This window comes from Bubalus bubalis, chromosome 4, assembly GCF_019923935.1.
Source record: "Bubalus bubalis isolate 160015118507 breed Murrah chromosome 4, NDDB_SH_1, whole genome shotgun sequence".
NCBI lineage: Eukaryota > Metazoa > Chordata > Mammalia > Artiodactyla > Bovidae > Bubalus > Bubalus bubalis.
In genome coordinates this window covers 18351084-18471888 of record NC_059160.1, presented here as the reverse complement: position 1 = coordinate 18471888, position 120805 = coordinate 18351084, and the positions used below count along the sequence as shown (strand labels likewise).

The window sequence follows — 120805 nt, the reverse complement described above, 5'->3', positions numbered from 1 at the left end:
ACCAAAAATAAACAAATGGCATCAAACTTAAAAATTCTTGCTCATCAAAGGACACAGTAACCAAGTGAAAAGGCAACCTCTGGAACGGGAGGAAATATTTGCAAATCATGTATCTGATAAGGGATTAATATCCAGAATACATTAATATCAAAATACTAAAATAGAATATGAGCAAAGGACATGAACAGACATATATTCAAAGATGATATAAAAAATGGCCAACAAATGTATGAAAAGATGCTAAACACTATAAATTATCAGAGAAATGCAAATTGAAAACATAATGAGGTATCTCTTCACACTCACTACTATGGCTACATTAAAAATACATAAATAAATAACAAGTGTTGGTGAGGATGTGGAACTGTTGTGCACTGTTGGTGGGAATTAAAACACACTGCAACCGCTATGGAAACAGTATAGTAATTCCTCAAAAATTCCGCAAAAAAAACGGAACTACCATACGATCTAGTAATCTCACTTCTAGGTACTGAAAGTACTGAAACCAAAAGTTCCAAGAAGTATATTCACACCCATGTTCACAGCAGTATTATTCACAGGAGCCAAAGGTGAGACAACCCATGTGTCCATCGATGGATGCACGGATAAATGAACTGTGGTGTATGCATACAATGGATTAGTGCTGTGCTGTGCTTAGTTGTTCAGTCGTGTCCGACTCTTTGAGACCCCATGGACTATAGCCTGCCACGCTCCTCTGTCCATGGTGATTCCCTAGGCAAGAATACTGGAGTGGGTTGCCATGTCCTCCTTCAGGGGATCTTCCCAACGCAGGGATCGAACCCAGATCTCCCACATTGCAGGTGAATTCTTTACTGTTTGAGCTACCAGGGAAGCCCACAATGGAATAGTACACAGTCTTAAAAAAGAAGGAAATGCTGGCACATCCTAAACAAGGATGAACCTTGAGGACACTATGCTAAGTGAAATAGATCAGTTAAAAAAGATGAATACTCTATGATTGTACTTTAATGAATAATCTAAAGTGTTTCAAACTCACAGAAACAGAAAGTTGCATGGTGGTTACCTATAGTTGGTGAGGGGGAAGAAAGGGGACCTGTGGTTTAATGGGTACAGAGTTTCAGGGTTTTGTTTTTTAATTTTATTGGATTTAAAATTTTATTTTTAAATTTTATTAAATTTTGTTTTAAAATTTATTGGATAAATTTATCTATCCTTGGTAGATCAGCTAGTAAAGAATCCACCAGAAATGCAGGAGACCCTGGTTTGATTCCCTAGTCGGGAAGATCCACTGGAGAAGGGATAGGCTACCCACTCTAGTATTCTTGGGCTTCCCTGGTGGTTCAGCTGATAAAGAATCCACCTGCAATGTGGGTGACTTGGGTTTGATCCCTGGGTTGGGAAGAACCCCTGGAGAAGGGAAAGGCTACCCACTCTAGTATTCTTGGGCTTCCCTGGTGGTTCAGCTGATAAAGAATCCACCTGCAATGTGGGTGACTTGGGTTTGATCCCTGGGTTGGGAAGAACCCCTGGAGAAGGGAAAGGCTACCCACTCTAGTATTCTGGCCTGGAGAATTCCATGGACTGTATAGTCCATGGATTTGGAAAGAGTAGGACACAGCTGAGCAACTTTCACTTTCAATTTTTAATTGACAATGTTATGTTAGTTTCAGGTGTAGAGTTTCAGTTTTGCAAGGTGAAAATGTTTGGAGACCTCTTTCCCAACAACATGAATACACTTCACACTACTCAAATGTACACCTAAAAGTGGGTGGGATGGTGACTTTTACATTAGGTGTTTGTTACTACAGTAAGAAACAAAGAAAAAAAAATCTAATGGAATTTACCTCGCCAGGTTTTGTACTTGTTTGGGACTCTTCACCTCCTCTTTCTTCCTGATTTCTCCCATTTTGGAATGGGACTATCTCACGTCTATCTTGTGGTGTATTTTGGAAGCATGTACCGTGTCTGGTTTCATAGGTTCACAGCTGGAGAGGAATCCACCTCAGGTTGAATCACACCTCAAGTCTCACTCACACCTGATTTAGATGATTTCAGATGAGACTTTGGATTGGTTTGGCCAAAAAGTTTGTGCCGGTTTATTCGCAAGATGGTCATTTGAAAAAGCCGTATGAACTTTTTGGCCAACCCAATACTTGAAATTGATGCTGGAATGGGTTAAGACTTTTGGGGAGGGGGGCTACTGAGTACAGGTACCTTGGGTTGGAGGTACCTGTATTTTACATATGAGAATGACATGAATTTTGGTGGGCCACAGGGTAGCGTCGTACAGACTGAACTCTGTCCTCCTAAAATTCATATGTTGAACCCCTAACCTCCAGGACCTTAGAATGTGTCTGTCTTTGGAGATACGGCTTTATTGAGGTTATTTAAGTGAAGTCATAAGAAGGGACATAGGGACTTCCCTGCTGGTCCAGTGGATGAGACTTGGCACTCTCAAAGCGAGGGGCCTGGGTTAGATTCCTGGTCAGGGAAATACATCCTGCAAGCCACAACTAAAGATCCCTCATTCTTCAATTAAGACCCAGTGCAATCAAATAAATAAACATTAATTAAAAAGGTGATGTAATCCAATGTGACCAACCTCCTTATAAGAAGAGAAAGAGACACCAGGGATGTGATATAGAGCACAGGCCTTGTGAGGACACAGCAAGCAGGCAGCCACCTGTGGGGAGAGTGGTCTCAGGAGAAGCCAGTCCTAATCTTGGAATTGCAGGTTCCAGAACTGTGAGATAAGAGATTTCTGTTTTTTTAAGCCAGCCAGGGACTTCCCTGGTGGTCCAGTGATTAAGACTCCATGCTCCCAAAGTGGGGGGTGGGGCAGAGGTTCGATTCTGAAGTGGGGAATCAAGATCCCTCACGCATGCTGCTGACGTAGACTGTGGTATTTTGTTAGGTAGCCCTAGCAGACTACTACAACAAACCAACACATAATGTCAGGTCATTCTAAGGGAGCCCTTAGAAGAATACATAGTCAAGGTGAGGTAATGAACAGGAGGGTTATTTAAGACAGGATGGGGAGGGAAGATGTCAGTAGAGATGACATTTGAACAGAAACCTGTATGACAAGAGGGATTCATCCTTGGGAGCATTTGTGAGAACAGCGTTCCAAAAGGAAGGAATTTCAAATACAGAGATACCAAGTGAAGGATGTTTGCTTGGCATGGTGCTAAACACAGACCTGTAGCAGTAAGTGGTGTGAACCAGGGCCAGGGTGGACAGAGAAACACTGCTGGAGAGATAAGCAGGGGTCTGAAGACAAAGGGTGTTGTGAGCGATGGCGAGGATCCTGGATTGTATTACAAATGTGACAAGAGCCAGGAATCTACAAAGCCATTTTAGGTTTCTGGGTGAAGCCATAACAAAGGTTGATTTGTGTTTTTTAAAAATGTATTTGCTATGGAATGGAGAAGATGAGAGAGGCGTGCAAACATGGAAACAAAGACCAACTAGAGGTACTGGTCCAGGTGAGAAATGATGAGGGTTGTACAACGGCGGTCGCAGTGGAGGCAGTGAGTCACTGGATTTGAAATATATTTTCAAGGTACAACCAGCAGGATTAACTAACAGCCTAGACGCTTGGCATGAGGAAAAAAAAAAAAAAAAGAGTCAAGAATGGGTTTTGGCCAGGATTACTGGAGAACTGGAGTTGCCATTTCATTCAGTCAGGGAAACAGGGAGAGCAGAGGTCAACTTAAGAGCTTTGTTTTAAACATGTGACGTCTGAGATATGGCATTAACAGCAGTGCTGTAACAATAAAACACTCTCTTTGCCTTTCCCAGATTTTGGCAACATAAAGATTAAAAGATATACTTCCTGCCTTTATGGTCTCATGGGCAGGGGAGTGGGGGTGCTGACTGAAGAGACATAAAAAACAAAATTTTAACTTAATAGGCTTTATTTGGGGGGAGCAGAGTTATGTTTATAGAAAAATTGGTTAGAAAGGATCCATATACCTTCCCAACTTCCTATTATTAGCCTCTTGTGTTAGTGTGTACATTTGTTACAACAGATAAACATACACTGACACACCTTAGTCACCCTAAGTCCATAGTTTACATTAGGGTTCACTCTTGCTTTTGTACATTTTACAAATTTGGACAAATGTACCCATACTTTCCTGAGAAATCTATATGCAGGTCAAGAAGCAACAGTTCTAATTGGACATGGAACAACAGACTGGTTCCAAACTGGGAGAGGAGTACATCAAGGCTGTATATTGTCACCCTTATTTAACTTATGTGCAACGTACATCATGTGAAATGTCAGGCTGAATGAAGCACACGCTTGAATCAACACTACCAGGAGAAATATCAATAACCCTAGATATGCAGATTACACCACCTTTATGGCAGAACTAAAGTGCCTCTTGGACGCGGGGCTGCTCCTCTCGGCCGCCGCCCCTGACCTCGGGCGTGGGGTAGCTCCTCTCGGCAGCTCCTGCACTTTGCAGCCTGACGCTCTCGGTGGCCGCCCCTGACCTTGGGGCGAGGGGGTAGCTTCTCTCGGCCACGCTTCTACGCGGTCCGTCGCAGCCGGTCCGTCCTGCTCCCTCCTCTCCTCCCGCTTGGCAACCACAAGTCTGATGTCTACGTCTATGAGTCTGTTTCTGTTTTGAGGGTAGGTTCATTGGTGCCACAGTTTAGATTCCACATATAAGTGATATTCATATGGTGTTTGTCTTTCTCTTTCTGACTTAGAATCCAGACTGAGCGACTTCCCTTTCACTTTTCATTTTCATGCATTGGAGAAAGAAGTGGCAACCCACTCCAGTGTTCTTGCCTGGAGAATCCCAGGGACGGGGGAGCCTGGTGGGCTGCCGTCTATGGGGTCGCACAGAGTCCGACACGACTGAAGCGACTTAGCAGTAGCATACTTTATATAGTTACCCGTTTTCCAAGCAGAGCTCTTCTTTCTTCAAATACCCGGTCATTCAAAGCTGATGGTTTAGGGGTGTCCAGGTACTCATCTTTGTCTGCATTTTGGGACCATCTGTGTTTTTTTGAGGTGCAAATGCCATCATGAAATAACTGGATATTCTTCTGTAAGAAAAACTACACCTCATTAAGTCTTTCTCTTCAAGTCTTTCTCCTCAAGCGTCTAGCGCTGGTGTTGCCATAGCTCCTGAAAAAGCAAAATGGCTGTCTGAGGAGGCCTTACAGATAGCTGTGAAAAGAGGAGAAGTGAAAAGCAAAGGAGAAAAAGATATAAGTATCTGAATGCAGAATTCCAAAGAATAGCAAGGAGAGATAAGAAAAGCTTCCTCAATGATCAATGCAAAGAAATAGAGGAAAACAACAGAATGGGAAAGACTAGAGATCTCTTCAAGAAAATTAGAGATACCAAAGGAACATTTCATGCAAAGATGGGCTCGATAAAGGACAGAAATGGTATGGACCTAACAGAAGCAGAAGATATTAAGAAGAGGTGGCAAGAATACACAGAAGAACTGTACGAAAAAGATCTACACGACCCAGATAATCACAATGGTGTGATCACTCACCTAGAGCCAGACATCCTGGAATGTGAAGTCAAGTGGGCCTTAGAAAGCATCACTATGAACAAAGCTAGTGGAGGTGATGGAATTCCAGTTGAGCTCTTTCAAATCCTGAAAGATGATGCTGTGAAAGTGCTGCACTCAATATGCCAGCAAATTTGGAAAACTCAGCAGTGCCCACAGGACTGGAAAAGGTCAGTTTTCATTCCAATCCCAAAGAAAGGCAATGCCAAAGAATGCTCAAACTACTGCACAATTGCACTCATCTCATACGCTAGTAAAGTAATGCTCAAAATTCTCCAAGCCAAGCTTCAGCAATACTTGAACCGTGAATTTCCAGATGTTCAAGCTGGTTTCAGAAAACGCAGAGAGGAACCAGAGATCAAATTGCCAACATCTGCTGGATCATGGAAAAAGCAGAAGAGTTCCAGAAAAACATCTATTTGTGCTTTATTGACTATGCCAAAGCCTTTGACTGCATGGATCACAATAAACTGTGGAAAATTCTGCAAGAGATGGGAATACCAGACCACCTGACCTGCCTCTTGAGAAACCTATATGCAGGTCAGGAAGCAACAGTTAGAACTGGACATGGAACAACAGACCGGTTCCAAATAGGAAAAGGAGTATGTCAGGGCTGTATATTGTCACCCTGCTTATTTAACTTCTATGCAGAGTACATCATGAGAAACGCTGGGCTGGAAGAAGCACAAGCTGGAATCAAGATTGCTGGGAGAAATATCAATAACCTCAGATATGCAGATGACACCACCCTTATGGCAGAAAGTGAAGAGGAACTCAAAAGCCTCTTGATGAAAGTGAAAGAGGAGAGTGAAAAAGTTGGCTTAAAGGTCAGCATTCAGAAAACGAAGATCATGGCATCTGGTCCCATCACTTCATGGGAAATAGATGGGGAAACAGTGGAAACAGTATCAGACTTTATTTTTCTGCAGATGGTGATTGCAGCCATGAAATTAAAAGACGCTTACTCCTTGGAAGTAAAGTTATGACCAACCTAGATAGCCTATTAAAAAGCAGAGATGTTACTTTGCCAACAAAGGTCCATCTAGTCAAGGCTATGGTTTTTCCAGTGGTCATATATGGATGTGAGAGTTGCACTGTGAAGAAAGCTGAGCGCCGAAGAACTGATGCTTTTGAACTGTGGTGTTGGAGAAGACTTGAGAGTCCCTTGGACTGCAAGGAGATCTAACCAGTCCATTCTAAAGGAGATCAGTCCTGGGTGTTCATTGGAAGGACTGATGCTAAAGTTGAAACTCCAGTACTTTGGCCACCTCATGCGAAGAGCTGACTCATTGGAAAAGACCCTGATGCTGGGAGGGATTGGGGACAGGAGGAGAAGGGGATGACAGAGGATGAGATGGCTGGATGCCATCACTGACTCGATGGACATGAATTTGGGTAAACTCTGGGAGTTGGTGATGGACAGGGAGGCCTGGCATGATGCGATTCATGGGGTTGCAAAGAGTTGGACACGACTGAGCGACTGAACTGAACTGAAAAGTGCCTCTTGATGAGGGTGAAAGACGAGAGTGAAAAAGCTGGCTTAAAGCTCAGCATTCAAAAAACTAAGATCATGGCATCTGGTCCCATCACTTTATGGCAAATAGATGGGGAAACAATGGAAACAGTGACTTTATTTTCTTGGGCTCCAAAATCACTGCAGATGGTGATTGCAGCCATGAAATTAAGACACTTGCTCCTTGGAAGGAAAGCTTTGAGCAACCTAGACAGCATATTAAAAAGCTGAGACATTACTTTGCCGACAAAGGTCCATCTAGTCAAAGCTATGATTTTTCCAGTAGTCATGTACAGATGTGAGAATTGGACCATAAGGAAAGCTGAGCACCAAAGAATTGATGCTTTTGAACTGTGGTGTTGGAGAAGACTCTTGAGAGTCCCTTGGACTGCAAGGAGATTAAACAAGTCAATCCTAAAGGAAATCAGTCTTGAATATTCATTGGAAGGACTGATGCTGAAGCTGAAACTCCAATACTTTGGCCACCTGATGCGAAGAACTGATTCATTGGAAAAGACCCTGATGCTGGGAAAGACTGAAGGCAGGAGAAGGGGATGACAGAGAATGAGATAGTTGAATGGCATCACCGACTTGAAGGACATGAGTTTGAGCAAGCTCTGGGAATTGGTAATGGACAGGAAAGCCTGGCATGCTGCAGTCCATGGGATCGCAAAGAGTTGGGTATGACTGAGAGACTCAACTGAACTGAACACTGAAGGACATCTTGGTGGCTTCCAAGTTTTGGCAGTTAAGAACAAAGCTGTTATAAATACTTGTGTGCAAGTTTTTGTATAGATGCAGCTTTTCAACTCATTTGGATAAATACCAAGGAATGTGATTGTTGGATTATAAACAAGTACTTTAAACGTCAATTTCTATACAAGTGCCAACAGGGAACTCAGACTATCGCTTGTAGGAAGCAAAGAGCTTTTTTTGAGTTCCTTAAGTTATTCTAGCAATGCTCTAAAACTATAAACATCCTTCCTTTTCTGTATGACTATAAGTCTGACACTATATCATCAGGATACTCCTGCCTGGCTCACTTACAGGAAGGCAGCCACTAAACACAGATAACCAAAGTGTTCATGCTGACTCACATCCACCCTTTCAAAGAACCATACACAAGTGGCAACTTACTGATGAGGCGGAAGTTAAGTCACTTTCAGTACAATATTTCATAATTAAAGGTCTGTGTTCTTTGAGCAGAACTCTTCCCTAACTCTGGTAAGCCTAATTTCTCAAATAAATTCCATTAAGTTCCAGATGAAGAAAAAGGCTATTGAAGCTCTTTGTTGTTGTTTTTCAGTAGTTCAGTTGTGTTCAACTCTTTATGACCCCATGGGCTGCAGCACGCCAGGCTTCCCTATCCTTCACCATCTCCCAGAGTTTGCTCAAACTCAATGTCCATGGAGTCCATGATGCCATCCACCGCCTTTCAAGAATGTTGAAGTGGCAAACCACTTCAGCATTCTTGCCTTGAGAACTCTATGAACAGGATTGAAGCTCTTGGGTGGTGTTTATTCACAGGGAGTTCTAAGGCAGACCAGGCAGATACATAAGCCCCCTAAAAGTGAATAAAAATATTGTATTTCGGTACACTTTTCTGAGGGGAAGGGGGCCACCAGCTCTTATCAAAGTCTCAAAAAAAGTGCAAAACTGAAAAACAGCCAAAAAGGGCTGCCAAACCCTGGGTGTGGAAGAGGGAGGAGAGTTCTGACCTCCCTGACCATCTATGGAGTAAAGGCCTCAGGCATTGTCTGTTTTCACAGGGCTTCACCGCCCACTCTTAGGAAGGTCTGGGCTCTAATCCCCTTCCCAGGAGTGGGGGAGGGTAAGAGTCTGAAGTGCCCCAGGAGTGCAGGGAATAGTGCTCCTTATATCCAGCATACTTTAGCAAGGAGCAAAATCAATCCTCAGAACAGGGCGTAGCTGGACAAAAAATCTTTGCCTTTGCTCATCCAAGTGCTTGCTGTAATATTTTAGCATTGCCTTTAACGACTCCAAGACGAAGAGCTAAAGGCAGAGTTCTTTCTCTGCCTTTAAGAGCTCTGAAACAATAAAGGCAGAGCTCTTTTGAGCTAAACTGAGAACTGTGAGTTTGCCTCATCAAAACTGTTCACACTCCATGCAGTCAACCGATTTTGTCCAGGGCCGAGCAGGTGCGACAGGGTTCCAGCCACTGTTGTTCTATGTCCCCCACATATGCTTGCTTTACCAGCACCATGTGATCTTCCTGTGCTGTGAAAAACCAGCTTCCCTAATTTACACAACTTTCTTATGGTAACTGAGGCCATTCTGACTTCTTGTTTTCATACACAAACTGAGTCAGGCAGTCACAGAAATATTTGGATGAGGCGGGCTCAGAAACCCAAGAATCTCTTCTGGTCTGTGCCCACCCCATAGGGGAGCCCCGCCTGCCCGTGTTTTTTCTGTTTTTTTTCTTTAGGTGGCTGCTACGTCAGAGAGTGTAGACGTGCTTTGTAGACCGTACACCGTCAGCCCCATCTCCGTGGCGACCACTTCCATCACTCAAAAGTCTCATGACCCTTTATTCTTCAGTTTCTCCCCTCCTCCAACGGCATTTATGTTGTGCTAATGCTACCCAGGGATGCAGGCAGTATTTTATCTTCCTTATTGTCCTGTTTCCCTCATCCTCTTTGGTTCTTCTCCCTTGGACATGAATCTGCACAATCCCGTGGTGTAAAACCCTGAGTCCTTCTTGCATGGTGGGATGCCAATTTGTTGAATGAAAATGTACTTACTTCAAAAATGCACAAGCAGTGTTGACTCTGATGGCCTGATGCTATAATCCTATAACTGTTAAAGTGTTCAAATGGGGGGAGGGGTAGGAGTTACTTTGATTATAATCACAGTCTAAATTCTTTAAATATTAAGTTCCAGGTGGACTTTTTAATCCAACTTAATTCCAATTACATGTAAATGGTTGTTTTAAGCTACTTGGAAATAAACAAGTTTATACATGTTTTTATAAAATTAAGAGGAACAAGATAATCCCTTAAATCTCATACTCAGACAAGTGGACTTTTAGGAGCTTTGAGCCTCAGCTTCATACTCTCTGGCCAGCTCCTTGTCCATACTATCAGCACAAAAAGATCAAGGTACTGAGAGTAAGAGTGAAGAAGACACACAAATAGCCTTAAAACCCCACAATGGGATATAGATCTGGGTTAATTCATCTATGTCTTCATTTGGATCTACTATGTTGCCAGGCCCAATTTTAGATACTGGGGATATTGTGGTGGTAAGAAAACTCATTTCCTGCTTTCATGGAGCTTAAATTCAAGTGGATTGGGGTTATGCACATGTTTTTACCTTTTATTTCTAGTTTTTTAAAGTCTTTATTAAGTTTGTTACAATATTGTTTCTGGTTTATGTTTTGGTTTTTTGGCCAAGAGACATGTGGCCAAAAAAGGGGAGACAGCTCCCCAAGGAGGGATTGAACCCGTACCCCCTGCACTGGAAGGCAAAGTCCTAACCACTGGATTGCTAGGAAAGTTCCCTGTTTCTATTTTATTATTATTTTAGAGAATTCCCTGGCAGTCTAGTGGTTAGGATTCGGCAATTTTACCACTATGACCTGGATTCAGTCCTTGGTCAGAAAACCAAAATCCCACAAGCTGCGCAGTACAGCCAAAAACAACAACGACAAAATTATTTTCAAACAAGTATAGCCAAGAACATGAAGCCTGGAGCCAGGCATCCTGGGTTTGAATCCTAGCTCTTGCATTATTGTGGTTTGGGGACGATCATTTGGCCTCACTGTGCTTCTGTTTCCTCACCTGCAAAATGAAGGCAATAATAGAGTCTACTTCATAAGATCCGTTATGAGGACTAAATTAAATCGTTTAATATGAATAAAGTACTCAGAACAGTGCCATTGTATGTTAAGTGTCATTTAAGTGTAAAATTAAAAAAAAAAAGAAACACATATATCTATTTAATTTCATAGTGGAGTAACATGCTCAGAGATAAAGAGGCTCACGCAGGTCATGAATTAAAGAATCCATGCACGTCATGGATTAAAGTCTAAAACCCCATTTTTTAAAAGAACCTAAAGACTTTCCACAGATTTTCCAATTACACGGGACAAAAGCTCCAACAAATAATCTCAGAACTATTCTATAGTAATAGTTAGTGGTTCTTGATAAACTGAGGGCTTCCCTGGTGGCTCAGATGGTAAAGAATCTGTCTGCAATGCAGGAAACCTGGGTTCAATCCCTGGGTCAGGAAGATCCCCTGGAGGAGGGAATGGATCCGGTATTCTTGCCTGGAGAATCTCCTTGGACAAAGGAGCCTGGTGAGCTACAGTCCATTATTAAGTGCCTGGTTCTTATCATGTGACATCATTCACACTAGTTTAAATTTCATATTATCATTTTTTTAAAAAAATTATTTATTTGGCTGCTCTGGGTCTTAGTTGTGGTCTGCAGGATCTTTAGTTGCAACATGTGGAGTCTAGTTCCCTGATCAGAAATTGAACCCAGGCTCCCTGCACTGGAAGTGCGGAGTCTTAGCCACTGGACCACCAGGGAAGTCCCTTGATCATCCTGATTTGCCATGAGAAATCTATAAATAATTTGCTCAAGGACCCAGGGTTGGGGGAAGAACTAGCTGTCTGACTACAGCATATTCCTATAGATTAAGAGAAAGGTACGGCCAATATAGGTTCAGAGAAAAGTATGTAGGATATAGCTAGTGTTTCCTTATTTTTACCCCCTACTCCTTTTCTCTTAGGAAATGGGGCCTATTCTTCTTCCCTTCTTAAAACAGCTGATCATAAACAGGAAGCCCAGCTGGTGTAGTAAGTCTAGGGCTGAGGATAAGTGGCTTTAGGCAGACTTCCTCCTAGGTGGAGCCCACCTGAGGGTAAAAAAGCTCCTGCTACCTATCAGGGTTGTCTCTGTCAACAACAAACACCAGAAGGAGAAAAAAGAGGAGTATTCTTCGGGAATGATGGATTTGGAGATCCAATGCCTGTTTTTGTACCACTCACAAACTAAGAATCATATTTACATTTTTAAGTGGCTGGGAAAAATAAAAAACTTTCATGGCTTGTACAGACTGTATAAAATCCAAATTTCAATGCCCATAGGTAAGGTTTTACTGGTAGCCAGCCACACTCATTCATTTATGTACTGTCAATGGCTGCTTTTATTCTACAAGAGTAGAGCTGAGTAGCTATGACAAAGACTCTGTGGCCCACAAAGTCTAAGATATTTAGTATCTGATCCTCTAAGTAAAGTTTGCCAGCTTCCAAGTTACACAGCTAGCTGATGAATAACATGGAATAGAGCCATAAAGTTGTGAAAACCCACAGATAAGTATATACTAGGCCCAAGTCAGAGGGGGGCTTCCCAGGTGGCGCTAGTGGTAAAGAACCCATCTGCCAAGGCAGGGCAACTTAGGAGACACCAGTTCCATCTCTGGGTTGGGAAGATCCTCTTGAGGAGGGCAGGACAACCCATTCCAGTATTCTTGCCTGGAGAATCCCATGGACAGAGGAGCCTGGAGGGCTACACTCCTTGGGGTTGCAAAGAATCAGACATAGACACGACTAAATCAACTTCGCATGCACCCAAATCAGGGGAAAGAACAGATGGGGCAGTGCAGCAGAAGACAGTGAAGAGAGAGGGAATGCATCTGAAAGGGACACAGACATCTCAAGGGAGTAAAAATCCTCTGAGAAGAGAATGCAGCAAAGTGGCCCCCCCAAGATGGAGATGCCAAAGGCTGGAGACCAGGCAAGAGGAAATTATTCTCCAAATTTCTCGCATACTACATAATAGGGACTGGGAAAGACACTTCCCAAGGTTGAGCATGACCTCCCAAACCTGTTCCCTAGGTTCACTCCCAGCTCATACGTCCACCTGTTCTTTTCACTTATCTAGACATACAGTGCCAGCTTCCCTGGTAACTCAGTTGGTAAAGAATCCACCTGCAATGCAGAAGACCCTGGTTCAATTCTTGGACCGGGACGATCCCCTGGAGAAGGGATAGGCTACCCACTCCAGTATCCTGGCCTGGAGAATTCCATGGATTGTATAGTCCATAGGGTCGCAAAGAGTCAGACAAGACTGAGCAACTTTCACTTTCAGACACATAGTACAGATATTGTCACACACCTAAATCCCTAAGCAGTTACTTTGAACATAGTGCTACCTTCGAAACATTTTTTTTCCATTTGACTCAGATATAACTGACATACAGCACTGCATGAGTTTAAGGTGTACAGCATGATGTAACTTACACACATGATGAAATGATTATCACAGTAAGCTTTGTGAACATTGATCACCTCATATAGACCCAAAATTTTTAAAAATTGAAAAAAACTTTAGTGATGAGAACCCTTAAGATTTACTGTCAACAACTTTCATTTAAAACATTTTCTTGTTCAGTTGCTAAGTCGTGTCCAACTCTGCAACCCCATGAACTGCAGCCTGCTATGCTTGCCTGTGCTTCACTATCTCCTGGCATTTGCCCAAACTCACGTCCACTGAGTCAAATAAACCATCCAACCATCTCTTCCTCTGTCGCCCCCTTCTCCTCTTGCCCTCAATCTTTCCCAGCATCAGGGTCTTTTTCCAACATGCAGCAGTGTTAATTATATTTACTTACTTATCTTGTGACTGGGAGTTTGTTTCCTTTGAACACCTTCATCCTGTTCCTCCTCCTGTCACCCCTTCCCTCTGGTAATCACAACTCTGATCTCGCTCTCTCTCTCTCTTTTTTTTTTTTTTTTTTAAGAACTTGCTTGTTTTTGAAGTATAATTGACTTACAACTGCCTTCCAGTTACTAAGGACAGGAAAACTCAGAACTGGTTTAGAGAAGTGGCTAATCTAGTGGCTAACTTAGTGGGCTCATGCCTAATCTTCAAGTTCAGTCTCCCTAGCTTCCTTAACTACATGGTCATTTTCTGTGACTCCCCCCAAAAGGTAGCAGTTGTTCGGCATTTTATATCAGTGTCAAAGATGGTGCAGGCAAGTGAGTGTAGGGATGGCTGGAGTGTACAGTGATGTACTGTTAGACTGTTGCCAGGAATTTCTGTGTCTTCTAATATTTCTTTTTCTAGCTGGAAAGTAGAAGTCACAAAAGTTGGGGCTGGTAACTGGAGCCAAAATGTTACCATCTGCACCCAATTACCTAATGATATCACGGGTGAGGAAATAGGATGTGGAGACTAGCAGGGGAACAAGGACATTAGTGAAATCAGGTTCCTCAATAAATAATTATATACAGAATATATTATTAAACCTAGATCACTGATCTGCTTATTCTAACACTTACTGATTTCTATCACTCCTTGCTGCTGAGTCCTATTTTAAAAAACACATCACAGGCACCTGTTTTTAAAAATAAAGCCAATCTCCAAAAAAAAAAAGTACAACAACAAAAAAAGTCAACCTCTGTATAATTTTTAAAAATCCTGTATAATTCTATAATATGATTGTTCTAATTAACTTTTTCAAAAATTCAGATTTTAATGTGGCACAATAGGTGGGATTAGTGTAGAACATGCTTGGATTTTCTAATGATTAACTTTCCACAGTATGTCAGATGCTGTTTTGAATATGTATGCATTACATGCTGATTATGTTTACCAGAAGTTCTAAAAAGTTTACATGACGTGTTGTGAAAGGGCACCACCAAGTCCATAACTAAACTATAACGCACAAAAACAATGTCCTGATTCTCACTTGCATAAATCGCCTCATTTTAAAAACACGTGGCGCTTGCTTGTTTTTCTCCAGGGAAACACCAACAGAGGAATTTATTTACATCTCACCTGAAGGGAAAGCGAGGGAGGTAAAGAAGAGTCCTTGATTTAGAGATTTTTTTCCCCCTTCCTCAGATTCCACAGGTTCCTCTCAGGCCCCTCTTCGGCCATGGCCTGCAACCTGTTTTTTCTCCATTTCCCTACACATATTTACGCTCGTCTTTGATGCCGCCGTTAATTCTTAACGGCTCTTGCTCTGCCGATCTCGACACATCTTTCTCAGTGTCCCGATTCGTTCTAAATCACCTTTTCTCTGGGTACCAGCTCTGTTTCCCTTCCCCTGAGCGCTCCCTCCCTCTCCTCCACCCACGTCTCTCCACGCGGTTTCCAAGCCCCCTCCCCGCTCCCTTGCGCTCTACTCTTCTTCTACCCACCCCACCCTCGGCCCCCTCCCACTGGCATCTCTCCCGCCTTGGCCAAAATTGGCACGACACAGACTGAGAGCCAACGCGCACGGGAAAAACGTGCGCAGAGACCGTCTGGGCGGGGGCGCCGGGCCGGGGGCGGGACAGGATGCTGCGCCGGGGGCGCCGTGTCTCCCCGCACGTCCGCGCCCGCGCCCCGCCCCCGGCCAGATGCTGAGGGGGCCCGGCTGGGCGCCGCCCGGGTTGGCGGGGAGAGCTCTAATTTCCTGGAATCTGAAGCATCTCTAGGGAGATGCAAAAGGTCGCACAAGGGTTCTGCCTCTAGGGCAGGTTTTTGTTCCAGGCAACTAATCCCAAACCGCCCTTTCTGCCGCTCAGCAGTGTCCGTCTGCATCCCCCTTGTTCCTCCATCTCGCCCTGACTGTTTAGCCAGGGGTCTGCCTGGTCTGGTCTTATTTTCTGTTCTTTTCTCTGCGCTTCTCCCCTCTTTTCTCTGCCCGTCTCCCCTCTTTTCTCTTCTCTATATATTTCACATTTCCTCACGGCCTCGGATCTTTACAAAATCGTCCCCTTCTTTAAGAACCTGCAGTATCCTAGTCTGTTTTTTTTTTTTTTTAAGTTAATTTCGTTTACAAACTGGGTGTTCAGGTCAATGACTTCTGACAGATAAACGCACCCATGCACCCACCGCTCCACAGATTTGCATCTTAGGAAGTTCCCTCAGCGCCCTGATTCCTGCTACAGTTCCTCTGTCATTTTCCAGTCATACTATATAGTTTTAGTCTTAGGCTTTCATTCACCTTTTTCATATATTGGCAAATATTTATTAAGTACCTTCTATGAAACAAGCATTGATGTTACAGAAATTAAAAACTAGAACTAGTCGGTTTAAAAGAAAAGACCGAGTGGGACTGCTGTCCTTCCACCTACTTATTTCTGATAATACTATCCACCCCCCAACTCCCCCATCCACCCCCCTATCCCCTTTTAGACCCTTAGACAACTTGATCAGCTGACCAACCCTTCCTGAGAAATAAATTGACTTTTTTCCTGTTTTCTTTTTTCCTCAGGAAGGCTGAAGGTGAACGAAACACACTAAACGCAGAATAGCTGCTGAGGGGATAGCACTAAAATGTGTGGAATTCCCTGAAGGGCGGGCGGGAGTCCTACTGAGAGAGTGGGAACTGTCACAGGCACTGTTCCCAAACCAGTGAAGTCTGAGAATGCAGCTGTAAAGTCTTCTGGGCAGGGGGCAGGATGTGAGTGCCTGGAACAGACACATAAAAGAAGTTGCAGCATATGCCTTTGAGTTTAATGAGACACACTTAGAAAAGATGGGAAGTAGTCTACTGACCAGAGATGAAGAAGATTTGAAGACTGCACCCCTTCACCCCACCAGCTCTCACAAAGAGTATGCTGTTTGGTGGGAAGGGTGAAAAATCAATCTAAGAAAAGTAAGCATGGGAATTCCCTAGTTGCCCAGAGGTTAGGACTCAGCAGTCTCCCTGTAGAGAGCCGGGGTTCAATCCCTGGTCGGGGAACTAAGATATAAGCTGCACAGTCAAGAAAAGAAATGAAAGCAAGAGACAGAGGCAGAGAAAGAAAGATATAGAAAGAAAGTAGGTATAAGGACACAAAATGAAAAATAAGAAGGAAGGAAAAATGATAACAAAGATTTGTTGCGATATTCTTGTTAACCTAGCCCTCTTCCTGAGCCAGTGACACAGGGTTTCCACTTCCCTTTACTGTCACATGTTGCTCAAGTCTAGAAACTGAGAGATCTGAACACTAACTCCTACCAAGGGGATAACCTCTAGACCCACACAGTACGTGTTCTAATTACAAAACCGAGCCTCTTAAACAGTGCTGAGCTGCTTAGAGTTGAAACATTTCAACATAAAGAATTTGTCTTCTAGTGGTGTTAGAAGTGAGGGTGAGTTCTTCCTTTTACGTCTTGTTCTCTGTTTACTGAAGTACAAATATGCATACGGTAAAGCAGGTAAAACTTGCATTAATGTTAAGTGTACAGCTGGGTGAATATTTACTACCCAGATTAAGATCTAGATTCTAGAATACTTCTCCCCAAAAGGTTTCCTTGGGCGTGTTCCAGTCTACAGCCTCCCTCACCAGAGGTACCCACTATACTGACTTCTGTCATCATCAATTAATTTTATTGTTCTTGATCTCTAAAAAAATGGAATCATATAGTATGCTTTCTTTTGTGCCAGGATTTTTTTTTTTTCACTCAGCATAGTGTCTGTGAGTGTTGCATGGTATGAATCAGCAGTTCATTCCTTGTTACTGCCAAATACTAACCATTTATGGATATGTCAGAATTTATGTAGCCAGTCTCCTGTGGATGTATACATTCACGCTCCTCCATTACTGCTTTTAGTTTTTAGCTATTATAAAACATCCCTGTCATTTGCCACACTTATGAATTCTTTTCTCTTGGGTATATATTTAGGAATTGCATTGCTGTGTAGCTATTTTTTTGGCAATAAATAATACATTTTAAATACAAACAAGTGAGCTACTTCTCTGTCTTAATATGTGTACAATATTGTAATATAAATATTTTATATACATTGTTTCAAGTGATCTTCAATACCTTTTTGTGAAGTAAGAAGAGTAGGTAATTCACTGAATGAGTTTCCCTAGCAGGAGCTGTATCCGGGCCGCTAGTGTGTGTTCCCTTACGATTTTGTGTAATTTGGCTGGCATCTATCTACATAGTTTGTCTTTACTCTGTTTCAGGACTCAGTCAAAAGGTCACCCTGTAATTCCAATCCAGCTTCTCACTGTCCCTCTAATTCTAGGCTCTCTCTTCCTTCCTGTTCCCCTCATTTTTCCCCAGAGTGGGGATGCTATGGGGATGGAATCACAGGAAGCCAACGGATAAAGAAAGCAGTGACAGAAGTAGAATGGGAGAATGCAGAGAGAAAGATAAAAGACTAAAGCAAAAGGAAAAGGCACATAGAGGAGACCTGAGGCAGTCAAAGAGGAACTGCACAAGTGATAAGATACCATGAAGAACTTGCAGAAATGGGCAGAGACATCTTGCCCACAATTCGAGGAACAGAGCAGAGGCACCAAGGCAGTGGGCATCAGCAAACCCAGGAAGTTGAAACCCAGGGAGTCGGAGGGGAAAGACGTAGTCAGGTCTTGAAGTAGGTCATGCAGGATTCTGGAGAAAACAGTTGCAGCTGCTGACGAACCTTGCTAAGAACAGAGACGGTCCCAAGGAAGTATTTATTTATTCTCATATGCCTCTCTGAGTCATTTCGATTTCCACGGAAGGGACCAGCAGGAGGTTATAAAGAGGATACTCTTACTTCTGTATTGTTTTCCATTTCCTTTTCTAATGTGTAAAAAGGAACCTCCCAAAGACAAGCAAAAGCTAAGATCTTTCCCTTAGATGTAACCCTTTCAGTCTGTTGACTATTCTTCGTCCATCTCAATATTTGTATCTCAAAATTTCAACAATTCCTTATATTTCTTTTCTTTCCACTTCTCCAGATATAAGCCACTATCTTCAGCCTCCTTCAGTCTCTCCTATTCTCTTTTCCAATATTCCCTGTATCTATAGTCAAACTTGTCCTCACATCTTAGCCAGAAACTTTGCTTCTTCCAAATCCATTCTCTATTCTTGCCTCTAAGCTGCATTCTTGGACCTCTTGATCTTTGGATAAGACAACATCTGATAAAAACAATAAGAAACAGCAGTTTTCTAAAGCTAGGATTTTTTTTTTTTTTGGCTGTGCTGAGTCTTCATTGTGGCATGCGGGTTTCTCTAGTTGTGGCGCCCAGGCTGTCTCTCTACTTACAGCTCCTGGGCTTAGTTGCCCCTTGGCATGTGAATCTTAATTTCCCATCTCGGGATTGAACCCATGGCCCCTGCATTGGAAGGCGGATCCTTTCATTTATTTATTTTTGGTTGTGCTGGGTCTTCACTGCCGGGTACAGGCTTTCTCTAGTTGTGCCGAGTGGGGGCTTCTCTTGTTGCAGAGCACAGGCTCCAGGCACTTGGGCTTCAGTAGTTACAGCTCCTGGGCTCCAGAGCACAGGCTCAGTAGCTGCGACACACAGGTTTAGCTGCTCCACACCAGGTGGAATCTTCCCAGATCAGGGAGGGAACCAATGTCCTTTGCATTGCTAAGCAGATTTTTAACCAATAAACCACCAGGGAAGTTCCTTCCCTTAAAGCTAAGATTTACTTTTTTTAAGGCAATTTTTAGAAAAATTAAAATATATACATACGTAGATACTGAGACAGCCTATAAAATTGTGCAGTACTTTGCTGAACAATGCAAAGGCCCCCAAGTTCCTGCCCTCGGGTTGATCAGTCTGGTCCATGGAAGGAACCAGAAAAGAAAGTCAAAGAATCCAGAGATTTTATTCATGTGGGAACAATCCAGAAAGGCTTCTGAAATTAGAATCTTCCAGAAGTCAGAATCTGAACTAGTTCTTAAAAGATGGGTAAGAAAAGAGATAGGCAGAAGGACTTTCCTGGTGGTCCAGTGGTTAAGACTTCACTTTCCAGTGCAGGGTTTGCAGGTTTGATCCCTGGTTGGGAAGCTAAGATCCCACATGCCCTGAGTTCAGCTCAGTTCAGCTCAGTTCAGTTCAGTCGCTCAGTAGTGTTCAACTCTGCGACCCCCTGAACTGCAGCACACCAGGCCTCCCTGTCCAACACCAACTCCCGGAGCCTACCCAAACTCATGTCCATTGAGTCGGTGATGCCATCCAACCATCTCATCCTCTGTTGTCCCCTTCTCCTCCTGCCCTCAATTTTTCCCAGCATCAGGGTCTTTTCAAATGAGAAAATTTGCCCTGAGACCAATAAGCAAAACATCATACGTAAGGAATACTGTAACAAATTCAATAAAGACTTTTAAAATGGTCCACACATTAAAAAAAAAGAGAGAGAGATTAGAGAAGGGCATCTCAGGAAGATGGAACAGCCTGGGCGAAGTAATTGTGCTAGGTGGTTTGTGCAGAAGTTCGGAGAAGACTGCTTTTTTGGATCTTGCTCAAGAGTAGAGCCCTTATAGGAATCCAATAGGAGATTATGTTTTTCTAAACCCAAGCTCAGGCTCTGCTATAGCAGTCTTTAAATACCAGACATGCTACTTTGGCGTAAGCCCTTAGGTGACGCAAAATCTTACTGCATATTTTTCTTTTTTACAATATCAACATACCGCTTGCACTCCAGAGACACCAAATATGTCACTTTATCTTACATGCTTCACAACAACTAAAATACGGTCTCCTCGCTCTGTGCTTTTTCTAATCTCTCTTCTCCATTGCTTCCCTCCCTCCCAACTATGAACCCCAAACTCTGCTGCTTCATTTCATTATCCTATCCATTGTGTCAGCCAGACGGCTTTCTGGATAGAAACCAACTTGGTAGAGTAGTGGAAAGTGTTTCCTGCAAACAATCTTCTCTCATGTCTATTTTTAAAACAAAGACAAGGCTGAGAGTTAGAAGACCCAGGTAGCAGCTCAGACTATGGCACAATCTTGCTGTGCTACGGACTATGCTAACATTTACGTTGTTAAACCTCTGTCTCAGTTCTCTAATTCTAAAAAGTGGTCTTGGACTTCCCTGCAGGTCCAGTGGTTAAGACTCCGTTTGATCCATGATGGGGGAACTAAGATCCCATATGCTGAGAGTTATGGCCAAAAAAAAAAAAAAAGGTGATCTTAGAGCTGAAGGGGAAGGACTCCAACTGATTTATTCTCTGCCACCTCCAACACATCACCTACACAAATACCTGGGGATTCATGCATGTAGAGCAATCTCCCCATGGGAGAAAGGGGATAAATTATGTAAATATTTTGACTACTAATTAAGTATGCACTTATCATACCTCTTTCAAATACACACTAGAAATTCCCAAATCTTTCCAAGTTTCCCTGGTTCATTTTTGTGCCTGGTACATATAGACACATTCAGCAAATATCTGAATGAATGAATGACTCTCCAGCTCTAAAACATAAAGGTACTGGGGAAGTCACTAGATTCTGAATGATATCACAGTAATTTGAAATATCAGAAGCACCTGAAAGGAGCTACCTAGTTGCTGTTTCTGGGTCTGCCTAAAGAAAGAATTTATTTTTCTCCTTGCATTTCAAAATTTCCACCAACTTTTGCTCCCTTCAGGTACTCTGAGAATGAAGCTATTTACCACTATCTCACTAGTTCTTCTTTGATCTTGACAACTGCCATCAATATCAAGAAATCAAACAACCCCAGGGAAAAACTGGACCTGTTCCCACCATGGTGCACGTGCAGTAAGGAGCATTCTTCTTGGTTCCCACACCCCTGCCTCAAAGTACAGCCAGTGACAGGACAGCGGCTCTGCTTTCACCTCTCTCACTACTGGCCAACTAGTGAACCTGTCAGCACTGCCTCGTCCCAGAATAGCTGCATGCCTCACTGGGGCACCTGAGCGATAAGGTGAACAGAGCGATAAGGTGAACAGGTTTCAGTTGTGTTGTTTATCGAGTATTGAGATATGAAAAAGAAAAGCAGGATTATTCCTCTTCTCAAGAAACATGATCTTTCTGCTGGAAAGCATGAGCAAAATATGGGGAAGAGAAAGTAAAAGTTCAGAAAGGGCAATGAAAACATGATTTTGCTTTATTTATTATTTTTTTTGGGGGGGGCTGTATCTCAAGGCTATCGGGATCTCAGTTCCCCCACCAGGGATTGAACCTGGTCCACAGCAGTGAAAGCTCTTAATCCTAACCACTTGACCACCAAGGAACTCCCTGATTTTGCATTGAATAAGAGCATATGAAAATAAAGTCCAGGGTCCTGGTGGTCCAGTGGTTGAGAATCCGCCTTCCAATGCAGGGGATGCAGGTTAGATCTCTGGTTGGGGAACTAAGATCACACAAGTCCCTGGGCAACTAAGCCCTTGAGATGCGACTATGGAGCATTTACCCTTCAGAGCTTGTGCTTGGAGACAAGAGAAGCCCATGAGCCATATTGAAGACCCAGCACAGTCAACATTTTTTTTTAATTAAAAGAAAAAGTCCTGATGTGATCACTGAACATTGTTAACATTTCTAAAAGGATGAGATTGAGAAGGGTGATGGAAAATTGGGACTATGAAAACATCTTCTTGGATGACAAAAAGTGCTTCAATATTGTCCTATTAAATTATAGAAAGATTATCAACAGATGGTTGGCACACGATAAAGGGAAAGAGCAGTAATTAGTTGGAAGCAGAATTAATTCATTGAGCTTAATTTGTGTCCATTTTTTCACACAGGTTTTACTAACCTTATTTCCATGAGGTTAGTAAACAAGACTGGGGGAATACCTGACCAGAGTCCTTTCTAAATAGAGGAACTATTGACGTTAGGGGCCAGGTAACTCTTTGTTACTGGGGCTTGCCCTGTGCGCTGTGGGATGTTTCACACACCCCTGGGCCCTCCCCAACTCGATGCAGGTCGTGTTCTCTTTGCTACAAGCCACAGCCACCAAACAAGTCTGCAGAAATTGCCAAATGTCCCTGGAGAGCAAAATCACTGCTGGTTGAGAACCAGTGCCCTAGACTGAGAAAATCTCTAACCAGATCCTTTTGTAAAGGACTGAAATACCTTACCCATCTTGAAATCAACTATTTGGAAAACTCACTTATTTTGAATATAGATTAGAAAGGCAAAGTAAGGGAAAATTTTTTTCTCACTAGAGTTCAAAATTTTACTCATAGAAAGGCTCAGGTGGCCCCTCATAGAAAGCACATTCTCTCCCTTTTAAATTACTAGAAAATATTCCAAGCACACAAAGCAAAATGTTAATGTCTGATACAGAGCATAAGTTGGTTATTTGAGTTTCAAACCAACAGCAGATTAGAATAAAATTAGAAGAAATGTGTATGCCTCAGGCCAGGACCCTAACATACTAATGACAAGACAGAACACAGACAAGTTATTAAAAGTGAACATATTTCCGAAAGAATAACAAATTAGAGGGACATTTTGGGCCATGTTATTCAGGTCATTTTAGTCCTTGGCATCCCACTTTAAAGATATGACCAGGATGTTGAAGAATCTGGAAACAAGGTCATGCAGAGCAGCTGGGGAACTAGGGTTATTTAGAGAATAGAAGACATTAGGGGAGAACATGATAATTTTCTTAAAATATTTGCTATGTTTCCTAAAACATAGGTAGTAAATTTCTCACTGCTGACTCACCTCCTGATTTCTGGAGTCATAGATCTATAGCCTGTTTGATATCTCTTTTTGAGTGGCCATCAGGCATCTCAAACTAAGCATAGCCAGAATAGAAGAATTGGTTTCTCTTCCAGTTCCCCAAATCTTTTCCTTTCTTAGTCTTCTCCATCTAGTAAACATTATCACTATTCACCCTTTTGCTAAAGCCCAAATGCTAGAAGCTCTACAGGATTTCTCTCCCACCTCCCACATCTCATCCAACAGCAAACTTTACCTCCAGAATCTACCCAGATTCCTTCCACTCTATGTCCACCACAGCAACTTTGTCAAAACCGTCAAAATCTGCCATTTAATCTACCACAATTGTCTCTTAATCACTCTTACCGATTTCATTCCTATTCTTCTATTACTCATTCTTTACAGAGGACTCAAAACCATACCTGGCCTCTTCCCCTTTATACTGCCTTATTATTTATCACTATTCCCCTGATTCATTAAGTGCTAGCCACATTAGGTTTGGTGGCTTTTTTTTTACCCCTGTCCATCTATTATATCAAGTTCATTTCTGGGACAAGACCTGCCTGGAGATGTCGTCACAAGATTTTCAAATGTCTGAGTCCTTGTCATTTAGGTCTTAGCCCAGGCCTGTTTCTTAAAGAGGCCTCCTTTCTTGGGCTGTCTGTGTTATCCTTCTGCCCACTCATGATTTATCACATTTTTCTGTTTTAATTTTTTCATAGGTCTTATCACTATCTGGAATTATTCCTTTGGTTATTATCTGACCCCTTTACAACAAGGATCTTGTCCATCAACCTTATTTGTTCCATATACTTAACATATAGAAAGAGCCTGTACAGACTAGATGCTCAATTAGTATTTGTTGAATAAATGAGTAATAATATAGATTTATTAATAATAATATAGATAAACTGGAAAATTGTTCCTTAATTTGGTAAAAGTTGGATTAGATGATTACAGATTTCTGAGCATTATTAATTTCTTAGTGAAATGGGTGACTATGAATTTATAACGGTTCCATGATCTTCTGAGTTTATTTTTTTCAGCATCCTGGGGGTAGTATCAAAGAAAGTTAAACCAATCCTGGGGATTTTTCAGGTGGGTAAAACATAAGGACTGTTGGCCAAGGGATTCATTGAACCAAGCAGTTATCTTTGCAGGTTTTACTGCAGGAAAAGACATCTCTCTACAGAAGCACTGCTTAAGGTGTTAGGGTGTGGGGAAAACATTGCATTCAGAAAAACAAACATTTTCCCAGCCTCTTCAGATTCCACTCTTGACTCTGTTTTCTCCATTTATCCAGATGACCAGGCTCCCTGTTTTTTTCAGAAAACAGATTTTGCTAATTTTCATTCCTTACATGCACTTCACCTCTAAGTCATTCCTTCTAGAATCCTGCCTATTTTAGAGATTTCCATCCTCCTCTCCGTATCTTACCTCACCCACACCTCAGGACTCTGTTCTATCCATTATTCCCATTTCTGCCTTAAATTTCTCACTTCCTGCTCTCTCTTCCTGCTGCCAATGGGATTCTAAAGCCACCCCCTTCCTGAAGCTCTCTCAGTCTGCCATTCCTCTGCTTCCCATAAGGTCCTTCACTATCAAAATCCCCCAAGGAACCACTTATACTGTTTCTATTTATTTCCCTCCCATTCAGCATCAGCATATTTCAGAATGTCTTGTGGATCCACAGAAATTCAGCCCTCTATGTGAAATTACGGATCTGCTACTAACAATATCTTTGGCATAATGGGAATTATTTATTTCACTGAAATAATTATTATCTTCCTTTGGCCACATCCTTGTGAGAGGGTACAATTTCTCCCTGAATTAAGTGGACATTCCCATATCTAGAGAAAAGAGGTGGGTCCACAGAAAGAAAACCAGAACTCTCACACATATGTATAAAGAAACTTGACATTGCTCCCTTAGACTTTAAGTTTAGATGTGTTTAAGGACCCTCCCAAGGGGTACTAGGTAACACTGGTCTCTGATAAATGGAACTAGGCTGGAAGCTTCTCAGAAAGATAGCTCTGTAATAAACTACTTCACTAGAAGAGAAACATCTATTATCTATAACTCTCATACTCTTTTTTTTCTTCTTTAATCTCCTCCTGGTCTTTAGAAAGTTTTGCTGCAACATTCCAGGTTTATCTCAGTTTTGTTAAGTATTGGACCATGAAGTCACAATCCAAGGAAAAGAGAAGCATTTGGCATTTTTTGTGCTCCTACCCTTAGGCCACTAAGATGGTAGTTATAGTCTTTAGAAATAATTTCCAAGGAAAACATGTTCTTTTTTTTTGCTTAAAGGTTCAAGCACTCTTCCTCATATTCCATTGCAACTTCTCTATTGAAGTTTTAGCTGCAAAAAAACAAACACAAATGACCTAACTGTAGAACCTCCTTGGCTATGACCTCCTTGGCTATGATCCTAATCAAACTCTCTTCATCATTTAAATTGCTAATGAACTCCCCTAATCTCTCTTAGCATTGCCACCATTCTTCAAGGAGCCTTCTCAGCTTCCCTCATTCTTAATTCTTTTTCATTGACTCTTCTCCCTCAATGACACTTAAATGTCAGGTTTATCTCCATCATCTCAACCTTTTCCAAGAGGAAGGGGACTTCTGTGGTTTTCACTCCAAATATTCTTTTGAATTCCAGACCAAATTTACAATTGCCTGTTATGAACTGCCACATGACTATCCTGTAAATATCTCAAATTAAACATGCCCAAAGTTCAGTTCAGTCACTCAGTTGTATCCAGCTCTTTGTGACCCCATGGAGAGGAGCACGCCAGGCTTCCCTGTCCATTACTAACTCCCAGGGTTTACACAAACTCATGTCCATTGATTCGGTGATGCCATCCAACCATCTCTTCCTCTGTCGTCCCCTTCTCCTCCCACCTTCAGTCTTTCCCAGGATCAGGGACTTTTCCATTGAGTCAGTTCTTCGCATCAGGTGGCCAAAGTATTGGAGTTTCAGCTTCATCAGTCCTTCTAATGAATACTCAGGACTGATTTCCTTTAGGATGGACTGGTTGGATCTCCTTGCAGTCCAAGGGACTCTCAAGAGTTGTCCGTCTCCCAAAGCTGCTCCTGCTCCTCCTCCTCTATTTGATTTGCCCACATTGGTTAATGGCATTACTAGTTATCTAGTTTCTAAACAAAAAAATTTCATTCTTCTATCTCCTTAACCTTCTGGTTGTCAAGTCCTTTCAAGTCTGCTTTCAAAAAATGTACCTCAATACCTGACTAGTTATTGACAAAATCAAATCAAATGATGCTGTAACAATTGACTATCCATAAGCATAAGAATGAAGTTGGATCCCTTCCTCACACCATAAATAAAAACTAACTCAAAATGGACAATAGATCTAAATGTAAAACTTTCTGACTTGAGTTAGACAAAGCCTTTGTGATATGACATCAAGAGTGCAAGTAACAAAAGAAAAATTAAATTAATTGGATTTCATCAACATAAAAATTTTTGTGCTTCAAAGAATATCACCAAAAAAGTGAGAAGACAATCCATACAACATGAGAAAATATAACTCATAGACCTGATAAAGAGCACAACCAGAATATGTAAGACTTTACATCTCAACAAAAAGACAATCCAGTTAAAAAATGGATAAAGGACTTGAATAGACATGTCTTCAAAGAAGGTATACAAATGACCAACAAGCAAAGAACATGCTCAACATCTCTAGCCACTGAGGAAATGAAAATCAAACTCATAATGAGAAAGCACTTTACATCCACTAAAGTGGCTGTAACTTTTTAACAAAGATACATAATAACAATTGTTGGTGAGGATATGAAGCAATTAGAACCCTTATACATCGCTTGTGGGTATGTCCCATGGTACAGTGCTTTGGAAAATAGTTTGGTAGTTGTTCGGTAGTTCTTTATAAACTTAAACAGAATTACCATATGTCCCAGCAATTTCACTCCAATACATATACTCAAGGGAACTGTAAACCTGTGTCTGCATAAAAAACTTGAACAAGAATGTTGATAACAGCATTATTCACAATAGCCAAAAATGGAAAAACCCCAAATGTCCATTGACTGGTCAATGGATAAACAAATGCAGTAATAATCATCATACAATGAAATATTATTTATTCATAGAAATGAAGTAGTAATACCTGCTACAACATGGATGAACCTTGGAACATCATGCTAAGTGACAAACAGGCCAGTCTTTATGTACTTTATGATTCCATCCATGAAATGTCCACAACAGAGGAATCTATAGATATAAGTAGTTTAGTGGTTGCCAGAGGGTGGAGGCAATTATGAAGGAATGCAGAATGACTGATAATGGTTATGGGGCTTCTTGTTGGGGTGATAGAATGTTCCAAAATTGATTAATGGTTGCAAATCTCTGTGAATATCCTTAAAAAACCCATGAACTGCAACACTTTAAATAGGTGTATTGTAAGGTAAATAAACTATATCTCAGTAAAGGTGTTATACTTTTTTTTAAAGTCCCTAAATTTATCTTCTATTTCCCATGCTCATAGCCACAGCCTCAATTTACAGTGAATAACTGATTTCATTTTCTTAAATTTCCCCAACATACCCCCTTACCCATCAAATACCACATAACTATATTTGCTTTTTTAAATACAGATCTTTTTTAAGCAAAATATGTAATATGTGAATTATAAAAGACAAAAGTTATACTACATAAAATTAAAACTTCCTATTGTGATAAAATGTTATCAAAAAATTTTTAAAGAAAAACTGGCAAATATGTGTCCAAATCATATGACTAAGGCTTCATTTACATAATATACAAAGAGAAAGGAACAATAAAATAAGAACTATATAATAAGAAAATTGAACAACAATGGACAAAAATAGGCTAAGCACGGAACAAGCATTCATAAGGAAAGAATCAGTAACTGTCAAAATGAAAAAATATCCAAACTTACTAAAACATTTTTTCTTCCTACTTCATAATTTCTTCCTACAGAGATGGGTAAAAATTATGAAGACTGAAAATACTTATGCCTGGCTAAAGTTTTAGAAAACAGACAAAGTGAATGTAACATTGTTAACTTTTTAAGAAGGCAGCTTGACAATATCTATTGAAATTTATCAAGAGGCAGATCAGGTGGTCTGGTATTCCCATCTCTTGTAGAATTTTCCACAGTTTATTGTGATCCACACAGTCAAAGGCTTTGAAATAGTCAATAAAGCAGAAATAGATGCTTTTCTGGAACTCTCTTGCTTTTTCCATGATCCAGTGGATGTTGGCAATTTGATCTCTGGTTCCTCTGCCTTTTCTAAAACCAGCTTGAACATCTGGAAGTTCACGGCTCACATATTGCTGAAGCCTGGCTTGGAGAATTTTGAGCATTATTTTACTAGAGTGTGAGATGAGTACAATTGTGCGGTAGTTTGAGCATTCTTTGGCATTGCCTTTCTTTGGGATTGGAATGAAAACTGACTTTTTCCAGTCCTGTGGCCACTGCTGAGTTTTCCAAATTTGCTGTCATATTGAGTGCAGCGCTTTCACAGCATCATCTTTCAGGATTTGGAATAGCTCAACTGGAATTCTATCACCTCCACTAGCTTTGTTCATAGTGATGCTTTCTAAGGCCCACTTGACTTCACATTCCAGGATGTCTGGCTCTAGGTGAGTGATCACACCATCGTGATTATCTGGGTCGTGAAGCTCTTTTTTCTACAGTTCTTCTGTGTATTCTTGCCATCTCTTCTTAATAGAAATTTGTATGTAGGTCAGGAAGCAACAGTTAGAACTGGACATGGAACAACAGACTGGTTCCAAATAGGAAAAGGAGTATGCCAAGGCTGTATATTGTCACCCTGTTTATTTAACTTATATGCAGAGTACATCATGAGAAACGCTGGACTGGAAGAAACACAAGCTGGAATCAAGATTGCCGGGAGAAATATCAATAACCTCAGATATGCAGATGACACCACCCTTATGGCAGAAAGTGAAGAGGAACTCAAAAGCCTCTTGATGAAAATGAAAGTGGAGAGTGAAAAAGTTGGCTTAAAGCTCAACATTCAGGAAACGAAGATCATGGCCTCTGGTCCCATCACTTCATGGGAAATAGATGGGGAAACAGTGGAAACAGTGTCAGACTTTATTTTTCTGGGCTCCAAAATCACTGCAGATGGTGACTGCAGCCATGAAATTAAAAGACGCTTACTCCTTGGAAGGAAAGTTATGACCAACCTAGATAGCATATTCAAAAGCAGAGACATTACTTTGCCAACAAAGGTTCGTCTAGTCAAGGCTATGGTTTTTCCTGTGGTCATGTATGGATGTGAGAGTTGGACTGTGAAGAAGGCTGAGCGCCGAAGAATTGATGCTTTTGAACTGTGGTGTTGGAGAAGACTCTTGAGAGTCCCCTGGACTAGAAGGAGATCCAACCAGTCCATTCTGAAGGAGATCAGCCCTGGGATTTCTTTGGAAGGAATGATGCTAAAGCTGAAACTCCAGTACTTTGGCCACCTCATGCGAAGAGTTGACTCATTGGAAAAGACTCTGATGCTGGGAGGGATTGGGGGCAGGAGGAGAAGGGGACGACAGAGGATGAGATGGCTGGATGGCATCACTGACTCGATGGATGTGAGTCTGAGTGAACTCCGGAAGTTGGTGATGGACAGGGAGGCCTGGCGTGCTGTGATTCATGGGTTCGCAAAGAGTCAGACACGACTGTGCGACTGATCTGATCTGATCTGATCTGATTGAAATTTAACTCTTTCACAGTTTCCAGTCCATAATTTCTATTCTGGAGGGGTCCTACAAAATACTGCCACAGCTTATATGGATAAAAATATAACCATGATCATTGTGACATTATGTCATAGGAAAAATTTGGAAAACAACATAATTATCTAAGAGAGTTTGTTTTAAAAAATTTATGTGCAATCTCACTTGCACTATTACACTCTTTTTATTTACCAGTTACAACCACACTGATATATACTTTTAGATTAGTTATTTGTTTTTTGCTGCACTGGGACATCATTGCTGCTTGCAGGCTCTCTATAGTTGTGGCGAGCGGGAGCTACTCTTCGTTGTGGTGCATGGACTTCTCACTGCAGTGGCTTCTCTTGTGGAACACACAGGCACATAGGCTTCAGTAGTTGCAGCAGGGGCTCAGAAGTTGTGGCACTCCGGCTTAGTTGCCCCTGGGCGTGTGGAATCTTCCTGGACCTGGGATTGAACCTGTGTCCCCTGAATTGGCATGTGGATTCCCACCCACTGCACCATCAGAGAAGTCCACACACTGATGTTTTTTCACTTCTGCAGGAAACACCAAGATCTTTTCACCTTCAGTTCAGTTCAGTTGCTAAGTCATATCCGACTCCTTGCAACCCCATGGACTGCAGCACACCAGGCCTCCCTGTCCATCACCCAACTCCCAGAGTTTACTCAAACTCATGTCCATTGAGTCAGTGACGCCATCCAACCATCTCATCCTTTGTCGTCTCCTTCTCCTCCCACCTTCAATCTTTTCCAGCATCAGGGTCTTTTCATATGAGTCAGTTCTTCACATCAGGAGGCCGAAGTATTGGAGTTTCAGCTTCAGCATCAGTTCTTCCAATGAATATTCAGGACTAATTTCCTTTAGGATGGACTGGTTGGATCTCCTTGCAGTCCAAGGGACTCTCAAGAGTCTTCTCCAATACCACAGTTCAAAAGTATCACTTCTTCAGCACTCAGCTTTCTTTATAGTCCAACTCTCACATCCATACATGACTACTGGAAAAACCATAACTTTGACTAGATGGACTTTGTTGGCAAAGTAATGTCTCAGCTTTTTAATATGCTGTCTAGGTTGGTCATAGCTTTTCTTCCAAGGAGCAAGCATGTTTTCATTTCATGGCTGCAATCACCATCTGCAGTGATTCTGGAGCCCAAAAAAAGTCTGTCACTGTTTCCATTGTTTCCCATCTATTTGCCACAAAGTGATGGGACCAGATTCCATGATCTTAGTTTTCTGAATGTTGAGTTTTAAGCCAGCTTTTCCACTCTCCTCTTTCACTTTCATCCGGAGGCTCTTTAGTTCCTCTTCACTTTCTGTCATAAGGGTGGTTTCATTCACATATCTGAGGTTATTGATATTTCTCCCGGCAATCTTGATTCCAGCTTGTGCTTCATCCAGCCCAGTGTTTCTCATGATGTACTCTGCATAGAAGTTAAATAAGCAGGGTGACGATATACAGCCTTGACGTACTCCTTTTCCCATTTAGAACCAGTCTGTTGTTCCATGTCCAGTTCTAACTGTTGCTTCCTACCTGCATTCAGATTTCTCAAGAGGTGGGTCAAGTGGTCTGGTATTCCCATCTCTTTCAGAATTTTCCACAGTTTGTGATGATTCACACAGTCAAAAGGTTTGGCATAGTCAATAAAGCAGAAATAGATGTTTTTCTAGAACTCTCTTGCTTTTTCCATGATCCAGTGGATGTTGGCAATTTGATCTCTGGTTCCTCTGCCTTTTCTAAATCCAGCTTGAACATCTGGAAGTTCACGATTCATGTACTGTTGAAGCCTGGCTTGGAGAATTTTGAGCATTACTTTACTAGAGTGTGAGATGAGTACAATTGTGTGGTAATTTGAGCATTCTTTGGCATTGCCTTTCTTTGGGATTGGAATGAAAACTGACCTTTTCCAGTCCTGTGGCCACTGCTGAATTTTCCAAATTTGCTGGCATATTGAGTACAGCACTTTTACAGCATCATCTTTCAGGATTTGAACTAGCTCAACTGGAATTCTATCACCTCCACTAGCTTTGTTCATAGTGATGCTTTCTAAGGCTCACTTGACTTCACATTCATCGTGATTATCTGGGTCATGAAGATCTTTTTTGTACAGTTCTTCTGTGTATTCTTGCCACCTCTTCTTAGTATCTTCTGCTTCTGTTAGGTCCCTACCATTTCTGTCCTTTATTGAGCCCACCTTTGCATGAAATGTTCCCTTGGTATCTCTAATTTTCTTGAAGAGAGCTCTAGTCTTTCCCATTCTACTGTTTTCCTCTATTTCTTTGCACTGATCATTGAGGAAGACTTGATCTCTCCTTGCTATTCTTTGGAACTCTGCATTCAGATGGATATATCTTTCCTTTTCTCCTTTGCTTTTGGCTTCTCTTATTTTCACAGCTATTTATAAGGCCTTCTCAGACAGCCATTTTGCTTTTTTGCGTTTCTTTTGCTTTGGGATGGTGTTGACCCTTGCCTCCTATACAGTGTCATGAACCTCGGTCCATAGTTCTTCAGGCATTCTGTCTATCAGATCTAATCCCTTGTATCTATTTCTCACTTCCATTGTATAATTGTAAGGGATTTGATTTAGGTCATACCTGAATGGTCTAGTGGTTTTCCCTACTTTCTTCAATTTAAGTCTGAATTTGGTAATAAGGAGTTCATGATCTGAGTCACAGTCAGCTCCCAGTCTTGTTTTTGTTGACTCTGTAGGGCCTTTCCATCTTAGGCTGTAAAGAATATAATCATTCTGATTTCAGAATTGACCATCTGGTCATGTCCAAGTGTAGAGGTGTCTCTTGTGTTGTTGGAAGAAGGTGTTTGCTATGACCAATCCGTTCTCTTGGCAAAACTCTGTTAGCCTTTGCCCTGCTTCATTCTGTACTCCAAAGCCAAATTTGCCTGTTACTCCAGGTGTTTCTTGTCTTCCTACTTTTGCATTCCAGTCCCTTATAATGAAAAGGACATCTTTTTAGGGTGTTAGTTCTAGAAGGTCTTGAAGGTCTTCATAGCACCATTCAACTTCAGCTTCTTCAGCATTATGGGTTGGGGCATAGACTTGGATTACTGTAATATTGAATGGTTGATTTGGGAACAAACAGAGATCATTTTGTTGTTTTTGAGATTGCATCCAAGTACTGCATTTCAGACTCTTTTGTTGACTGTGATGGCTACTCCATTTCTTCTAAGGGATTCTTGCCCACAGTAGTAGATATAATGGTCACATATACTCCCACGGTGACACTACAGAAGCCTGTGCTCATGGTGTCTGTAGACCCAGATGACCACTCATATCACAGTTCATGCTATCGTTGCCTCCCCTCCCCCAACCCGGTAGTGCCTGACTTCTGGTCTTGGGTGGAGGACTTGGGGGAGAAATACAAAAGTCAGTCTGGAGGAAGGGGTGTGGTGGTGTCCGGAAGGCTTCCCCTTTGAGAAGGTAGGTTGAGAAAGACCTGAAGACTCCGTGGCAGTTCCCCTGCAAAGTAGGAGGGAGGGAGATAAGAGAATGAGGGTACAGAGTGAGAAAGGGCTGGAGGGTTAGACTATGGTGTGTTTGTGGTCTTGCAAAAATGTCCACATGGCTGAGGTGCAGTGGGCCAAGGGCAGAGAATAAAGTGGAAGTGAGCAGGGATTGTATCACAAATGGCCTGATGCCAGGTGAAGGTGTCTGAACTATGGACTTTATTCTGAGGATCACAGAGAGGCAGTAGGTTAAATACAGTAAGAACATGAACAAAAATTTTAGAAAGATGACTGCCTGACTGTACTAAAACTAATTAGGAGCCTGCTATAATAGATGACAATGGCTTGAACCGAGGTACTGGTAGGAGACAGAATATTAGGCATCAACAGGACAGAAAAAGTACACTGAATGCAAACCTTTGTTTTCGAGGAAATTTCTTTAAGAGGCAGATCTTTATATCTTTCTATTTGATTTTGCTTTTCCAAAACTACAGATGGGAAAATACAACAAAGAAATACTTGTAACAAAGCAGGAAATATTACAGAACCCGACCTTGGGGAAGTCATTCAATAAACATCTACTGATCAACCACTATTGATACATACTGCTCCTTGGAACAATTCTCTGTATACCCTAGAAAGTTATAGAAAGGCTTAAATTCTTTGCTAAGCTTCAGGATATGTGCTATCTGATGGAAAAGGGCATTTCTGAGTGCTGGGGGCCCTTCTTATAGGATAAAATCTTTTAGAAAATATTTCAGCTATTTCTCAGTTTGCTTCACCAGAACAGAGGCAAGCTTACATACTCATGAGAGATCGGGAGCTCCTCTTTAACATTCTGGACCTCGAACTGGATTTGGAAGGATGACCTTATGTTTATTCACTGCAAGAAGCCTGAGTGGGTTGACCTTCCCTTCTCTTTCTCCTATGTTGGAAAGAGCTATTCCTCCTCCAACTTGCCACAGTTTTCACCAAGGGGACTTGTCTGGGGCAGGTTTATTTTCATCTTGAATTGTTCCATGTCACTTTCTCTCTCCTGCTTATCACCGACCCAGTGGAGCCATAGATAACACTTTATAATTTAAGAACAACAACAAAAAAAGAAGAGCAAAAGATATTTGGAATGTTAGGTACTCAGACAAGGAGAGATGTCTGGGATGGATAGTAGGCAAGAAAAAGGGAAAGGTGAGGTAGGCTGACATCTCCTGGCCATAGGTGCAGGAATCCCTATCTACAAAGTCCTCCTTCTTGCCGGGAGACACTGGTTCTTGCTTAAGGGTCTGGAAACCTTAAGAATTAGATGATCTCTAAGGTCCTTCCCAGTTTTAAAATTTTACAACTCTGGTTGGAAGATTTCAGCAACATACCTTTTCACAGGGATGACTTGTAAAGAAAGCTAAATGATTCTTCATTAAAATTAGGGCTGAGGACCTGAGACTCATAGATAAACCTGGAAATAGAAGTTAAATCTCTGGGATCTCCTACATTCCCTTCAGTCGATTTTTATAAAAGTTACCCCAAACATCAACAACCTTTTGCTTCTAAATTTTGGCCTCTCTTACTAAACCAAACACCAGGAGGACAAAAGAGTATGAGGGAAGGGAACTGAAGTTGTGCAATGTGTTTTGAAGAAAGTAAATTATTTTTAATATGTAGGATAAAAGAAACTGGCAGAGCTGTCAGATCTAGCAAAAAAAAAAAATAAATGCTATTAAATTTGGATTTCAGATAAACAACGAATACTTCTTTTAGTATAAATGTGCATTTATATTAAGTCACTTTAGTTGTGTCTGACTCTTTGCGATGCTATGGACTGAAACCCACCAAGGCTCTTCTGTCCATGGGATTCTCCAGGCAAAACAAGAATACTGGAGTAGACTGAAACTTCTTTTTCCAATATGTCCCATGAAATGTTTGGAACATATCTATGCACAGAACTTGGAGAAGTATTTTATGTCACAACTCTAAAAAAGTAGCTAAAGTTCTGTTCCATCTCACAGGTTGTTAGAAGGATTAAATCAGATCAAGTGGAAGAAGTGCTTAGCACCATACCAATAATTAAAAGTTCTTTTTGCTTTCTCCTTAAGCTGAGGAATATATTGGTCATTTTCAGTTGTCCATGTATAGACTCGCTGTTAAAAAAGTCAAACACCAGTCACCCTGCATACATCTACTTCATTTTCCCCTGCTGTTCATCTGTCTCAGCTACAGAAATGAAAAAAAAAAAAAATACTAAGCATTGGATGAAACATATTTAGAAAGGGAAATCTGCTAATGGATATTAAAAAGTCATAAATTATTATAGTTTAGTCATGCAGTGGGGCTTCCCTGTGGTTCAGCAGTAAAGAATCTGCCTGCAATGCAGAAGACGCAGGAGACCTGGGTTCGATTCCTGGGTGGGGAAGATCCCCTGGAGGAGGACATGGCAATCCACTCCAGTATTCTTGCCTGGAGGATCCCATGGACAGAGGAGCCTGAAGGGCTACAGTCCATAGGGTCGCAAAGAGTAGGACACAACTGAAGCGACTGAGCACATATGCATGCAATACTTCCACAAAGTATTTCACAAAGCACAAAGAACTGGCTTTATATGGGGGCAGTTTCAGATGTTAAAAACATTTATGGTGTAAAGCAAAAGGCCCATTCCCAACTGCATGACCTTGGCTGATCAGTAGAATGGTGACAGGCATGGAGTTATTGGGAAGATTAAATAATATAGATTCAAGTTCTTTGAAAACTGTAAAGCACTAAGTTGTCACCGTGCTGAATCCCACACAGTACAGGAAGTCAGGGTCCCTTGAACCAGAGGTCATGCAACAGCTGATCCCACAGGCAGACTTTCCTCAAAGGCATTTTTCTCTATATGTAGCTTGGGAAGTCAGTCAGCGTCATTTGCCCAGTAAGTAGCATGACTTCATCACTCTATCACTTCCCAGAATAACCTCTTAACTACCACTCTTTACATTAGGCAACCTATCTTTACATCCTGTGAAGACAGTTGTGTCAACTCCAGTTCCTGCTTGTTTTCTGATGACTGTCCACCCACCCTTGTTCCCCAGATGGTTGATCGGCAATGCTGGGACCATAAGAAGAAATCTAAATAGGTCATGGGATATACCCACAGCTTCATATTCTTGATCTGGCTGTGAGGCCTTTTTACCTTAAACATTTACCACTGTTTCTTCTAGTCCGTAAATGCTCTTTGTTAAGACATCAGCCTAATACCATGAAATACACAGACTTTTTTTAACAAGTTGTAATTAATTAGTCGTATTTCACACACAATTTTACTACAGTAGGCTTCAAACTGGGATTTTTAAAAAATACATTATCAACACCCCCACCAGAATGGTACATGCTTACAGTGGATAAGCCTGCATAGTTTCCATTAGCGTTTACTCTTGGTGGTGTACAGTCTATGTGCTGGGATGAACGTGTAACGACTCGGATCTAGCATGCTGGTATCACACAGTCTACTTTCACTGCCTCAAAAATCCTCTATGCTCCACCTAGTTAGTCATCGCTCCCTTTCTTCACCCATTTTTGATAAAAATAATTTTCCAAGACTTCAGCTTTCATGAGTTTTCTAAAATTGTTTTTCTTAAGAATATGCCTGGTTGACCCTTTATTCTTTCTCATCTTCCTTTCCACTGCTTTCTCCTACTTTGTAAAAAAAAAAAAAAAAAGGATATCTCTAACCCATCTCAAGTTTTTACAACGGTGCAACAGGCACAATTTAAGAGTGCATAGTTACTGAGAGATAGCGCTCTGACAGTCAATATGGTATTGATGGGAATAATTAAAGGGGGAAGTGTCTTCCCAGTGATATTCAGAGGGTGACCATCCATGGGTGGGTGACATTAGCATCTCCTGGGGGCTTGTTAGATGTGAAAACTGACAGTTCCACTCCAGACTTGCTGGGTCAGACTCTCTGAAAGGTAGGGACCAAAAAACTCGTAGTAACAACACCAAGACTTCCAAGTGACTCCTAAACATGCTCAAGTTTTAGAAGCATCAACTGGTAAAAAAAAAAACCCTCAGCAAAGTTCCGGAACATCTGTCTGAGTTGAGAAGTAAGACGGTTGGTACAGGGACAAAAGTTAACATTTTCATTTGAAATAAGAAAGTCAGAATTTTTCTGACACAAACCAAGTATGATTTGGCTTACTGGCTTGCCCATGGACAATGGCTTTGTCATGCAGTTGATAATTCTACATATGGAATGAGTTATGTTTGTAATCAAAGGTTTTTAAAAAACAAACAAACAAAACTCTACAGGAACCCACGTATATGGTTGTAATTTCTTATTTTAAAAAATTTTTATTTTTAAAGGATTATTTTTTATCTTTCTAATTTTTGTCTCTGCCGGGTCTTCATTGCTGTGTGGGCTTTTCTCTAGTTGCCGCGAGTGGAGGCCACTCTCTAGTTGGTGCACAAGCTCTACGGTTTGTCGGCTTCAGCAGTTGCAGTTTTCTGGCTCTAGAGCACAAGCTCAGTAGTTGTGGCCCATTGGGAACTTCAGCATTGGCAGGCTGATTCTTTACCACTGAGCCGCCAGGGAAGCTCTTAATGGTGGTGTTTTTTTGTTTTTGTTTTTTTTCCCTCTTTGATGTGGACCATTTTTAAAGTCTTTACTGAATATGTTACAATATTGCTTCTATTTTATGTTTTGGTTTTTTGACCACAAGGCATGTGCGATCTTCGTTCCCTAACCAGGGATCAAACCCACAGCCCCTACACTGGAAGGTGAAGTCTTAACCACTGGACCGCCAGGGAAGTCCAATGTATGGTTGTAGTTCAGGGGCAAGTGGAGCCTGAAATGCAGCCGCAATTACAGGCTAGCTCTGCTCCTCAACCAGAGGGAGGGGCATGTTTTCTCTGCACAGAGGGAGGGTCCCTAGAAAACTGTCCATTCTGCTTTTCCCCTGAGGCATCCCTTTTCCTAATCTGCACAAAGGTACCAGAAAGGCTAACAATAGCCCTGAAACCCATCGAGACAGCAGAAACTAATTCCGGAAAGTAATTAAAACATTTTAGATATCAACTTAAAAATGAGTGTGTGTGTGTGTGTGTGTGTGTGTGTGTGTGTTGGGGGTGGGGGGGAAGGTGGGGGGGGCGGGGGCAGGTTGCATAATTTTTCAAAATTATTTTCTGAGTAAACAAGCCAAAAGGGAGATCACTGTATCTGTCTCTCCTTCCATGTTGCTCCGGCACACACACCCATGACCAAGTCTCTTCCTTTCTCTGGTTGTTATGCCACATCAAAGCCCATCCTTTCCTTTAACCTTCTGCCTGATCCTTTGCCTAAGCGTCCTCAAGTTTATTCTTTTCTTTTGCGGGCGCTGCCAATTCACTTCTAGGACCACACACTCGAGCCTAACTAAATACACCAACCCATCATTAGCTCATCTCAGCTGGATTCTCATTTCCAACTCCTGTAAACCCACAAGAGCAGGGAGGGTGCCCCAAAGGCACACACTGCCACCTAGCGGCCGACGGTTTACCAGGCGACTGGGGCGACGCCGGGACAGGCCAGCAGGGGCGTTTGGCAGGGGTACCAGCGCGGAACCGCCAGGGTTAGCTCCTTCTGCTAGGGTCATGGCCTTATCTCTGGAAACATCTTTCCAAGTCTGTTTCTCTCAAAATTCATTTCATCTTTCAAAGTCCAGCGTAAACGCCATGATTTCTTTTTTCTGATCTTCCAAGGAAGACCCCACACCTCTACAAGTCTCAGAGTGAGTTCAGCTGTTTCACTGTAAGGCCTGGAGAGCCACACTGCCTAATCTCAACTCTTTCTCCTCCTCTAGTCCCTCAAAGACTCAGGGCCTCTGAAGTACGTGCCATCAGGATATTGCAGTCTGCTGATCCCCTGGGCCACTTCCCTTCATTCCCTGGAAATCTGAAAACCTGACTCTTTCTCCTGGTTACACAACCCCTGCTGCCATCATTCCTAGTGGCTTTGTCATCCTTGGAAACAATTCAGCCCTGTGTTGGCCTCAGTTCCTTATCCGCTCATTTCCAATCATCCTATTTTCCAGTCCACCTCGCACTTATTTTCATGGTGACACCCTAGCCTGAGTCATTAATAATAAATGCTTTTCTTCCAAAACCTCTGTTTCTTACATCACACACTGATCATGGCCTCTCCAACAATTTTTTTCTTTTTAATGTGGACCATTTTTAAAGTCTTTATTGAAATTGATAGTGCTTCTGTTGTTTATGTTCTCGTTTTTTGGCCATGAGGCATGTGGGATCTTATTAGCTCCCCGATCAAACCCGCACCCCCTGCATAGAAAGGCAGTTTTAACCACTGGATAGTCAGGGAATTCTCCTTTAACCATTTCTTAATAGGAGCAGGATCTCTAAGTTATTAACTCTATTAAATTTTCACTTCATCACCCTTCTATTTTTACTTTCCATATCCCCCAACTTAAGTGGTTAGATTCATCACTATAAGCACTCCTTTGCAAAAACTTGGAACTCCTTAACACTTCTCTCCCTCCTGTTATGCTCCTGGGTAAAACCTCAACCCTTGGTTAAATTCAACTCTAGTTACTCTGCTTGCTTGCATTCACTAGCTAAATAAATATAACTGGAGAAAAACCTGCAACCATGCTAACTGGTATCACACTGAATTAGATGATAATCTCAAGTGAGCTCTCAAACTGCTCTGCAAAGCTTTATTTTCCCAAATCATTCATTCCCTATTGTCTAAGAAAACAATTTCACACCTTTTCCTCTCACCTCAAATTTCCAAGATCTCCTTGTCCTTTTTCACACTGAGTTGATAATCTCATTTCTTATTTCTTTGAAAAATGAAAGAAATTTCTCACCATTCTACTTCACTATCAAATCTACCTGAATCAGTATCCACACTCTCAGCTTGCTTCTTGTTGAAATGGACGAACTGTCTCCTGCTCCTCGGGTCAGGAAGATCCCCTGGAGAAGGAAATGGCAACCCACTCCAGTATTCTTGCCTGGAGAATCCCATGGTCAGAGGAGCCTGGTGGGCTTCAGTCTGTGGAGTTGCACAGAGTAGGACACGACTGAGCAACTGGACAACAACAACCCATCTGCTAAGGCTGGTCCCTCCACCACAGAACTGGACTCCTTTCCCTCTCACCTTACTCAAGAATTTCGTCTTAAACACATTTCCCTTATATCATCACATTTCCCTTTCTACTAGATCAATATCATCATATCCCTTAACAACACTCTCCTTTAGATAAAGACAGACTTCAGAAAAGTAGATGCTTCTGAGAAGGTGAGAAGTTGGCAGACTATTACAATACATACAAGATTCTATTTCTCAAGCAGGGTGGGTATCAGGGTGTCCATTTTAAAGATTCTTGCCTTTTTCATAAAGATGGTGCTGAAAGTGAAGGAAGTGGTGCTGAAGACATCTACATCTGCCTCTGAAGGCAGCCCAACACCCCTGGAAGAGCACTCCCAGGAGGAGAGAGCTTGACCACTGTGCCACCATCAAGGCCTGCTGACCTGGGTGAGCCATGAAGAAGACAGAAGACAACCATATACTTGTGTTCACTGTGAGGGTCAAGGCCAACAAGCACCAGATCAAACAGGCATGTCAGGGCGCAGGTCAACTTTGTCATCAGGTGTGATGGAGAGAAGTCCAACTGGCTCTTGACTGTGATGCTTTGGAGGGTGCTAACAAAATTAGGATCATCTGAACCCGACTCCAGCTGGTTAATTCTCAATATAAATTGACCATATAAAATTCTTATCATACATTCCTTCATAGTAGTGAAAGATATAATTATTTTCTGGACCTTAAGTTCCTTCTCAAGACAAGCGCCCTGCATCTGTGCTCCCTTTAAAGTAAATTCCACTGATTCCTTAAACCATTTTCTATTAGAAGTGACTTTTATGTAATATTATGTTAGTGATGACTTTTAAAATACTATTATGTGAGTGAAGTCAAAGTGTTAGTTGCTTAGCTGTGTCCAACTCTTTGCGACTCCATAGACTGCAGCCCACCAATTCCTCTGTCCATGGGGTTCTCCAGGCAAGAATACTGGAGTGGATTGCCATGCCCTCCTCCAGGGGATCTTCCCCACCCAGGTTTCCTGCATTGCAGGCAGATTCTTTACCATCTGAGTCACCAGGGAAGCCCATTCGCCATGTTTTTGTCCCTCCTGCTGTTTGAACTACTCCTGTCAAGGTCATCAGCAAACTCTGTCTTATCAAATCCAAGGCTCAATTCTCTATCCTGACTTGACCGCTTAAAAACATGACAACACTCATCACTCTCTTTTAAAAAAATGTTTGACTGCATCCTGAGGCATGTGGAACCTTAGTGTCCCAACCAGGGATTGAACCCTTGTGCCTTGCATTGGAAAGTGGAGTCTTAACCACTAGAACACCAGAGAGGTCCTTTTTTAAAAAAAAAAAAAAAAAATTTATCACTCTGTTCTTCTTGGAATAAATTTCTTTCCTTGGCTTTTCATACACCAATCTGTTCTGGTTTCTCATTTATCTTACTGCCTTTTCTCAGTATTTCTAAATGCTGGAATGTTCCCAAGGTTGACTCCTTAAAACTCTTTCCTACACACTCTCACTCCTTGGGTTTTCTCTTCCAGGGCCATGGCTTTAAATAGCATTTACATCAAATCTCAGTCTCCAATTTGGGACCTGGTCTTTAGGCTGCAAACTTGGGTGTTTCCACATGGAGGGCTAACATAAGCCTGCTCTTACTTCTCCCTGGTCAAAACCCTTCAGGGATGTTTCATCAGATTTAGAAAAAAAGGTGAGAGCAGCCTCCCTAACCTCACTTCCTGCCCCTCTTCTCTCTGATACATCACCCTCCGTCCCGCTGTTCTTTGAATGCCGCAGGCCAGATGCTACCTACCCCATTTTTGTTGTTGTTGTTAGTTTCGTTTCCTTAAGCTTTTGAGATAATTGTAGATCCCCATGTAGTTACAAGAAATAACACGGAAACCCCATATGCTCCTTACCCAGTTTCCCTTTCACGGCAACATCTTGCATCATACTCACAATATCACAGCCAGGGAACTGATAAATCGACTCACTTTATTCAGATTTTACCAGTTTTACATATGCTCATGTATGTGTGTGTGTGTTTAGTTTTATGTCACTTTATCACTTGTGTAAATTGTTATGACCACCATCGCAGTCAAGATACAAAATAGTTCTATAAGAAGGATACCCCTGAAGAAGGAGAAGGCGAGGAGGAAGTGGATATTTTGTGCTTCTTTTTATAGCCAGTATCTCTTCTACAATCCCAATCAGTGGCAACCATTAATCTGTCCTCCATCTCTATAATTTTGTAATTTAAAAATGTAAATGGGACCTCTTTTAGCTTGGGTTGCCATAACAGAGTAGTATAGATGGTGTGACTTAAACAACAAACATTTATTGCCTACAGTTCCAAAGGCTGGAAGTCCAGGCTCTGGGTACTAGCATAGTTGGTTCTAGTTACGGTCCTTTTCCTAGTTTCTAGACAGGCATCTTTTCACCATGTCCTTTCAAAACAGAGGGAGACTGAGCTAGTTTTCTGACTTCTTTTAATCTAAAAATAATTTTTATTGATTTATTTGTGTGTGTGTCTGTGTTTAGGCACAGAGTCGTGTCCGACTCTTTTCGACCCCATGGACTGTAGCCCGCCAGGCTCCTCTGTCCATGGGATTTCCCAGGCAGGAATACTGGAGTGGGCTGCCATTTCCTCTTCAGGGGATCTTTCCAATCCAGGGATCGAACTGGCATCTCCTGCACTGGCAGGTGGATCTGTACCGCTGAGCCACCAGGGAAGCCTGTTTATTGGCTGATTGATGGCTGTGATGGGTCTTCATTGTTTCACTAGTGGGGGCTACTCTCTATTTGTGGTGTGAGGGCTTCTCAAAGTGGTGGTATCTCTTGTTGCAGAGCATAGGCTCGAGGGTGTGCAGGCTCTAGTAGCTGTGGCACACGGGCTTTAGTTCTTCCTCCACGTATGAAGGAACACATCTTTCTGGACCAGGGATCAAACCCATGCCCCTTGCAGATGGATTCTCATCCACCATACCAGGGAAGTCCTCAGCATATAAATTTTGAGGGAACACAAACATTAAGATCATAACAAGATCATATAACATATAACATTTTGAGGTTGCTTCTTTTCACTTGGCATAGTTCTCTGGGATCCATCCAAGTTGCTATATATATCAGTAGTTTGTTCCTTTTTACTGCTGAGTAGTATTACATGATATGAATGTATTATAGCTTATTGCTTAATCATTCATCTGTTAAAGGACAATCAGGTTGTTTCTAGTTTTTGGCTATGACAGATAAAGCTGCTGTAAACCCTCAAGTACAGGATTTTTATGATTATGTTTTTGTTTCTTTGGGATAAGTGCCCAAGAGAGCAATTGATGTGCTAAGTGCACGTTAAGTTTCAGAAGAAACTGTCATATTCCACACCAGAGCATTGCACCCTTTTATGCTTTCACCAGTAATGTGTGAAGAAGCCAGCTTTTCTGCATGTGCACCAGAAAATGCTGTTATTATTTTTCACTTTAGTCATCCTGAAAGGCATGTGGTTATTTCTTACCATGGTTTTAATTTGCACTGCCCTAGCTAATGCTGCTGAGTATCTTTTCCACGTGCTTTCTTATCATTTGTATGTCTTCTTCACTGAAACATCTGCTGCATGTCTTTTGACCATTTTTTTAACTGTTGGTTTTTTTTTTTTTTAATAACAGCTTTATTGAGATATAACTCACATACTACGCAATTCACTATTTAAAGCATATAATTTAGTGGTTTCTAGCATATTCACAGGGTTTGCAACCACCACCACAATTGATTGTGGAATACTTTCATCACCCCCATAAAGAAACTCCATACCCATTAGCGGTCTTTCACCGATTTCCACCATCTACTCCCTTACTTTTTCTTCATAGGATTTATCTTCCTTCACGAGAATAAGATCCATGAGGTGCAGTCTCAGGCTCCAATAGTGCCTGTCATATAATATCACTTAAAGATTTAAATAAACAAATGAGTCACAGAGAACAATGTGGAAATTACATCTCTCCAGGAAAAATAATTCTACTTTTTGCTCTATTACTATTTTGTTAGAGGAACGATACTTGAAAGAACAGGTCTTATTCCCCTTGTGAACTGTATAATCATGTCCATGTGTCCTTCTGCCTCCATAGCTTTCCCTGATAATATGGAACTGAAGCACTACATAAGTCGTTACATTTGTTTTTTAACCCTGTACTCCTTCCTGATCTCCTTTTGAGCCTGAACTGAAATTCAACAAGTGGATGATAATGCAAAGTGAAGTGAAAGTCCTCAGTCGTGTCCGACTCTTTGTGACTTCATGGACTGTAACCTGCAGGTTCCTCTGTCCGAGGAATTCTCCAGGCAAGAATACTGGAGTGGGTAGCCGTTCCCTTCTCCAGGGGATCTTCCCAACCCAGGGATCAAACCCAGGTTTCCCACATTGCAGGTGGATCCTTTACAGTCGGAGCCACCAGGGAAGCCCAAGAATACTGGAGTGGGTACCTCATCCTTTCTCCAGGGGATCTTCCTAACACAAAGTTACCTTTTTCACTCTATACTTGATTTCTCTTGATGGCTCTTGAATTCTGAATCTCTTGATCTGTCTATAGCTTTCCTGGTGGCTCAGATGGTAAAGAATCCGCCTGCAATGCAGGAGACCTGGGTTCGATCCCTGTGTTGGGAAGATCCCCTGGAGGAGGGTATGGCAACTCATTCCAGTATTCTTGCCCAGAGAATCCCCATGGAGACCTGTTTACAGGGGAATAATGTAGATCTGTCTATAGGGGAATAATGTAAAACAGAGGAAAGAGAGTTTTCATGTAAAGATATTGGTCACAAGACACTCTCTTAGTGAAGCTAAGTTGTATCACCTGAAAAATTTATCTCATGATCTTAAACCTGGTTTTCAGAGTAACATCTGCCTCACAAATCAATGCATGTAAATAATAATAAATTCCCAAGTACTTAACATCTTCCATATGCCAATGTGAGGTAACAGAATATGAATATTGGTCTCTGTCCTTGGTTCCTGGCACAGAACTTCTAAAATCTTTGTAATTTCCTAAGAGATAAGAACACTGGGAACATGTTTAATCATTGTCTTTGACCAGGTCTCAGGCTCCTAAAAGCCTTGTAAATTCCTCAGTGACAAGAGCACTAGGAGCATCTTTTGTTCTAGTGAAGTGGCTCACGGTGGGCCCCTGGATAGGGCCAGTCCCCAGCAAGACCAAACCCTGATTAGAAGCTTGGGATTATCAGTTCACCCCTCATCCTCCAGAGAGGGGAGAGGGGCTAGAAACAGGAGTTACTTGATTGACGGTGCCTGTGTGGGGAAGCCTCCATAAAACCCCAGTGGTAGGGGTTTTAGAGAGCTTTCAGGTTGGTAAACACATACAAGGGGAGGGCGACACACCTCAACTCCCTGGGGATGAAAGCGCCTACGCTTGCGACTCTGCTAGATCTTGCCTGATATATTTCTTTCTCTGGCTGTTCATCCGTGTCCTTTATCTCATTTAATCAACTGGTAAACATAAGTGTTTCTTTGAGTTCTGTGATCCATTTCAGCAAATTAATTGAACCCAAGGAAGCCCTCCCAATCTACAGCTGGTTGGTCAGAAGCACAGGTAATCTTGCAACTGGCATCTGAAGTATGTGTGGGTATGTGTATGCATACAGGGGGGCAGGGAGGACAGTGTCAGAATTGAGTTACACTGTAGGACATCCAGTTGCAGCCACAGAACAGTGCTTGGTATGCGGAAAAACTGAGCTTTTCCCTTTGCAGCGAGATTCTTTGATAAGTGCTTAGACTATAGTATTAATTTAATTGTCAGCAAAGATTCATGTCATCCAAAGAGTAAATTACAGTGTCTGGCTAGTAAGTATGAAACGGGACCAACTTTCATAGCTATTTGCATCTGGCTGTGTCAAAATGGCCTTGTCAAAACTAAAGTTACTTTTTGTTGTTGTTGTTGTTGTTGTTGCTGTTGGGGTGGAGCTGACATCAAATCACTGTTTTTAATGCCAGTAACAACAGCAACAACCATCTTAAACTTTTGCCTTTACCATTAATTCCCACTAAAATACAGGGGGCTTTGTCCTTTAATTTCTCTATTATTTGAGATGTTTCACAAGCATGTACTTCTTTTTAAATAAAATAACCACAACAATGATATATCTTAATAATGGTAAGGTTGGCATAATTAGGAAGCCCACAAATAACAGAGATAGACTACTCTTGAGTTTTGAAATGGCAAAAACAGTAGCTCCCAATCTTAGTCATATCTAATTATTAGATTAAATACACATGCAGCAGTGGGGCTTAGTGGGGAGCTGGGGTGGGCAGAAGGCACAGGGGCTTTGCTCACCATTGGCAGAGGAATGAACACATTTTTAAAAAAGAACGGCTCTTTGCTTTCTGTCTCACACCTCTCACAGTGTTTCCGACCAGTCTTTCCAAAATGGCCTTAATGACTATCATGTAAACGTACCATCCTTAAAAATGTGTTGACTTTTTAGATTTTCCAAAAGATGCACTTTTTTTTTTTTTTTTTTTGGAAAATGTGCTAAGGAGGAGCAATTACTCCTCCTGTTCTTTCCCCCCAGCTCTGCTTTCCTTGGTCTGGCCATTAAAAAGACTGGAAAAGAATCTGGTCTGAGAAGACTGCCATTTAAGATCCCAGTGAATTTCGTGAGAACAAAGCTTTTTAAAACCTTTCTAGATAGGATCACAAGGGGTCAACCCTTGACTTCAGGCAATAGGTCATAGTTTAGCCACCAGATAAGGTCTACCCTGCCCCCATCCCAGTCCAAAGAGTCATAAATTCTTTACTGTCTTTTTGTGAATCTTCATCACAAGGCTTTGTAAGTAATATGACTCAGTTACACTCTCGAGTCTGCTCTGTAAGAAGTCTTCTGTCTATCTGCTCATGGTATAGGATTCTTCACCCCTCAAAAGTCATGGCAATTTTCAATGAAATTCCCTCTCATCCAGTTGTGTAGAATTTTACGGAGGCCTGTTTGCAATTACAGTGCTGAACATGGATCGTTTATCATGCAGATACTAATTGTGAATAAAAAGAATATGGGAAGGTACCAAGTCTATTGGCTCCAGTAGTCTCTCCCATCACCACTTATGTGAGTCCACATTAATAAGACAACGAACGTTTAAGGAGATGATAGGTACTCAGATTATTAACATATCCATGACAAAACAAGCTGATACTAATCTGACATAAATTCTTAATACTCACATCCTGTTTGCTGCTCTCCATCTCTCTGCTATACTAAGAACTGACTCGCCCTCCAATTCTTCTTCAAGGTACTGCTTCCTGTAAATTGTAATTGGTGAGTTATTTATTCACTTTATCTACTTAAGCTCCTTAAGAGGTGAGGCTGTAACTTAGCCCCCCAACCCACTGGCACACCAATAAAAAATACTTGTGGAAGAAGCTAAGACCTCATATAATTCTAATGTCTTAGATTAACTCAATTCTGGGGTCCTCCACAAAGCTGTTTCCACTTGTTTAGTAGCCAGTGGGAAGAACTTTATCAAGTAAAGGGCGAGAAGGGGGAAAGAGCTGAAGATGGTGAAAATGGGACCTCTGTATTTTGAGTCATGGCTCTGGCACCAACTAGCACAGTCTCGCCATCAGCAAAAAGAGAAGGGATGAAGTGAAATTGCTGTTATAAGATTCTGTGATTTAATGTGGCTTATGCTGCCATATAAGATTATAAAACATTTTAAATAAGCCACCTCCTCAAACCTTCACCTGAGCCTGCACTGCCTCAGTGAGCTTCAGTGCAGTCAGAAATCAGGATTCGCCTTAACCAGTTATCAAGTCTGTGTCCTCCTCCACCAGCGCTCCTGACTTGAGGGCATAGTTCTGGGGCTCAGCTGGATGTATGGTGAAGCACTGGTACTGTTTCCTGAGTTTGTTAGGAGGAATGGGATAACTAGGACAGGCCATTTCTTTGACTGTGCCACAGCTTCCTTATTACACTTTCCTTTTCACTTCTCTCTGCTGCCTTCTTCCCCACCTCCCAATCTCTCTCTTCCTCTGCTAGTTCTCCTCTTCCAGATCATCCTCATTTGGGGGAAAACACACACACAAAACCTCTACAACACTTCAAACTCAAATAAACATACTTTTCTTTGTACTTGCACTGAATAAGTGAACCATAATTTCCTAAGGAACTTCCAATTTTCATCTTGCAAAAACCAACAAAGTTATCATTTGCAAGGCACTTAAACTCCTGGTAGCTATCTTTCAAGGTCAGCACAGTTCCCTTCGCCTGGATAGCTTTTTCCTATGACTCTATCACTTTCTTCAGGTGTCTGGTCAAAAGACAGTTCCTCAGATCCACTTCGTCCCCTTTCTCATTTCTTACTATTTTCTTCCTGAGATTTATCACTGTCTGGTATTTTATTACACATCCACGCATTTTCTTGTCTATCCCTTCCCTAGAATATAAGCTCCAGGAGGACAGGGCCATTGACCAACTCGTTCACGCGGGGTCTCCAGCACTTGGAGCAGGATTGGGGGTAGGGGAGGCGCTCAGGAAAGAAAGAATCAGTATTCTCTCTAGTACGTTCAGGCTACTTGCTCGGTTCTCCAGAGCCCCAGAACCCCTTCTCGCTTAGTCCCGCCCAATTGCGAGTCCCCACCCACCTTTTTTCGGCTCTCAAATCACTGCAGATGGTGATTGCAGCCATGAAATTAAAAGACGCTTACTCCTTGGAAGGAAAGTTATGACCAACCTAGATAGCATATTAAAAAGCAGAGACATTACTTTACCAACAAAGGTCCATCTAGTCAAGGCTATGGTTTTTCCAATGGTCAAGTATGGATATGAGAGTTGGACTGTGAAGAAAGCTGAGAGCCGAAGAATTGATGCTTTTGAACTGTAGTGTTGGAGAAGACTCGAGAGTCCCTTGGACTGCAAGGAGATCCAACTAGTCCATCCTAAAGGAGATCAGTCCTGGGTGTTCATTGGAAGGACTGATGCTGAAGCTGAAACTCCAATACTTTGGCCACCTCATGCGAAGAGTTGACTCATTGGAAAAGACCCTGATGCTGGGAGGGATTGGGGGCAGGAGAAGGGGACGACAGAGGATGAGATGGCTGGATGGCATCACCGACTCGATGGACATGAGTTTGGGTAAACTCCGGGAGTTGGTGATGGACAGGAAGGCCTGGCGTGCTGCGATTCATGGGGTGGCAAAGAGTCGGACACGACTGAGCGACTGAACTGAACTGAACCCACCTTCACCGGAGCCCAGCTCGGAGGCTAGTCCTCTCGCCTGTCCGCCACTAGGACAGCGCAGCGCGGCCACCGCGCGGACCGGGCAGCTGCGGTTGGGCCCAGAGGCGCCGCTCAACCGCCCATCTCCGGGCCCAGCCACACCGCTCCGCGGGTCCCAGGCCGCGGCGCCCGGGGGTGACAGCGATGCCGCCACCGAGCTTCCGTCCGCCTGGCTGCGCGGCAGTTAGGAGCCGCGCGCCGCCACGAGATGTCCAGGATTCTGTTTTGAACGATCCGTTAATGCGGGAGGAAAACGGGACTCGTTTGTCAGCGAGACGCAGGCACCCACCCGCGGCGTGGGCAGGGGTAGCGCTCGCGGGTTCCCTCAACCGCGGTACCAGCCTAACCTCACCTTCAAGCCAAACTGACCCGCCGGGCCGCCGGCGCCCCTGGCGTCTTCGCCGAGAGCCCGGGGAAGCCTTTACGGGGAAACGGCGCCGGGCCCCACCATCCTCAGCGCCGCCGTTAAGAGAATGTTAACATTTCTGTTTTAAGAGATACGTTTCCCCCCACAACGCCTCTGCGCCCGGGAGGTGGTGTCCCCAGTTAACTGCGGGAAGGGCCAGAGATGGGCTGGGAAGATCGAGGGCAATTTCTAATAGTTCTTTCGGACCGGTAGCTCTTTTCTGATGAAGAGCCCCCAGCTGTCTTTCTCTCCGCCTCCGGGAAAGGTCTCTTTAAAATTTGGGATTAGGAATAATAAAGGTCATCCTCCATTGCCTCGTGCATGCTGCCCCAGTGGAGAGATTGTTTTTCCTTCTCCCGCCTACCCAATTTGGAATTGTTTGGAAACTCCTAACAGCATGGCCTTGAGCAAGGGTTGAGTCAATAGTGACAAAAGTTTTTTAAAAGGTCTACACCACATTTCTCAAAAGGGAATATTCCCAGTGAGCAATAAACTCGTGAAAAGTGTGCAAGTGAATTGGTCATCGGGGACCTTCAACTTATTAAAATCACAGGAAATTCCACTGCACACACACCAGGATGGTTAAAATGAAGGAGGAGGAAAAGGAGAGAGAGGTGGTGTTGGTGTTGGCGATGATGGTTGGGCTAAGTTGTGCCTGACTCTTCTTTGACCTCATGGACTATAGCTCTCCAGGCTCTTCTGTCCACGGGATTTCTCAGGCAAGAATACTGGAGTGAGTTGCCATCTCCTTTTCCAGGGGATCTTCCTGACCCAGGGATCGAACCTGCATCTCCTGCATTGGCAAAGGGGTTCTTTACCACTGAGCCACAGGGAAGCCCATAGTGGAATATTACTCAGCTGTAAAAAAAGAATGAAATAAAGTCATTGCAGCAACATGGATGCACCTGGGGATTATCGTATTAAGTGAAGTAAATCAGACCCAGATAGATACAATATCATTTATATGTGGAATCTAGGGAAAACAATGATAGAAGTAAACGTATTTATGAAACAGAAATAGACTCACAGACATATAAAACATGGGCTTCCCTGGGAATCCACCTTGCAATGCAGGAGACACAGATTTCATTCCTGGTCTGGAAAGATCCTGCACTCCTCGGAGCATCTAGGCTGGTGAGCCAAATCTAGAGAAGGCCCTCGCTGTACCAACAAAGACTCCGCACAGCCAAACATAAATAAAAAAAAAGAACACATGCCTACTTTATGACCCATGATTCCACCCCTAGATATATACTTAATAGAAATGCATACACATATTCATCAAAAAATAGGTATTAGAATGTTAATCTCAGCAGTATTTGTGACAATGCCAGACTGGAAATAATCCAGGGGTCCAGTAACAGGAGAGTGGATAATGACATTGTGGTATATTAACACAATGGAATATTATGCAGAAATGAGAGTGAATGCACTACAGTATATGGATGAACCTCACAAAGTTGAGTGAAGGAAAACTGTCATGCTCCATGTGTGGGCTTGAAAACAATTTCCAGCCGTGAGGCGGTATGAGAGGAGAATAGAGTTTATTAGAACAGGAGACGCTGTTAGAACAGTGGGCCAGCTCAAGTGAGAGCTAAAGCTTTTTGTGGGCTAGTAGGCAATTTTTATAGCTTCAAAATGAAAATTCCTGCTGGAAGAGTGGCATTGGGTGACTGGTTAGGGTGCTATAGGGTGAGTATTTTTACCTAACATGGGGTCAGGGAGCAGGCTGGTTTAGATGGGGGCGCTCATGGCAACGGTTGCTGCGGGACACACTCTGTTCCAAAGAAGACCTTGGTACTGGGCTCCACATCTGTGGCCTTGGTACAAGGCTTTACACCTGTCGCCTTGGTACAGGGCACCACAGAAACCAGGTCCAAAAGAGGACATGTTGAATAATACCATTTATATAAAGCTTCAAAAACAGGCAAAACTAATCTATGGTGTCATAGACTTAAATATGTGGTTATACTTTGAGAGGCTGTAGCTAGGAAGGGACACCAGGACTTCTGGGATGTCTCCAGTGATTTCGTCTGGGTGCCATTAGCTTTGTAGAAACAAATATCCAACTGAGCATTTTTCCATATGTGTCTCACTTTAAAATTTTTTTAAATTAAGAAACAAAAAAGTCTGAACTATTATTTGTCCAAGTTCTCTTTACTCAATTCAACCCACCTTCATTTGATTTCTATTGTCACTATTGCCTTATTGCATAAGGCACTAGGAGGCACTGTGGAGTCCTGGAAAGATCTCTGGCTCCCAGTTCAGTCTAGGAGGTAGTACAAATAAAAAGTCATTGCTTGGGAGTAGTCTTTGACGTTATACGGTTAGGGAAGTCCCAAATAATTACCTTGGAAGAAAGTTTGGGGAAAGAATACGTATCTAAGAACCTATTTGCAGGGCAGGAATAGAAATGCAGACATAGAGAACAGACTTTGGACATGGTAGGGGAAGGAAAGGGAGGGACGAACTGAGACAGTAGCATTGAAATACATTATATGTAATAGAGATAGCTAATGGGAAGTATTGGAAGAAAAGCTATGACAGACATGGTCCACTGGAGAAGGGAATGGCAAACCACTTCAGTATTCTTGCCTTGAGAACCCCATGAACAGTATGAAAAGGCAAAAAGATGTGACACCAAAAGATGAACTGGGTTGGTAGGTGCCCAATATGCTACTGGAGAAGACTGGAGAAATAATTGCAGAAAGAATAAAGAGATGGAGCCAAAGCATAAACAACATCCAGTTGTGGATGTGACTGGTGATGAAAATAAGTCCAATGCTGTAAAGAGCAATATTGCATAGGAACCTGGAATGTTAGGTCCATGAATCACCGTAAATTGGAAGTGGTCAACAGGAGATGGCAAGACTGAACACCAACATTTTAGGAATCAGTGAATTAAAATGGACCAGAATGGGTGAATTTAATGCACATCACCATTATATCTACTACTGTGGGCAAGAATCCCTTAGAAGAACTGGAGTAGCCCTCATAGTCAAAATAAGAGTCCAAAATGCAGTCCTTAGGTGCAATATCAAAAATGACAGAATGATCTCTGTTCGTTTCCAAGGCAAACCATTCAATATCACAGTAATCCAAGTCTATGCGCCAACCACTAAATGCCGAAGAAACAGAAGTTGAATGGTTCTATGAAGACCTACAAGACCATTTAGAACATAAAAAAAAAAAAAAAAAAAGTCCTTCTCATTCACAGGGGACTGGAATGCAAAAGTAGGAAGTCAAGTAATACCTGGATTAACAGGCAAGTTTGGCCTTGGAGTACAAAATGAAGCATGGCAAAGGCTAACAGAGTTTTTCCAAGAGAACGCACTGGTCATAGTAAACACCTTCTTCCAACAACAGAAGACTCTACACATGGACATCACCAGATGGTCAGTACCAAAATCAGATTGATTATATGCTTTGCAGCCAAAGATGGAGATGCTTTATACAGTCAGCAAAAACAAGACTGGGAGCTGACTGTGGCTCAGATCATGAACTCCTTATTGCCAAATTCAGACTTAAATTGAAGAAAGTAGGGAAAACCACTAGACCATTCAGGTATGACCTAAATCAAATCCCTTACGATTATACAGTGGCTGTGACAAATAAATTCAAGGGATTAGATGTGATAGACGGAGTGCCTGAAGAACCATGGACAGAGGTTTGTGACATTGTACAGAAGGCAGTGATCAAGACCATTCCCAAGAAAAAGAAATGCAAAAAGGCAAAATGATTGTCTGGGGAGGCCTTACAAATAGCTGAGAAAAGACAGAAGCTAAAGGCAAAGGAGAAAAGGAAAGCTACACCCATCTGATATAGAGTTCCAAAGAATAACAAGGAGAGATAAGAAAGCCTTCCTCAGTGATCAATGCACAGAAATAGAGGAAAACAAAGAATGGGAAAGACTAGAGATCTCTTCAAGAAAATTAATGATAACAAGGGAATATTTCATGCAAAGATGGACAAAATAAAGGACAGAAATGGTATGGACCTAACAGAAGCAGGTGTTAAGAAGAGGTGGCAAGAATACACAGAAGAATTACACAAAAAAGATCTTAATGACCCAGATAACCACGATGGTGTGATCACTCACCTAGAGCCAGACATCCTGGAATGTGAAGTCAAATGGGCCTTAGGAAGCATCACTATGAACAAAGCTAGTGGAGGTGATGGAATTCCAGTTGAGCTCTTTCAAATCCTAAAAGATGATGCTGTGAAAGTGCTGCACTCAATATGCCAGCAAATTTGGAAAACTCAGCAGTGCCCACAGGACTGGAAAAGGTCAGTTTTCATTCCAATCCCAAAGAAAGGCAATGCCAAAGAACGTTGAGACTACCACACAATTGCACTCATCTCACATGCTAGCAAAGTAATGCTCAAAATTCTCCAAGCCAGGCTTCAACAGTATGTGCACCGTGAACTTCCAGATGTTCAAGCTGGATTTAGAAAAGGAAGAGGAACCAGAGATCAAATTGCCAACATCCACTGGATCATGGAAAAAGCAAGAGAGTTCCAGAAAAACATCTACTTCTGCTTTATTGACTATGCCAAAGCCTTTGACTGTGTGGATCACAACAAGTTGTGGAAAATTCTTAAAGAGATGGGAATACCGGAGCATCATACCTGTCTCCTGAGAAGTCTGTGTGCAGGTCAAGAAGCAACAGTTAGAACCTGACATGGGACAATGGACTGGTTCCAAACTGGGAAAGGAGTATGTCAAGGTTGTATATTGTCACCCTGCTTATTTAACTTATATGCAGAGTACATCATGCAAAATACTGGACTGGATGAAGCACAAGCTGGAATCAAGATTGCTGGGAGAAATATCAATAACCTCAGATATGCAGATGACACCACCCTTATGGCAGAAAGTGAAGAGGAACTAAAAAGCCTCTTGATGAAAGTGAAAGAGGAGAGTGAAAAAGTTGGCTTAAAGCTCAACATTCAAAAAACTAAGGTCACGGTAGCAGGTCCCATCACTTTATGGCAAATAGATGGGAAACAATGGAAACAGTGACAGACTTTATTTTCTTGGGCTCCAAAATCACTGCACATGATGACTGCAGCCATGAAATTAAAAGATACTTGCTCCTTGGAAGAAAAGCTATGACCGACCTAGACAGCATATTAAAAAGCAGAGACATTACTTTGACAACAAAGGTCCGTCTAGTGAAAGCTATGGTTTTTCCAGTGGTCATGTACGGATGTGAGAGTTGGATCATAAAGAGAGCTGAGCACCAAAGAATTGATGCTTTTGAACTATGGTGTTGGAGAAGACTCTTGAGAGTCCCTTGGACTGCAAGGAGATCAAACCAGTCAATTTTAAAGGAAATCAGTCCTGAATATTCATTGGAAGAACTACTGCTGAAGCTTCAATACTTTGGCCACATGATGGGAAGAGCTGACTCATTTGAAAAGACCCTGATGCTGGGAAGGATTGAAGGCCGGAGGAGAAGGGAACAACAGAGGATGAGATGGTTGGATGGCATCACTTCCTTGAAGGACATGAGTTTGAGCAAGCTCCAGGAGTTTGTGATGGGCTGGGAAGCCTGGCGTGCTACAGTCCATGGTGTCGCAAAGAGTCAGACACAACTAAGCGACTGAACTGAACTGAATGGGAAGTATAACACAGGTAGCTCAACTGGTGCTCTGTGATATCCTAGAGGGTTGGGATGGTGTGGGGTGTGGGGGTGAGGTTCAAGAGGAAGGGGATATATGCATACTTACAACTGATTCATATTGTGTGGCAGAAACCAGTATAGTATTGTAAAGGAATTATCCTCCAATTGAAAATAAACCTTAAAAAATAAATGGGAAAAAAAGGAATGTGCATCTACTCAGTTTCTAAGTTAGAAGGGATCTTTGTGTGTGTGTGCTCAGTTGTGCGGCACTTTGCAACCCCATGGCCAGGCTCCTCTGTCCATGGGATTTACCAGACAAGAATACTGGAATGTGTTGCCATTTCCTTCTCCAGGGGATATTTCTGACCCAGGCAGGGATTGAACTTATGTCTCTTGCACCTCCTGCACTGCAGGCAGATTCTTTACCACTGAGCCATTTAGGAAGCCCCAGAAAGGATCTGAAGAACCTCATAATTTCCTGTAGATAGGGACCAGCATGATCAGCTGTCTCAGCTTTCCTAGGACTCAGGGGTTTCTCAGGACGGGGCTTTTAGCACTAAACCCAAGACAGTCTTGGGCAACCTGGATGGGTGGTCACCCTAGCAGGGGCTCAGCCTGTTTCATTGTTGAATTTGTTAATGTTTCTAACACAAAGTCTAGCACATAGGAGATAATTAATAAGCTCAATGGATATCTGTTGAAATGAGGGAAAATGGTAACGTAAGTAAAGGCACCTACTTTAGGTGATGCTAGTCATTTTTGGGGCAGAAATTGTGGGCAATATGGGTTAGGATCAGGTTGAAGACAATCTTGAAAGTCAAGCTGAATAGCATGTATTATAGTTTACTGATAATTGGTATCCACAGAATGTTTTCAAACAAATAGAGTGACATGAAAAAATCTGTTTTTCCTTATTAAATCTGAATTGCTGAATGGGACCAATTGTACAGTCTACAAGTTGAAGTTCAGGTAGAAGTTTATTAGGAGTCCAGATAAAAAGTGAAATAATAGACCTTCAGAACCATTAAGGGAACTAGGAGCTTCACTGAGACCAAATTGCCAACATCCGCTGGATCATCAAAAAAGCAAGAGAGTTCCAGAAAAACATCTATTTCTGCTTTATTGACTATGCCAAAGCCTTTGACTGCATGGATCACAATAAACTGTGGAAAATTCTGAAAGAGATGGGAATACCAGACCACCTGACCTGCCTCTTGAGAAATTTGTATGCAGGTCAGGAAGCAACAGTTAGAATTGGACATGGAACAACAGACTGGTTCCAAATAGGAAAAGGAGTACATCAAGGCTGTATATTGTCACCCTGCTTATTTAACTTATATGCAGAGTACATCATGAGAAACACTGGGCTGGAAGAAGCACAAGCTGGAATCAAGATTGCAGGGAGAAATATCAATAACTTCAGATATGCAGATGACATCACCCTTATGGCAGAAAGGGAAGAACTAAAAAGCCTCTTGATAAAAGTGAAAGAGAGTGAAAAAGTTGGCTTAAAGCTCAACATTCAGAAAACGAAGATCATGGCATCTTGTCCCATCACTTCTTAGGAAATAGATGGGGAAAGAGTGGAAACTGTGTCAGACTTTATTTTTTTGGGCTCCAAAATCACGACAGATGGTGACTGCAGCCATGAAATTAAAAGACGCTTACTCCTTGGAAGGAAAGCTATGATCAACCTAGATAGCATATTCAAAAGCAGAGACATTATTTTGCCAACAAAGGTCTCTGTTCAAGGCTATGGTTTTTCCAGTGGTCATGTATGGATGTGAGAGTTGGACTGTGAAGAAAGCTGAGCGCTGAAGAATTGATGCTTTTGAACTGTGGTGCTGGAGAAGACTCTTGAGAGTCCCTTGGACTGCAAGGAGATCCAACCAGTCCATTCTGAAGGAGATCAGCCCTGGGATTTCTTTGGAAGGAATGATGCTAAAGCTGAAACTCCAATACTTTGGCCACCTCATGCGAAGAGTTGACTCATTGGAAAAGACTCTGATGCTGGGAGGGATTGGAGGCAGGAGGAGAAGGGGACGACAGAGGATGAGATGGCTGGATGGCCTCACTGACTCGATGGACGTGAGTCTGAGTGAACTCGGGGAGTTGGTGATGGACAGGGAGGCCTGGCGTGCTGCGATTCATGGGGTGGCAAAGAGTCGGACACGACTGAGCGACTGAACTGAACTGAACTGAATCTAATATATCTTATTTTTAAATTGGCATTTTATTATTACAGCAGTTCCCTCTTATTCATAGGGGATACTTTCCAAGATCCTCAGTGGATTCCTGAAACCACAGATTGTACCGAACCCTATATTTCCTATACATAAATATACACCTATGATACAGTTTAATTTATAAATTACACATATGATACACATATGTAATTACATATAAATTACACATATGATACATATACACCTATGATAAAGCTTAACTTATAAATTAGACACAGTAAGAGATTAACAATAGTAACTATTAATAAAATAGAACAGTTGTGACAATATACCATAATAAAAGTTATGTGAATGTACTACTGTGACAATAGAGCTGAAAAAGCAGCAGCTGCTAAGAGACTAATGGGTGGGCAGAGAATTCAGCATGGATTCATATATACACTGAACAATGGGATGTTTTCTGTCCAGGTGGGATGGCTTGAGATTTCATGATGTTTCTTAGAATGGTGTGCAATTTAAAACTTGTGGACTGATTACTTCTGGAATTTTCCATTTAATATATTTTCAGGGAGTGATTGACCATGGGTAAGTGAAATCTCAGCAAGTGAAACTGCCAATAAGAGGTGCTACTGTATATGTTCTTTTTAGAAACTGTTTCTTCCATACCTTTCTTCCCCCCCCACTTTCTTAAATGTTAGTATTTATATATAATACTAATTTTAGTTAGCAAGAAATGAAGGCCCAGCAGTAAGGTTCATTCAGCACGTCTTAAGCAGGACTGGCTAAGAAGCTGCTTTGTTTTTTTTTCCTGGCAAGGGGCAGTGACTTTACACCTGTTGTTGTTGTGTAGTCACTAAATTGTGTCTGACTCTTTGTGACTCCATGAACCGCAGCACAGCAGTCTTCCCTGTCCTTCACTATCTTCCAGAGTTTGCTCAAACTCATGTCCATTGAGTCAGTGATGTCATCCAACCATCTCATCCTTTGTTGCCCACTTCTCCACTTGTCTTCAGTCTTTCCCAGCATCAGGGTCTTTTCCAATGAATCAGCTCTTTGCATCAGCTGGCCCAAGTATTGGAGCTTCAGCTTCAGTATCAGCTCTTCCAGTGAATATTCAGAGTTGAATTTTTAGGATTGACTAGTTTGATCTCCTTGCTGTCCAAGGGACTCTTTAGTCTTCTCCAGCACCACAGTTCAAAAGCATCAGTTCTTCAGTGCTCAATCTTCTTTATAGTCCATCTCTCACATCCATACATGACTACTGGAAAAAACCATAACTTTGACTAGATGGACCCTTGTTGGCAAAGTGATGTCTCTGCCTGTCAATATCTAGGTCTGTCATAGCTTTTCTTCCAAGGAGCAAGTGTCTTTTAATTTCATAGATGCAGTCTGTGTCGCCTGCATTAGCAGGCAGATTCTTTACCACTGAGCCATCTTGTAAGCCCAACCTTACACTACTTCAGTGCTTTCATAGACTGCCACATTTGGACAAGGTGTCCACTCAGAAAGACAACCTACTGTTTTTCTTGAAGTTAAGTTTATCCAGTTCTTAAATTCTGAGAATGTAACCTTCCCACTTTTTTGGTGTAAAAAAGTATTACTTCTCTTATAAAATGATGGTCATAGTAGATCGCAGTTGGTAATGTCTTTCTGTATCAAAAGTCCTCTGCATCCCCTTATTGGTTTGTAAAATGAAAAAAATCTTAAACTTCTGCTTCATTCTCATGCTGCTTCTGGCTCAGATTTTACATGTAGATACATATACATTTGTGATGGATGACTGACCCATATTCTGCCTCCTTTTCATACACCTTCCTGTACTGCAGAGGCTAGAAAACCCACAACTATACATCCCAGATTGTTTTGCCACTAGGATTCTGTTTCTAAATTATGATCTATCTGTAGTCTGCACACCCAAGAGACTTGAAAAGTAGAAGTGAGGTAGGAGCCACCTCCTGGCTGCTTTGGCGCTTGCTGCTGGCCAGCATGATTGTGAGGTGCTGGGCTTTTGGCAGCAGTGTTCCGCCTCCATGCACTAGCTCTTGGCCACTGAAGGCTTTGAGGCCGTGTTAGCAACATTGCCCTCTGGATCACAGCCAGAGCACTGTGTTCTTGAATTCAACAGTTTCCGCAATAAAGCTTTGTTTTTTAAAAATATTTATTTATACAAAGAGTCAGACAGGACTCAGTAACTAACACTTTCACTTTCATTTAGTTATTTGCCTGTGCTAGGTCTTTGATGTGGCATGTGGGATCTAGTTTTCTGACCAGGGGTTGGACCTGGGTCCCCTGAAATGTGAGTGCAGAGTCTTAGCCACCGGACCACCAGGAAAGTCCCAGCAATAAGTTGTGATTCCTCACCTTTCTTCTTTTTTTTTTTTTTTTAAAGGCTGTGCTGGGTCTTTGCTGCTGCATGGGCTTTTCTCTAGTTGCAATGAGTGGGGGCTACTCCCTAGTTGCGGCTTCTCTTGTTGTCAAGCACGGGCTCCAGAGTGAGTGGGCTTCAGTAATTGCTGCAGGTGGGCTCGGTAGTTGCAGCGCCCAGGTTCTAGAGTACAGCCTTAGTAGTTGTGGTCCACAGGCTTAGTTGAGCTGGGGCATGCAGGATCCTCCTGGATCAGGGATTGAACCCACGTCTCCTGCATTGGCAGGCAGATTCTTTACCACTGAGCCACTCAGGAAGCCTGATTGCTCAGCTTTCTGATGCTCCCCTCCCGTGAGTGTGTTTACTAATCCCATTCTAGGAGCCATTTCTGGGAAACAGCAGAGACTCTGCTCCTTCAGTTCTTCAAACGATTTTGTAAGCATGCATGTCCCTGTATTAAGGTATTTTCTGCTTAAAATAAAAGTGGTTTCTGTTTACTGCAAATAACCCTGACAGATACAATACCTGACTGAGCAGTAAGGCCACTGTTTCTTCTATACTTCCCCTACTTGCCCCTCCTCATCCTCTGCCTTCCTTTTCCCTCTTCTTTCTATAATACCAAATGCAGTATAAGCTGGTGCCTTCACTCTTGGTCTTTTGAGGCCCTGTAGCTGTTTCTTGAGCCTCCAGATAAAAAGAAACTCACGATGGGCTTCCCTGGTGGCTCCGTGGTAAAGAATCCGCCTGCCAATGCAGGAGACATGGGTTCAGTCCCTGAGTCAGGAAGACCTCACATGTGGAGGAGCTGGTGTGCCCCAACAACTGAGCCCACGTGTTGCAACTACTGAAGTCCAGGTGTCCTACAGCCCAGGCTTGGAAACAAAAGAAGCCATCAAAACGAGAAGCCTCCACACAAATAGAGAGTAGACCCTGCTCACTGCAAGTTGAGAAAAGCCCTCGTAGAAATGAAGAGCCAGCACAGTCAAACATAAATAAATAAATTAATTAAAAAAAAGAAAGTAACTCATTATCACAATATTTCACAAGGTGGGTGGGAGGTGGGAGCAGCTAGTCTCCTGGAGGTTGAGGTTTTCCCTGACACCCGAGAGGCTATCTAACTCAGTGTCTCAGGTTCTCACTAATCAAGATGCCAGTGGCTTATCTTTACCCACTGGAGGGTTTGGGCCTGTGATGAGGAACAATAGCAGTTTATTCCTTGGATTCTAGGTCCCCTGAGACACAATTTCTAGTTTGACTCATTGGGCATCATCATTGGGAAAGTGACAGTGCTTTACGTGTATGAATTATTAACCTAAAACTAATATATGTTTCCATATTCTTTTAACATTTCTAGGAACAAAACGCTTTTCTCTCATAAACACAATTCTTTTTTTTTGAAGGTTGTAATGTGTTTTCATTGATTAGAATTGTTTACAGTGTAATCATTCCATCATACCTATAATATACAGTCATAATCAAATATCTGATACTAAAGTAACTTACTGATAAATTCTAATATTGAACATAGAGTAGATCCATTTCTATTAACAATAAAAAACAAAACCACTGAGTTTATCTCGGAAAATTTAAATTTTGGCCATTATTTTACAAGTTGGGAATCTGAGTAATCCAACTTTGAGATGACTTTCTTACTGTAGAAGTTTGCTCTGTTGGTGAACGTTTGTTTTGGGATTTCCTCTTGTCTCAAGCCATTCTTGCAAACGACGCACTTTGGGGATGGGACCTTTCAATCGCCCTTGCCCTCTGCCTTGGTCAGTGTTCTGGACCTGGCCTCTCAATCCCAGCTTTTTACCCTCCGCCTGAGTATATTTGCAGAAGAACACTCCTTGAGCCTTCCCCAATGTTTCTTAATCCACTGATACCAGCGTGTCCTCGTCTGCCATACTGATGCTCACCCCTCCTCATCGTCCTCCTCTCATGCAGCCAGGACTGCCTCTGCAACCACTGTGCCAACGGTTCTCCCAGGTGGGCAATCTCTGTGCCCAGAAAGCTTAGACAAACAATTCTCCAAAAAATTTTTAAAATCTCCTTCCTCCCTTGTCCCACCCCTACTGCCACTTTGCTATAAGCAACATATAACAATACCTTATTATGCTAGAATTGTGGATAGCCTAGTTTTCCCATGGTACTCTTACTATTGCAAATACAGCTGCCTCTTGTTCCTTCTCCTATCTTTAAACTATGGCCATAGTGATACTGAAAGGCCAATATGATAGACTCCCTTGTAAACTATCTGGCCTAGGATATCCTGGACAATGATAAAAAGATGGGATCGCCTTGGAAAAACAGAACATACCTGTTACTGAATCCTGACCCAGAGCCCTTGCAGGCTCTGCAGTGGGGATAGTTATAATACTAATGGAAGTCCTCACCCTGGTCCCTCAATTTCCAAAGCACAATATTTAGACAATGTTAAAGCATTGCTGAAATTTAGCTCTAAGAAAAAGTCTGGACTAGGGAAAAAAATAAAAAAGGTCTATTAATGCTGGGAAGCAAAGGAATTGCATAATTTACAGTATAGATGACATCTCTCAATTCAAATAGTTCTTCCTACCCTGGAATTACTGATTGTAGGTTAAACACCTTATTTTTCATTCACTGGATGTAGAGATATCTTTTCACTAACGCCATCTATCTTTTCAATATTTTTAGGAAGTTACCTTAAGGGGAAATCTGCTTCCAAATTTTAAATGCCTCAGGGTGTTAAGGAGAAAATGGCAGCATTTTCACTGGTAGCTTTTCACAGGTAGGTAGCTTCTCCCAGGGAGCAGAATTATCTTTTAATTTATGGCTGGAACAATCCAGGTGGTAAGTGTGAAACATTTTTCCAGGATCATAAAACTGCCATCACTTCAGTTCAGTCACTCAGTTGTGTTTGACTCTTTGCAGTCCCATGGACTGCACCACACCAGGCTTCCCTGTCCATCACCAATTCCCAGAGCTTGCTCAAACTCATGTCCATCGAGTCTGTGATGTCATCCAACCATCTCATCCTCTGTCGTTCCCTTCTCCTCCTGCCTTCAATCTTTCCCAGAATCAGGGTCTTTTTCAATGAGTCAGTTCTTCGCATCAGGTGGTCAAAGTATTGGAGTTTCAGCTTCAGCATTAGTCCTTCCAATGAATATTCTGGACTGATTGGCATAGATGCCTTTAAAAACATATTTCAATGTCTGCAATATTTAGAATGTGTGCCACATACATTTTAAACGTCTTATTTTCTTTGGGTTCACAACCTGCTATGTATGAGATACTGCTAGGCACCGGATATACAACGATGCATAAAATACATTCCATATCCTAGAAGGGGACAGAGGATGAGATGGTTGGGTGGCATCACCAACTCGATGGACGGGAGTTTGAGCAGGCTCCGGGGGTTGGTGATAGCCAGGGAAGCCTGGCGTGCTGCAGTCCATGTGGACGCAACGAGTCTGACACAACTGAGCGACTGTACTGATCCAAGTAGGTTTCTGTAATTTGATCAATGTCCTTCCTAAAGACAAACTTTTATAGTTTCCTTCACCTCCTCCCAGCCTCTCCAATTATTTTGTGAATGGTTTCTTTAGGAACCCACCTGCTTGGATCCTGTCATCCAGTCAGTCCTTAGCTTTCTATACAAGAACCTCGGTTTCCCCATCCTTTCCTAAAGGCATGGTTAAACTCCACGTTCTTCCTTTCCTCCGTCTCATTCATCCTTTTGGGTAATGTAAGTAAATGGGAAGTCTGGGACCAGAGGCTCATACGAATTTAACTATTACGTGTATTCCAGAAAACCACGGTACCCGCTGACTTCGCTGAGTAAACAGGAAACTATCGATCCCACGCAGGAAATGACCTTGTTTGAGGGCAAGGGAGGTTTCGCAGATGTCCCTTTCCCTTCAGCTCTCTACTAAACTCATTTCCGGGTTTCAATCCATTTGGTCCTTCATCACAACAGCCGACTCTAACTCTTCCCAGTCCCAGCCTAGACAGCGTCCCTGAGAGAGTAGCCAATTGGCCCTTCCCTTTAGTGGACATTTTTATGCCTTGTTTTACATCACTACGAATCTCAACCAATCAGTAGTTGGGATGGGAGGTACCAAAATAAACTTCACTTCCTTCCCAAACAGCCGCCCCGCGCTTGCGTCATCCTGATAGATTACTTGTGCAGCCAACCAGCAAGCAACCTTGGGCCCGGCCTACCTTAAACCCAATCAATTAAAATGAAGACGGGGAATTGGGCGGAGAATGGAAAACTTGCCCCCACTTTTGGAAATGGTTTGAAGGAGACGCGTACGGACCTCTTAGAATTTGCGACCAATTTTGCCTACTGTATGTCTCAGACGCCCCAGTTCTGTCCCCCCTCAGCCGCACCCCAAGATGAGCCCCCCACCCCATATATCTCCCCCCAACCCTCATCTCAGTAGAACACGTTCCCATGCCGAGTCTTCAGGAAAAGGACCAAACCCCAAAGGGCCGAGCTGTCCTTGCTCCTCCCCGCGCCGCAGAGCAGGGGGAAGGAGAGACCCCGCAGACTCCCGCGCCAATCTTTCCATTCAGTGCGTCTCTCCTCCCTTCCCCACGTTCCCGGGTCGGAGCTGACACGGGAGTGGGAGGAGCCGAAGGCCAGCAGGGCCGGCGGAGATGCTAACGCTTCTTAAGGTGGCGCCGAGCTGTGAGGTGCCTGGGCCTCCAAGCGACTGGGATGTGACGTCCTCCTGCCTCCCAACTTCGCTTCCCATGCAGTTTCTTATCTCTGGTCCCCTCACCTTACGCCTGATTTTATTTTCAGAAAGAATAAACAGGTTAGGTAGAGAATATAAACGAATGAAACTTACAACAATAAAGTTACGTAAAAGAAAACCAAACCATGGAGAGAACTTTTACGAGTAATCTCATCTTCTGTGTTCTATTCTTTTCTCCCTGAGAGTTCCTTTTAAAGTAGCGGCTAGATGTGCAAATGTGGGCTCCAATTTTGTCTGATAAATATTTCTAAGTGAATCATTCGTGTGTTTGTTTTTTGTCTCCCCACTAGATCTGACGGCAGTCGCTAAAGGAAGCAAGAGCCGGTTGCTTAGTGGCTGTGGGTTACCGCCTACCACTCTTACGGAGGGTCTCCTGGAAGCTGGAAGAGCGGAGGTGGTATATTGGGCCTCCTGCCAGTCTTGCCTCTAATTGTCTTATCATTTGTAAAATGGGAATAATAATAGCTACCATATACGTTCAGTGTGAATACTAAAATACTTCGTGTAAATAAAAACACATTGTGATCTGAAAGGTGTAAACAAACATCGGATAACATTACAAATATAAAGCATATAGTAAATATTTACAACGGCTTCCCTAGTGGCTCAATCGGTAAAAGAATCCCCCTGCAATGCAGGAGGCCTGGGTTGGGAAGATCCCCTGGAGGAGGTCATGGCAACCTACTCTAGTGTTCTTGCCCAGAGAATCCCATTGACAGAGGAGCCTGGCAGGCTGCAGTCCATGGGGTCGCAAAGAGTTGGACACGACTGAGCTACTAAGCACACGCAAATATTGACAGTCGTTCGATAGCTTTTTAAACAGTATTAAAAACCTATTTATCTTGTAAAATTTCAAATACATGCAGAAGTAGAATAGTATTAAAAACAGATGCATGAAAAAAAGCCCATGTTTTCATAAGCAACATTAGGCTAGTTTCTTATTATCTATACCTCTTTCCTTTATCACGTGATTATTTTGAAGCAAATATCAGGCATTCCATGACTAAATTCTTTAGTATGAATCTTAAAAAGATAAAGATCTTTAAAAAATAATAGCATAATTCTTTAACATATCTAAAATATAGCAATAATTCTTTTATATCACCAAAGTCAGGATTGAAATTTTGATTGAGAAATTGGTGTCTTTCCCAGTTCCTTTGTTCAAATCAGGATCCCCTGACATGTCCATATATTGTATTTGACAGGTGTGTCATGTCTCTTGATCTGTATACATTGCATTTGGTTGCTATGTCTTTTAAGCCTCTTTCAACTTCTAGGTTCCTCTTCCTCCATGCATGTATCTAAGTGCATTCTGTGCGTGGAATCACAGTAGCTCCCCAGCACTATGAAGTAGGTGATATTATTATCCCCATTTTACTGATGAGGAAAACTGACTACCAGAGCAGTTAAATGACTTAAGTTCTGTTGTTGAGTGTCAAAGCTGGGATTTGAATACATGAATTCTATCCACTTTACCATGTTTCATGTAACACACAAGTGTTTCATAAATGCTTCCAAAATATGTATTGTGGTATATTGGTCACCAATATTAGAAGAAGCATTTTGCTCAAGGTAGAATAGCACACATGAATAATTAGATACTAGATTCTATTATTGAGAAGGGTGGATCCTTTACATTTTGATTCTGTTCCATATCACCTTAATAGAAAGTAAATGGAGAATGAATGCAAGTGCTTCTTCCTGTCTCAGGGGAAAAACAAAACAAAACTAGCTTTTCAGGTTCTTTTTTTAATAAAAAAAAAAAAACAAAACACACATAAGCAAAAACCATACAAATAGTAATTATAGATATAGTGGAAAATGAGAAATTATAATAATCTTTAAGCTTACATTTTTGGTGTATATCCATCTATGTGTGTGTGTGTATGTATACATACACAAATATATACATATAGATATCAATACATATATATTACAAAAATCACCTACATAATCATATTATACAAACTGTTTTTAACATGATATTCTCACTGGAAAATATTTAGATGTATGAAAAAAATTAGTTCTTTAAAATAATAACATGACTATTGCAAAATAGCTAAATGGTAAAGACATAAGAATTAAAACAATTACTCACTAATTCTACATTCCAGAGTGAAATATATTTACTCATTTAAAAGCTAAGTAGTATTCTATTATGGAGAAGGCAATGGCACCCTACTCCAGTACTCTTGCCTGGAAAATCCCATGGAAAGAGGAGCCTGGTAGGCTGCAGTCCATGGGGTTGCTAAGAGTCAGACACGACTGAGCTACTTCCCTTTCACTTTTCACTTTCATGCATTGGAGAAGGAAATGGCAACCCACTCCAGTGTTCTTCCCTGGAGAATCCCAGGGATGGGGGAGCCCGGTGGGCTGCCATCTATGGGGTGGCACAGAGTCAGACATGACTGAAGCGACTTAGCAGCAGCAGCAGCAGCAGCAGCATTCTATTATATAGCAGTACCATAAGGTATTTAACAGTTGCCTTATTATAGATGTTTAGCTAATTTCCTACAGCTATATATAGCGCTGCAGCAAATATCTTGTATAGGTCAAATAATTTCTTGACCTTTTTACTTCTCTCAATTTCTAGAAGAAGAGATTCTAAGCCTTCTCTAACTTTCTCACTTTTAGTACTTTGACCTCTCTACCCCTGATCCTCAAATTTCATATACATAAAAAAAGTCAAAAAGGATTGAAAAAAGAAACGTAACAAAACCTGTAACACAAAGTAAGAAACATCTGATGCCAAATTATCTGTGTGTGGGAGAATGAATCAATGTTTCAAAGAGGAGAGAAAAATACAATTTTAATTCTGGATGTTGTAAGAGAGGAAAGGAAGAGAAGGCTCAGCTGGAATTGACTGCCTTTAATTACAATTAAAGGAATGACTTTTAGTTCTGACAGCTCAGGAAAATGGGATAGAAGAATCATTTGGATTTTGAATTTGTTAATTTAAGTCCTGATTTTGCATTTTACTAATAATTTGAACTCAGACACAATCTATGGCTCTATTTCAGCTTTCTCATCTGTAAAATAGGCTTAATAATAGTGCCTTATGGGATTGGGAAGAATTAAATGTGATAATACATGCATAGCTCAGTCAATGCCTGGCATATTGTAAATATAAAATACAGTATTATATATTTAACCAGAAGAGGAAAAAAACTTTAATATATAAATATGAAATGTAGTGATCAAGCTGTAATCCTGAGTATTCTGCCTTTTTATTTTTTGAGCAATTAAAATATTTCACGGATAATATTGTTTTCTTATTTAACAGAAAGTAGAGTAGTTTGAGAAAAGTTCATGAGGCCAGATGATGAAACACATAAGAATTTGCAGAAGAATTTGCAGACTAACATGAGTTCAAGAGGAAAAATGGAGGTAGTCATCTGGTGGTGTTTTCTGTCTTTGGCTGGGGATTATTCTGTTAAGGGCAGAGGATATGAACATTCTATGCTGTGACCCGGATAAGATATGTTATAGAATTGCCAAGTGAATTGAACAGTATTCTTTACACATTTATGTACAGTGGTTTAAAAAGCATTTCCACATAAATGAGATCATTAGATTCTTGCAGGAGCCTTATTGGGTGGGTAAGGCGAGTATAAGGACCTCTTCTTCGCCGCCCTGGATGCCATAGAACTTGGCCTTGCACAAGTTTAGATTCTCCTAGATTTTCTGATGTTTGGTCCAGAGTTTTCTCGGTTGCACGGTCATTGATCACCTTCTACATTCAGTCGTTCAACAAGCATTTACTGAACTCTGGGATGGTATCAGTGTAATATACTAACTTCGGCCCAATCCCATACCCCTTTAAAAGCTATTCAGGGAAAAAAGGAAACCTATGAAAGGCATTCCTGGGAAAACCTATGTTCATCTATGTATGGAAGACAATGAACTAAAAAAAAAAATCAGTATGGCAGAATTAGCGTGGAACTGAAATTGACAGTTCCTGCGGCGCAAACGAGGGACTCTCCCGACAGACAGCAGTGGGTGTCGTCTCGGGCGGATCGCGAGCTACAAGGGAACCAGTGGCGGCCGGAGGGGAGTGAGGGGTGGGGGGCGCGTCCCTAGGGCCGCGGGCGGCGCGCGTCGGTCCCCCCCCGGGAGCTCGGGGGGCGGGGGGCGGCGGCGCGGCTCACCGGGCGCAGCGCACCCAAGGCTCTGCGCCGCCCGCTCCTCCTTAACCCGCGCGGGGAGGTGGCGGCGGCGGCCCGGCGGGCGGGGGCGGGGGAGGGGCGCCGAGCGCGGCGCGGAGGCCGGGGAGGAGCCGGGGCCTGCAGCGGAGCCGCGCCGAGCCCGAGCCCCAGCCGAGCCCTGACACCTTCCGTCCGCCGCCTGGCTCCCCGGGGGAGTCCGGACTGGCCGGAGCCCGAGCGGCGGCGGCGCGGGGAGCCCCACGCGCCGGCGGGAGCGGAGCGGACGCGAACGGGACGAGAGGAGGCGCGGCAGCCGCAGGGACGCGCGTCCGGAGCCGCGGCCTCCCGGCCCCGGCTGCCCAGGCCAGCTCCGGGAGAGCGGGGAGCAAGCAAACCCCACCCTCGGGGGCGCCCCGGGAGCGGAGGCGGGAGGGGGACGGGAAAAGACCCTTCGCGCCCGGGCGAGGGACCGAGGAGACCCCGCTAGGGGGCGAGTCTCTCCTACCTAGAGGCGAGGAGGATCCCCGCACGGTCCCGGGAATGGAGCCCCCAAAGTAGAGGGGTGATCCTTACCGAGGAAGCGAGTGAGCAGCCCCGTGTGCCTCCACTACTGCAAGCACACTCTCCTCAGTTCTGGACTTTTGGGGGCCGGAGAGAACGGGGGTATGCCTCTGGAGTAGGCACCCTGCCGCCCAGCCCGTGCTCACGGGGGCGAGGACTGCTCAGGTTCAGAAGCAGAGGACACCCCAGGGAGAGAAGACGACTCGGCTTCCAGCCTTCCAGGAGAGGGGAAGAAGTCCCCCCAACTTCCCTGTACCCGGACGGTGGAACAGGGCAGAGCCCCTCCACTCCGATCTCCAGCCGACAGAAAGAGCCCTCCACTCCCGACAGATTCAGTTTGGGGGGGAGGGGGACTCCCCCAAGGGGGAGGAGACAACTCCGGGTTGGACGAGGCTCCTCCCCTCCTCCCCAGGGTCGCCGGCCGAGTGTGGGGGGTGTGCCACCTTCCTCAGGTGGGACCTCCTTCTCCTCCCCCTCTCCCTCCCTCCACTCCTCATCCTCGGGGGACCCAGTTCCCCTCCCCAGCTTGGGAGGCTCAGCCAAGAACGGGAAGAGCCACTGAGGATGAGGCTCTGCATCTGCCTTTGAAGAGAGGGGTCCCTCCAACCCCAGACTCCAGTACCAGGTGGTCCCCGCCCTCTGCTGCGGCTGACGTGGAGACAGGTTAGTGCTTTTTTTCATTTTCTGTCTTCTTTAGGCACTAGTGGGTGTAGGGGGCCTGAGATGGTGCCTCTTGGGTTTCGTTACTGGGATGGTAGAGCAACAACTCAGAGACTCTTCTGGGAAATGTGTTCCGAAGCTATTGGATTCAAACCCTCATCTTGCTGCAGAGGCTATGAGAAATGGGTTTCTTAGTGTTGGGGGGACTGATGGGATGGGGTTCATTGGAGGTCCCTAGGGAAATGTTTGTTTTCATGCCAAGGGCAAGGGACATCAGAAAACCTCTGCATCTCTAGCAGTCCATCCATACAGTGTCATGATGAGACACACCCCAACCGGACTGCCACACCACCCTCTGTCCTTGGGCCTTGTCACACCGAGAATGGGCTCTCACTAAAGCCATGGTGGCATCTTGGGGCCTGGCCTTGTCTGGGGCTTCCGTTGGTATTACATTTTCTTACCTGTAACCCTAGGTCATTTAATGTCCACCAGAGCTGTTCTCCGGAGAAGGCAATGGCAACCCACTCCAGTACTCTTGCCTGGAAAATCCCATGGATAGAGGAGCCTGGTAGGCTGCAGTCCATGGGGTCGAAAAGAGTCGGACATGACTGAGCGACTTCACTTTCACTTTTCACTTTCATGCATTGGAGAAGGAAATGGCAACCCACTCCAGTGTTCTTGCCTGGAGAATCCCAGGGGCGGTGGAGCCTGGTGGGCTGCCGTCTATGGGGTCACACAGAGTCTGACACGACTGAAGCAACTTAGCAGCTGCAGCAGCAGCAGCAGAGCTGTTTTCTCCAGCCCATGGTGATTACTGCTCCCTTTATAAGAAAAGTGGTCTGTCTCCACTCACTGTGCTTCCCAGTCTCCCCTCATGACATCTCCATTCCTGGCTGGAAGCATAACATCCACAGGGAAAATGGAGATCCCATGTCCCAAGGCAAGAAAAAAGTCTGCAGGGAATGCCAGTTCCTGGGTTGAAGTTTGTCCTTAATGCTGGCCGGGTCCCACTGTCCCAGTGCCCGACACTGCTCCTGTCCTTTGCTGACAGTTCCTCAGGAAAAGGCAGACCCTAGAGAGGAGGAGGGGAGGGGTGATGCTCAGCCTACTTCCAGTCTTCAATGGAAATAAGCTGACTGCCAGGGAGATTTGACCCCTGAGGAATTTCTTTTCAGAAAATCACCTGGTAGCTTCATCCTATCTCTTCCTGTTTCATGTGCAAGTTCTGGGTGTCTGGAACCTTGAATGTATGTTATCTTTCATAGGAAAATAGCAAGAACCATCAAAGCCCAGGATCTTCAGAAAAGGCAAGAAAAAGGTGCCAGGACATCCTTCTGGCGGAGCCTGGGCTGTGTGGGTTTAGTAGCGCTCTGCCTGTCAACCTGGGGTCCCCAGCTAGGTGCCTGTGTTCCTGCCTCACCACTAGAAAATACTTTGTCTTCTGTAAGGAGCATTAGACCCCACAGCGAATCCAAGTGAGAGGCTTCATCTTTCTTTCTTTCTTTTTTTCTCTCTCTCTCATTTTTATATATTTATTTGGCTGCTCTGGGGCTTAGTTGAAGCATGTGGGATCTAGTTTCCAGACCAGGGATTCAACCCAGGCCCTCTGTGTAGAGAGCACAAAGTCTTAGCCATGGGACCACCAGGGAAGTCCCGGGATGCTTCATCCTATTTGGGTTTTTATGTTTCCTCCTTTGGCCATTGGGTGAACTGCCTGGATCTCTAAGTACATCCACTGTGTCCTGGAAGCTACCTGTTGGTTTTGGTCCATGAGAGGGCTGTAATCTGGGTTTGTGGGGCTGCGCTGTAAAATAACATGCGCCTGTTTCTTACTTCACACGGATGTGGCTCTGTCCCCATCATGCACCAAGGCCAAGTCTGTGTGTACTTTTCAGACTAGGCTCCAATTACCTAGAATTGTGTGTTTCTGGTAGGCCGCTTAAAACAGGTACACCTGTGCAGGGAAGTGGGGAGAATGCTGGTAATGATGCCCAGCTGGGAGGACAGGGTTGGCCTGCCCCAGCCAGTGGGAGCCTTCATGAGTGGCTGCAGCCTGATCTCTGGCTGGGACCACTTCTGCTAGGACTGATAAAGAGCGTCAGCTCTGACATCTCTGGTCTAATAAGCATGAGGATCCTCGGCTGTTTACCCTAGAACTCCCTCCCCCATTTTTGTTTGAAAAGAGCCAGCTCTGGAGAACAGCAGCCTATTTCCCACAAAGCACTTTACCAGATGCTGGAAGGCTACTTGTTGAATGGCCCAGAGCCAATGGGACCAGAGCATGTCCAGATGACCCACTGCCACACAGCCTAAGCGGCCGTGCTGGGACTGAGTCTCCCTGATTCTCCTTGCCTCCGTGGAATCAGTTAGGGGCAGACAGCTATTGGGTTGGATTAACTATGACTTGGTGCTGTTTTCCAGATCACATCTTATGACTCGACCTAGTCCCCTGTGGAAAATAAGAGATGATATTCCCCCATTTCTTCATCCTTGGGAGTTTACTAGTCCTGGCACTGGTCAGTCCTTAGTGGGATGACACTCTCCGCAAAGGAAAGTTTGAGATTCTGACATCCTGAAAACTATTGTGAACTCATTGTAGGTTTGCTACTTCTTCCAGGCTTACCTGTATGGTCTGTCCATTTTTCTAATTTTCAATGTCTATTATTCTCTTTTTTTTTTTCTCATTCAAAAATAGTCATTGCTACACGTATATAACACTCACTAAGTGCTTTAAAAACTTTAACTCAAGGTAATCCTCCCAACAACCCTATGTATATACAGGTTATCATCTCCATTTTCCAATGAAGAAACTGCAACACAAGTTAAGTAACTTGCCTGAGGTTGCACAGCCAGTAGGTAGGCTGTGGTGCCAGGACTGAAACCCAGACATCCGGGCTGGTAATCAGCAAGGTGGCAAACTTAGCCACTGCTCTGTTAGTTTCTGCATTAGGTACAGAGCAGGAAGTTATCATTCCTTAATGCCTGACCTTGGCACTGTACAGAGAACAATTACTGGCCTTTCAGAGAAAATGGGAAAAAAACTGTGCCTGTTATCTGGGGTCTTACACGTCTCACCTGGGATCAGTCTTCCCCTCCACCAGAATGTCTTTCTGTTTTTCTCTTTCTCCCAGTAGTGAAGTCTTCATTAGACGTTCCATGGATGTGATGGAGCCTGCCCTTTGGCTGCCTTTCCCAGTTTCTATGGGTATTTCCTTTCAGTCTTCCAGCTTGCAGAGAAGAATGTAGCCTGACTCAGGTTCTGCCCCAGCCCCGTGGCACAAGGCCCACCTGGAGAGAGAGGTCTGGGTAACTGGGTTGGTTGGACTGAGAAATGGAAGTACCTTTTGTGTACCTTTCTAATAATAGCCCCGAACACTAGCCTGGTGCCATTATTTTGGGGGAATGTGGAATGTGTGGCAGCCACCAGCTCTTTAAGCTTCATTCATGTCCCTCTAGGAATGAAGCTTTGACAGTGTTTGTGATGGCATCCCTTTTATTGAAGAAGGAAACTAAGGCACGAAGGCTTCAGGGAGCAAGGGGTGGTTAGGGAGACTCAGCGCGTAGGTGTCAAGGTTCATAATAGAACCAGGGAACCTCCTTCTCTGAGGTTCTACACGCTGGGCTGCCCTTCAAGAATGGGGAAGTGCTGGGGGCAAGGAAGTGGGATGGGTTTAGGGAGAATGGTGCTGAGAAATCAAGAGGATCTTTTGCTGTAAGTGGCTTGTAGCTGGTAAGATTGGAAGATATTTTGAGTGCTGGGGCGGTAGCTGGAGGGCTGGCTGGGAGGGTGCTGGAGAAAGGTTAAATTTAACCTCAGTGTCCTAACCTGGTGCTGGGGAAATGCTAGGGAAGGGCACAGAACCAGCAAAAGGCTGAGGGCACTTCCGTTTATGGAATTCACAGTGATTGGCACCTGCCAAGTGGGTTCTGTAAACTGCTTTGATTGTATTCTCCTGTCCCTCCCTATCCAGTGTAGGGAGGGTTGCAAATGAAATGTCCCCTGAAGACTTCTGTGTTCTTTCCTTCTTTTATTATTTTTATTTCTGGCTGGGTAGGGTCTTCAGTGCCTTGCGTGGGCTTTTTCTCCAGTTGCACTGAGTGGAGGCTACTCTGGGCTAGAGGCATGCAGCTGGCCTCACATTGCAGTGGCCCCTCCTGTTGCGGAGCACTGGCTGCTGTAATTGAGGCTCACAGGCTCTAGAATGAGGGCTCAGTAGTTGTGGTTCATGGACCCAGCTGCTCCGTGGCATGTGGAATTTCTTCACAGATCAGGGATGGAACCTGTGTCCCCAGTGGTGGCAGGCAGACTCTTATCCACTGTGCTTCCAGGGAAGCCCCTGCTGTGTTCTTAAGGTGAAACTTCCCAGGATCTTTAGCAGGAGATAATAGGGTAAAATTTCCTTAGAAACCCAGGAGAACCCTGGTCATTGTGAACCTGCTCATTGCCATGTTCCCATTCAGCTGGGCTAACGTAGCTCCAGAACCAGATGGCTGCGGAGTGCACCCTTCCTTACCCCAGTAGCTGCTCTGCTCTGCCTTAGTAAATTGCCAGGAGCTGAGGCTTCCTGGAATGATTCAGTGTCCCTGTTAGTCTCCAAGTTTCCACGGTTTTAGGGCAAAATGGTGGTGGTGGGATGGGAAAGGAGGATGGTGGGGAAAGGAGCTCAGCATAAAGGGGAATCTTTGCGATGCTATTTATAAACCTGGGTTGCTGTTGGTCTCACTGCTGCCCAGGCCCCTGAGGCACTAAGGTGTTTCCTTGAGTACAGAGTGGGCGGAGTTGATGTGTTGCTGGTGAGGAGCTCCGGAACCTGCACACGCATGCAGAGACTGTGTGGGTGGGGAACTGAGAGATTAGGGGATGAGTGATCGTGCTGACCCTTGGGAGAAAGTCTCCAGGCCAGAGGAGTTAAGAACTAGGAGAGTGAGCCGATAGCTGGAGGCAGGAGACTGGGCCCATGCCTGCGACTGAGCTTCTAACTACAGTGTGTGGATTTGCGTGTAGTTGTATGTAACGCTGGTGCACATTATGTGAGTGGATTTAGGTATTACACACCCAATGTGTTTTCTGTCCAGGATTCTGAGACTTGTTAGCCTTGGCTCCTCAAGAGTGATTACCCCTTCAGCAGAGGTCGGAGGAAGAAACCCTAGCTGGAACCTGGCCAACAGTGCAGGCACAAGGTGGTTTGGCAGCAATCATGGATTGGGGGGGGGGGGGGAGAGGGGCAGGGCGCTTCCCAGGAGGGCTTCCCTGGTGGCTCAGTGGTAAAGAATCTGCCTGCCAGTGCAGGAGAGGCGGTTGGATCCCTGCGTCGGGAGGTTCCTTGGTGGAGGAAATGGCAACCCACTCCAGTATTCTTGCCAGGAGAATCCCATGGACAGAGGACCCTGGTGGGTTATACAGTCCATGGGGTCGCAAAGAGTCAGACACGACTTAGCGATTGAGCATGCAGGCACGATTAATGTCTGTTTGTGTGTCTGGGCGGGGTTGGGAGGGGTAAAGGGATGGGGTAGGGGAGAGAGGGGGTAGGGGAATGGGGGTGGGACAGAGTCGGGGTGGTGCTGGCTTCCACCCTAGGGAAGTGCCAATGGCTACCACGTGGATCATGCCACTCTTTCCAGCCCCTGCAATGCAAATCTCACCCACTGTCCTTCACCTTCCCCCACTCAGACGTCACTCCGGCTGCACCCCTCCGCCTGAGAGAGTGCCCAGGCCGCGTGGGTGGCGGCAGGGTGTGCAGACAGCCGGCGTGGGCGGGTTGGCAGCGCCAGGAGTTTGCATGGAGGTGCCGCGAGCGTGCGTGCCTGGCCGGGAAGGCAAGAGAGAGGAGGAGGAGGCGGCAGAAGGGGAGCCAGCCCTGAGCCCCAGAGTGGCTATTTTTAGCTGCCTATCTGATTGTTACCGGTGCGCACACAGCTGGGTGTCTCCCTGGCTCGGTGCAGCCAGGCAGGCCGAGCGGTGGGAGGGCCTCTCCAGTGACTTCTTCCTGGTGTCGCCGTCTGTGGGCGGGAACTCGCGAGGGGGTGGTGCTTTAAACGTGCGAGGGCAGCCGTGCTCCGGCCGCTGCCCTCTGTGTTGTGAGTCTGTGCCCCGTGGGTAACGTATGCCGTGTATCTCCTTGTGGTTTCTGGTCATGGGCTGCTGTCTGTCTGCCATCCCTGTTTGGCTGGTTTTCACACTTATGTACCTAATACTCCTCGTATGCACATGGATGTGGGACCCAAGGGCGAGCACTGGGGATGGAACTAATGCGAAATACCTTTGGAAGTGTTGATGTGTGCTTCTTTAGGGTATACTTGTGTTTACTCTGATTGTTTTTCTTTACACGTTTGCTCGTGCTGTCTCTCTGTGGATGTTGAATGTAAATATAACAGGTGACACATAATTGGAGAATAGACTTTGGCGGGTTTTACCTGCTGTCTAAGTGGTTTTTTAAGAAATCGATTTGACACAGGTGTTTTTGTTTTTTTAAGATTCATTTATTTAATTTTTTGACTGTGCTGGGTCTTCGTTTCTGCACTCAGGCTTTCTCTAGTTTCGGCGCACGAGCTGCCGAGCACTGGCTCTAGCTTCAGTAATTGCAGCGTGTGTGGACACTTGTTGTGACTCCAGGGTTCCAGAGTGCAGGCTTAATAGTTGTGGCGCATGGGCTTAGTTGCTCTGCTGCCTGTGGGATCTTCCCAGATCAGGGATTGAACCGGTCTCCCTTGCATTGCAAAGTGGATTCTTAACCACTGGACCACCAGCAAAACCCTCCACGAAGCTTTAAAATATTATGTTGTAGGGCTTTAAGTAAGGAGAATTGAGGAACAGCTCGACTTGCTGGGTGGTTTGATCTCCCTTTTCGTCCTGCGTGAAGCAAGAGGCCTCGGCCATGTTCCATGCGAAGTTGTAGGATAAGTGCCAGTCTGTCATCTGGCAGGTGATTGGTGACGTATGCATTTGAGGGTTCTGGGAACCTGGTTATCTCATGAGTGGAGTCTTCTATAGGAATTAGAGTGAGAAGAAACTCTCCTTCCCCTAAAGCCCTAAGATTTGGTATTACTTGCCACAAGTGACCACAGGTAACACTTGTCTATTTTATTTTCCTCTTCTCTGCAGAATCCAAAAATACCATGGCTTCTGACCTAGAGAGCAGCCTCACCTCCATAGACTGGCTCCCCCAGCTGACCCTCCGGGCCACCATCGAAAAGCTGGGAAGCGCCTCTCAGGCTGGGCCTCCCGGTGGGAGCCGCAAATGTCCACCAGGCTCCCCCACAGATCCGAACGCCACCCTGAGCAAAGACGAGGCTGCCGTTCACCAGGATGGTAAACCCCGGTACAGCTACGCCACCCTCATCACCTATGCCATCAACTCCTCTCCAGCCAAGAAGATGACCCTCAGTGAGATTTACCGCTGGATCTGTGACAACTTCCCCTATTACAAGAATGCAGGCATTGGTTGGAAGGTGGGACAGCTTCTATGCCCTGAGATGGTTCTTGGCCTCGACAACACTTTCCTCTACTTTCGTGTCTTCCTGTAACCTGGTCCACTTCACTCTGAGCTGTCTCAGAGATGTGTGAACTTAAAAATCTCAAATCTCCCATCCCTTACTTTTTTTTTTTCAGAGTTGAACAACTTTCATAAGGTGTATCTGGGAAATTCCAGTGATACCAAACCTCTGAGTATAGTTACAGTATGGCAGGATGCTGATGCTCACCATACTCTCTGTGAAAAAAAAATTGTTTATTTATTTGGCTGTGCCAGGTCTTAGTTGTGCCATGTGAACACTTAGTGATGGCATGCAGCATCTAGTTCCCTGACCAGGGATTGAACCCAGGCCCCCCTGCATTGGGAGCACAGAGTCTTAGCCACTGGGCCACCAGGGAAGTCCCTTATCCTACCCTCTTGTCCCTTGGTTTATTTCACAGATATTTATTGCCATTCTGCTCTGTTGAAGTCACATGCAAGGCATGGCATCGCTCCATCCTACCTAGAGATCGAACCTCATCTGGTTTGCAGAGCTCCATTGCACACAGTCATTATCTTTTTAAAAACTATGTACCAAGGAAAAAAAAATAATGTAATTAAGTCCTTCCCCAGCAGCTCATCCACCAAGCAAGGAAGGAGAGGATAAGTGGTTTGGCTGGAGATGAAGGAAAAAGGGGCCTCCTCTTCCACGCATGGAAGGAAGGCTGATGTTCTCAGTCCTTGGGAGCAATCACTCACTTGCCAGTTGTTGAGTAGAAACGGGGGTTTAATGTAGCTTTGTCACTCTGTATATCATCAGCTCACACACAAGCCAGATGATGAGCTGGAGACTGTTGAAAGCATTCAGTTTTTCCTTTATAAATATGTTCCTGCTAGCTGCCACAGCCCCCACCAACTTCACCCAAGGCATGTATGCAACAATATTTCTTTCCTCCAAATGTGACCATTCCCTGGGCTCCTGAGAAGACAAAAAGGTGAATTGTACCTAGTTTCACTTATAATTTATATTTTATTATCATTTACATCATTACATTATCAGTTTTGTATTTTTTTTCATGGCTGTGCCACTGTGGCGTGTGTGATCTCACTTCCTCAACTAGAGATCGAATCTGTGCCCTTGGCAGTGAAAGCTCGGAGGCCTAACCCCTGGACCTCTGGGGAATTCCCACATCATTAGTTTTAAAATGTTCTTTCACTATTGATAGAATGAATTAAGGAGCTGAGCAGATGTGACTCTTTTTTAATTGACGTATAGTTGCTATACAATATTATTAAGTTAAGGTGTACAGTATAGTGATTCACAGTTTTAAAGGTTATACTTTCATTTATAGTTAATATAAAATCTGTATTTATTCTCCATACTGTATCAATACAATATATCCTTGCAGCCGATTTTATATATAATAGTTTGTACCTCTTAATCCCCTACCTGTGTATTGCCTCTACTTCCTTCGCTCTCCTCACTGGTAACCAATGGTTTGTTCTCTTTATCTGTTAGTCTGCTTTTTTTTTGTTGTATTTACTAGTTTGTTCTATTTTTTAGATAGCATGGGTAAATGATATCATGTAATGTTTGTCTTTCTCTGTCTGACTTATTTCACTAAGCATAATGCCCTCCAAATCAGTCCATATTGCTGCAAATGGCAAAATTTCACTCTTTTTAATGGCTGAGCAGTATTCCATTGTGTGTATATGTGTATATATGTATATGCCATATATCTATATGCCACATCTCCTTTATCCATTCATCTGTGGATGGGCACTTAGGTTTGTGCAAATGTGATTTTGAGGCATTTATATACCGTCATCAGTTGGGTGTGATTTGGGTGGAAAGATTGAAAAAACTATATATAATCAGCTGTCTAGAAACACCAGGTAGTCAAATTTACAGCAGTTAATCTCTCATCAATTTAATTGCTTTTTCTTATCTCATTGCTCTTGCTATCTGATAGGCGGTTTCCTCCATCGGTAAGGTTATGAGGTGCTCAGTTTACCCTGACGCTTGCGCTTCAGCGTGTGTTATTTCCCTTTGTGTCCTTTTGTGAACTATTGGAAAATTTCCTGCTTTGCATGATACTCAAATCTAACTTGCTTCTGTGCTTCCTCAGAATTCAATTCGGCACAATCTTTCTCTCAACAAGTGTTTCCGGAAGGTGCCCAGACCACGGGATGACCCTGGAAAGGTGAGATTCAGCTGTAATTGGAGAGGGGAGGACGAGGAAGAAAAGGAGAGTAGTTGACAGCTCAGAGTCCTGTGGCTGTTTTAATTACCCAGAAGAGGAAATCGTATTAATTAGGGAAGCAGCTTTATTTTTCTCTCAGAGGAAGAGCTTGGTTTTCAAACTTATGGGTCCTCACAAGAATGAATGACTAAGGAAAGCTGTGAAATTTTTTCTTAATAGAAATATTTATGAAAAAATTGACTTCAATGCCCTCTTTTGGTGTATCAGGCTCTTTCTAGATGTAAAATAAGCTTTGGAGGCATTTTTCTATAGAAAAATCTCGTGGTTTTTATCTTCGAAGGGGAGAAGTGATAGATCATCCTCTTTGTTGGACAGCCATGGATGCTAAAGTCTCAGAGAGTTTTGCCTTAGATCACATGGAAGGGGTAGGTTGGTTTGGGCATTTGCATCTTTGAGGTGGATGCTGTTTTCTGCATCTTTAGTATGATCGAGACCTGTGTTTGGACCACAGGGGGTTCCTCTGACATACTCTGTGAGCTATTAGGACAGATTTAGTACTCAAAAATAGCTGTTATTCTCAGGATTCTATGTGAATTGCCAGTCATTTTTCTTAATATAGCTCTTATCTTATATGAAGAAGTGACAGTCGCTCAGTCGTGTCTGACTCTTTGTGACCCCATGGACTCTTTGCAAGCACACTAAGTTTCTCTGTCTATGGAGTTCTCCAGGCAAGAATACTGGAATGGGTAGCCATTCCCTTCTCCAGGGGATCTTGCCGACTTGGGGATCAAAACTATGCCTCCTGCATTGCAGGTGGATTTGTTATCATTTTATGGTAGCGCCTATTTTATATGAAGCCAGGGAAGCCCTATTTTATATGAAAATCCTCTCAAATGTCTACTTTTCCAGTGGGTGGTATTTCCATATATAATGATTTTTTTTTTCTCTCTGGTCGTGGGTTCTTCTAGGGTTCTTATTGGACAATTGATACTTGTCCTGACATCTCCCGGAAGAGACGACACCCTCCAGATGATGATGTAAGTCTCTACTTCAATGAGATGCCATTTCTGAGCCCGCTGCTCCTCCCTCATCTCCCAGTCATTTCCTAAACGTGGGGCAAAGGTCAGACACCAGCAAGGATGGAACCATGAATCATGTGGGGAAGTTTAGCATCTGCTTATAGACTGCTCTTTTTTCACAACCCTCAGCTGTCTCAGGATTCGCCAGAACAGGAGGCCAGCAAGAGTCCACGGGGAGGGGTTCCAGGGAGTGGAGAAGCCTCACTGCCTCCTGAGGGGAACCCTCAGATACCACTTCAGAGCCCCACATCGATTGCCAGCTATAGCCAGGTAGGAGGTGGAGGTGGCAGGAGGCATAAGGGATGGATGGACGGGTGGATGGGTGGGTGATTGAATAGATTGATATGTCTGTCAGTTCAAAATTATGTATTGAGTGTCTGTGCTATAGCAGGCAGATAAATTGGGAAAGAAGGAGAAAGCAAAAGAAAGAGGCAGAGAGAGGGAGAGAGCAAAAGGCAGAGAGAAACAACGTTTTAAGAAAGATCAGAAAAATAAAAATGATGAGAAGACAAGAAAGGGAGCCAAAAAAGTTTCTGAGAAAGGAAAGACGAGCATGGATGCAACACAGGGAAAGGGCAAGAGACTATATCAAGATAGGAATGAGAAAAGGAGAAAAATGATGCTCATTCATTGAAAGGATGGGAGAGGATGAAAAGGATAGGCAAGAGAGCTTGGCGTCCACTAAAGTGTTGTATGGGTCCCTCACATAGGACATGGACCAAGTCTTTCTTGCCTCTTCCTCTAGGGCACAGGGTCTGTGGACGGCGGAGCGGTGGCAGCGGCAGGTCCAGGTCGAGAGAGCACCGAGGGGCCCCCTCCCCTGTACAACACCAACCATGACTTCAAATTCTCCTACTCAGAGATCAATTTTCAGGATCTAAGCTGGTCCTTCCGCAACCTCTACAAGTCCATGCTGGAGAAGTCCTCCTCGTCTCAGCATGGTGAGTCTGGGCTGGGGAGGGGAGCTGGGATGTCCTTGTATTTTCTTTTTTTAAATATTTATTTGGCTGTACCAGGTCTTAGTTGTGGCATGTAAGCTCTTGTGGCATGTGGGATCTAGTTCCCTGACCAGGCACTGAACCCAGGTCCCCTTCACTGGGAGTGGGGAGTCTTAGCCCATGGACCACCAGGGAAGTCCCTGTCCTTGTATTTTTGAACAGATGGTGACATTCTCTTCTCTCCCTTTTTCCTGTGTGTAACACGAGGAGAGGGCGATCACTGGTCAGGGAAGAAAGTGGGTCATGAGCCAAAACTGTCTGGAGTCAGATCTCTTCTGACTTAGTACTGAAGGACAGCTGTCTCAAGAGGCAGTGGACTGTGGCTCCTTAGCTGCAGTAAGTGAGCTGGAGGAATCCCCCTTCTAGAACCAAGGGCTGTGATTTAATGGCTGCTTCAAGTCATTATGAGGATGGCCACTAGGGGACAGCAGTTTCTTTTTTTTAAGAATCTCTGTGTTTGATTGTGAGAACAACTTAATTTTAAAAAATTTCTTTAAATTTTAAATTTTAATTTTGGGGCTTTCTAGATGGCTCAGCGGTAAAGAAACTGTCTGCTGAGCAGGGGACTTGGGTTCAATCCCTGGGTTGGGAAGATCCCCTGGAAAAGGAAATGGCAACCCACTCCAGTATTCTTGCCTGGAGAATCCTCATGGACAGAGGAGCCTGGCGGGCTGCAGTCCAGGGGGTTGCAAAGTGTCAGACACGACTGACCGACTAAGCACAGCACATGTTTGGAACTCTATCTGATGTCTGAGGTCTTTGGAAACTATGATTCCTACATCAATATCCTTGAAAAATAGCATAAAAAGATGCATGTTGACATTTGGCTAAAATTTCAGTAGTTGTCCTGCTGTCAAGACCCTCGTCTGTCTGTCAGTTATACCTGCCCAGGGGCTGGAGGGGACCAGGGCTGGAGGGGACCCTGCTGTCCAGACTGTCCTTACCCTTCGTCGGCTGCCTTTTCTGGGTCTCAACCCCGTGGAAATCCTGACCCACTTTGCCTCCCCCACCCCCACCCCCCCGCAGGCTTCTCGTCTCTCCTGGGGGACCTGCCGCCCTCCAACAACTACTACGTGTATCAGCAGCAGCAGCCGCCGCAGCCGCCGCCCCCGCAGTCACAGCCGCAGGCGCCCGCCCAGGGCACCTCTGCTGTCGGGGGTGCGCCGCCACTACACACCCCCAGCCCCGACGGCTGTACCCCACCCGGGGGGAAGCCAACGGGGTCCGAGGGCTACGGGCCGCCCCCGGTGATGGCCATGCACCCGCCCCCGCTGCAACACGGAGGCTACCACGCCCATCAGCACCACCCCCACTCCCACCCCGCCCAGCAGCCGCCGCCGCAGCAACAGGCACAAGGCCAGGCACCCATCAACAGCACTGGCTTCGGTGAGTAAGCGAGGTACGCGGAGCCCCGGAAGGACTGCCAGCTGACCTTCCTGTTCTGACTCGGGAAGGAGATGGGATTGGTTAGGAAATTAACAGCGGGTCTTTTATTTATTTGTTTCCGCGCCTACTGGTATTTGGGATCTTGGTTCCCCCAGGAGGAATCAAACCTGCCCGGCCGTGCATTGGAAGGGCAGTCTTAACCGCTGGACTACCAGGAAAGTCCCAATAGTGGCTCTTTTAGCCTTACTCTCCCACCAGAGCTCCTGTGGGCAACAGAAGTTGCAAATTGGAGCTCTATATTAAGAGAATTTTTAGACAAATTTGGATTGTTTTACTTATTCTCTTGTCTGTGAGCTGGGCTGTTTGTAATTACAGCATCAATAGCTCGGTTTTTCCTAAATCTCCAGGGAGGGAGAGTCCAAAGTTATCTTGGTAATGTAACTTGCATCTTGTAGATGCAAGAATCTTGCATTCATAACTCAGACTGCTGTCAGCTGGTGGCTGTCTCACCCCTCACTCTGTCTTATTCCCCCATCCCCTTCCTCTTCACAGCCTTTCCTCCAGACTGGTGCTCCAATATCGATTCCTTAAAGGAAAGCTTTAAGATGGTGAACCGGCTCAACTGGTCCAGCATTGAGCAGTCACAGTTCTCAGGTTGGTGACTGAGTGATGGTGCCTGAAATAAGAAAAAACAAAATAAAACGGAAGAACCGGTGGTGCCTGGTGGGGGGGTGGGGGGGTGGGTGTTGAGGGATGTAAGTGGAAAAACCCAATGGAAACTGGAACCAGAGGGGATGGTTAAGTGAAGCTTGTGTGCTCGGTCATGTCCGACTCTTTGTGACCACTTGGACTATAGCCCGCCAGGCTCTTCTGTTCATGTAATTTTCCAGGCAAGAATACTGAAGTGGGTTGCCATTTCCTTCTCCAAGTAAAGCTTGAGGATGGAGGATTTCATGTTACACAGGTGGATAATATTGATACCTTCTTCAAGTTAATCTTTAGTTCAGTCTCTCAGTTGTGTTCCACTCTTTGTGACCCCATGGACTGCAGCACAACAGCTTCCCTGTCTCAAACTTATGTCTGTCCAGTCGGTGATGCCTCCAACCATCTCATCCTCCTGCCTTCAATCTTTCCCATCATCACGGTCTTTTCCAATGAGTCAGTTCTTCGCATCAGGTGGCCAAAGTATTGGAATTTCAACGTCAGCATCAGTCCTTCCAATGAATATTCAGGATTGATTTCATTTAGGACTGACTGGTTTGATCTCCTTGCAGTCCAAGGGACTCTCAAGAGTCTTCTCCAACACCACAGTTCTAAACCATCAATTCTTCAGTACTCAGCTTTCTTTATGGACCAATTCTTACATCCATACATGACTACTGGAAAAACCATAGCTTTGACTAGATGGACCTTTGTCAGCAAAGTAATGTCTCAGCTTTTTAGTATGCTGTCTAGGTTGGTCATAGCTTTTCTTCCAAGGACCAAGCGTCTTTTAATTTCATGGCTGCAGTTACCATCTGCAGTGATTTTGGAGCCCAAGAAAATAAAGCCTGTCACTGTTTCCATTGTTTCCCCATCTATTTGCCATGAAGTGATGGGACCAGATGCCATGATCTTTGTTTTTTGAGTGTTGAATTTTAAGCCAGATTTTTATCTTGATTAATTTTTGCCTTTATTCAAAATGACAGTGGTTTATTCTACTCAGTTTTATCTCTGGGAGAAGGAGGACTCTTTATTCAGAAGCCCTGGATCACCATTTTATAGTTTTTCCACCATTTATTGACAGTATGGGGGCTTCCCAGGTGGCACCTGGTAAAGAATCTACTTGCCAATGCAGGAGATGCAGGGGACATGGGGTTCGATCCCTGGGTTGTGAAGATCCCCTGGAGGAGGAAATGGCAAGCCACTCCAGTATTCTTCCCTGGAAAATTCGTGACTGACAATATGACCACGGCTAATTCACTCAGTTACTTTGAAACTTTTATTCACCAGTAATATGGAAATTATATGAGTTTGGTAAGGAAGAAATAGAATGAGAGTTTGAAAATGTAGATGTCAATTATTGGGGGTTGTTGTTTAGTTGCCAAGTCGTGTCTGACTCTTTGCAACCATATGGACTGTAGATCTTACCAGACTCCTCTATCCTTGGGGTTTTCCAGGTAAGAATACTAGAGTGGGTTGCCATTTCCTTGGTAGCACGTATAGTCAGTGGTGTTGATTGACAGTGTGACTGGAGCAGTGACTTAGGTGTAGAACCACTAGGGATGTTGGGGCTCTGGCAAGGTTAGCATTTCTTTTTTTTTTAATGGACTACACAGTTTATTTTTCATAATGCCTGTCAAGCAATAGATAAATTCAGAAAGCAAAAATTAAAATTTGAAATCTCACCATTCATTGCAAAACTAACAGGAGTTAGCATTTCTTGCTTCTTTACTGGCAGAGCTGATGGAGAGCCTGCGGCAGGCAGAGCAGAAGAACTGGAGCCTGGACCAGCATCACATTGCCAATCTGTGTGACTCCCTCAATCACTTCCTCACTCAGACTGGTCATGTGCCCCCCCAGGGAGGCTCCCACCGGCCACCCGCCCCCGCCCGCATCGCGGACTCCTGTGCTCTCACCAGTGGCAAGCAGGAGCCAGCCATGAACCAAGGTACCGCACGAAGCCAGTTGCCAAGGAGGTGGAGACTGGATGATGCGAAGGAAGGGGGATGAGAAGGGTGGAAGAGAACTGAGAAACATCAGCTTATGGGCACTGATCCAAAGGCCAAAGAAATAGACTGTATCTCCTTTTAGGTTTTTTTTTTTTCTTTTTGGTTGCTCTGAGTCTTGGTTGCCGCGCACAGACTTTTCTCTAGTTGCAGTGAGTGGGCGCTGCTTTCAAGTAAAGGTGGGTGGGCTTCTCACTGTGGTGGCTTCTGCTGATGTGGAGTACAGGCTCTAGGGCTCATGGGCTTCAGTAGCTGTGGCACATGGGCATAGCTGCCCCATGGCTTGTGGGATCTTCCCGGAGAAGGGATCGAACCCGTGTTCCCTGCATTGACACGTGGATTCTTAGCCACTGGACTCCAAGGGAAGTCTTCCTTTTAGATCTTGATCTGGGAGGTCAGGGTTACTTAAGAAAAGGGAAGAGAAAGTCCCTGTTCTAAATTCGTGTCTCAGGAAACCCCTCCCTGGATCGTATCACATAGGGTCATGATTGGCAAACCAGTGAAGTGAGGGAGAGTCATTGATTAAGGTTCTGTGTTTATCACCCTGCTGATAGCTGTAATATTGCAGGGGCTAGTATCGGGTGCCTTTGCCTTTGTACCCTAAGTGACTAGGACTGAGAGCTTCTACAGAAAGCATTGATGCCCACAGGAGCTACAGAACAGAGCGGGTAAGGGAGAAGAGCTGAAGGTGATGGGGAGTACGTCACCCTCTCTATCAGACTCTGCTTCCTTGAGTACACGGGTCCCACTCACTTAACTCTTGTCTTGCTTTCACAGCAGTGAACTCTTATGTGCACCCTCAAGCCCCCCATCTCTACCCTGGCCCATCACCAATGTACCCACTCCCCACCCAGGACTCAGCAGGATACAGTCGCCCAGGTAAGAGCCAGGAGGCTTGTTTTAGGCACCAGTGAGTTTGTTTGGCTTCCCTGTGGCTCTGAGCCTGCATTATCAGCCCTTTTGCCTGCACCTGCCAGAGCAGGTGAGCCCTCCTGGTTCCTAAGACTGAGGGTGGGCCGCCTGTTGGGAGGTGTATGTCATGGGAGACAAGAGAAGATCAACGTGCTTTAAAATTAGCCCGTGCCCACTGTGATGACAGAAAGTAGAAGCATGATTATAAACAAAAGATAGACAAGTAGAACATGTATGCTTCACTTCGGAATCTGGATGGAAGATGCACTCAGACAAATGAAATGAACATGTTATATACATGTACCTGCTTTTTGCCCATGTCACCTGACCTCTAGTATCAGGGGTCTGGGATTGAACTATCTCTGTTGGTGTGAGTGGGCGTGGATACCCTAAATTGTCATGAATAGTGCAAAATGAACAGATCCTTCACCTTTAAATGCATTTTAGAAAAACCACTGTTATCATCCTGCCTAACCACAGTGTTTTCAATTTAGGGGGTCTATGTCCATGTTTTCCTTCTTATATACAAATCTCTGTATTGCTATTTCAAATAGTAGTATTGCTATTTCTGTATGTTTTTTGATGTTATATGGTCTTTGAAAATATAATTTTTTTTTTTTGACTACTCTACGTGGCTTGTGGGATCTTAGTTCCCTGACCAGGTATTAAACCCCGGGCCCTAGGCAGTGAAAACAAGGAGTCCTAACCCCTGGACCACCAGGGCATTCCCCAAAAGTATAATTTTTAATGGCTGTTACATTTTACTGCTGTTACATTGTCATATGGCGCAGTTTACTCTAGTTTCTTTCCTGAGACCTTACTGAAGTGGTGGCTGGCAGCAAAAATAACTCTGGGCTGATAAGGACTGTAGTTTCCCCAGACCTTCCCCCTGGTGGTGCTTGGGGTTGACCACCGTCCATTGAGATGGACAGAATGGCCTCCCATGCCCTCTCCTCTTAATCTCCTTTTCTCTTTCCACAGCACACCACATGGTCCCTCGGCCACCGGTCCCACCTCCTGGGGCCAGTGAGGAGATCCCAGATGACTTCGATTGGGACTTGATTACCTAGTGCATTTGAGAGCCCGGCCATCAGCCCAGGGCTGGGTGGTGACATAGGGCAATGGGGGAAGCCCAGCCCCCGCCCACTCTTCCGCCCTTGCCTGTATATAGATATATATCCTTTTTTTTTTTCTTTCTCTGCCAGAGAAGCCACCGCAAGATGCTGCCGAAGATAACCCCCTCTTTCCTGCCTCATTCTTCCTCTTCCTTCTAGTTTTTTTTCCTATTCTTTTATTATTATTCTTATTATATTATTATTATTATTATTGGTTATATGCTGTCTCCAGTCTCCTGTCCCCACACCATTGTCCATGTCCACCTCTTGCTAATTTAAAGTCATCTGGCTGGAAGGTGAAGCCATGAGAGCCACAGTGAAAGGTCTCAAATTTTGATTTACCTTTCTCTTTGGGGAATTCAGTGCTAATCCCACCTTTCAGCCCTACGTTGTTTTCCGTGGATATCAGTTCAATCCAGGGCTGAAGAGGCCACATTATTAAGTAGAAGGGATTTAAAATGCTGCTTGGCAGCCATGAATTTGCAGGTTTTACTTAATGGTGCTAATTTTGTCCTCTGAGCTCTTCCTTGTCCCTTTATATCTCCAATCCTACTTCTGCTGGTCCTCATTCCCCATCAAGTGTAAGAGTGATGGTGGTGGAGATAAAATCCTAGTGGAATAAGAGGTCTGGGTTGGGTAGAGTAGAATGCTGTAGAGGGGTGATGAAATACAAAACAGTCAGAAATTGGGTCTCTGCCACTCTTGTCAAATAAACTGCCATTGATTTATTCCTGGCCTGTTCTCTATAGGATATAGAGTCAGTCCTAGCCAGAACTCTGCTTCTCTTCAGGGCTTCCCAGGTGGCACAAGGTGGTAAAGAACCCACCTGCCAAGGCAGGAGATGTGAGTTCCATCCCTGGGCTGGGAAGATCCCTTGGAGGAGGGCATGGCAACCCACTCCAGTATTCTTGCCTGGAGAATCGCAGGGACAGAGGAGCCTGGTGGGCTACAGTCTATAGGGTTGCAGAGTTGGACACGACTGAAGCAACTTAGCACGGACGTGCTGCGTCTCTGGTGGAAATGAGGACAACCCTTCAGCATAGGGTCAGCTTTTTGGAGAGGGTTTCTATTGAACCATTCTGGCTTTTTAAACATCATGTTCTCTGGAAATTAACTGGCTTTTATTTGCATTTACTAGTTTTCCTTTCATCCCCTTATCTCATTTGGCAAATATTATTTCATCCTCTTTCAGTTGTCTGCCCAGCTCTTCCACCCATCAAATTTTCTTTTCCCGTTTTCTGGGATTCTCAAGAAAGAAGAGTAACCCATGATTCCTTTTAGTCTCACCATGTCCTCGGGCAAGACTGGAATCTGTTTCCCATGGATCAAAGCAGAACCAAACCTACAGTACGGGTGGCAGGAGGGTGAGAGAGGAAAGGGGAAGTGGTGTAGACATGCATAGGGAATATTTCAGTTATTTACCTACGTAGGCAAATGCTTCTCTTGGAATCCAGATCACTGGGGCTGAAGCTTCTGCAAGCAGGCTTTTTGAAGGATGAAGGAACTTGGGAGAGGGTAATAAATAACCGAATACAAAGAGCTCCACGAGGGCCAAGGAAGGACCCCCCCACCCGCCCCCTCCCCCCCGAAAAAGGTACAGGGGAAACTTACCTCCTTTATCAAGGAGTGGCCATGGTTTATGGCTGCAAAGTACTTAGCGTATATTGGATATTAATTGTTGAATTCTAGTTCTGAGAAGGAAGAACAGTTTTATTTCCGTTTTTATTTTACTGAATGGTCACTTTCTTAAAGCTGTAGGACAAAATGTGCGAAATGGACAAGGCCATTTTCTCTGTGATTTCTGGTTTTTTCCCTGTCTTTTTATTTACCCATGCTTTCCGCTCTCCTGCTTTTCCCCTCATCCTCCCCTTCCTTTCTTCATAAAGGGTTCTATACTGAGAGTTTGTTGAAGAAGTCCAGTGAGGCTGAAGTCAGGGGGGCAAGAAAGGGCAGTTAACTAAACAGCACTTTATTTCTTTGAAGTTCTTAGTAAGACGTGGGGGTGTGAGTGGCTTGAACCCCCTGTCGTGTTGGAGGGCAGTTTGTGGGGTTGAAGTATGGTGTAAGATTTCCCATTGGGGAAAGGAGAATTCCTCTTTCAGGGTGGTGACACGCCTTAGCCCAGTGTCCCCCATCTGAGGCGTGTCTTCCTTATCCTTCCAGTCAGGGTGCCTCCTACACACAGCGTCCCATCTGTTCTTCCTAAGATCTCCTCTCTTACAAATCATCACGTTTCTCAACCCCTCTTCTACCCAGATCCACACAAGATTTTCCAGCGTAGACTAAATCAGACATGGAAATGTCTCCTGTGTATAGTTCATCTGTGTCTTCTGAAAACGAGAACTCTGGTGGGCAGCCAGTCACTGAAGTTTGGGGCTTGGGCTGGAGATGGGCTGTCAGGCCTTCGGGGCCTTTAGCCCCCCTCTCCGCTAAAACCAGCCTCGCTAAATGGCACAGGACAAACCCAACTCTCTTTGGGCCTCAGTTTCCCCTCCCCTCCCTGAAAGGGAAAGAATACTCCTTTTTCTTGTCGATCCAGCATTGCCAGCCTTGAAAGTTTAGTCATTGTTGTCGTCTTGGGTGACGTGTGCAGAACTACAGGAGCTCACTGCCAAAAGAGGAAATAGAGGAGAGCGTGGGGGAGAGGGACGGAAGGAGCAATTCTCTGGTATCCATCCACCCATCCCTGCCTTTCTCTCTTCAACCCCCATGTTTATGGTTTGGTGAGTCCTTCATACCACCCATAATGCTTTGCATTGGCGCAGGCTGGGAAGGGGGGGTGTATGGGCTCACAAGTTGTTGTTGTTGTTGTTTTTTGCATGCTTTCTTAATAAAAACAAAAAAAAAAACAAAAAGAATGTTTATGGTTTTATCTTCCTGGTGCTGGTGTCGAATTTCTTTTTTGCCAGAGTAGGGAAAAGGGAAATGTGAAATCATTTGTTTTCTACTGCCCCTCCCCCTCATTCCCCCACAGGATCTGACTCTGATTTTTTTGGTAATATTGATAAGAAAGGAAGATTAAAAGCATGGCTCTAGCATTTTTTTTTAATGCTGTTAATTATTGCAAAATATTGTTGGGAGAGGCAGTCCGTCCCGCCTTGCAGCTTGATGTGTGGACTAAACTGCCTTGCTTGCATTCTGGGGTATTTTAAAGATTAAAAATACTACAATTTGAGAAGGACTTGGCTCTCCCTCTGGGACTTTGGGCAAAGCTTACAGGTACTCACCAGAGTTTTACATTGAAAATGAGGGGATTCCAATTCTAGGGATGTCTTCAGAATACATTTCCAAGGGAAACACAACTCTCAAAAGGAGCCCAGAAATGTCAACTATTGAATAGGTACGCCAACTTGGGATAATTATGCCAAGATCATTCACCCTGGTATCCTGTACACTAGCCCTAAGAGTTGAGACTTCTATCCAGGGTCCCATGAGAATGTTGGGGTTTCCAGGAAACTAGCTAATCGTCATTACAGCAAGCCTACAGCTACCCACTATGAGGTTTATTTGCTGTATGTTTAGAGATTATGATATATCCTGAATGTCAATTAAAAGGATCCATGAATCTCTGAGCCTTGCAAGGAACCGTGGAGAAAGAAAGCATTTATTCACATCAAATATACGAGCAGATTAAATTGGAAAGTAGCATGACAAATCACATCATCTTGGATATCATTATTGCACAAGTGAGAGCATTCCTAATGATTTGAAAATTTTCCACATAGCACTTTATACCTCATTTGTAGTCCAGACCCTCCCCTCCACCACTTAACAAGGAACAGTGCTTTGCAAGTCTAAAACATCTCATTTTCTATGTTTCAGGTTAAATCACTGGGCTCAGATGAGGTTAAGTTGTAGTACAAACAAACCTGAAAATGTAGAGGCTTAATATCCATACATAAAACTTCATATACAGAAAAAAACGAGAAGGTGATGGGGTTGGAGGATGCTTTTTTAAAAATGAAAGAAGGGTGGTTGGAATGGATCAGCAAAGTAGCAGAAAATGTGTGCTTGTGAACAAATTAAAGGATGATGGTTAATGAATATTGGGATGCTGCATAAACACAAAATATGAAGGTGTTTAGAAAAAATTCTTCCTCTTCCAAAACAAAAAGACATTTATCATGTACAAAAACTAGCATCATAAGGTCATGACTTAGAAATACCATGGGAAATTTCAGAAGGAATATCTCAGATTGTGGTTTCAAGGGTTATCTCTGGGAAGTGGGAGTAGGAGGAAGGAGAAGCTGGCCAGAGTGGGGCAGGAAACCTCTTAGATTTCATTATGAGCATTGGTTTCTCTTTAAAAAACTGTGTGCATGTATTACATTGGTAAAGATAAAGATTAATAAAAAAACCCCAGATACATCTGATAATTTTGGTGTGAAAAATACACATCTACAGTCATGCTTTTAGGAGTTGGATGGGTAACAAGCCCAGAGGGTACTCAGCTATTTTGCAGTGAATTCAAGAATAGTTGCCTCATCTTCTACTCTTTGTCCTTTTGTTTTAAATAAGTTTCTTGGGAAGTAGTGAGAGCAAATGAGTCATTTGCGTGTTATGAAAGTATTGGTTATTAGAGGCAAAAAGCCTGGAAGAAGATTTCGAGGCAGGAGAGAAGTAAGGGAATTAAGGAGCTTAAGAAAAAGAATGAAAGAGAGATGCTTCTATCAATAAGCAGTTAGAGCAAACAAACGGAGGAGCCATCTGCCCAAACTGTGACTTATATACCATTTCATGAGAAAGTTCTTAGGTGCCCTAAGTAGTCTTTACACAATAGATGCTTATTCAGCTGAAATGAAGGCAACTCAGAATTTGTGTGTCCTGTATCCAGAAAATTCCAAGTAGCAGGCATCTGGCATTGTACTCTGCTCCCAACTTAGTCTCATAACTCCTTGTTTGTTTGTTTTTCACATGTTGCACCAACTTTATTCAGAAACAGTCCTTTTAGAGCTGTTCCTTGTTTTTATAGACTTTTTCTTTTTGCACTTTTTTTTTTTTTTCATTTAAAACCATCACCACTGCCATCACCCCAACAAAGCCATTGAATAAAAGATCATCTTTCACTCAGGGAGCACTAGAAGAAATGGTTTTAAATTGAATCTGGAAGGAAATTTAGAAAATATTTGACAATTGAAACATTATTGTTTTCTTTTGAAACATCATTTTTAAGCAGACTGCATTCTCATTTATCTTACGTGCTTTTGTTTGGGATTGAAATAGACTATCTTTACAGTGATTCCCAAGTTTAGCATTCATCAGAAACAAGAGAGCTTGTGCAAACACTCTTGGGACCCCACTCCCAGAGATTCAGGTTCAGCCAGCCTGCAGGGGGAAGGGCTGGAGAGTTTGTACTTCTGACAACTTTCAAGGTGATGCTCATGCTCCTTGTCTGGGACCACGCTTTGAGAACCTCCAGATGGATTCTTGGACGGTCTCTGCAAGAACCCCCCTGCTCCCCATCTCTCTTGTCTTTTAAGAAACACATTGCGTTCGCCTAAGAACCTCTGCTTAGGTCAATGACTCCATGTTTTCATACAACTGTACTGATACTGTTTCTTTCGAAAGAGGTTTTGTTTTGGGGGCAGCTGGTAGAGTGTGTCACGTCCTCACTGAAAGCTGCCTCCAGAATTCCCTGCATGGACTGTCTTGCTTTTCTCCTAAAGTCCTTTCCCAGGAGAGCATAGAGGAATGGATTGAAGCAACTATTGGCAGTCGCTAGAGCAAGAGACACATGGTCCCAGGACAACAGAGATTCCCCAGAGGGAGTGTCTGGGTCAGTAAACAATAAGAGGACTCCAACAATGTGGTACGGAGCCCAGCAGACAAGGAAGACAACCACCACCACCATAGCCACTCTCAAGAGTTTGCTCCGAGACTTGGTGAAGCGGCTCCGACGCATTTTTAAGATAATGAGACTGTAACAGGCCACCATGATGATAAAGGGCAACAGGAAACCCACCACTAGCCTACTGATGGTTATGGCTACCTGGGGTGTTGGCACTTGATGATCATATGCAAATTGGCCGAAATAATCATCCTGGAAACCTTGTGATAGCTCAGATGTGTATAATGAATCACTGGAGGCATTAGAAAAAAACTCTAAATCAGCAGGGAGAAAAGAATCTGAGTTCTCCAGGGGGTGAGTTCTGTGAGCTTCAATGGGAAAGTCACTGGAGAGTGTAGCTGAGACTTCATCAGCAGACTGAAACAAATCATAATGTGGTTGTTGAACAGATAATCTAGCTGAATCCATAGGGAGTGAGTCTCTAGAAGTTCTTTGAAATTCTTGGGAATGGAGGCCAGTGGTGGCTGCCCAAGGCTGATCCTTGGTTTTCGAAGAGAAGGAATCTAACCTGTCATCCATTTCTCCAGGTGGATAGCTGTCAAAAGACCCGTTTTCCAGTAGATCAAAGGTGAAGTTTGGATAATCTAATGAGCCATAGTGACCAAAATTGTAGCCACACATACTCTGGTTGTCTATAGTGAACGTTTCCCGATATACAAATACAGGTATGCACATTACCAAAGCCACCACCCAGATACAACCACAGATAGTGCAGGCTGTTCCCACGTTGCGATGATTCTGGCACCAGATTGGCCTGAGTACCAACAGACAGCGGTCCAGGCTAATGGTGGTCAGCAAGAAGACGCTGGCAAACATGTTGAGGATGATGATGGAGGGGATGAGCTTGCATAGGAACCAGCCGTAGGGCCAGTGTCCTTGGAGAACCAAGTGGACCAGGGAGAAGGGCAGGGAGAGGCAGCAGATGAAGTCAGCCAAGGTGAGATGGAGAAACCAAACTGTGTTCACTGTCCGTTGCATCTTTAGGCCAGCCACCCACAGAACCAGCCCATTGCCTGGCAACCCCAGTAGGAAAGTGACGCTGAGGATGACCATGGAGAGAATTATGTGGGGTTCATCCCAGGGCTGTGAGTGTAGGTCAGTTGAATTGGTCTCAGCAGAGAAAGACTCCATCTTCTTTGCTCCAACTTCTGTAAAAATATAAACAAAAATATTAAAACTAAAATGCATATTCATAGAATTCTAACTTAAAGATGGAGAGCCACAAAGACCCTAACACTGGTTTATTTTATATTCCTTAACTTCACATTGGATTACTCAAAAACATACTCTGAAAGACAATGTAAAATCTACTGTACTGACATAGAGAACAGACTGTGGTTGCCGAGGGAAAGGGGAGTATTGGGAGTTTGGGATTAGCAGATGCAAACCAGTATATATAGGATAGTTAAACAACAAGGTCCTATTGTATAGCACACGGAACTGTATCCAACATCCTGAGATAAAACATAATGGAACAGAATATGAAAAAGAAAATGTAAGTGTATAACAGAGTCACTTTGCTTTACAGCAGAAATTAACACAACATGGTAAATCAACTATGTGCTGTGCTAAGTTGCTTCAGTTGTGCCTGACTCTTTGCGACCCTATGGACTGTTAGCCCTCCAGGCTTTGTCTGTCCATGGGATTCTCCATCGAAGAATACTGGAGTGGATTGTCATGCCCTCCAGATTGTCATGCCCTTCTCCTGGGAATCTTCCCTACCCAGGAATCAAACCCATATCCTTAAGGCTCCTGCATAGGCAGGTGGGTTCTTTACCACTAGCACCACCTGGGAAGCCCTTGATTTCCTTACCACCTATCATTGCTTTCTAATTTGTTTTTTATGAATATACCTTGGGTAAAATAGCTTGATTATTACAGAAACAGAAATCATTCATGAAGAAAATTAGAAAACATAAACAGGCAAAAATAAGAAAATAAAAATATACCACTAGTCAGTGATTACTCTTAAATATCTTTTTAAAAAAATATTTTTATTTATTTGGCTATGTCAGGTCTTAGTTGCATGTGGGATCTTTAGTTGCAGCATGTGGGATTTAGTTCCCTGACCAGGAGTTGAACCCGGGCCCCCTGCATTGGGAGAGCAAAGTTGTATCCACTGGATACTACTGGTGGGCTGGTGGGCCCTGGTGCCTGGTGGACTGCACTGGTGGGCTGCCTGGTGGGCCCTGGTGCCTGGTGGGCTGCTCCAGGGAATTCCCACACTTTTAGTATCTTAATTTACATTTTTCTGGATCTTTATTCACATTCATATGTGTGTACTATATGTATATATATTTTTTATTAAGAAAAATTTAATGAAATTAGATTACACTGTGCATACTGGTATTTAAATTGTTTTAATTGTGGTGAAATACAGTGGCTCAGTTGGTAAAGAATCCATCTGCAATGCAGGGGATGTGAATTTGATCACTGGGTGAGGAAGGTTCCCCTGGAGAAGGGAATGGCAACCCACTCCAGTATTCTTGCCTGGAAAATCCCATGGACAGAGGAGCCTGGAGGGCTACAGTTGGCTTGCAGTGAGTCAGACATGACTGAGAGACTAAACCACCACCACCACATATAACAAAATTTACCATCTTAACCATTTTTAAGGGTACAGCTCAGTAGTGTTGGGTTTTTTACATTATTGTACAATTTCTAGAACTTTCTCATCTTGTAAAGCTGAAATTCTCTATCTTTTAAAAAACAGTTCCTCACTTCCCTTTCCCCAAAGTCCATGGCAATCACCAGCCTACTATTGGTTTCTGTGCATTTGACTACTCTTAGTTGTTCAGTCGCTCAGTCCTGCGCAACTCTTTGCAACCCCATGCACTACAGCACACCAGGCTTCCCTGTCCTTCACCATCTCCCAGAGCCTGCTCAAACTCATGTCCATTGAGTTGGTAATGCCATCCAACCTTCTCATCCCCTGTCATCCCGTTCTCCTCTTGCCTTCAATTTTTCCCAGCATCAGGGTCTTTTCCAGTGAATCAGATCTTTGCATCAGGTGGCCAAAGGATTGGAGTTTCAGCTTTAGCATCAGTCCTTCCAATGAATATTCAGGATTGATTTCATTTAGGATTGACTGGTTTGATCTCCTTGCAGTCCAAGTGATTCTCAAGAGTCTTCTCCAACACCACAGTTCAAAAGCATCAGTTCTTCGGTGCTCAGCTTTCTTTATGGTCCAACTCTCACATCCATACAATAACTACTGGAAAAACCATAGCTTTGACTAGATGGACCTTTGTCAGCAAAGTAATGTCTCTGCTTTTTAACATGCTGTCTAGGTTGGTCATAGCAAGCGTCTTTTAATTTCATGGGTGCAGTCATTGTCCGAAGTGATTTTGAAACCCAAGAAAATAAAGTCTGTAACTCTTTCCATTATTTCCCCATCTATTTGCCAAAAAGTGATGGAATCGGATGCCATAATCTTCATTTTTTTGAATGTTGAGTTTTAAGTCAGCTTTTTCACTTTCCTCTTTCGCTTTCATTAAGAGGTGCTTTAGTTCCTCTTTGTTTTCTGCCATAAGGGTGATATCATCTTCATATCTGGGGTTATTGATATTTCTCCCAGAAATTCTGATTCCAGCTTGTGCTTCACCCAGCCTGGCTTTTCACATAATGTACTCTGCATATAAGTTAAATAAGCAGGGTGACAATATACAGCTTTGATGTACTCCTTTTCCTATTTGGAACCAGTCTGTTGTTCCATGTCCAGTTCTAACTGCTGCTTCTTGACCTGCATACCGGAGGCAGGTAATGTGGTCTGGTAGTTCCATCTCTTGAAGAATTTTCCACAGTTTCTTGTGATCCACACAGTCAAAGGCTTTGGCATAAAGCAGAAGTAGATGTTTTTCTGGAATTCTCTTGCTTTTTCTATGATCTAACGATGTTGGCAATTTGATCTCTGCTTCCTCTGCCTTTTCTAAATCCAGCTTGAACATCTGGAAGTTCTCGGTTCACATACTGTTGAAGCCTAGCTTGAAGGATTTTGAACATTACTTTGCAAGCATGTGAAATGAGTGCAATTGTGCTGTAGCCTGAACATTCTTTGGCATTGCCCTTGTTTGAAATTGGAATGAAAACTGACTTTTCCAGTCCTGTGGCCACTGCTGAGTTTTCCAAATTTACTGGCATATTGAGCGCAGCACTTTCACAGCATCATCTTTTAGGGTTGATTACTCTAGATCCCTTGTCTAGATGGAATACTATAGCATTTGTCTTTTTGTGACTGGTTTATTTCACTTGGCAAAATATCCTCAAGGTTCATCCATGTTGTAGTGTGTGTCAGAATTCTCTTCTTTTTTAAGACAATAATATTCCACTCTATGTGTGTACCACATTTTATTTATCCATTCATCTGTCAATGGACATTGGAGTTACTTCCACATTTTAGCTATTGCGGATGCTATTGCTATGAATGTGGGTGTAAATGCATATTGTTTTATATAAACTGCTTTCTTTGATCACTTTTATCACTTAGCAGTCCCCATATTTACAGTAAGACTTACCTTGATGAATATTCAGACTTTATCCTTTTTTTCCCGCTATCCCCCAAATATCCCTTATAGCTGATTTGTCAACAATTGTATCCAGTTAAGGATTACACTTTGCACCAGGATATTTCTTAAGCTTTTTAATTTAGCAGCTTCTCTTTTTCAAGGATACTGGTTTGTTTTGGGGTCTGTTGTTCTCACCAGTTACCTCTTTACCCTTTGTAATTAGTCTTCTATCCCATTACTCTGCTAAAACTACCTCTAGAGAATAAATACAAGCATCTTTTTCTCTATCTTTATCCTCCACAATATCCCTATTACTTTACATTGGCTTCTTATCACTCTCTTTCTCTTGGCCTCTGTGACATAACACTTCCCTAATTTTCTTTTCTTTTTTTTTTTTGGCTGTGCTGGGTCTTCACTGAATAACGTGGGCTCTGTGGTTGTGGCTCATGGGCTTAGCTGCCCTGTGGCACGTGGGATCTTAGTTTTGCGACCAGGGATTAAACCCACCTACCCTGCATTGGAAGGCAGATTCTTAACCACTGGACTGCTAGGGAAATTCCTGTAATTTTTAACATTCCTGTAAACATACCTAACTTTATAGCTTTCCTGAACCACTCACTATTCCAAGTCAATGCCATTTTCTATTCCTTGGCGACTGCTGTTTACTTCTGTCTGGAATGATGTTCTCTACCTTAACCTCCTCTTTCCTCCATTCTTAATCACTGTCTGTTGAAATCCTAGTTATGCTGAAATCCTAGTCATTCTTCAAGATCAAGCTCAAATATATTTTCCTTGAAACCTCTCTTATAATCCCAATCATAATTTACTTCTTCAGCCTCCTAAATTTTGTGTGTGTGTATGGTGGGGTTTGAACCACTTTTTGTATTCTCTGTGCAATGGTGCATTTTGTTCTGCATTACAATTATTTTCATGGCTGTCTTGTCTATTATTCTAGCCTTAAGTTTCATAATGGTAAAAAAATTTATTTCTAAATGCTTGCTCCACAGAATTTAGCACAATGCTTTGTAAGACGTAAGGATTAAAGATTACTTGAATGGATGGATGTTCATACTTGGGGTTTCTTTTCTTTTTCTATTAAATTAAAATTTTTAATTTGTACTCGCTTAATTCGGTAAGGATGCTATCTCTTCTAACTTCCTTTTTTTGTTTTCCAGTTCCCAATTCTTGTTGGCTGTAACAGCATTTTATGTTTCCTTTGGTAGAAACCCAGAATACCATATGACTTGTTCTGCTGAGTTGACTAAATGCTAGCATAGGGATTAGCAGAAGTTAAAATAACAAAACAAAATAACAAAAAAGAAGAAGTGCTTCTCATTCTCTATTCTGTAGCCTTGCTTATTCTAATATTCGAGGCCTGTCAGGTTCACTTCCTTTGCTGCTGTGCATGGCAGCTACCTTGACCACCTGTCCTACACACATATTCACGCATCATTCATAAAATATAGAGAGATGGGGAGAGTCATAGAATTCAAGGCCTGAAAAGAAAGTTAGCAATTATTTCTTCTTGTTTCTATATTTATTTGATAATTTTGGACACTGAAACTCAACAAATTAGGGGGCTTTTACATAGTCACAACTAGGAGTGATCTCAAATCCTAGGTCCAATTACTATCAGGCCAAAACTCTTTTTACTACAAATAGTCACGTAACAGAAAAGCCTTTGGTATTGCTAATAGAGAAAGGCATCAAGAGCAGCACAATAATAAAGAATAAGTAAATAATAAAGATTGAAAAGAGAAAAATTCTAATGCAAAGAAACTGAATCATCTGGCATGAGCTATACTTTAAATATAATATTTTGAAATGAAAATGTATCTGAATCAGAATCTTAAAAATCTTTCAGTTCAAGGTAACTTTTTATATTTCTCCAAGTGTTTGGTTGAAAAGTACCTCTCTCTCTATTTTTTTTAAGTTTTCAATACGGAATTGGTTTTGGTTGAAAAGTAACTCTCTCTATATACATATTTTAAATTTTCAATACTGAATTGACCAATCAGAATTAAAAAGATAAGTAAAATCCTGAAACTAAAATTCAGCTATAATAGGGAAAGAAAAGTAGATACCAGAATCAAATACTAATAACAGGATGACAGAATCAGTAGCAATAAGAATGTGGAAAAAAATAAAAGAGAAAAAGAGCGACATGAAATAGAAAAAATATATATGTTAAGAAAAATACATAATCACTGATTTGGAAAATGGAACTATTGGGAAAAGCTGGAATCAAATATCAGAAGGAGAAACAGCCAATTTAAGAGCGGGGAAAATGATGTAAAAATTCAATATTAGTTCCAGAATGAAATGTAAACAGCAAAGATAAATAGAACATGGAATAGTTAGAAAAAGAAAAAAGGTGGACATGGGAATAAAGCAAAAGAAATAACAGCTGGGGAAAGAAGGGGGAATAGAAAATAATGACCTTAAAACCATTATCTACAATGAAGAGAACAAGCTGGGCATAAGTCATCAGGTGCATCTAGGTTTCCTTACCAAAAACCCGAGATAATAGCTGAAGGCTTCCGCATAGGTCTGGAGGTCCCCACTTGTCCCGTCTGGTCCCCGCCCTTGACCACAGTCAAGTCCTGAAGTACAGTTAGGAACTTTGATGAGCGCCTCCTCTTTCCTCTCTCCGTTTCTGATGATAAACCAAACCCAACACTTTCCACTACCATCTGACTCCACAGGAAGAGTTTCAAAGTGAGTCATTTCTGAATGTCTCAGATAAGAAAAGTTAAAAAACAGAAGCGGAAGAGCATGGTTCTCAGAAGTTTTCAGCAGTATGGTTAGAGTATGGTCAGAGAAAGCACTTTTGTACATGAGCTTCCCACTTGATAGGGTTTTGCTTTTTTGTTTTGTTTTAGAAAATGGTCCAGTCGTATATGAATGTGGGTGAGGAGTAACTAGGGGGAATGACCCTCAAAACCCCATGTAATAAATCTCAACCAACATCTCTTATGCGCTTAGTATGTGTCAAGGAATGTATCATGCAAAAATCAGAGTTTTTTGTATCATGCAAAAAACTATATTCTTATTTCTAGAGAGTCATGATCTGGTGTGAATATGCACCTATACAACAACAACAAAAAATGCTGTAATACAATCCAGACCATAATGATAGAAGTAGCAGCAGAAGTAAAATACTGAATAGTAGAAAATAACAGGGGTGTATTTAGCCTGGGGCAATCTAGGAAAGTAGAATTAAGATCTGGGCAGGTCCTTCAAGATTATGGGATTTCTCTCAAAAGAGGTGACAAACTATTTTACTTATTTATTTATTTGACTGCGCTGTGGCATGTGAGCTCTTAGTACCCCAACCAGGAATCAAACCTGTGACCCCTGTAGTGGAACCTCCAAGTCTTAACTACTGAGCCACCAGGGAATTCCTAGTGACAAGCTGTTTAGAATGTTTAAATGGCACACAGTGGCATCTGGCCCCATCACTTCACGGCAAATAGATGGGGAAACAGTGGAAACAGTGGCTGACTTTATCTTTTTGGGCTCCAAAATCACTGCAGATGGTGACTACAGCCATGAAATTAAATGGTGCTTACTCTTTTGAAGGAAAGTTATGATCAACCTAGACAGCATATTAAAAAGCAGAGACATTACTTTGCCAACAAAGGTCCGTCTAGTCAAGGCTATAGTTTTTCCAGTAGTCATGTATGGATGTGCTGCTGCTGCTAAGTTGCTTCAGTCGTGTCCGACTCTGTGTGACCCCACAGACAGCAGCCCACCAGGCTCCCCCGCCCCTGGGATTCTCCAGGGAAGAACACTGGAGTGGGTTGCCATTTCCTCCTCCAATGCATGAAAGTGAAAAGTGAAAGTGAAGTTATTCAGTTGTGCCCGACTCTTAGCGACCCCATGGACTGCAGCCCACCAGGCTCCTCCGTCCATAAAGAAAGCTGAGCACTGAAGAATTGATGCTTTTGAAATGTGGTGTTGGAGAAGACTCTTGAGAGTCCCTTGGACTGCAAGGAGATCAAACCAGTCCATCCTAAAGGAGATCAGCCCTGGGTGTTCATTGGAAGGACTGATGCTGAAGCTGAAACTCCAATACTTTGGCCACCTGATGTGAAGAGCTGACTCATTTGAAAAGACCCTGAAGCTGGGAAAGATAGAGGGCAGGAGGATAAGTGGACGACAGAGAATGAGATGGTTGGATGGCATCACCGACTCAATGGACATGAGTTTGGGTAAACTCTGGGAGCTGGTGATGGACAGGGAGTCCTGGTATGCTGTAGTCCATGGGGTCACAAAGAGTCGGACATGACTGAGCAACTGAACTGAACTGAACTGAATCACCTTGCTATGAAAATTTGAGGTAATTAGAATTATATTCTTCCTCCACATGTCAACTTCAAATGTTTATGTGTATAAGTGACATTGTTTTGATTTATAAAATTGTCATTCTTGATTGTTTTTCAGTCCCTAAATTGTGTCTGCTTCTGAGACGCCATGGACTGCAGCCTGCCAGGCTTCCCTGTCCTCTATCTCTTGGGGTTTGCTCAAATCAAGTCCATTGAGTCAGTGATGCCATCCAACCATCTCACCCTCTGTTGCCTCCTTCTCTTCCTGCCTTCCTGCCTTCAATCTTTCCCAGCTTCAGGGTCTTTTCCAGTGAATCGGCTGTTTGCTTCAGGTGGCCAAAGTATTGGAGCTTCAGCTTCAGCATCAGTCCTTCCAGTGAATATTCATGGTTGATTTCTTTTAGGATTGATTGGTTTGATCTCCTTGCATTCTTGATTATTACTGTAAAAATATATAAATAAATAAATGCAGCATAGTCAGAGTCTGGTGGGTGGGTAAGAGATTCAAACATTGGAAAACAGGCAGCAGTCTAGTTAATTGAATTAAATTAGTAAATTAATTACTTGGATTAACTAATTCCTTGGATTAATTAGTTTATCAGGAAGGAGTGCAGAAGACTGAAGAGGGACCTTGAGCAGTGATTTCTCCTTAAAGTAGACCTTGAATGCAATTCTCACTCACACTATCCCTTTACATATAAACATGTGAAATAAAGGTTTCAGTTTATATGAATCAACTTATTGTCCAAACAGTAACATCTACATCCCCCCTTGTTTGCAGCCAAATCTCCATGGAATATTTTTGAGGCAGAAATACCCAAGAAAATGCCAAGAGTTGAGTTTTACTTATTTTTTTTTCCATTGTTATTATTTAGAAGAGTAGTATGTGAGCGTATTCAGTCACTCAGTCATGCGTGTCTGACTCTTTTTGACTCCATAGACTGTAGCCCACCAAACTCCTGTCAATGGAATTTTCCAGGCAAGAATACTGGAGTGGGTTGCCATTTCCTTCTCCAGGGGATTTTCCTGACTCAGGGATCAAACCCACGTCTCTTGTGTCTTCTGCACTGGCAGGTGGATTCCTCACCTCTGAGTCACCTGGGAAGTCACTTATCTTTTAATATCAAGACCTATTAGTTCACATCATACTTTTAAAGTTATTTCATATTATACCACTTAGTCAATTATTCCCCTTTGTGGATATTCTATTTTTATCCAATTTTAAGCAGTTATAAACAATGCCTCAATGAGTAGTCTTATGTTTTACATATCTCAGAATATTTCTGTAGAATAGTTTCCTAGAATTGTATTTGCTAAATTTATGTATGTGCAGCATATTAAAAAACAGAGACATTACTTTGTCAACAAAGGTCGATCTAGTCAAGGCTATGGTTTTTCCAGTGGTCATGTATGGACGTGAGTTGGACTATAAAGAAAGCTGAGTGCCGAAGAATTGATGCTTTTGAACTGTGGTGTTGACGAAGACTCTTGCGAGTCTCTTGGACTGCAAGGAGATCCAACCAGTCCATCCTAAAGGAGATCAGTCCTGGGTGTTCATTGGAAGGACTGATGTTGAACCTGAAACTCCAATACTTTGGCCACCTGATGCGAAGAGCTGACTCATTTGAAAAGACCCTGATGGGAAAGACTGAGGACAGGAGGAGAAGGGGACGACAGAGGATAAGATGGTTGGATGGCATAACCAACTCAATGGACATGGGTTTGGGTGGACTCCAGGAGCTGGTGTTGGACAGGGAGGCCTGGCGTGCTGCGGTTCATGGGATCGCAAAGAGTTGGACACGACTGAGCAACTGAACTGAACTGATGCACAGTTTTGAAAGCTATGTCATTTCCCACTAAGGAGACTCTACCAGGTTATATGCCCACCAACAGTGGAGAGGGTAACTATTCCCCTTGCAAAAGGTAGGGCCTTTATCAATAAGTTCAGTACCATAACAAGTACTCTGCTCTTACTATAAACACTATGTAGTTTACACTGTGGGAGATTGAAAAACAAACAGCTGTGTATATACAATTATAATAATACAGTAAGGGCTGTTAGCAGAGTAACCCTGGGAACAGGAAGAGGGAACGACTAATTCTCACTGAAGCAAACAGGGAGATAATGCACTGAAGAGCTGAGCTTTAACAATGGGTAGACATTTGACAGATACTAATAGTGCTACAAAAGAATTTATCCCTGGGTTGGGAATATCCCCTGGAATAGAAAATGGCAACCCGCTGCAGTATTCTTGCCTGGAAAATCCCCTGGAGTGTTACAGTCCATGAGATTGCAAAAAGAGCTGGACCCAACTGAGTGACTGAGTACTTGCATACATATGTACATAATAGTGCTGTAAAAGAATTTATTTCTGTATCCTGGTAGACCAAGAGTTTGCTCCTATCTCCAGTGCCTGCTGCCATGCTTGGAATAACCTGTGTCTGGAGAACCAATAAAGGAATAAATGAAAAATGAATGTTTAGTTGAAAAGGATGCTGGCTTTTGAATATATAATCCAAAAATTAATTCTGGTCTTTAAAGTTATTTCTGGTGTGGATCCAGTTTTACTGATTCCTTTTTCTCAAGAGATTATACAGCATTTAAAACCAGGTGGAGGGACTTCCCTGGTGGTCCAGAGGCTAAGACTCCTCTCTCCCAATGCAGGGGACCTGGGTCAGGGAACTAGATCCCACATGCCACAGCTAAGAGTTTGCATATTGTAAGGAAGATTGAAGGTGCCACGTGTCACAACTAAGATTCAGAGCAGCCAAATAGATAAAAATTAAAAACAAAAGCCAGTTGGAGAACTTCCAGCTGTATTACTTAGATTTGCAGATCAAGAAGGAAATTACTGAAGGCACCTTGTGAATAGGGCTTTTATTTCTGGAGGGTGTCTGTCCCTTCTCATAAAGCATTAGCTGTTTTATGGTGTAATATGGGCTTCCCTTATGGCCCAGCTGGTTAAGAGTCCGTCTGTAATGCAGAAAACCTGGGTTTGACCTGGGTTGGGAAGATTCCCTGGAGAAGGGAAAGGCTACCCTCTTCAGTATTCTGGCCTGGAGAATTACGTGGACTGGATAGTCCATGGGGTTGCAAAGAGTCAGACATGACTGATCAACTTTCACTTTCATGGTGTACTATGGAAAAATTGGGCGCAATGTATGTGATTCTCCTCTGTTTTGTTCCTTTTTAGTATCTAATTATAAACTTCTAAGCAGAGATCAGATATTTTGGAAAGACTTAAATTTTGAATATATGTTGCAACACAGTCATATTAAAACCTTTTACAAGTCACTGATTAATTCTACATTTTCAATAACAGAAATCTGTATTCACTTGGTCAAAATAAAAGTTTTAGAATTGTAGACTCTCTGTCTTGCTCTGTCTGAGAGAATTAAAAATGAATATATGACAAATTTTCTGTCTTTAATGAAAAATGATTAGATTCATTATTAGACCATATACGTGCAGGCATGCATGCTAAGTCAATTCAGTCATGTCCGATTCTTTGTGACCCCATGGACTATAGCCCATCAGGCTCTTCTGTCCATGGGATTCTCCAGGCAAGAATACTGGAGTGGGTTGCCTTGCCGTCCTCCAGGGGATCTTCCTGACCCAGGGATTGAATCCGAGTCTCATATGTCTCCTGCATTGGCAAGCAAGTTCTTTACCACTAGAGCCACCTGGGAAGCCCATTAGACCATATATAATTATACTGTAAATGAAAAATAACCAAATGCCAAATACTATGATAATGTAGACAAATGCTATGGCTAGTTAGCAAAGGATGAAACTGATGATGACTGGTTGAGTTTAGAATTAGCTGGAAATTTTTTCATGGAAGAAAACTATTGAGGTGAAAAATGCTCTAGATTAGGAATCTGAATTCTAGTTTAATTTGTTTTTCATTTTTTTCAAAATAAAAATAAAGCAAGCTTTATTTAGAAGATAGGGGCTTCTCTCGTAGCTCAGTCGGTAAAGAATCTGTCTGCGATGCAGGAGACTCGGGTTTGATTCCTGGCTTGGGAAATCCTGATAAAGCTGGTGGTATCCGTTTTGGTTAGTAAAGTTCAGCTCAAGTGTTTTAACAGGTCTTTATTGCCATCACAGACTGACATGCCAAGGGCATTCTGAATGCCAGTGACAGATTGAAGTTATTTCAAAATCCAAGATGGTATCAAAAGCTGTGAGTTTGGATTTTTCTTAAAGTTAGACTAACACACTTTTATGGTAAAGAGTCTGCCTGCAATGTGGGGAGACTGGGTTCGATCCTAAATCAGGAAGATCCCCTGGAGGAGGGCAAGGCAACCCACTCCAGTATTCTTGCCTGGAGAATCCCATGGACAGAGGAGCCTGATAGACTACTGTCCACGGGGTGGCAAAGAGTCAGAACCGACTGAGCGACTAGTACACTTTTATACGAGTGACTAGATTACTTCATTTTGAAAATGAAAATGCTACAGTGAACAAATCCCCTTCTCCACAGATCCCTGAGGCAATGGTGCAGTTGCCTCTGACAGCCAAAATCTCAACATTTCAACAGAGGGGAGCTAAAAGGAACTGGGAAAATGAAAAGCAAAATTAATAACTGTAATTGTAATTGACATAGGCAGCTGTTACTTGTGGCAAACCGAAGCCTAGTCTGATGTGATTCCTGTTTCCTCACATTTCACTGATACCTTACCAGATGGTAACGACATTCTTGAAGTAATGTACCAAGTCTAGAGTGGGAAGGCCCAGACTGTGAGTGGACAGAATGCATTTTTGCATCCAGTTGCCTTAGGTGGTACAGTTCACTAAGGACAAATACGCAGTGGGAAGACCCACTAGCCAAACGTAACTAGAGAAGAGGATAGTAAATGCATAATCAGCACAGTGAGTTCTAGTTTTAGCCTTAACTACTTGACCTTGGGCTGGATGCTTGACCTAGAATTTTTTTTCTTAGATATAAAATTAAAGGATTGGACTGAATGATCTCTAACATTTCTTTTACATTTGACAACCCATAATTCTCCCATTTCAAGCAGGGGCAAAACACACATTAAGGTGGAGGGAAGGCAGTGGCACCCCACTCCAGTACTCTTGCCTGGAAAATCCTATGGACAGAGGAGCCTGGTAGCCTGCAGTGCATGGGGTCGCTAAGAGTCAAACACGACTGAGCGAATTCACTTTCACTTTTCACTTTCATGCATTGGAGAAGGAAATGGCACCCCACTCCAGTGTTCTTGCCTGGAGAATCCCAGGGACGGGGGAGCCTGGTGGGCTGCCGTCTATGGGGTCGCACAGAGTCGGACACGACTGAAGTGACTTAGCAGCAGCAAGACCAACATTAGACTTTCCTGGTGGCTCAGGCGGTAAAGCTTCTGTCTACAATGTGGGAGGCCGGGGTTGAATCCCTGGGTTGGGAAGATCCCCTGGAGAAGGAAATGGCAATCCACTCCAGTACTCTTGCCTGGAAAATCCCATGGACAGAGGAGCCTGGTAGGCTACAGTCCATAGGGTCGCAAAGAGTCGGACACGACTGAGCAACTTCACTTTCACTTTCAAGACCAACACGAGTGGTTGATACAAATCAAGCGGGTTGCCTTGAGCAAAAATCATATGTGGGAGTTACAGAAGCTATGTAGAGAGCCCAAGTTTGAATCCTAGTTCTGCCCCCTATTAATTGTGTGATCATTCAGGAGTTATTCTGGCTTTCCTGGTGGCTCCAGTGATAAAGAATCCACCTGTTGATGCAGGAGACAAAATAGACGTGGGTTCGATCCCTGGGTTGGGAAGATCCTCTGGAAGAGGGCATGGCAACCCACTCCAGTATTCTTGCCTGGGGAATTCCATGGACAGAGGAGCCTGGCAGGCTATAGTCCATGGGGTCGCACAGAGTCAGACACGACTGAAGCGACTTAGCATGAACACACAGGAGTTATTTAGTCTCTGTGTTTTCACTTCCTTGCCTGCAAAACAGGGAGTGTGTCAGATTTTTATTTATTGATACTCAAGCCCATTTCCATCCTTTCTTGTTATTTCTCTATGAGAAGCTTGGGTATTGCATTTCCTAGACCTTCACTTTGGTAGGATCTGAACAGTAGCCTATTAGTTATTTATTTTATCCAATCTTCCAATTTATCCCATGCCCCTTTCCCCCTTAATACCCATAAGCTTGTTCTCTACCTGTGTCTCTTTCTGCTTTGCAAATAAGTTGTCTGTACCATTATTTTTAGATTCCATATATAAGCGATAGCATATTTATCTTTCTCTGTCTGACTTACTTTTCACTCAGCATGAAAGTTTCTAGGTCCATCCATGTTGCTGCAAATGACTTTATCTTTTTTTATGGCTGAGTAATAGTGTGTTGTATATATGTACCACATTTTCTTTATCCATTCCTCCATCTATGGACATTTAATTTTTGTGCAAAGTTTGCAAACATGTTTTTAAAATAAAAGAACAAAACCTATAACATAGAATAAACATTAAAAATATTAAAATATGAAAGAGAGACTGAAAGAGGAATCATTTAGTTTCTGACTTCTGCAGCCACAAACAACTCTGGTGGGCTTCTGCAACGAAGATGGCAGGGAATCTTGGCAGCTGCTAGTGGCTGTGGGCTCTGGCCAGGATTGCTAGTTTTGTTACTTAAAGGTGTGGGGTCCAGTTACTTGCTGCTCAAAAGCCAATAAATGGGTCAGGTTTCTGGAAATGAAAGTTTGCTTTGTTTTAGATGTTGGTAGCCACCCAAGGAAGAGAGATTGAAAGGGAAGTAAACTGAGTGTTTCTTGAACATCCTTTGTGACTTTAGTTCCATGAAACCCAAAATGGACAAGAAATAAGGCTTTAGTTTATGTTCATCTAGTCTAATGAGAGGCCGTAAGAAAATTGGTGGGGGTGGGACAGGATTCAGGATTATTGAAGGGTAGATGGCTCTCATAAATGTTTGATGTGTAGATAAATTTTTGAGTACATTTTGATGGATCTTTTAGGTTATCTATCTTATTTGTGCACTATTTAGAAAATGTCCTCTGTTTCCTTTCTCCTTTTGCCTTTTCTTCCCCAGTTTATTTCCACCAGAATCTGGGCAAGGCGGTGATACAAAATGATACTGGTTTGAAAAACCACGCAGTTTTTCCCTCTGTGCAGGGAAAACACCAGGTCTCCAGCTCCCAAATGTCTCTTTCACTTTCACACAGGACATTTCACTTTCGACACTTCTGGTCACCAAAGGTGTGTTTTTTTTTCTTTCTTTTTTTTGCTGCACTGTGGAAAACTTACCTGATGAGGGATCAAACCAGCTGTACCCCTGCAGTAGAAGCATGGAGTTTTAACCCCTGGACCACTAAGGAAGTCCCCAAATGTGTGTGTGTTCTTTCCCCACATCAAATAATTCTGCAACACCAGCTGGCTGTCCTACAATTTAACCCAATTCTGACACTATCTACCTGGAGATAGCATCACATTCTACAGGTTAAAGGCTGAACTTCCCAGGTGGCATAGTGGTAAAGAATCCACCTGCCAATACAGAAGACACAAGACACCTGGGGTCCATCGCTGGGTTGGGAAGATCCCCCTGGAGGAGGAAATGACAACCCACTCCAGTGTTCTTGCCTTGGAATCTCATGGACAGAAGAGCCTGGTGGGCTACAGTCTATGGGGTCACAAAGAGTCATACATGACTGAGCATGCATGTGATTCCATAAGACTGCTCCCAACTTCAGATGCCAATCACAAGTTGTAGGTTCCCCATGTTCCCCACAAATTCTGTCTGTCTTGACTACAAATTAGGGATTCTCATGATTTTCTTCCCTTTGTGTTTGATTATCTGCTAGCGTGGCTGACAGACTCAAGGAAACAGTTATTTGGCAGTAATTTGTTTGATGGATGAACTGCAGCCCTCCAGCCTCCTCTGTCCATGGGACTCTCCAGGTAAGAATACTGGAGTGGGTTGTCATTTCCTTCTCCAGGGGATCTTCCCCACCCAGGGATTGAACCTGCATGTCTTACATCTCCTGAGTGGGCAGGCAGGTTCTTTACTACTAGCGCCACCTGGGAAGCCCCTGGGAAAAAATATTTAGGTTTACCAGTTTGTTAAAGGACATGATAAAGGACACAGATGAACAGCTAGATGAAGGGATCCATAAGGTGAGGTCTGGGAGTGTCCTGAGTGCAGGAGCTTCTGTCTCCAGTAGACTTGGGGTGTGTCACCCTTTCAGTACATGGATGTGTTCACCAACCTGAAAATTCTCTCAAACCCATGTTATTGCAATTTTTTGGAGGCCTCATCACACAGGCATGTTCAATTATTAACTATTTCTAGCCATTTCCCCTTTTCAAGAGCGTGCAGGGTGGGGCTGAAAATTCCAAGCTTCTAATCATGGTTTGGGCTTTCCTTTTGACTCAGCAGTAAAGAATCCGCCTGTAATGCAGGAGACACAGGAGACTTGGGTTTGATTCCTGTGTCGGGAAGATCCCCTGGAGGAGGACATGGCAACTCAGTCCAGTATTCTTGCCTGGAGAATCCCATGGGTAGAGGAGCCTGGTGGGCTACAGTCTATGCGGTCACAAAGAGTTGGACATTATGGAAAAACTGAGCACTCACGGAATTATGGCTTGATCTTTCCAGAGCCCTAATCCAGGAGCCATTCAAGAACCCACCTAGAGTTACCACAAGAGTTTCCCTTGTGTCAGAAACTGGGATCAGTGACCAAGTGTTAGAACAAAAGATGCTGTCTTATCACCTAGGATATTAAATGTGGGTTTTATATCCTTTTCAATATTATTCTGCTGCCAAGTCGCTTCAGTCGTGTCTGACTCTGTGCCACCCCATGGACTGCAGCCTACCAGGCTTCTCTGTCCATGGGATTCTCCAGGCAAGAACACTGGAGTGGGTTGCCATTTCCTTCTCCAATGCATGAAAGTGGAAAGTGAAAGTGAAGTCACTCAGTCGTGTCTGACTCTTAGTGACCCCATGGACTGCAGCCTAACAGGCTCCTCCATCCATGGGATTTTCCGGGCAACAGTACTGGAGTGGGGTGCCATTGCCTTCTCCCCAATATTATTCTATGTATGTGTAAATATATGTGTATTTTTGAACATTGCACACGTATACATGTAGAAGTATACATGCAATTCTGCAACTCTTCATTATTTAATTTTTACCTTTTGGACTCTTCATTTTATCATAATGAAATACTTAAAACAGACAAATGAGTATACAAAAAAATATCATTAACATCAGCTTTATCAAGTTGCAACTAATCAGCTTTATTAAGATCTTAATTTTGATATATTTACTTAAGTTATTTCTTAAAGATGTATATACTCCTATCCCAAATCTTTTATCTTCCTTTTTCCCCAGATGTAATGATTTTTCTTTCTGTGTGTGCTTTTATACTTTTTCTATGTATGACTCTGTAAGCAATATGTGGTTATACTTTTATGTTTTAAAATTTTGCGTGAACAGTTCTTGATTTACTTTGATAAGTTATTATAACCATTATAACAAGGATATAAAATGGGAAAGAATTTCCCTTTTCCCCCTTTTTTCATTTCCCAGAAATAACCATCCTTGTTAAGTGTCTCAGCTATAATTCCATAATTATTTTATGCCTATCAAACCTTACTACTTTTAACACAGTTTTATACAAATGACATAATATTATACTTTTTCTTCTGTTTCTTGCAGTTTTCCCTTATCAGTTTACCTTTTCAGAGCAGAACATACAGATTAATTGCAATTTTTGACAGACACAAATAGTGCTTCATTGATAGATGTACCATAATTTACTTACGAAATTGATCAACTCCAGACTGATGGACATTTAAATTATTTATACTTTTTAACTGCAAAAGTACTGTAATAAATATCTCATGTATTTTTGTGTACTTGGGAAACTATCTTTAAGGCTTATAATAAAAAACAAATGTGTGCACAAAATTACACGTGTACTATTTTTGAACCAGTATGTTGCGTGCTTCTTGTATAATGTGAGGTGGTAAAAAATAAGTTCCCAAATCATGAGACATGAGGTTCCAGTCCTCACTGCATCACCACCTGTGTCTTTAGACAAATCCTTTAATAAGTTTAGTATTCAAGTCTCTCATATGTAAAGTGTGGGATTTCTCATTAAAAAGAATAAAGTAATGTCACCTGCAGCAACATGGATGGACCTAGAGACTGTCATACTGAGAAGGAGACAGAGAAGGAGAAATAACTTATGACATCTTTTATACCTGAAATCTAAAAAGAAATGAAACAAATGAAGTAATTTACAAAATGGTACAAATCAAGTAATTTACAAAGCAGAAACAGACTCACAGACTTAGAGAAGGAACTTAATGGTTGCTGGGTGGGAGGGGAGGAAGGATGGGGAGAAGGGATAGTCAGGGAATTTGGGATGGACATGTACACACTGCTATATTTAAAGTGGATAACCAACACCAATGAGGACCTACTTGATAGCACAGGAAACTCTGCTCAGTGTTATGGAGCAGTTTTGATGGGAAGGGAGTTTGGGGGAGAATGGATACATGTATATGTATGACTGAGCCTCTTCACTGTTCACCTGAAACTATCACATTTTTAATCGGCTATATCCCAATACAAAATAACAAAATTTTAAATGTGGGATTTCAACTACAAGGTTCCTGCTGCTGCTGCTGCTAAGTCTTCAGTCGTCTCCGACTCTGTGCGACCCTATAGACGGCAGCCCACCAGGCTCTGCCGTTCCTGGGATTCTCCAGGCAAGAACACTTGAGTGGGGTGCCGTTGCCGTCTCCACAAGGTCCCTAAGATCCCTTATAAGTAAGCAAGATCCATAAACTATGATTCAAGTTGCATTACAATTTTATAACTGCATTTGTAGCAACTCCAGGATTTAGGAAAACTGTACTTTAACAAGTATGATTTCATGATAAATAATAGTGGACTGAGCAAAAGTAAACCAGAATTTAAAAGCCTATGATAAATAACTTTTTGTGTATGGGCAAAGAAGAAAGAGCTGAGAAATATGTTACTGGTATAAGGCAAGAAAACCATGACCTCTATTTTCATGTTTAACACATCTAAAAGGAATCAAGATTTGAGATAGATAAGGCCTCCATCATTTCCAACAAAAGTGCTTTTGTTGAGCTTGGTTAAATCACATATACTGAGAAAGTCACAAATAGTGAGAAAATTGGTGTATTTCTAAGACAGTTACTATAGACAGTCTAGAAGTTTTGAATTGTGTAGCTACTACCCTCTAGTGGTGGGCAGAGGTGAATTCCAGCCAAGACATTTGAAATTTTCTTGATTGAGAAAGGACAAATCACCCCTGTAAAGATGAACAGAAATGATCATTCATTTAACAAACAAAAAAATGTATGGAGCTTTTATTATATTCTGGAAACTATGACAAATTCTGGGGAAATACAAATAATGCTTCTTTCTTTTGGAAAATAAACTTACTTATAAACAGTTGAAAGCAATGGGCTAAGAACCAAAACCTAAGTATTAAAAAAAAGTTGTGAGAGCACAGAGGAGAGTGTTACTAGTTCTGTTTAAGGAATTTGAAGAAAGCTTCCCAAATTGACATTTAATTAAAATTAAGCCATTTTACCAAAGAATGAATGGGAAGGGCATTTCAGTCTTTGCAAATACGTTCAGCATGAATAAAGGTAATGCATTTGGGAAATTATAGCACTGTGAGCAGGTAAGTTAGAGAGGACATTGGGGATTCGAATGAGGAAGGAAGGGTGAGAAGAAGTGGCTCTACATGAGTCTGGAAGGAAAACCTGGGGCAAGACGGTGAAGAAGCATCTGCCGAAGGACATTAGACTTTATTTTACAGCCAGTGGAGAGTTTATAAGATGTCTTTCAAAAAGAAGAGTTCAATGCACATAAGGGCCTAAATAAATGATCTAATCATCAGATATACTCTTGGTCTTTCTTTAGTAGGTTTTTTTTTCAACCTGTTAAATGGTGAGCAATTTTAGATCCCTTTTTACCTTTTCACTGTAAGTTCAAATGTACTAATGGATATTGAAATCAATTTTGTGGGTTGAGAACAACAGAAAATAGAGGAAAATACAAGAGAAACTATAAACTGCCATTGGGTTTAGTTCAGTTCAGTTTAGTTCAGTTGCTCAGTCGTGTCTGACTCTTTGCGACCCCATGGACTGCAGCACACCAGGCCTCCCTGTCCATCACCAACTCCTGGAGTTTACTCAAACTCATGTCCATCGAGTCGGTGATGCCATCCAATCATCTCAGCCTCTGTTGCCCCCCTTTCCTCTCACCTTCAATCTCTGCCAGCATCAGGGTCTTTTCAAATGAGTCAGTTCTTTGCATCAGGTGGCCAAAGTATTGGAGTTTCAGCTTCAGCATCAGTCCTTCCAATGACTATTCAGGACTGATTCCCTTTAGGATAGACTGGTTGGATCTCCTTGCTGTCCAAGGGACTCTCAAGAGTCTTCTCCAACACCACAGTTCAAAAGCATCAATTCTTCAGTGCTCAGTTTTCTTTATAGTCCATCTCTCACATCCATACATGACTACTGGAAAAACCATAGCTTTGACTAGATGGATCTTTGTTGGCAAAAGTTTAGTAGGAGTAGCATTTTGGGAAACCTTTGTTTCAGGTATATATATTTGAGTTTGTATGGGTGCATTGGGTTCTCATATTTTAAAAAAATGGTTTGGAAAAGACTACTAAATATGTCTCAAAGTGTTAGTCAGTCGTGTCTGACTCTTTGTGTCCTTATGGACTGTAACCTCTGTCCATGGAATTCTCCAGGCAAGAATACTGGAGTGGGTAGCCAGTCCCTCCTCTAGGGGATCTTCCCGACCGAGGGCAGTATGTCTAAAGGTCTCTCCTAATTTCAAGTTCCTGCACTTTTACTGGGGCTTCCCTGGTGGCTCAGAGAGTAAAGAATCACCTGCAATGTGGGAGACCAGGGTTCAATTACTGGGTTGGGAAGATCCCCTGGAGAAGGGAATGGCTACCCACTCAAGTGTTCTTACCTGGAGAATTCCATGGTTAGAGGAGCCTGGCAGGCTACAGTCCATGGGGTAGCAAAGAGTATTGGGCTTCCCAGGTGGCACTAGTAGTAAAGAACCTGCCTACCAGTGCAGGAGACACGAGAGACTATGGTTCGATCCTAGTGTTGGGAAGATCCCCTGAAGGAGGGCATGGTAACCCAGTTCGGAATTCTTGCCTGGAGAATCCCATAGACAGAGAAGCCTGGCAGGCTACAGTCCATAGGGTTGCAAAGAGTCAGACACGACTGAAGTGACTTAGCATGCATGCACGCATGTACTTCTACCTTCTAATAATAGGCTGATTCTTTGAAAGTAAATCTCATTAATCTAATTCACAGGTAGTTTGAAAAGAATCTATAGGTAGTCTTTCAATGGAATGTATGAAATGTTAAAAAGTTTGCAGTCTACCTATATGTTCTGATATAAAACGGTATCTTGATGTATTGTCAGGTAAAAATCAAAATGTGGACAGCATGCATGATTCCATTTGTGAAAATTCATAGACTCACATACACTTATAAATGCATAATGCATAGAAAATACCAGAAAGAACATTAAAAAAATTGTTTATAGTAGTTAACTCAATGGAGAACGACAGAAGGATGGATCTTGAGAAGCACGGAGATGGACTTTAAAGTTTTAAAAATACATTTTATTTAGTTATAATTTACATATAACATAATGCATACATTTTAAGGGCACATTTTCTTTAGTCTTGACTAACATGTACATTTTGTGCAACTAACACCACAATCAAGATACAGTGTATCTCCATCACTCCCTTCCCCCTAAAAGCCTCTTTCATAGTCTTTGAATTTTTTGCAAAGTATACATAGGACCCTGAAATTGGGGGATTTGGGAGAAATGGCCAAGTTAAATAAACTAAATGACTGTTCTTAAGTAGAAATCTTGTATTATTCAACTATTATTACCTACTGTGTGAAGGGCATCAAGCTAGGTGCTGAAAAGGCAAAGTTCTTGCCTTATGTAGCTGATAGTTTAGTGGGAGATATCTGAAGAATAATAACACCTTGCTGCTGCTGCTAAGTTGCGTCAGTTGTGTCCGACTCTGTGCAGCCCCATAGACGGCAGCCCACCAGGCTCCTCTCTCCCTGGCATTCTCCAGGCAAGAATACTGGAGTGGGTTGCCATTTCGTTTTCCAATGCATGAAAGTGAAAAGTGAAAGTGAAGTCGCTCAGTTGTGTCCGACTCCTCCAGACCCCATGGACTGTAGCCTACCAGGCTCCTCCATCCATGGGATTTTCCAGGCAAGAGTACTGGAGTGGGTTGCCATTTCCTTCTCCAGGGGATCTTCCCAACCCAGGAATCGAACTGGGGTCTCCTGTACTGCAGGCAGATTCGTTACCAACTGAGCTACGAGGGAAGCCTGTATTATACACTCATAAGGACTTCCTGGAATGTGAAGTCAAGTGGGCCTTAGAAAGCATCACTACGAACAAAGCTAGTGGAGGTGATAAAATTTCAGTTGAGCTATTTCAAATCCTTAAAGATGATGCTGTGAAAGTGCTGCACTCAATATGCCAGCACATTTGGAAAACTCAGCAGTGGCCACAGGACTGGAAAAGGTCAGTTTTCATTCCAATCCCAAAGAAAGGCAATGCCAAAGAATGCTCAAACTACCGCACAATTGCACTCATCTCACATGCTAGTAAAGTAATGCTCAAAATTCTCCAAGCCAGGCTTCAGCAATATGTGAACCGTGAACTTCCTGGTGTTCAAGCTGGTTTTAGAAAAGGCAGAAGAACCAGAGATCAAATTGCCAACATCCGCTGGATCATGGAAAAAGCAAGAGAGTTCCAGAAAAACATCTATTTCTGTTTTATTGACTATGCCAAAGCCTTTGACTGTGTGGATCACAATAAACTGTGGAAAATTCTGCAAGAGATGGGAATACCAGACCACCTGACCTGCCTCTTGAGAAATCTGTATGCAGGTCAGGAAGCAACAGTTAGAACTGGACATGGAACAACAGACTGGTTCCAAATAGGAAAAGGAGTTCGTCAAGGCTGTATATTGTCACCATACTTATTTAACTTATATGCAGAGTACATCATGAGAAACGCTGGACTGGAAGAAACATAAGCTGGAATCAAGATTGCCGGGAGAAATATCAATAACCTCAGATATGCAGATGACACCACCCTTATGGCAGAAAGTGAAGAGGAACTCAAAAGCCTCTTGATGAAAGTGAAAGGGGAGAGTGAAAAAGTTGGCTTAAAGCTCAGCCTTCAGAAAACGAAGATCATGGCATCCGGTCCCATCACTTCATGGGAAATAGATGGGGAAACAAGGGAAATAGATGGATAAACAGTGGAAACAGTGTCAGACTTCATTTTTCTGGGCTCCAAAATCACTTCAGATGGTGACTGCAGCCATGAAATTAAAAGACGCTTACTCCTTGGAAGGAAAGTTATGACCAACCTAGATAGCATATTCAAAAGCAGAGACGTTACTTTGCCAACAAAGGTCCGTCTAATCAAGGCTATGGTTTTTCCTGTGGTCATGTGTGGATGTGAGTTGGACTGTGAAGAAGGCTGAGCACCGAACAATTGATGCTTTTGAACTGTAGTATTGGAGAAGACTCTTGAGAGTCCCTTGGACTGCAAGGAGATCCAACCAGTCCATTCTGAAGGAGATCAGCCCTGGGATTTCTTTGGAGCGAATGATGCTGAAGCTGAAACTCCAGTACTTTGGCCACCTCATGCAAAGAGTTGACTCATTGGAAAAGACTCTGATGCTGGGAGGGATTGGGGGCAGGAGGAGAAGGGGACGACAGAGGATGAGATGGCTGGATGGCATCACTGACTCGATGGACCTGAATCTGAGTGAACCTCGGGAGTTTGTGATGGACAGGGAGGCCTGGCGTGCTGTGATTCATGGGGTTGCAAAGAGTCGGACACGACAGAGCGACTGAACTGAAGGACTTCCCTGGTGGCTTAGATGGTAAAGAATCTGCCTGTAATCCAGGAGACCTGAGTTTGAACCCTGGGTTGGGAAGATTCCCTGGAGTAGGAGGCACCCCACTCCAATTTCCCTGCCTGGAAAATCCATGGACAAATGAGGCTGACCGGCTACAGTTCACAGGGTAGCAAAGAGTCAGACATGACTGAGCGCAGCATACACACACACACACACACACACACACACACAATCTCAAAGCATTCTATAGTAATAGATATGCCATTAACCATTTTCTGTTGATATTCATTTACTTAGTTTCTGTTTTTCACTACTACAAACAATGCTGTAATAAACAATCATTGTATATATTATTTTGCACACATCAAATTATTGCCCTAAACTAGCTATTAGTGTATTTGCTACATTGAATGTTACATACAGGATATTCATTTGAAATTTACCTTCAGAAATGCTATACCACTACCTTCCGGCAAACACTGAGTAGTTGATTCCCCACAACCTTATAACGGCTAGACATTATGACTCATTTTTGAGTTTTAAGATATCACTTTGTATGCAGAGCAGACAAATTAGACAGGTTTTCAACCAGTCAACATGATGAAGTGGTGACTAGACCACTGTTGTAGTCACACAGACTTGAGTTGGTATATTGGTTTTCCACTTGCCCTCTGTGCTAATTAAATCAATTAGGTGACTGTTGTGGCAAGTTTAAATTTGGAGTATACAAAACAGGTGTTTATGGAGACACTGCAGTAGAATTTACCATTATAATAAAACTGAAAGCAAACAGCAGCTATTAAATAATTCATAATGCTGTCCCAACTGGTCAGGGATTGAATTGATCCCATTTACAGCTTAGTGTGTTAGTCACTCTGTCGTGTCTGACTTTTGTGACCCCATGGGCTGTATCCCGCCAGGCTCCTCTGTTCATGGGATTTTCCAGGCAAGAATACAGAAATGGGTTGCCATTTCCTTATCCAAGGTATCTTCCGGACCCAGGGATAGAGCTCAGGTCTTCTGCATTAAAGGCGGATTCTTTACCATCTGAGCCACCAAGGAAGCCCATTTACAGCTTAACATGGGCAAAATTTCCAAACAAGATAATCAAAAGTACACACTGAAAGTGTAGCAGACTATCTCAACAGGTGCCATTCTTGAAACTCTAAGATAAAAAGGAGTTATTATAAGGCAATGGATCAAGCCCGGCATTTTTGAAGTTTGGACTCTGGACGATTAAAATCCACCATGTCTAGGCCTGGGTCATACACTTTCTTTCAGTTCAGTTCAGTTCAGTCGCTCAATCGTGTCCGAGTCTTTGCGACCCCATGAATTGCAGCAGGCCAGGCCTCCCTGTCCATCATTAACTCGCGGACTTCACTCAAACTCATGTCCATCAAGTGGGTGATGCATCCAGCCATCTCATCCTCTGTCGTCTCCTCCTCTTGCCCCAATCCCTCCCAGCATCAGAGTCTTTTCCAATGAGTCAACTCTTTGCATGAGGTAGCCAAAGTACTGGAGTTTCAGCTGTAGCATCAGTCCTTCCAAAGAACATCGAGGACTGATCTCCTTTAGAATGGACTGGTTGGATCTCCTTGCAGTCCAAGGGACTCTCAAAAGTCTTCTCCAACACCACAGTTCAAAAGCATCAGTTCTTCAGTGCTCAGC

General features: G+C 43.1%; 2 protein-coding genes, 3 long non-coding RNA genes and 1 pseudogene across 7 annotated transcripts; 3 read left to right on the top strand and 3 right to left on the bottom strand.

The window, feature by feature from the left end:
- Nucleotides 1-17040: 17040 nt before the first annotated feature.
- On the top strand, nt 17041-41079 carry LOC123333195. Of its 2 annotated transcripts, none has more exons than XR_006550373.1 (3): nt 17041-17132; nt 21366-21662; nt 40995-41079. It is a non-coding gene; the product is annotated as an uncharacterized LOC123333195 (long non-coding RNA). The 2 variants fall into 2 exon arrangements; XR_006550372.1 differs by having other exon boundaries at nt 21366-21679.
- A 6420-nt stretch (nt 41080-47499) lies between these two features.
- On the bottom strand, nt 47500-51128 carry LOC123333196. Its single transcript, XR_006550374.2, has 2 exons — nt 49919-51128; nt 47500-47982 (listed from the first exon to the last, which is right to left on the bottom strand). It is a non-coding gene; the product is annotated as an uncharacterized LOC123333196 (long non-coding RNA).
- LOC112584475 lies at nt 47910-65870 on the top strand. Its single transcript, XR_003108667.2, has 2 exons — nt 47910-47998; nt 65574-65870. It is a non-coding gene; the product is annotated as an uncharacterized LOC112584475 (long non-coding RNA).
- Nucleotides 59494-63535, bottom strand: LOC102391234 (annotated as a pseudogene).
- Nucleotides 65871-69534: 3664 nt separating the features above from the next.
- Nucleotides 69535-90715, top strand: FOXJ2 (forkhead box J2). 2 transcript variants are annotated; one of them, XM_025283158.3, is made up of 12 exons: nt 69535-70652; nt 75726-75830; nt 77752-78098; nt 80230-80304; nt 81273-81341; nt 81513-81653; nt 82129-82324; nt 83408-83767; nt 84320-84421; nt 86208-86417; nt 87253-87354; nt 88369-90715. In XM_025283158.3, the coding sequence occupies exons 3-12, from the start codon at nt 77766-77768 to the stop codon at nt 88455-88457; spliced, it is 1677 nt and encodes a 558-aa protein (XP_025138943.2). In that variant the 5' UTR covers nt 69535-70652; nt 75726-75830; nt 77752-77765; the 3' UTR covers nt 88458-90715. The 2 variants fall into 2 exon arrangements, with proteins under 2 accessions (XP_025138943.2, XP_025138942.2); XM_025283157.3 differs by lacking the exon at nt 75726-75830.
- A 1370-nt stretch (nt 90716-92085) lies between these two features.
- On the bottom strand, nt 92086-101576 carry C3AR1 (complement C3a receptor 1). The gene is made up of 2 exons (XM_006042671.4): nt 101367-101576; nt 92086-95498 (listed from the first exon to the last, which is right to left on the bottom strand). Exon 2 carries the CDS (start codon nt 95479-95481, stop codon nt 94036-94038), a length of 1446 nt encoding a protein of 481 aa, XP_006042733.3. The 5' UTR covers nt 95482-95498; nt 101367-101576; the 3' UTR covers nt 92086-94035.
- Between the last annotated feature and the right edge of the window lie 19229 nt (nt 101577-120805).

Coding starts and splice junctions, on each gene's coding strand:
- C3AR1 (XM_006042671.4), bottom strand. CDS start 95,481: ATGGAGTCTTTCTCTGCTGAGACCAATTCAACTGACCTACACTCACAG.
- FOXJ2 (XM_025283157.3), top strand. CDS start 77,766: ATGGCTTCTGACCTAGAGAGCAGCCTCACCTCCATAGACTGGCTCCCC. Junction 80,305..81,272: donor CACGGGATGACCCTGGAAAG/GTGAGATTCAGC, acceptor GGGTTCTTCTAG/GGTTCTTATTGGACAATTGA. Junction 81,342..81,512: donor GACACCCTCCAGATGATGAT/GTAAGTCTCTAC, acceptor CACAACCCTCAG/CTGTCTCAGGATTCGCCAGA.